The following is a 114,211-nucleotide window of genomic DNA, read 5'->3' on the forward strand; positions in this document are numbered from 1 at the left end:
ATATTCAACAAAGGAGCCAAGAACATACAATGGAGAAATGAAATTCTCTTCAATACATTGTGTTGGGAAAACTGGACAGCAACATGCAAAAGAATGAAAGTAGACGTTATTTTACACCATACACAAAAATTAACTCAAAATGGATTAAAGACTTGAATGTAAGACCGAAAACCGTAAAACTCCTAGAAGAAAATATAGGCAGTATGCTCTTTGACATTGGCTTTAGCAGTATCTTTTTTGAATATCGTGTCTTCTCAGGCAAGGGAAAGAAAGGAAAAAACAAACAAATGGGACTGCATCAAACTAAAAAGCTTCTGCACAGCAAAGGAAACCATCAACAAAACCAAAAGACAACCTACCTACTGGGAGAAGATATTTGCAAATCATATACCCAAAAAGTGGTTAATATTCAAAATACATAAAGAAATCATACAACTCAACAACAACAAAAAACACAACCTGATTGAAAAATAGGCAGAGGATCTGGATAGATATTTTTCCAAAAAAGATATACAGATGGCCAACGGGAACATGAAAAAATGTTCAACATCACTAATTATTAGAGAAATGCAAATAAAAACTACTTTGAGATATCACCTCACACTCGTCAGAATCGCTATTGTTAAAAAGACAAGAAATAACAAGTGTTGGAGAACATATGGAGAGGAGAGAACTCTCAAACACTGCCCATAGGAATGCAAACTGGTGCAGCCACTATGGAAAACAGTATTGAGATTCCTCAAAAAATTAAGAATAGAACTACCATATGGTCTAGCTGTTCCACTTCTGGGTATTTATCCAAAGAACAGGAAAACACTAATTCAAAAAGATATATGCACCCCTATGTTTATTGCAGCATTTTTCACACTAGCCAAGACTTGAAAACAACTTAAGTGCCCATCAACAGATGAATGGATAACGAAGATATACATATATATATACACACACACAAGGGAACACTACTCAGCCATAAAAAAGATGAAATCTTGCCATTTGCAACAACAAAGATGGACTCCGAGAGCATTATGCTAAGTGAAATTAGTCAGATGGAGAAAGCCAAATACCATATGATTTCACTTATATGTGGAAGATAAAACGATAGCAACAAGCAAACACATAAACACAGAAAATAGATTGGTGATTTCCAGAGGGAAAGGAGGGAGAGTCAAAGGGGTAAAAGGGAACATTTGTACAGTGATGGATGGCAACTAGACTTTGTGGGGTGAACACAGTGTGGTCTACACAGAAGTCAAAATATAATGACGTACACCTGAAATTTATATAATGTTATAAAACAATGTTACCTCAATAAAAATTTAATCAAACAAACAAGAATAATTATACCAGACCATAGGTGTAAACCTGGAGCGTCCTGGCAAATTGTGTCACACGGTCTCTACAAATGAGGAAGAAGAAAAAGGAGGAGGAAGCAGCACAGCACATTACTGGGCCCTACGAGCAGGGATTCAAAGAAAGAATGAAGTTCCAGCTTTCCAAAAATTTGACACAGAAAACAAAACTAGGAGCAGAACAAGTTCCATGAAATACATCTAAAGATGCAGTTTTCAAAAATTCCGTGGCCCATCCAAATTTTTTATTTTAAAGAATTTTGTTTTTATGATTTACTTGTTCAAAGGAGCAGTATCACAGAGTTCATGGAAGAATTTTGAAACGGATTCCATGGATCTACTTCTACTTCTGGCCAGGTGACCTTAACCAAATTACTAATCTTTCGAAGTGTTCTTATCTGAAAAAGAGGAGGGTAACAATATCTACCTCATCCAGTGGCCAAGAGCATTAAATTAGGTAAAGAAAGTAAGGTATCTGGCATATAATTTGCACTCAATAAATTTTAGTTGTTATTATTTTTAATCACATTTCCTACTCTATGGGAGGGTAAAAACTTTTTTTGCAATGACAGTGCTCAGTAGAAAATGAGAATTATTACTCATAATTCATAGACTATCTCAACACATCTTCCATATCAAACTGCAGGATGATTCGTGTTTTTTCTCTTAGTTCATATTAGTGAGTGTAGATGATGCCTACCCTCCCCTTACCCGACACTTAGCAGAGATCATTGGGAAATTGAGGTTGGAAATATTGAGAAAGGCTACCATCTAGAAGCTACTTTTTAGTAAGAAAATAGAATTAAAAACTCACATATGGATTTTTTTTCTCTTTCCTTCATAGTTTGACTGTAAAATAGATCAGATCCCATCACTAAAATGAGACTACAGGTGGACCACAAAGAGGTCATCATATTGGGTCAATTTTTTTTTCAGAAGAGATTACATGAGTAGTCTCGTAATGGAAAACTTCTTTGTAACAGATATTTTAGTTCTCTATTTACTTTTCCTCTAAAAAGAAACAGCAGAGAGAGAGTCCCATTGTGCTCTACAGAAAGACCAAAACTAATAATCAGAAAATCTCTGTTCTCAGGCATTGATTATCTGATTGGCTTTGGGAAAGTCACTTTACCCATTTAAGACTTGATTTTTTAATCTATAAAATGAAGATGCCGTCCATACCAGGTATCCCTTTCATGCTCTAAAATTCCAAATCTTTGTGAATATATTATAACACGTTTACCCTTGCAATCAACTGATAGCTGGTAGTGCATTCTGATAGCACAAGTGCTGTCAGAGAAGTGATGCCAATATAAGGAGGGTAGTAGGAGAAAAACTTGAATTCTGAAACAGCCTACCGACTTGTCTTCCAGGGTAAGGTTTTGCTGTCAACCCTGTCAATTCTCGGCATCACTTCTACGAATGCAATGGTACTTTCACACAGCTGCCAGAATGTTCTTTCTAAAAGGCTTTCTTAATCCAGCTTCTCTAGAAAATAATATGAGACAAAACTTACATGAGTGATGCAAACCAAAGGCAGCAAGAATGAGAGAAAAAGGGAAGTGAGGGAGAAACACTTCCAGAATGACAGCACGAGGAGCTCTACAGACCCTCTCGCTAATGAAACAACCACAGCTGGTAACAATTATTAAAAATAAAAATGGCCATTCTGGAAATTGTCCTAAGAGCCTAAAGCAATTGAAGACAATCTTCTACACACTGGTAAAACCTGTAAGAGTCTATAACAGGACATGTTTCCTCCACTGACTTCCCAGTAGAGTGAGGAAAACTCTACTCTGGGTGGGCACAGCCAAGAGGATGGGGGCCCTTCTTACTCCATCTCTCAGTCTAGGTCAGCAGTTTCTACTGAGAAAAGTCAGGCTGTCAGTTTTTGTCATCAATACCCCCACCCTCCAGCCCCAGCAAGGTGTTGCACAAGCTCTATTGCAGGCAAGTGTGACTGAGAGATCCCTTCTTCTATAAAGACCCACTCATAGGCCTGAAGTTCTACCCCAAATATGGCAGGCCAAGAACACTGGGCTCCAACCACTCTCATCCCAGCTTACTCATAGGGCTGAGTTTCCATATCAGGGGAGACAAGCCAAGAAGACTAGGAGCTACTGCCCCTGTCCAGTACCCCATTCACAAAGCAGGGGTGTCATTCCAAAATGAAAGGGTGTTAGATTTTCTCAAATGCTTCTCAGTCTACCGAAATGGTCATGTGGTTTTGTCCTTTATTCTATTGATTGAAGAGAAGTAGACTGATGTCCCTGTATCCCCTTCCAGAGTAGTGGGATAAAGGTTCTGTTAAAGCAGGGAGGCAGCCCATAGAACCGAGAACACCATAGGTATCTCTAAGGGAGCTGACTTTATTTAGAACAGAATGTAGGGAAGTTCAAGCCTAAGGGCACTATCAGAAACAATGGAGATTTAGGTGGCGAGCAAGTAAGAAGAGCTGGTGGCTCCCTGATATCAACTCTTGAAAGGGAGACCAGTTAAAAATTTAACAGAAGACTTAGGGAAAGAAAGAGCTAAGAAGAGCCATCATGGGGTCAGACAAGTATCAAAGACTGGCCTTAAAGATTGCCACTGCAAAAGGGCCTGACTTTAATTGGATCAGACTGTGGAGCAATTTATGACCCACAGCATGTTGAAAACAATGGATCATTCAGCTAGCAGTTATTGAAGGTTAACAGCTGGGTGTGATAGCAATAGAGACCACAGACCAGCTAGAAGCCTAAGAGGGAGATCAGTGAGAGTCAGAGAGCCTTTAAAACCGTTGTCATCCGGGGTGAGAGAGGAAGAGGTCAGGAGGATGGTGAGCATGCCCAAGGCTATTCTGGCTGAGTGTTAATATTAAAGTCTCCATAGGGAAAGGGATTTCACTGAACTAGCCCAGCCAAGTTGCTAAACTAATAAACAAACAACAATAAGAACTGGAGATAGGGGAAGCAGGAGAATCAGTGTCAACAATTGCTACACGATATCACTTAAAATGTCCAGTTTTTAACAACAACAAATAAGAGACTATATTCTGTCTACAGAAGACGAACTTTTAGATTCAAAGATACAAGTAGATTGAAAGTAGAAGGATGGAAAAAGATATACCACATGAGCAGTATGGTAAGAGAGCTGGAGCGGGTATACAAATAATAGGGAAAATAGATATTAAGATAAAAAATGTTACTAGAGATAAAGAGGGACATTTTATAAAATTAAAAGGGACAAGGGGTCCATCCTAGCGGCGTAGCGGTTAGGTTCTTGCACTACACTTCGGGGGCCCGGGATTCACCAGTTCAGATCCCGGGCACGAACCTACCCACCACTTATCAAGCCATGCTGTGGAGGCATGCCACATATAAAATAGAGGAAGATGGGCACAGATGTTAGCTCAGGGCCAACCTTCCTCAGCAAAAAGAGGAGGACTGGCTGAGGATGTTAACTCAGGGCCAAGCTTCCTCAAAATATAAGTAAATAAGTAAATAAATAAATAAATAAAAGGGACAATTCATAAAGGGTATATTACAAACTTATGTATACAAAGTGGGATTTATTCCAAGAATGCAAGGTTGATTTAATATCCAAATGTCATTTAATATATCATATCAATAGAATAAGGGACAAAACCACATGACCATTTTCAATAGACTGAGAAAAGGCATTTGAAAAAATCTAATACTGCTTTTTATTTTTTTGTATGGAAGATTGGCCCTGAGCTAACATCTGTGCCAATATTCCTCTATTTTGTATGTGGGATGCTGCTACAGCATGGCTTAATGAGCAGTGCATAGGTCCGTGCCCAGGATCTGAACCTACAAACCCCAGGTTGCCAAAGCGGAGTGTGAAAACTTAACCACCAGGCCACCAGACTGGCCCCCACCCCTCCATTTTAAGAACGCTTAGCAGACTAGGAATGTAGGGGAGCTTCCTCAACACGATAAAGGGCATCTATAAAAAATCCACAGCCAACATCATACACAATGGTGAATGAAGACTAAATGGGTTCCCCATAAGATCAGGAGCAAGACAAGTATGTCCACTCTCGCCACTTCTATTCAACATTCCACTAGAGGTTCTAGCCAGAACAATGGGCAAGAAAAAGAAACAAAAGACATCCAGATTGGAAGGGGAAAAGCAAAACTATCTCCATTTATGTATGACATAATTTTTTACATAGAAAATCCTTAAAAATGGACTAAAATACTATTAGATCTAATAAACAAGTTCAGCAAATCTGCAGGATATGACATCAACATATGAGCACAAATTGTATATTTCAGTAACAATGAACAAAACAAAATGAAATTAAGAAAACAATGCCGTTTACAATAGTATCAAAAAATAAACTTCTTAGGAATAAATTTAACAGAAGAACTGTAAAATTTGTATTCTGAAAAACAAAATGTTGAAAGCAGTTAAAGAAGATCTAAATAAATGGAAAGATATCCTGCTAATGGATCAAAAGACTAAATATTGTTAAGATGGCAATATGCCCTCAATTACCTATAGATCCAACACAATCCCTACCGAAATCCTCAGTGTTTCTTTCTTCTTTTTAGAAATTGACAAGCTGGTCCTGAAATTCATATGCTATATGCTCAGAAGAGACAAAGAAAAATCTTGAAACAAGAAGAACGAAGTTGGAAGACTCACACTTCTCAATTTCAAAACTTACTACAAAGCTACAGTAATCAAAATATGGTGGTACTGGCATCAGAATGGACATATAGATAAATAGAACAGAACTGAGAAGCAAAAATAAAGCTTTACGTTTATTGTCAATTGATTTCTGACAAATGTTCCAAGAAAATTAATTAAATGGGTAAGCAAATTTTTCAACAAACGGTGCTGGAAAATCTGAATGCCCACATGCAAAAGAGCAAAGATGTACTCCTCCCTTATACCATACACAAAAATTAATTCAAACTGAATCATGGACTAAATGTAAGAGCTAAACCTTAAAATTCATAGAAAAAAAAGGAGTAAATTTTGATAATCTTGGGTTAGGCAAAACTTTCTTATGTATACACCAAAACCCACAACCAACAAAAGAAAAAAATAGATAACTGGACTTCATCAAAATAAAAAACTTGGTACTCCAAACTGTACTATCAAGCAAGTGAAAAAGACAACTCATAGAATGGGAAAAAACGCTTGCAAACCACACGCAGATAAGGGACTTTTACCCTGTATATATAAAGAACGCTTACAGCTCAATAATTACAGCTCAATAATAAACAGATAAATAACACAATTAAAAAATGGGCAAAGAATCTGAAAAGACATTTCTCCAAAAAAGATATACAAATGGCCAATAAGCACATGAAAAGAGTCTCAACATCATTAGTCATAAGAATGATACAAATCACAACCACAATGATATACTTCACACTCACTAGAATGTTAGAATGGCTAAAAAAAAGACAGGTAATAACCAATACTGCCAATGCTGGCAAGAATGTGGTGGTGGGAATGTAACATGCTACTGGAAATCTAAAATGATGAAGTTTGGCTGTTTCTCCAAATATTGAACATAGATTTACCATATGATCCAACGATTTCACTCATAGATATATACCCAAGAGAAATGAAAACATATATCCACTCAAAAACTTATACGTGGATATATTTAGCAGCATCATTCACAATAGCTAAAAAGTGAAAACAACTCAAATGCATCAGTTATTAAATGGATAAATAAGATGTGGAGTATTTATACAATGGAATGAAGTGCTGCTATATGCTACAACATGGATGGCCTTGAAAAAAGGATAAGTGAAAGAAGCCAGTCACAAAAGACCACGTATCATAAGACTCTGTTTATATGACATGTCTGAGATAGGCAGATCTGTAGAGAGAAAGCAGATTAGTTGTTGCTCAGGGCTGGGGTGAGAAGGAAATGGGGGCAGGGAGAATGGAGAGTCGCCATTCATGGTTATGAGGTTTTTTTGGACTGATGTAACATTCTAAATTCGTGGTGATAGTTCCACAACTCTGTAAGTATACTAAAATCCATTGAATTGTACACTTTAAATGGGTGCATTTAGTATACGAATTATATGTAAATAAAGCTGTTCAGAAAACTAGGAAGTGAGACAGGTAGGAGATGCATTTGTTATTACTCAGCAGCCATAGCCTCACAAACACGATTCATTCCTTGGTCACATGGGATGTCTTCCAGAAGGCAATGTGGAATCACCACGCTCTAGAAAAGTGTATGGGAGATGGGGAAAAAGAGAAAGAATTTGTCTGGAGCGTCCTTTCTATCTCCTATCTCCTATTAGTCCATATTTGTCCCATAGGGCATTAACTCTTTATCCTTCTGGATGTGTTTACAGAGTACTTGCAGCGAAGCCAGATTATATTACACAGCTTGTACTGCACATTCTCATATTGGCCTGGAAGTAGGAGGAGGAGCCATAGCCTCCTTGGGTCCAGCCAAGCTGAGACCACCGAAGGCTTGAGCCTGCAGGAGCCACTGATACTCTGGAGCAGAAGACAGCAGAGAAGCTGCCCAATGTCTTAGTCTACCATCACTCTCACATGCCAGAGGTGGGGAAACGAACAGCTTCAATCTGGAAGCCCCCCATAGGGCCTAAACTGGAGCATGAGCTACAGGTCCTTGCATAAAACAACAGGCAGCTGCTCATCACTGGTTATGAAAGCCGCCCTCAAAGCACACGGAGAAGCACTAAGCGATCAACTTTCCAAGACTACCATCCATCTACTGGGTGAGAAGCTAGTGTTCTAACAGCTGCTCATGCACTGGCTCAGGGGCGTCTTCCCAGGAAGAACAATTTGATGTGGGATCAGTCGAACAAGCAAGGTTATGGCAACCAGAGCGAGTGATGGAGGCCCATGCAGATACAGCCAAACAACTCCTGGGGGAAGGAAGATGGGATGGCACATAAACTGGGTCTGGGAGAAAAGTGCCTCTCTGATCAGTTCGTTCCTCGGCATGATCTAAGCGGCCTGCAGGATCTAACCCTGATTACATCTTCAGCTCCACCTGTCCAAAACTACTTACAGTTCCTGGGAGAAGCCTTACCCTCTCTTTTCAAACCTGCATAATTAGAAATGCAGCTCCCTTTAACTAGAATAGCCCAATTCTATCACCCGTCACTGCCCTTAATCTGATTAATACATTCTGGACCTTTAGACTCAGGGCAAAAGCATCTCACCTCCTTCCACTCTGGAAGAGCATTTCTCTTGGGACTTAACCCGTCTCCTCCCACCAGACAGTGAGCTCATCAAGCAGGGGCTGCCATGCTCACCTTTGAGTTGGCATTGCCCAGCACAGTGCCTGGCGCAAAGGGGCTGCACTAGATTGATAGATGTTGAAATCCATGTTGAAATGAAAAGTTTTTCCCACCAGCCACAGTTGTCCCACAATCTGATTTTCTCAATAAGGAAAAATTAAATTCTTCCTCTAAAGTTTCACAGCAAACTCATTTCCTTCTAAGGATCAAAATTAAGGCAGACGATGCTCAGAAGCCTTGCTGGAAAAGCTGTGTCTTGTGAATGCTTCTTAGTGAAGCTATCCCATGGGGTGGTGAAGAACATAGGGTCTAGAGTCAGATGACCTGAGATCCCAGCTCAACTGCTTACTGGCTGTGTGAGCTTTGAAAAGTTACCTAACCTTCCTGTGCCTTGGTTTCCTCACCTGTCATGTAAAGAAAATAATAAACATGAAAGTGTTCTGAGTACTAAAAGAGTTAATATTCATAAAATGCTTAGAACAATGCCTGGCACATATGAAGCACTGAGTAAGAGTTTGTTTAAGAAAAGAGGGAGAAGATGGAATGGTGAGGAGGAAAATCTTTCTTCATTCAACAAACATGAAGACTTTGCTGTCATATGCCCTGGGGATAACGGGAAGGAAAAGATGTTGTCTTGGGAAGAGCATGTGACGTGCCAAGAACAGGTTTTGTGTTGTGCAGTTTTCCCTGATTGGAACCAAGACTATGCAGACATTCAGGGAGGTCAGGGCGACTGATAAGAAGGAGCCTTTTAGTTAGATCCTCACAGTTGAAATAAATACTTCCTGATGAGTGTACATTGTAAAAAGACCCAAATGGTAGTCACTGGTTAACTTAATTCTTTGGGAAAGATTGATTGACGAGGCCTCAGGGCACCACAGGGTGCTGGACACTGCCCTGTCTATAGTTGTACCTAGGAAAAGAGATTGGAAAGGTGAAGGGTACAAAAAACAGCTTTCACTTGGAAAGCAGAGAATTAAAAGAATTATTCTGGAACTTTAGGTCAGCGGCAAGCTACAGAATTATCTGAAGCTTTTGGTCTAATTATCCAGATAATTGTATTGGCAGTAGAAACCTGGCCTGCTCTGACCCCTTTTGGTGCCAGGTCCCAGGAATCCCTGAGATCCTTGTCATCTGCTCTTGGAAACCTGTCTCCTCAGAGTCCAGTGGTGGGGAAAGAATGACCTGAAGCCATCTCCCCTGCGGGTCCCTTATAATTTAAGTGACCATATCCAGTCTACCCTCAGGAGACTGACTAGGGGTGGTACACCCAGCAGGCGGATCTCCCATCACCCAGGGCTTCAGCCTTGCACAGCTGGAGGCAGAGTTTTGAGGGTTTGGTTTTCTTCCCTTTTTAACTCTCAGTTTTCCCAAAGGTAATTTTTGTTCTAGAGAAGCTCCAAAAGAAACAAAAGCAAAACTGACAGCATATTCTGTGCCTGATGAGTTAGAAGGTCATCTCTCTCCAAGAACAGTTTTAAACGAAATGATCAGCACATCTTTTCTTCCTTCCTGCAGCGTGTAGAAGTAATCGACTTTACCAGAAAGTATTTGTGCAGCATTTCTGGCACTGAAGAATCTGTTGCTTGCTCCTGAGTTCTTGTTACTTTGTTGGGGCTCAAATTTCTATTCTTTTTTTAGGAAGAAGAAGAAAACAGTGATAGAGAACTGGTCAGTGCTGTCCAGAAACATGCTTTGCTTTCCAAGCCCATAGCTAGCAATTAAGCTGAATGGCCTTGGATGGAGTGCTGGCACATCATACGCCTAAATTGAAAGCCTGCATCCCGGGCTGGAGTGAAGTCAAGAGCTTTGACCCTGCTTTCAGGACAGAAAAATTGAGCTCTGTGCTCGCTCCCCAAAGTCAACCTTCTGCCGCTCAGAGAGAAACAGAAGGGGCTGCTAAAGGGTGTGATCAACTCTGGGAGATTCCCTGATACGAAGAGAAGAGGATAGGCACCTGGTGGAGTGGGTGCGTGTGGTACGCATGTCTGCGAGCTGTGGAATGGAACAGGTCTTCACACCGGGGCATGGTTAACATCATGGTCTTACAGTTCTGATGTGACAGCTTCCCTAGGGGGACAGGGATTTTGTGGAGGGGGAAACTTGAAGCTGTGTGACCTTGGGCATGTCTTAAACACCTCCAAGCCTCAGCTGCCTTATCTGTGATAATGATAATGATGATGATGCCTAAAGATAGTTTGAAGATTAAATGACATAACATGTAACAGAGAGGAAAATGCTTAGAACGTAGTAGATGCTAGATGAGTGTGATATTCATTTTATCTCAAAGAGATTATAATCTCTATATAGGCAGAATCCCTTTGTAGTCACCATAATGCCTACGCAATGCCTTGTCCACAATGTACCCTAACTCAGTGAACTAACCAGTTGAAGTAAGAGAGTGAGGTGGTAAAAATAAAATGGATCACTTACTCTACCTACCCACATTAGCCAGTCAACACTGTTCAGAAAAGGAGTCACAAGGCTACCTGAACTCAGATGAACATGGTAGAGCCAGCAACTGTAGCTTCCCTCCTCTTTCCCTCCATTCCAGGAACTGTCACCCCCTCCTCCCACCCACCGCCATCCCCTGTTCTAGGAAGGCCTAGTGGGTTTGTTTTCCCTGTCCTCTTTCTGAAATTACTCCTCTTTTTCTTTCTTTCCTCTACAAAATTCCTATGTCATTAGGGTGATTTTAACATTGGATTTCGAGGAACACTGATTCTCACTACGGTAGGGGGATAACATGTGCTGCCATTGGGAAAAGCCTGCTTCTGTTAGCCCAGAAGAATCGCTGGTAGATATTTGGGCAGTTTGGTTAGATAGAAGCAACAGACACAGGCTAGTGGGATGTGGGGAGATATCGGGGGCCAGAGGAGATTTCCAACCTTCTCCTCTAATCGGGCTTCAAGGACACAGAAGGGTGTGGAGAAGGCAGAATTGAGAACTTTCCCACAATTTCTTCTCAAGGAACCCACCTGCCTCCCAGTAAACCACTGCCAACTCCCATTTTCTGTAACTCAATACAGATAAATTCACTCCCCTTCAAGTCGTCTGCCTGCTTCACCGTGTCCCCAACACCTGATGCACGGGTGAGTTTGGAAACTCTGGTAGTCAGCTTGGGCTGCCATAACGAAATACCATAGAACAGGTGACTTAAACAACAGAAATTTATTTTTTCACATTCCTGGAGGCTGGGAAGTCCAAGATCAAGGTGCCGGCTGAGTAAGTTTCTGGGGAGAGCTCTCTTCTGCCTGTCACTGTGTCCTCATATGGCCTTTCTTCTGTGCACACACATGAGAAAGAGTGAGACCTCTAGTGTCTCTTCTTATAAGGACACTCATGCTATCAGATCACCGCCCCACCTCGTGACTTCATTTACCTTAATTACCTCCTAAAGACCCTGTCTCCAGATATAGTCACATTGGAGGGAAGAGCTTCAATATACAAATTTTGAGGGGGCACAATTCAGTATATGGCAGAAATCTTAGGGAGAGTTTTGCCATTGCCTAGCTCTTGACTTCCTGTGATGAAGCCAGTTGTTACCAGTAGAAGAACTTGTTTTTTGTCATCTCAAATGGCAGAGCCCGAGTTTTCTTAGGTACTCTATTCATACAGAGGAGTTGATTTGTCAATATCCCTGTTCTAGGAGGCTTTCTCAGGGGGCTCTTGATGTTTGAGATCTGTTGCTTTGTTACCAGACAGACTTTTGTGCCTTCATAATATAATAGTCAAGACTGTCAGCCTTTAGCAAAAGGAGGATTTTTGATGAAGCACTGGACAGATTCTCCAAAGGTCTTCCTGCAATAAATCTCTAAACTGACCCCTCACCCCAGAATGCTTTAGCAGGATGGGAGAGCCCCGTGGCAGTTGAAGCAGAGGCCGCAAGCATTCCTGCAGCTACCCCATCTGCCAGGATGCCTCGAAGGAGAGTCGTTTCCAGACCTCCACAGCTGGTGTTCCACTCCCGGGGCTTCAGAGAGTGGGGCCCGGATAAAAATCCCACCTCTTCAGTGTGGGCTGATGCCATGCTGGGCCCGCTACATCATGGCCTGCTGGCCTGAAATTCCACAGCCCAGGAGGCAATGCTTCCTTTGTCGAGGAGTTGACTTCTTCTCCGCCATGACAGAGAGATGAGAGCAGATTCCAGAAGAGAAAAAACAATGTAAACAACGGACCTGGAAGCCCAGGGTAGCACATGTGTGGTTCCAGAAATTTGCGAGGCTGGAAGTGGGAGGATAACAAGGTCTTGTGAGTTAGAAGGCAGGATATGTTTCTGTGGTATTTATCAAATGCTCAGCTCAAGTATAAGAGAGAGCCTCTTACGGTGAGGTAGCTTTTTGATAATCGAAGCAACAGGATGGGATTACGTCTCTTTTTTTCTTTTTTTAAATTTATTTTTGTTTTATTGAGATATAATTGATGTATAAAATCATATTATTTTCAGGTATCAATATTTGTATATATTGTGAAATGATTATCATAAGTCTAGTTAGCATCCATCACCACACAGAGTTACAATTATTTTCTTGTAGTGAGAATTTTTCAGATTTACTCTCTTAGCAACTTTCTAATATACAATACAGTGTTATTAATTATAGTCACCATACTGTACATTACATCCACAGGAATTATTTATTTTTATAACTGGAAGTTTGTACCTTTCAACCCTCTTCACCAATTTCTCCCGCTCCCCTCCACCCACCTCTGGCAACCACCAATCTGTTCTCTGTATCTAGGAGTTCATGGTTTTTTCTGTTGTTTTTATTTTAGATTCCACATATAAGTGAGATCATACAGTATTATCTTTCTCTGTCTGACATTTCACTTAGCATAGTGCCCTCAAGATCCGTCCATGTTGTCGCAAATGGCAAGATTTCTTTCTTTTTATGGTTGAATGATATTCCACTGTGTGTGTGTATATATACATATATACATATAGGCATGTATATATACCACCACATCTATCCATTCATCCATTGATGTGCACTTAGGATCTTTCCATGTCTTGGCTATTGTAAATAATGCTGCAACAAACACGGGAGTGCAGGTATCTTTTTGAGTTAGTGTTTTCATTTCCTTCAGATAAATACCCAGAAGCAGACTTGCTGGATCCTATGGTAGATTTATCTTTAATTTTTTGAAGAACCTCCACACTGTTTTACATAGTGATGCATTAATTTACATTCCCACCAACAGTGCCCAAGGTTTCTCTTTGCTCTACGTCCCTGCCAACACTTGTTATTTCTTACCTTTTTGACAATAGCCATTCTAACAGGTGTGAGGAGCTATCTTATTGTGGTTTTGATTTGCATTTCCCTGATGATTAGCTGACCACCTTGTCATATATCTGTTGGCCATCTGTCTGTCTTCTGTGGAAAAATGTCTATTCAGATCCTCTGCCCATTTTTTCATCATATGGGTTTTTGTTGTTGTTGTTGTTATTTAATTGTATGAATTCTTTATATATTTTGGATATTAACCCCCTAGCAGATATATGATTTGCAAATATTTTCTCCCATTTCATAAGCTGCCTTTTCATTTTGTTGATGGTTTCTTTTGTTGTGCAGAAGCTTTTAGTTTGATCTGGTCCCGCTTGTTTATTTTTGCTTTTGTTGCCTTTTCTCTTTGGTGTCAAATCCAAAAAATCATCGCCATGACGGATGTCAAGGAGCTTACCCTCTGTGTTTTCTTCTAGGAGTTGTATGGTTTCAGGTCTTACGTTCAAGTCTTTAATCCATTTGGCATCATGTCTTATTTCAGGGAAATGAGTCTGTGCACTTGATTCTTAGCCCAAAGTCATTATTAGAACCACTCAGGTAAGAGAGATTTTAATCAGAGTCAGAATGTTCTCTGTGAGAAAAAAAGGGCTTCTGAGACACAAGAAAGCAGGGGCAGAGGTGAAATTCAGAGGCCCAGACATTGTCTCTGCCTTCTCCCCACTCAGGGGTGTGTCCTAACCAATGTTGCATTTGGCTCAAGAACTAAGAACACACAAGGCTTGTAAATTCCTTAAACAGAGTCATGGATTGTTAGTGCAATTTTATGTGGAACAGTGATATAAACTTGGAGGATCAACACTAGTGGAGTACCAAGAATGGGGCTATTTTGTCAACTCTGACAGGAATCTTGTGCAGAGAAAGCAACCGACTTCTGTGATCAATAGAAAGCTAAGCATCTACGGAAATTGGCCACAAGATATGATGCATGTGCTTCTTCTGGGGCAGCCAACTCCATTTCATTGAGTTCAGTGTCCATGTGCATGCCCGTGTGTGTGTGTGTGTGTGTGTGCGCGTGCATACGTGTAGTGGGAAAGGGAGACTGGGGATGTGAAATGGATGTATGTGATCTTTTCACACGAATTAAGCCTGCTTGCAATGGAGTACCCACATTAACACACTCATACTGGATCCCATTTTACAGAGAAATACGTTAAATGAGGTGATTCTAGTGTATTCTACTCCCTTTGAGAAATGTCTATATTCTACTTACCTAACAAAAGAAAAGAGATATTTAGTTAATTTTAAGAAGAGATAAAAAGAAAGACTTGGAAAAGTGTTGGGAAGAGCTCCTGTTGGAATAAGTTGTAAATACCTTGTGTGCAAGTCTAGGGGTAAGTTGGATGTTTTCTTCATCAGGATCTTCACTTACGTGGCAGTTCATAAAGTAGAGCCCCAGAGCTCAGTTCACTTCAACAATTATTGACTGAACTACACTGTCACAGGCACCTAGTCCAGAATAAGAAGGTAAAGGGGAGAAAGCTTTGAGGGAAAACAAGACGGAAGAAAATGGAGGGAAATCAGGACTCTGCCCACCAAAGGAGAACTGTTTCAACATAATTTCCTTTAACTCTGAAAACATGACAGATTCAGATAACAAAACCCTAAGGAGAGTACTGTGAGATGGTAAGGAGAACAGAAAAGTCTTCTGTCTTGTACTAGTCAGGAGAGTTTAGACTCTGCTGTGGTAACAAATAATCCTGGAATTTCAGTGGCTCAACATAGCAAGTTTATTTCTCATTCACGTTACACTTCGGTGTGGGTTGGGAAGCCCTTCTTCATGATATGTCAATGCCACCTCAAGCATGTGGCCTCCAAGGTCATAACGGCAGGGGGAGAGAGTGTGGAAATGTTATATCTGCACTTAATTGCTTCAGTCTAGAAATCACATATCACGGCCACTCATCTTCTAGAAAAACATTGCCACATGTCCCCAACGAATTACAAAGGAGGCTGGGAAAAGTGGCCATCCTGTGTGTTCAGAAAGATGAAATGATCTTGGTGAACACATGGCATCGTCTCTACTATAGCTCTGCAGTTAGCTCTAATTAGACTCAGGCACACTTGTGTAAATGATCCTCCACACAGAGTTGAGTAGAGATTTGTAAACATCTTCCTGTGGGATCTGAGCAGGGGAAGTGAAGGAGACCCTAGAGAATGTGATGAGTTAATAGTGGAGAAAAATGAAGCCATTTCCTGCGAATATCCCAGTAAGTTCAACCTGTTCAATAATCCACTTAGAGTTGTAGAGGATTGGGAAAAACTCCTAGACATGAAATGAGCAGATTAGAAAGGTAAGATTAGCCACTATGTGGTATTTAAATATGCAAAATTCTGGTCAGAAACTTGCTTTTACGTAGTTTGCTTTTAAGAGGGCACAAAAACTTAAGGGGGTGGGTACGAGACGTTAAATGGAGCTCTTCCAGTTGACTCTGAATCTTGGCAGAGGTCATAAATTTAAGGACTGTGAGTGACAAGTGTCTTCTCACTCCAAACAGAGGTGTTAGACAAAACCCCTGCAGGACCTGCCAAGGGCAGCCAAAGTGCCACAGCACAAGCCCTAGCCACCTGCGTGAGAGGCGTTTGAGCCCCATCACCAGTGAGAGAGCTCCAAGAGAAGAGCTCGTAGAGAGGGGGCTTGTCTGCCAGCTAGAAGAGTGACACTTCACCCCCTGGCTGAACATTTACAGAGCTGAAGATTTATCTTTCCCACAGCATCCATGGGGTTGGGATATAGAAGAGTAAAAAAGTTGGGGGGAGAGTTTGACATTTTTGACATATTTCCTTTGGGATTCAAAGATCAGACTGGTGCCTGACCCTCAGCAGAATATCGTTGACAGTGGGAGATCAGCTGGAACGACTGCAATGGGAAAGCAAGGAGAGAGGAGAAACAATGGTCGCGATGGTGGGGAAAGTGGCCATCTGTTTCCCCGCGAGCCGGGTGAATCACACTGAGAGAATTGCCCATCAGGGGCTTCACTGCATGGGGCAGGAGACGCAGGGGGTCCAGAGAAGGTGTCGCCTGCATCAGGCACACCATGAACAGTGGAGGTTCTGGTGGGGCGAGGGGAGAGGAGGTGGTCCAGGCCACCCACCAGAATGCCTCAGGCAGAAGGAGGCAGCCGTTTGGCTTCAGGTAGAAAAAAGGGCATTCCACCCCAAAGAGAGAATTTCAAAGAGCACCATCTGAGTTAGAAGGATTTTCCTCCTCCTCAGGCCCTCCTCCCTCTAAAGCCAATGAAGAAAAGGCGGAAGCAGACAGGAGGAAGCGAACAAGGAGAGAGACGCAGCCCACACTCCCCGTCCCATCGCTGGTCTACACCATCAAAGGCGGGCCTGAGCCAGGGTAAGGGGGGAAGCCTGAACTGGATTCGAGATTCAAGTTTTGATATTAGATTGGACTAGACTTTTGAAAACCTTATTTTAAAATTCATGTATAATAAAATTGGTCTTTCTGGTTTACCGCTGTATGAATTTTAACACATATATAGGTTCACATAATCACCAAGACAATCCAGTTACTTTCTCGTGCTCTCCCTTTGGGTGTCCCTTTGTCACACCCTCCTCCACCCCAACCCCTGGACACCACAGATCTCTCCCCTGCCACAGATTTGCTCTTTTGAAAATGTCATACAAATGGAAAAATGTAACCTTTTGAGATTAGTTATTTCACTCAACATAATGCTTTGAGATTTATCCAAGCTGTGTGTCTCAGTAGCGAATTCATTTTTATGGTTGAGAAGTATTTAATTTTTTGCATATACAACTGTTTATTGATTTATTTGGCCTGTGCCAGTTATCGCTTCATTACGTCTCAGCCCCAAATGCACCCCTCAGGATCTGCTCCGCAGAGTGGACTGGAGTTCTGAAGCGTTTATCCCTCACAGTGAGCACAGCGTTGGGCTCCGTCAGTTTAAGGAGTTGGAGGGGCGTTGCAGGAGAGCCTTCCTGGTTCCAGCTGCTGTTTTGTGTTTTTCTTGCTTGTGTTGCACCGTCAGTCAGCAGCACATGTGTGTGTGTGAGACATCTGTTTGTGCCCTGTTCAAGCCGTGCACCCAGAGGAAGCCGTCCCTCAGCGACTTCTCAGTCCTGGCCTGAGCCAGGGGACCACCCTCCCGCAACCTCCTGACATGGACACTGTGTATTCCAAGCCTCGTGCCTATGGTGGCACTCCACATGCCCCTGTGTACCCTCACATCAGCTGCAGCTCACCTGCATACCAAAGCTTTGTCCCCCGAAGCTCCCACAATGTGGACACCGCGCACTCCAGATCTCACGCCCACAGCCATGCCCTGATTGGTGCTCCAAGTCCATCCGCCAGCCGTGATTTGTCACGTCCTGCGGTCTGCCGGCTGCTCTCCAGCACCTGTGCACGAGCTCTGGCCCAGGCAACCAGGAGGACTTTGCGGTTCAGTGGGCGGCACCAGATCTTCTCTAACAATGGGTGAGCCCCAGGCTTGGGGAGGGGACCCCCTCCAAGTTGGTCTTCCCACTCTTTTTCAACCCTAAGATATTCTGGAGTTCTATTTACATCTTTATAGTCACTCTCTTATAGCCAAATAATTCTATATATTAACATTTCCATTTTAAAATTACTGGTCTCCTGATTGGACACAAACTGATACATACTAGTTGAAGGTCATCGAGTTTTCAGATATCGATGATTATGGACAGAGCCGCTATAAACATTCATGTGTGGGGTTTTTGTGTGTAAACATGAGATTTTATCTCTCAGGAGCAGATATCTCAGCATGGAATTTCTGGGATTTATAGTAAGTAGATATTTCACTTTATAGGAACGCGTTAAACTGTTTTGTAGGGTGGCTGTACCATTTTGCATTCCCTCCAGGAGTACATGAGAGCTCCAGCTGCTCCACATATCACCTGCATTTGGTATTGTCAGATTTCCTTTCTTTTTTTTTTTTTGGCCATTTTAGTGTGTCATTTTAATTTGCATTTTCCTAACAGATAATGACATTAAACATCTTTTCATATGTTTACTTGCCATCTGTATATCCTTTTCAGTGAATTGTCTACTCAAGTTTCTCGCTCCGTTGTGAATTGGGTAGTTTGCTTTTTGTTATTGAATTTAGAGCGATCTTTATATATTCTAGATACAAGTCATTTGTTAGATATGTGATTTTCAGATGTTTTCTACCAGTTTAAAGCTTGTTTTCTCATTCTTTTAATAGTATTTTTCTCAGAACAAAAGTTTTTAATTTTGTTGAAATCTGATTTATCAGTCTTTTTCTTAGAGATCATGCTTTTGATGTCATATCTGAGAACTCTTTACCTAATCTCAGGTCATATTTTCTTCTAAAAGTTTCATAGGTTTAGGTTTTACATTTAGATCTATGGTCCATTTTGAGTTAATGTTTGTAAAAGGCCTGAAGTTCATCTTATTGCACATTTGTCCAATTATCTGATACCATTTGTTTCAAATTCTATCCTTTCTTCACTGAATTACCTTCGAAACTTTATCAAGAATCAACAGGCCATATTTGAGTGGGTGTACTTTTGCAATCTTGACTCTTTTCCATTAATCTATCACTTTGCCAATAGCACACTGTCTTGAATGCTGTAGTTTTATACTGATTCATAAAATTGAATAATGTAACTCCACCAACTTTATTTTCTTTTTCAAATTGTTTTGGTTATTCTAGGTCATTTGCCTCTTTATATAAATTTAGAATCAGTTTGCCTGTATCTACAAAAAGTTCTGCTTGGATATTGTTTGAAATCATGTTAAACTTCTAAATTAATTTGAAGAGAAGTGTTTATTTGAGAATATATTGAATCTTTATGTCAATGAACATGCTATGCCTCTCTATTTAATTGTTCTCTGATTTCTTTCATAAGTATTTTGTAGTTTTCAGCGTACAGAACATCCACATGTTCTGTTGATTTATGCCTAAGCAATTCTTTTCTGGGGGAACTATGTAAATGGTAACGCTGTTCAATTTTTGGTTTTCAATTGTTTATTGCTAGAGATAGAAATATATTTGATTTTTGCATGCTAGTCTTGTATCTTGCGATCTTACTAAACTCTCTTATTAGTCCTAGGAATTTGTTTTCTGTAGCTTTCTTGGATTTCCTACATAGAAAATCATGTGTCAGGAATAAGGACAGTTGTATTTCTTCCCTTCCAAACTGCTTGCATTTTATGTCTTTTCCTGCAGTATTGCACTGGTGACGACTTTCGGCATCAGCTTGAATAGGATTGTGAGAGTAAACATCCTCGCTTTGTGCCCAATCTTATGGGGACAGCACACAGTCTCCCCCCATCAAGTATGATTTTAGCTGTGGTTTCTGGTAGAGCTCTTTATCATGGTGAAAAGGTCCTCTTCTATTCCTAGTTTGTTGAAAGTTTTTATGATGAATGGATGGTGAATTTTGTCAGATGCTTTTTGGAATCAGCAGATAGGACGTTGAGGTTTTTCTTAGGATGTTAATATGGAGGATTACATTGAAAGATTTTTGAACATTAAACCAGCCTCGCAGACCTAGGGTAAACTCCACTTGGTTATGGTGTATTGTTATGTTTATATATTGCTGAATTCAATTTGCTAATATTTTCTTGAATATTTTTGTGTCAATGTTCATGAAGAATATTGGTTTTCTTTCTAACACTTTGGTTTTGGTATTAGGAAAATTATGGTCACAAAAAATAACTAGAAATGTTCCCTCATCTTCTATTTTCTGGAAGAAATTGTGTAGAACTTGTATTTTTTTTCTTTAAATGTTTGGTGGAATTAAGCAGTGAAAACATCTGGGTCTGGAAATTTCTTTTTTGGAAATTTTAAACTACGAATTCAATTTATTGAATAGTTATGTGAAATTCAGGTTATATCTTTCACCTTGGGGTGTCTTTATAGCTTATGTGTTTTTTTGAGAATTTGTCCATTTCGTTTAGGTTGCCAAATATGTGCCCACATGGTTATCCATAGTATTCCCTTACTATCCTTTTAAGATGTGTAGCGTCTGTACTGCTATCATTTATTTCACTCCTGATATTGGTAATTTATGTCTTTTCTCTTTTCTTCTTGGTGAGTCTGGCATGCGGTTTATTAATTTGATTGATCTTTTCAAAGAACCAGCTTTTAGTGTGGTTAATTTTCTGTATTGTTTTCCTGTATTCAATATAATCAGTGTGTGCTCTTATCATTATTATTTCCTGTCTTCTGCTTGCTAAAGTGGAAGTTTAGATTATTAATTTGAGATATTTTTCTTTTCTGATATAAGCATTTAACACTATAAATTTCCCCCTGAGCACAGCTTTAGACTCATCCTGAAAACTTTGATATGTTGCATTTTTATTGTCATTCAGTTGGAAATATTATTTAATGTGCACTGAGATGTCCTCTTTTACTCGGGGATTATTCGGAAATGTGCTGTTTAATTTCCAAGTGTTTTGAGATTTTTCCTCTCATCTTTCTCTTACTAATTTCTAGTCTGAATTCATTACAAATAGAGAACATACCTTATATAATTCTTTTGTTTTTGTTAATGTTTGTTTTATGACCTAGAATATGGTCTGTCTTGGAAAATGTTCTATGTGAGATCAAAAGAATGTGTATTCTGCTGTTGTTGGGTGTTCTGCTGTAATTCTCAAATAGATCCAGAAAATATCAGCTAAGTGTTATTACTCAGTCCTTGTATATCCTTGTTGAATTTCTGTTGATTAGTTTTGTTGATACCTGAGAGAACCTTAAAGTCTCCAACTATGGGTGTGGATTTGTCTATTTCTTCTCTTAGTTTTATCAGTTTTTGCCTCTTGTATTTTGAAGTTCTGTTGTTAGGTGCATACACATTTAAGACTGTTATATTTCTTGGCAAATTTATCCTTTATCATTATGTGATATCACCTTTATCCCTGGTAATTTTCTTTGTTCTGAAGTCTACTTAAGCTGATGTTAAAAAGACACTCCAACTTTCCTCTAATTACAAAGTTCACATGGTATATTTATATCTAACCTTTATTTTCTACCTACTTAAATAATTATATTTGAAGTGTGTTTATTGTAAAGGTAATATAGTTGGGTCATTTTTTTAAAATGTGTTCTGATAATCTTGGTCTTTTAACTACTATGTTTACACATTTTACACTTACTATAATTATTGATATGTTTGGAGTCATGTCTACCATTTTATTATTTGATTTCTGTTTATTTCCTCAGTTTTTTGTTCCTCTGTTTTCCTTTTTCTTTCTTCTTTTGGGTTATTTAAACATTTTTATTATTCCATTTTATCTTTCATGTTTTAAAAATATTTGTTTTTCATTTGTTTGTTTAGTGGTTGCCCAAAGGATTAAAATATACTTATGTTTTCACTTTCTACTTAGAATCCATATTTTACCACTTCAAGAGTATGTAGATACCTTACCACAATAAAGTTCCCCCACCCTCCCTTCTGTATGTTGTAATTGACTTACGTACGACATCCACCTACTTTGAAAATTCTATCAGAAAATATTATACTTTTTTGCTTTCAATGGATTGTATCCTGAACACTCAAAATATTATGTTATGTAACTCTGGATCTCACAGACACCTTTCAGTGGCCAGTCTGGAACTCAGGAAAGGATCTACCCTATAGTTCCATTCTCAAAGGTTACGGCATTCTTTAGGGTCACATTCATGCATGTGCAGCTTGGGGATGAGCCCAGGAGTTTGTAAGCGACTTTATGGGTTCACTCTCCTGAGCTCCTCTCTGTCTGCAACCTCCATGGTACTTTCTGGTTCTATAGGCCTCTCAGCCTCCTCTTTGCAGTTCCCTGGCCAGAGCGTTGGCACTTTATATGCCCGCCTCTGCAGTGCTCTTCCTCCAACTACTGCCATTTCCACCACCCAAGAGTAAGAGGACGAAGAGACCACAAAAAGCAACAGAGGTTTGCCACACCCTCTTGGGACCACAGCTCCTTGTATCAAAGTGGACAATTGCCCTTCTGCTGAGATATAGGCTCTTGAGTGTCCCTGTTGCCTCTACTTTTGTTGGTGCCTCTGACGCCATCAGAGGATTGCATAGGGACTGGGAAGTAAAAGAACATGGAAAGGAAAAAATACAGAAGTATTAGAAACTCCTTTTCCAGTCTTCAAGGCAGAACAAGAGGGCTTCTTATGGAACTCTTTCTGTCATCGCTAATGTCCACATCTTGGTTTCAAACTACGCTGAGTCTAAGCCAAGGGATATTGGAAGAAAATAAAATCATGGAACTTTGAATTCTTGTTTTCTTCAGTCTTCCTGCTTTGATTTACTTTCCAGAAATCCTCAAACTGATTTTCAATGCATTTTATTCAGGTTTTATAGCTGCAATGAGTGGGAGAGATAGGCTGGCATGTGCTTATTCCATCTCACCTGGAACTGCAATCCGGAAATAATAATAGGGAGTAAATTATAGGGATTTAAAACTCAGAAGAGGGGCCAGCCTGGTGGCATAGTGGTAAAGTTCACATGCTCTGCTTCAGTGGCCCGGGGTTTGCAGGTCCGGATCCCGGGTGTGGGACCTAGCACTGCTCCTCAAGCCACGCTGTGGCAGCATCCCACATAAAACAGAGGAAGGTTGGCACAGATGTTAGCTCAGCGATAATCTTCCTCAAGCAAAAATAGGAAGATTGGCAACAGATGTTAGCTCAGCAACAATCTTCCTCACAGGAAAAAAAAAAATCTCAGAAGAGACCAGGAAAGCTGTGAAATCTACCTGAGATATCATCCAGGGTCAGTAAGGCGTTCTCTATCCTACCATCATCCAAACCAGGACACATTCTCAGAGTGAGAAATTATACTTGGACAACAGGTATAAACCAGGAAGCAGAACATATAGCCACCTGCTTTAGAAAGTGTGGTGGGAAAATAATCCTCTTCTCTCATTGTATTCCACCGAGTTCAATCGTTCAATTACCATCAGTCTCGTACATACACAGAAAATTCATTTTGGTTGTCCACTGTTTTGATTGATTTACATACAAGAAATGTAAATAAACCTTTGTCCTAAATGCTAATTTGTCATCTTCAGTGTACCTCTGAACCTGGAAAGAGGGTATTCTGTAAATGTTAGACCTAGATAGTTGCTTTTTTTGTGTATGTACAACCTGAGACTCAGTTTGAGTTTTTGTTAAGCTAAGAACAAAACCCTGGACCTCTGCATAGATCAGTTATAGCAATGTTTGTTTTAGAATAAAATAAGCCTGGATAAACTAGCCAAAAGAGGTTTCTGAGTCTTAGATCTCAGAGTGGCAGGCAAGAAAACCCGGGGTTCCGGCCATCGCCATAGCACAATGGCACAATAACAGTGCGGATTCTTCCCCGCCGAGACCCTACAATGAGTCTTCCCACAAGAAACTTCCTCCAGGAGTAATTCATACCCTTCAACTCATCTTTAACTTTATCACCGACATTCCCAACAAAGATGCTGCCTAGTGCCAAAGCCACCATGGTTTTTTTTGATGTGGGCACCTCTGTGAAAAAAGAGCTCCAGGCATTTCACACAGGCTCCAAGCAGTGGCCAGATGACAACGACTTTTAGCCACTCCAAACTTGGGTCACATTCATACCAGGGGATGTGACACATTGCACGTGAATGAGTCCAGAAGTTGCTTGACTTTATTGCCCAAACGAATCATTCCATTCCTTCAGGGATGACAGAGCATGAAGGTTTTATACTCACCTATGACTAGAACACTGTTTTAACTGCAGACTGAATGCTCCTAAGGAAAACAAACTTATGAGAATGACATAGCCTTGTCTATCAGGAACAACCACTTGGTACTCCAGCATACCTCCCCATTCCTTAGGAGAACTTCAGCTGAGCCCAGCGGGTCAGGAAGCACATACAAGGAGCGCCAGCCTCAAGAGGCGCGTGGCTCAGACAAAAGCTCTGTTTGACGTCCATCCTTGCTATCTTTGAACCAGTGTATACACTTGTTTTCCAGATCCTTGACTGACTCTTGTCACTGCCTTTCTACTTGGTAAGTAACTGCTAGTCCATTCCTTTTCTCCTCATTGGCCTCACCATTTTGGCCTAGTTGGTCCCTACTGCCAGCGGCCCACAGTAAGGTCATGTACTTCACGCCCTGCACAAAGGCCAAGGGGACAAGAAGGAACTGAAATTAGCCCTACTCCGCTCCCTCAGCCGTGTCTCTAGCACAGGGCTGCATCGGCCCAGTGGAAGGGGCTCCTTCCTCTAGCTCATCCGCCCGCCCACAGTGGGCACTTCCCACAAGGACACAGTAGAGACTAACCATGGCCCTGTCTGCTCTTCGTCCCCCTGGCTTCTGCCTTTCCTACTTGCGATCCGTGCTCCACAGTTAATGGGTAAACACGGAATAAAAATTGTCTTCTTAACAGAGAAGCTTTAGGCAAAGTTTAAATCACTCATTTCTAATAAAATAACATTTATTTGATTGCAAATCTATATAAATTTATATGTACAATACAGAGGAGACAGGATAGTCCACAGCTACAAGCAAAAGTGGCTATATCTGCTGATTCTGCTCAGACCACTAGGAAAATCTTGGGGGCATTGTGTGCTGAATGTGTGAAGCATCTGGAGAATTCACTCCCTTTGTCCAGTCCAGGAAATCAGGGGTCTAACTGCAGCTTCAGTGTCATTCCAGTACCTGCCAAGCTCGCTCAGGGCTGGCAGCACACTTTCCACTTTATATCAGCCCAACTCATGCTGTGCGTTCCGTCCACCAATCTCTCTACTCACTAAGGACTGGAGGGGAGGTGGTTCCAGGCCCATTGCACCATTCCCTGGGCTGGGAGCTCCTCCCAGTGGTTTCTGTTTTACCGAGGAGTCTTTTCCAGCGAAAAAATCCTCGGGATGATTCTGAGACGGTGCCACGTGAATCCTTTAGAGTTTTTCACTGGCATGTGGTAGTGCATTTGAGTCCAGAACCTGGAATTGGGGGAAACTGATTTTAAGCCTCTCCAAGTGACTGTGGGCAAAACCCGAAGAGCTTTTTTCACAAGATGAGGTAGAGACTCTGGCTCTCGGAAGGAACGGAACTTAATTAAAATGAGTTTCAGTGTTTGGTCATCCAAGGCAAGATTCACGGCTGCTTGCAGTTCAAAGACACTGGGGCCATTGACATAGTTGGGGCTCAAGATAAATATTCCTCTTCTACTTTTCTTAATAACGCTCACAATGTCTTCTGCATACACTGGAAATAAAGAATTTAATTATTTGCAATTGTTAAAACTGTTATTGTTCAACCATGAGTCCCAATAACCCTGACCCTCCCAGATCTACCCAGGGGGTTCCTTGCAGTGGACACTCTTAGGTAAGGAGGAAAGGAAACAGGCTTTACTATATCATTTTTGATATATCAACTCCCTCGACAGCTGAAGATACACTCTAGTATCTAGCAGCTCTCATTTTATATTCCTCCTCTTGCATTCTGTCTCCTCAAACTGTCAATTCCCATAGGAGCAAAGCTTGTTGGAACTAGGCTGGGATAACGAAGGGACGTGGAATGTCCCCTGTTCCTTGGTGGCGTATCTGCAGCAGAGGAGGTCAGCGGGATAAGATGAGGTCTACACATCTGATGGGCGACCAGGGCTGGGCCCAGGTCCAAGGAGCCTGCTTGACCCGGGGCTGAGACTTGTGGCCAGCAAAGTCCCAGAGAGCAGGGGGACCACCTGTTTGGGATGACAGAGATGACTTCCTGCTGAGGAGCCAGGAAAGGTTTCTCTGTTCTGGAAGGCCTCCCTAGGGCCCAGTATTATTTTTTTTTCTGAAGATGGATTTTTTTTTGATGTGGGAGCCTGTCTCTGCAACAAGTTTTTCTGTGTTGTTGTGTTCTAAGCTCATGAAAACTTCCAGAAGATGTACAGCCCAACAGAATGACAGGAAAACTTAGCGTTTACATTTAACTCTCTTTCTGTTCTGTATTTTCTCAGGGCGCGCAGGACCTACCTCCTCCTGGGGCCACATCTCTTTCAAACAAACACAGGGTGTATCCGTATTTGTTTTCCAAAACTTCAGGGAAGAGATTCAGGGCCAAGTTTTCCTCACTCAGGGATGAAGGGGCCTCACTGTCAAAAGAGCTCCATCTTGCATAGGATACAAAAGCATCGAACTCCTTTTTATCTGAGGAAGAGGAACAATAGAAACCGTAAGCTCTTTACGTCTTTATTACTACCGTGGGCTACCTACGCATGCGCGGACCCTACGGTAAGCGGGTCAGAATTAAGCTTTGGGAGCTTTACTGAACTGATTTAAAAAAATGAAAAGCAGCAGCTGTGTCCATTTCAAAATCACACTGCTAAGTGGTATTGATTGTCCGCCCAGAATCGAATTCTAATTGATGAAGCACTCCTGCGTCTTCACTGAGGTCGGATCGAACAGCTGGGCCTGCTATGATGAAATCCCACCGCCGGGAGCTCCTCTGAGCCTCTCTGCATCTGCAGTGTCGCTGCTGTCTCATGAGTTACACATCAAAGGAGAGTCTGCCCCACCAAAGCGTGATGCTCTCCAGTGCACCAAGCCCTGCTAAGGCCCAGCGCCTTGCACGTGAGGGCGCTGACGCACATGGATCTGTGTGTGAATCCCCATATGTCAAATGAGAGCACAGAGACTCCCCCGCAGGCTGCTTTCAGGGTTGCGTGACATCGTGTATACAAAGAGCTTGGCGTCAGGCTTACAGCAGGCATACGGGAAATATCCATTCCCCTCCCTTCTAGGTGGAAACTATATTTATGGAACTTGTTCTAGGATACTTTTAAGGTCTCATATGTCTCTGTTGACTAAATTATTACAAAGCACATTGATCACGGGGATGTGTTAAAGGACTAACTAACTGCAAGAGGTTTTCCACAGAAGTTAACTCTTGCTTTGGAATTAGACACACCTGGTTCGTATGCCCGCAGTTTGCACAATGCCTGGCAAACAGTATTGTTACAAAATAGTAAACAGTAGCACTGGGTGCTAATGCAATTTGGCAGTACACTTGCTCAACGTGGGCCTCAGGAGAGGCCTTAGCAGGTGGAAGTGCCAGCCAAAGAAAAGGAAGAGGGAGCGGAGGAGGTCCAGGAGCGAAGAGAGGAGGAAGCCAAAGAACCCAGGCCCAGGACGCTCATCTGGGAAGCTCCGGGTTGCCCGGGTGGGAAGGAGGTGCCTCACGGGGCGTGGCCAGCAGGTCAGTGCTGCGCAGCTTAAACCTGTAACACGCCACAGGCACCTCGAGCCCTTCCACATCCCTGTGACATTCCAGCAAGCTGGGATTGTTCTGTAACTGGAATTAATTTCGTTGCTAATGAAACGAGAGAGTGAGAGTATTAGACTGTCTCTTAGGTCCTCCACGATTCTGACATTCTGTCTGGCTAAAATTTTGGATATTCAGCATTAACTCCAAAGGAAGTGGTCATTTGGCCGACAAACATTAGCTTGGCCACGCAGGACACGGAGTCACGACGCTTGAGCACCAGGCTCCGCCTCCTGGTCACATCACTCAAACAGTGTCCGCGCAAAGAGACAGGCGGCGCTTAAAACGATTCGCAGTCGACTGACTCTTCCGTGCAAGCTTTAGAATCTTAAGATAAATAGTATTTCAGTAAAAGAAGTATGAGTCATCTAGGGGAACAACTAAGACATTGACTTAGACAATTTGTTGAGTTCAATAAAACTAAAAAGCTGATTTTTAAAAAATAAATCTCTAAAACACTCTTGGCTCGAGGATTCCTAGTGTGTATTCTCGGTAATCGGTCTAAAGAAAGGCGTGACTGAGGCACTTCCTAACGGGTGCTGTCCCTAGCTGACAGCTCCTCACAGAGTTTCCAGGGTGGGAGAAGCAGGGCCTGGGAGGGGCCTCGGAGTGGGGGAAGAAACATCCCCGGAATCCGGCACGGGGGATTCTGCTCTTCCCAAGCAGTAGAATTATGCACTAAAACTGCAGACATTCTACCCTTAGAGACCTCCAGGACGAGAAAAAGATGCAAGCAAGCAGCTCTTCTAGTCTAAAGAAGCGACAGAATAAATGCTACTATCCTGTCCCATGGGAAAACTGACAGACACTGCATAAATAGTAACAGCACTTGTATTTTACAGAACTTCACACTTTTGGGGCCATTTGCACCATGTTCTAGCCCCTCCCTTTACAGATGAGGCTAACGAGGTAATAGATGTTGGGGGCGCCAAGCCTAACTGCCCAGGTGCAAATGCTGCGCTCTGTCACCTCCTGGCCGTCCAATTTGGGACAGGTGACTGTACATCCCTCTGCCTGACTTGTCCGATTGCGGTGACAATTAAAGTAGTGAGCGAATACACATGACTGGCATCCACTCAGTACTCAGGAGATAAGGACAGCTGGCGTGGACTGAGTGTTTACCAGGTGCTGGACACTGTTCTAGATGCTTCACGCATCCTCACTCTGTAGCATTCGTTGTGCTGGTGCTCACAGGACAATCCTATTTTACAGAAGAGGAAACTAAGGCACGGGGATGTTAAGTGGTCAGCCATATTGCTCTAGGGTAGTTAGCAGAGAGGTTATTTTCAACTCCAACATGCCTTACAATAGCATTGTCGGCAGGACTCCTGGTTACTGGAATGAAAAGAAATTGTTTCTCTGCTTGCTCCCAGCCCTCCCGGGTGTGAAGCCACCAGACCTGGAGAAGGGTCTCAAAGCCTGAGGGGTGTGACTTTGTCCATCAGGGAACATCCATTTCTGAAGCTCCTCTCTTTAAGTTAGTTCTGAGAGGAAAAGTCAGAGGCAAGTTGGGGTCCCCTTACCCCCAAGCGTCTCGTCCTTGCTCTGGTAGTTTCGGTAAAGCAGCACTATTTCAATCCAGTACGTGTAGAGGAAAGCGCCTGCCATCAGCACGCCTGCCAGGGTCATGATGGTGCCAAGTAGGATGTACAGGAACACTACTGGGGAAACATGGAGGCCATGAGCAAATGCAGAGACAGGGCTCCGGGGACAAGACCACCTCAGGCCAGCGTGGGAACCCACCCAGTGCCTTTTCGGCCCTATGATTTTATCAAAATGAGTGCTAGTGGAAGCACTTGTCGTAAATCTGGAAACATCTTAAATCGCATCTTGCAGGAACTCTCTTACAATGAACTGGTCAAACCCAGGGAATGAGTGGTTACTGATCAATCAGATGACCTGGGAAACTGATCATAGCCACTTTTATTTTTCCCCCATAAACTTCCACACAACTCATTTGCATTCCTCTCACTGTATGTTGTAAACTATTTTTATGCATTATCATCTCTACTAAAGTCTAAACTTCCTGAGGCCAGGAGCTACACCCTCCATAGTACCTAACAAATGGGACCTTCCACACACCTCTACGGAGCATCCATTAGGGGCCAGACACAAATTTTGTCTTCTTTAAGCTTCACAAGTATTCAAACTTGCTTGTTCTATTATCATCTATTAACTGAATGAATGAATGAATGATATCAACTTCATCTATGAGCATCTTGTTAAAGAAATTTAAAAACTATTCCTTACCAGGAATTTCCACTCCAGCTTTAAAAGGCTACTATCTGGGAGATACACATACTACTCCAAACACTGAGCAAGATTACCCTTTGTCTCCACCACTCTCCAATACCAGACCATCACATCCTCTGGATTCAGAAGCCAGGAAGGGAAAATAGGAAAGGGGGCTAGGTTCGAGCACAATACCTGCCACATAGGGCATGCCCTGTAGGAATTTGTATAATGAATGAGTGAGTGAGCAAATGCGTGACTGACAGGCTTTTCCAACACAGCCCCCAAATACAGAGTATCAGTTAAGAAGACCAGCTCTGGATCACTGATGGGAAGCTTACCGGTGGTGTGACCTTGGACAAGGTATTAAATAGGTTACCACAAGCAAAGTGCTTAGAACGCTGCCTGGCATCTAGTGTTAATTGCTATCATCATCATTACAATTCTTTGGCAAAATTCGTCTCCTCTCAAATAAAAGCAGCTGTGGGCATTCGGCAGCAACCTTCCAGGCTTACCTCCTTTCTTCTCTTTCAGTTGGATGGACTGGGTGGTGTTCCCGAGGGAGTTCTGGGCAAAGCAAATGAACTTCCTGCGAAGGTCACTCTGAGTAACTTCTTTCAAGAGGAGGACACGCTCAATGACTTCATCCTTTAAGGTGGATTTAACACTAGGAAGGGAGAAAAAAATTCCACTCTCATTCAGCAACGTAACTTGACCTCCATTTGCAGTACAGTCGTGTACCACATAACAATGTTTCGGTCAACAACAGACCGCATACACAACGTTCGTCCCATAAGATTAGTACTATGCAGCCTAGGTGTGTAGCAGGCTATACCATCTAGGTTTGTGTAAGGACACTCTATGCTGTTCACACAATGACACAATCGCCTAACAATGCATTTCTCAGAACGTATCCCTGTTGTTAAGGGACGCATGACTGTATTTGGAACTCATATAAACAGCCAAAATCTGGTTTTCAGAAGAGTTGTGGGATCAAATAGTACAAGGAGATGCCAGAAGAATATAAGATGCTCAGAGAGGGCTCATTTTTTATTAAATTATTGAATCTGCTAAGCATCATTCTAAGCACTTAGACTAAAATATAATTTACTTGTGGGCCTCATCTGATCTTTCTTACTTTAAGAATTCTCCTTGAGGGGCTGGCCCTGTGGCCAAGTGGTTAAGTTCAAGCGCTCTGCTTCAGTGGCCCAGGGTTTCGCAGGCCCAGATCCTGGGCGTGGACATGGCACTGCTTGTCATGTCATGCTGAGGTGGCATCCCAAATACGACAACCAGAGGCACTCACAACTAGAATATACAACTAGGTACTGAGGGGCTTTGGGGAGAAGGAAAAAAAAAGATTGGCAACAGTTGTTAGCTCAGGTGCCAATCTTTTAAAAAAAAGAATTATCCTCGAGAACAGAAAATAACAATAATTGGAGAATGATATCAGAAATGGCTAACTTCTGCTGAGGGCTTACTGCCTATCCGGTGGTCTCGTGGCACTAAGTGTGGACTACGAAGCTCCCCCATTCCTCAGCTCACAGGAAGCCCACAAGGTCACACTATCACCATCCTAACTTGGCCAGCAGCTCCAACCAGGAACAGAAGGTGGGTGACAGTCCAAGGTCACACCCCTGGAAGTACCATACCACGCAGGAAGTGTGAAGCTCAGCACTTATTCACAATTTGGATTCTCTAAAGTGGCCCATCTACAGGTGTCTTCACGTTAAAGAATATTGTTTGTGTGGATGATGTTTTGGGCTGTGTTGCTTGGAGCCCACAATACCAACTCTTATTCCCTGAATAATTCCTACCTGCCAGAGACCTGATAAGCATATCACCTCTACCCTACCTCTTCCTTGCAGGGACCCTGCAGAGTGGAGGTTAGGTCCACAGATTACAGACGGCGCAGTGGAGGCTCATGGGGGTTCACGTTGCCGACGGGTGGAAAACAGAGATTCAAATCGAAGGGCATGGGGAGCCAGAGCACACTCTCGGCCACACTCAACTACGTTCAACTTTGATGCAATATCAGCTTAATATGAGACATTAAATCTGTCCTTTATTTGTTTATTTATTTTGGTGAGGAAGATGGGCCCAGGGCTAACATCTGTTGCCGATCTTCCTCTTTTTGCTTGAGGAAGATTGTCACTGAGCTAACATCTGTGCCAAGCTTCCTCTATTTAATGTGGGATGCCACCACAGCATGGCTTGATGAGCAGTGCTAGGTCCACACCCAGGATCCGAATCTGCGAACCCTGGGCCACAGAAGCAGAGACACAAATTAACCACTCAGCAACCAGGCCAGCCCCTGTCCTTTATTTTTTGTAGTGATGTATACTCTGCAAAATGGTGGTACATTTCTTCACTCAAATGTTTTAAAAATCAGAAAGAAGTGCTTAATACACAGACTATTCCTTTGGAACAGATCTTGGAAAAATGAGGGACTGTATATTTTAGCAACATGCCTAACAGATTGGATCCCAGCCCTTAAGGCTTCCAGGGCCAGGAGTCCAGCTTTGTGAAGAGCTGGATAGTCCCAAATGTCTAGCGTTTTCCTTACCACAGAGCCAAACTATCTTCCCAGTATATTCTGCCCACTAATCCAGGTTCTGTGCTCCAGAGAGCAACAACCTAAGTCTAGTATCTCGTAAAACATAACAGCTGCCAAGTCCTTCAAGACACACATCCCACCTCTGAGTCTCCTTTTCCAGGGTGGGTTGTTTCAACTGTTCCTCACTTCACGTAGTTTTGGTCAGGCTCCTTATTCTTGTGCCGCTTCTTCTGGATACATTCTGGACTGTTACTGACTCTGCAGATTGGGACCCCTGAACTCGCCACTACCCTGAACGGAGGGAGGGCTCTGGGGAAAATGGCGGTGGCAGGGCGGGGCAGTGCACAGCTCCCTTTCCCATTTGTCGGACTCGCTGCTTCTGTCCAAGCAGCCTGGGTCGGTATGTTTAAAGCAGCCACATCAAACTGTTGCTACAAACTGAGCCTTAAAACGACTTATATATTTCATTCTATGGCCCTATCAGAAACTGCATTTGGCCCCCATGTTTAAAATTAACACCCACTTTGCATTTCTGTGCTTTTATTTTCACCACTAGTTGGTGCTAGTGGCTACACCATTTGCTCACCTCTGTACATTTTAGAGGTTTCTAAAGGTGAAAGCATTCAGTGCGCGTTGCAAAGAATATAGTCGGCTCATCCCCTTCTTACCTTTTTCCCTCAGGTGTTGGGACTTCCCACTCCTGGTCAGAATCTTTGACGTACCACCTTATCACAGGTCTAAAGTCCTTTTCAAAACCAAATCGTGCCATGCAGTTAAGAGTGAGAGGCTTTCCTGAAAACGAAGGGGCCACAGCAAACAGGAAGGAAGACGGTGAGAAGGCTGTGTCCTGGGCAGGAGGAAGACCCCACCTGAAGACTGTCCCCTGGCCCAGTCAGGTTTGCAGGCGAAACAGGTGTGCCAGAAATTACCAAACGTCTACCTGCCTCTCATTCAGAAACAAACAAAACCAGGCATGTTTGTATCTAACGGGTAATACATAGACCTGAAACCCGTGACAATATTCTTAAAGTGAAGACTAGCGTGGTCAGAGCAGCAAGGGTTCTAATGTGGTTTGGGGACAGACACCAGGAAAATGAAGAGTTTCAGTGACCCGCTCAACCTGCCAAGGCTGCTGTTGAAGCACAAGGTGTGTCACTGAAGAAGATTTTACTAACCAATGTTTGCATGTTAAATAAAAATCATGAGGTTACTGTAGCTGTGGTTTGAAGAAGGAGTTGTTGAGATATTCAGTTGTTTTTTGAACCGTGCTCTGTGTACAGGCATGCGTGTTATCACACTACCCTCTTTCTTCCCAGCTTCTCTGTCAGGGCATTCAGATACGCTCTCCCTCAAACTCGGCATTTTAATAATGAAAGGGTGAGGGGCTCCAGTTGAAAACTCACCTTTCCACCTTAATAGTGCTTTTCCCCAATCATACTTTAAAATTCACTGATACTGCATGTAACTTGGCTATTTTTGATTATTTTTTTCCTCCTTCTTTCCTTCTTCCTTCCATCCCTGTGATGTTGCCCATATCACCATTTCTATTTCTATAATCAGAATAAGCCGCTACCACCACCTACTGGTCTTTTACCATAATATCTATTTTTACATTTCCATCTAAAATTATAGATATCTTAACTAGCATTTGAAAGAACAGTTATTTTATTGAAAGAACCAGCATTTGGTTTTAAATAGAGCACTTCTTATTTGGCTGTGTGGGAAGATATAGGTTTTATCGAAGTTGACAAAATGAAAGGGACCACAGGAACATCACTCTTCCCCTTTGCCCAAAAGAAGACATTACTTGGAAATACAAATGACTTGAGCAGGGGTTGTAGTATTCCCCTATAGTTATTTTAAAATCCAGACCAAACACTGTATTCATAAGTGTTAATAATACTTAAGTTGGTAAATTGGTTACCTTTAAAGGCTGAACCAATATCTGAAACCACCCGTTCATGGGGGAGTCAGGAGGAATCTGAAATCCATTGGTCATGTCCAATGCACCAACCACCTAACATACATTCTCCTGTGTTTCTCAATGCCACCTTGCGGGGTCACTTTTCTTTTGCCTATTTACAGGTTTAAAAACGGAGGCTTCGAAAGATTAAGTAACTGTATAAGGTCACAAAACTAGTCAGTGGCTGAGTCAAGATTCAGACCCAATGCTGTTCGACTTGAAATCTCGATGTTCTTCTCCTTCTACCACACTTAGACCTGCTTCCAGAAGCACGATGTAATTCAAGGGTGATGACACAACCCACCTTACCGAGTTCTACTTCCAGTGTGTCCTTGATGGGATCCAGGATATCTGGTTTGAGATTAGTGTCTTTCACTGAAAGACGAAAATAAAAATTATTATTTGCATTGGGAAATCTGAAGGCCTGATTGCTGGAGATTTGAGTGCATAATTGGCTCCCTCTTTGAATTTTATCCATAATTCATAAAGCTAGAAACTCAAGTTTCCATGTGCAAAGCTTGCCTCCAGAAACAACTGTGACATCAGGTTGCAGGTGCTCGCAGAAGATTAGTCCCTGCTAATTCCATATCTGCCTGGGGGCATTTTCTTCCCCACCAGCCCTGCTCTCCCATTGCAGACATCCCTGTCCCTGTCTTTTCCTACAAGGTTGCTTTTTGGTGCCATCTGGCTGAGAACTCCAACAGGAAGGAGAACCTCTCTGAGAAAAGGTACAAGTCAACCAGATCAGAGTCCACCCCTCCATCCTTAATTCACAGTTTGTTTCAAAATAAAGGTGAGTCCAGCTCTTCATTAATCATTTAGCCCTCAACTTCCTGACACAAACTTTCAAATATGCCTCCACCGTCAAATTCCCCTGGAAGATGTCCCATCTCCTAATAAAGGAAAATTCATCGTCTCTGGGCATCGTCCTTCTTTCCCTTCTCAGGGACCTCCTTCCCTCAGTTGCACCATTTTTTGACTTTGACTCTCTCTCTCTCGGCTTCTTCCCACCTGCATTTATCCATGCTCAGTCTCTCTATCTTAAAAAAGAGAAAAAACTGTCCACCTCACATCCCTGCCTCTGTCATTCTCCTTCCTTCTCAGCCAGGTTCTTGCAGAGTGCTACGTGCTCATTTCCTCCTTTCTCTCAATGCCTATGGAGTCTGATTTCTGCCCCCAACACACCACTGAAACTGCTTTGGCCAAAGTCACCAGGGACCTCCTCGCGCCTAAATCCGTTGGGTACAATTGAGTTTCTGATCTGCTTCACCTCTCACCAGCACTGGGCACTGCTGGCCATGTCCTCTTTGGAACCCTCTTCTCTTTTGGTTCCATGTTTCTCTTGCTCACCTTCCACCTCTCTACTCACTTTTCTGTGTGCCTGTGGCCTCCTCTTCTTCTATGCCTCTTGCGAATGTCAGTTCTCTCCTAGTGGTCTTTCGTTCTAGCTCCCCTCTGGGTGGTGCAGCTCACTCTCTAGCCCTCTTCTCTGTGGAAGGTCTTGGCCCTTGAAATGGTCTATCTCCTACATCATCAATTTCACTTCCTCTACTGCTCTCCTCACCCTTCCACTGATAGCAACTTGCTGATGTCAAGAATGACTTCCGTCTTCCCAAATCCAATGACAAGTTCTCAGCCCTCACTATTGGATGCAGTGCATCCCTCCTTCCTTCTTGAGACACTTTAGTCACTGTGCTCTGGGACAGTTCTCCTCTATCCTCATACCACTGTTCCATCTCCTTTGGGGTCTCCCTTTTCCCCACCTCTCCAAGTATTAGAATGTTCCAGGCCTCAGTTACAGGCCCTCTTCTCTCTACACTCATTCCCTAGGCAATCTCATTCAGTCCCTTTGCTGTAGACATCATGTTGACCACCCTCACATCCACATCTCCAGCCCCAGGATCTCCAGACTTGTTTATCCAAATACCAACTAGTCGTCATGACTTGGATGACTGAGTCCCTTCAAGCCTTATACTTAATTTCTTCCTCTGACCCTCTTCTTTTTCAGCCTTTTCTGTTTCATTTAATGGTGCCACCATTTACTGACTTATTGAGGCCAGAAAACTACAACACCCTTGATTTCCCTTTTTCTTTTACCTTCCACATAAAATCCATCATCATGTTCTGTTGATGCACAAATAAAGCCAATTCTCATCACCTCTGCTAAGTCTATTCAAACAACAACCAGCGACATCTTTTGAGGACATGAATCAAACCTGCTGCTCCCCCGTCTGTGCACTCTATCAGCTGTTATGTATGCTATCCTATCCGAGCCTCTGTCAGTATATTACAGAAAGTCTACCTGGTTGCCCAACTTAAAACCTGGCTCTTATCCTGGATTTCTCCTTTCCCCTCTTCCTCACTCCCAATTCCCAAATCATTTCAGATGTACCTTCTAAATATTTCTTGAGTCCATTCACTTCTCTCCATCCCCACTTCCACTCCTAGTTCAGGCCACCATCAGCAATTGCCTGATTAACCATAGCAGCCTCCTAATTCTTCTCCCTGCCTCCATTCTTGCTCCCGAATATCCATTTTCTACACAGTAGACAGAATAATCTATCTCAAATACAAACCTATTCATGACAGTCTCCTGCTTAGAACCCTCACTGGCTCCCCACTGTTCCCTGGCTAAAGTTCAACCTTACTAGAACAGTGTGATGTCAGACCTGCATCCAAACGCTCACCTTCAATTGACCTTCTCTTTCTTCCTGGACTGCAGCACACTTTCTCTCATGTCCTGGGCATTAACTGTGCTGTTCCCTCTGCCTGGAACAGCATCTTTCCCACCTTCAGTGAGCTAGTTTGTCCTCACCCCTCAGTTCTCACTTGGACTTGGTGTGCCCAAGTTTGGGTTTGGGGGGTCTCCCATATGCCTTACTGCCTCCCTTTCTCCCCACTCATCACATTGTGTGGTGATAGCCTGTTTCCTCTCTGTCTGTCTCACAAAATGCTAATGTCTGGGAGAGCAGAGAAAGTGTCCAGGTGTTCATTCTCACATCCTTAGCACCAAGCCCAGCGCCTGACACATATTAGATGTTCAACTGATATCTGTGTAAGAATGAATAAGTGAAAGAATGAATGAGTAAATGAGGAGGACAGGAATGATGACAGAGAAGGCTTGGTTGAAACAGATGCAACAGATGTTGCAAGGCATCCCTTGGGAGAGAAAAGCAGATTCTGCCACTGAAAATTTGATGGGCTGAGTTATCATCACTTGGAGGGGCCAAGTGCTAATAGTGGGTAATAGTGGTGATAGAATTTGCATTCTAACTTCTCGTCCAAGGAACAATCTAATATAAATTTAAATTGCTGAGATCTGAAGTAGTAGAGAGTGCAAGAGCCGGGAAGTAGGCAGGACCGTGTGCCTTGGTTTCAGGGCTTCATCTGGTTTGTATCTTTCAGTAAAAGAAGAGGATGTAAAATTAATATATTTAACAAGAGCTAAGTCAACCATTCTGTAGATGTTAAATACAAAGCATGAATGGCTGTTACGTCTTGACGTAGGCCATGCTTAAATTAATTACATCGGATAGTGTATTCATGCTGACGCTTGTAAATCTAGTAAGAATGACCCAAGGGAAAGATGGGGCCAAAAATAGACAAATCACAGAAGAATAAATCCAATGGGCCAGAAAACATATGACAAGATATTCAGCTTCATTAGTAGTCAGGAAAATGAAAATTGGTATAAAAAAAGAGACTCCACTTGTCACCAATCAAAAAGTCTGATAGTACCAAATATTATTTGGGAATAATGGAAATCTGTTCATTGCTGATGGGGGTGTAAATTGGCACAATGATACCTCAGAATAATACCATGTGTTTATAACACAAAACACATGTTGTAACATAAAATTTATTAATGGATACATGCATATGTAGAAAAATCATAAAAACATAAATGGAAAGGATATAAACTGCAAGATTGGACTACATCTGGGAAGCTAAAGGTTGGGAAGGGATGAGGCATAGGCCTTAAACTATATTTGCAATATTTTGTTTCTTTAAGGAAAAAATGAAATTTTAAGCATATGGAAAAATATTAACAGTATTAAAGCTGGTAATAGGTACATGGGTGTCACTTATTTTTGGGTGTGGAATATTTAATATATTTTTTTAATTTATTACAAAGACAAACCAAGAGATCAACGCATGGAAAATCCAACTTGTGACAACTTGACTATGATCCAGAACCAGGCCTTCCTCTGAGGAGGGAATCTAAGTTAATGGGAAAATTGATGTTTGCCAACGTTCAAGGTTGTACATGACTATAGTGTATGACTCTCTCTTTTTTGGTCCAAAAATGAAAAAATTATTAAGTCAAAGGAAGATCAATTTAATTGGGTAATTGGGCTTCAAATCTAAAGTCTTGAACCCAAGATCTTGCTTACCAATGGTTCTCACTTGAACAACAGCTCTGACCGTCCAAGAACTTGTGCTGTCCGACTGAGTGTAATCACATACGTATGTGCCCTGGTGATAGTCATAAATTTCATCCACTAGGATTGGGTTGCTCCTTTCTTCAGAGAGTAGTTTTCCATTCTAATTCAAGAGACAGGAAAATTAAGTAACTTTCTTTGACCAGAGAATTGTTATTAATGCTAATCGCACCTACAGAAAAACTTCCCATATTTGAACCAGGCAAGGAGAAAGTCAATCTGAGATAAGGACATCGCAATAATACCCCTATGCTATGAAGATATTTTGTTCAAAACCCGTATTTGTACGATTCTACTTGAAGTGAGAGGCATTTTTGACTACAGTTATGTTATGTGTGGAGATCAGAGCACCAAATTCAATCAACCCACCAAGAGCGATTTAAGTCAGTATTTCCCAAAGCACAACTCAGGTTCCTGAGAATATTCTAGAAAACTCATAGTGTTCTAAGAAGCTGATACCTAAGTAAATTTTTTAAAAACATGAATATTTATATTAATATTTCTGGAAATTGACATGGGTTATTTTGGGCATGGGGCTAACAAAGTTTCTTCTTTAAATAAATTTAATTATAATAAAAAATAACTTTTAAATAAAAAAATATTAAGAAAATGACTAAGCAGGTGTACATAAATATGACAAAGAATGACTAATGATCCAGAAACAATTATTTAAATCACAGTGGACCCAAAGTCGAGTGAGAACTAAAAAACAATTGTGAACGTTTATCTCCCTTCCGTGGAATCTATCAGTGAGAGTCTTCTGCCTTGAGGATAAAGTCTAAAGTTCTTCACAGTCTGATCTTGCCATTCCTTCGTGGACTCATTTCCTGCCGCTGCCCCTCTACCAACTGCCATTCCCTAAATAAGCACGTTCTTTCTCCATCCATGCATCTGCACATCTCCCACCACTTCTCCCCACATCTTCCATCACTTTTTTGAGTAGGCTGCTGCTCAATCTTCAACTCCAACTCAAGAGGTAGCTCTCATGGAAATGAGTTATCAGGCGTTCCGGAGCCGAATCAGTCACTTCATGCTCCCAGAGCTCTGTTATTGCATGTAGCCCTTTCAGAGTAATCATGTGTGTGGGTTTCTCCTTCTCTGTAGTTCTTGAGAGCAGCCCATGTTCCAAGACATAGAGCTGGTCCTGGACACACTGGGAGGAGTGAACACAGATACTTTCTCTGTGAGCTCTCCGTCTCAGAATGTGGGCCCTGAGCGGTAAGCCAGAGCATGATGCACTCAGGTCACTCTGACTCAGCTCAGGTGATGCAGGGGTGCTCCCTCCAGTCTAACCAGAGCCTCACAGAACATGTAGGAATCAGTCAATTGAAGGGAAATGACATTTTAGGAACATTTGAAGCAAAGTATCTATAGAGAAAACGAGGCCAAGGTGAAAGGGCTCATGCATGTGGATGTGTTTCATCTTTGGTCTCCAGTATAGGCTGGGAGGCTAGCATAGTAAGCTCTTTGTAAATAATGAGTAAATAAATGTAAGAATAATTGAAAGAAAGGTTTTGAAGCATAGTAGTCACATGATCAGACATTTTTAGAAAAATGACTGGCAACTGACTATGGAAGCTCTTGTAAATTTCATCAAGGACTATTATAATCACCTTTGTATTTCTAGGGACTGGGACATAGTAGAAGCTCCATAAATATTTTTTGAATGATTCAGTATCACTGTACCAATAATCCTATGGCCCCTAACCTCCGTGTAGCACACAGCCTTCCAGTTTCCAACCAAGAGGACCAGGAGCATCTCTCTCACCACTCCAGTCCAAAGAAAAGAGAGAAAAATAACAAAATAATAAGAACCGATTTCCTATGAAGATTACAAAATTCTTTCTCATATATTACCTCATATTCTCTGACTTGATTTGCACAGATTCTATGCCTTCAATTTGAAAGACGAGAAAACAGAGGTTCTGGAGTTTGTGTTTTGCTCCATATCACAGAGCTAGTGAGTGAGAGGACTGAGAATCAACCTAAATTTCTGTGTCTCTGAGTTTCACGTTCTGATTGAGGAATTTCCCTTCCACTTTGCCTGTTGACTCATAGAAGCAGGGATTCCCCTATTCCAAGTCTCTGATGTGGTTCCTGTAGCCCAAGAAGAAATTTCCAGTAGGTTGACAAAGAGCCTAAGAGGTGGGTCAAAGCTGTTCAGATAGGGCCAGCTGCAGGTAGGAAGTAAAATAAGGCCAAGTGGTGGGACAGACAAGGTTAAATATCTATCAGCTCATCCCAAGAATCATGAACCCTTTGAAATAAGGTTCAGAGCACAGGGTAAAATTCAGAGATAAAACCCTAGAGAACACAGTAATACGCAAAGAACAGAAATTGGAGAGGAGATGTGTCGTAAGTCACATGAGAAAGTAATGGGAGAGGATGCAGAGCTGTAGCTAAGACCTCAGCCAAGCCACAGGGAGGAGGAGTAATAACAAAGTGGACCAGATTTTTTTTATAAGAAAAGATATCAAAAAGATAAGTATGGCTTAAATGTATTATTAAGACTTTGTGAGATGGAACTGAAAGGAAATATCAAAGAAAAGAGATAAGGGAGAAGCAATTTGTGTCAAGAACAACGGGAAATTCGTTCTCAAATAAAGTCACAAATGATCCTATAAGGAAAGAGAGATGCTAATGGGGCTGCACAGGGAATTCTTTCTTTTTCTCAGAGTGAAACAGTCATGAACAAAATATGGAAGGAGGAACATCTCAGTGTGGACCTGTGTGAATAGTGTCAATAAGTCCTAGCGAGAACTGAGGCGTGTGAAAAAAGTCAGAGGACACTAACAAGGACTTTTAAAGGTGTGTGTGAAGCATGGAGAAGAACGAAGAAAACATATTCTTGTTATCAGGAGCAGTTTTTATAATATTATACTCTAATATTGCCAAGCTCTTGGACTACCAGGCAGTACAGCCACTCGAGAGAGCACAACACAAGTTGTGTTATTCTCAGGAATGGTGCTCCCTGGATTGGGCAACGCAGTGGAGCTCCTCCCTGGGCTTCCACTACCTGGTCTGTGAAGACTGCCAGCATCTATATCTGGAGCCCTGTCTTCCTTGATGTACTGGAGTTTTGCTTGTCTGTTTTAACAACTCCTTGTATCCAGATCTGTATATACATACATATATTTACCTCTTCTCACCCCAATTGAATTAGCTTCTACTTTCTCCAACTGGGTAAATGCTGTGAATATATTTTGAGCCATAAAAGACACGAAATATGACAGTCATCTCTTTCACACCCCACAAAGTGTTTAATCTTTTATTTTATTCCTCGAAAATATCACTAATATCCTCCATCTTCTCTCTGTCCCCGACGCTATTTCCCTGGATCAGGACACACCTGTAAAGTTCAACCACACCAACAGGGACTCCATAACCATACCACTTGACCACCCACAGCCTTTATTTCCAGCTCTAACCCCCTACACTACTCGAGATTTCTCTGCTCCCACCGAGCTGAGCTGTTCGCCATTCACAGAATGTAGCCTTTATGTTGCACTTTCCTGCTAAGTGCAGCTGCACGCTCTCTCGCCCCAATCATCAACTGACAACATTTACTTCTATCGAAATTTTGTACTAATATTTATCATTTAATGGGAAAAGGATACATTATGGAAACTATAGACTGGTGAATCTGATGTCAATCTTTAGCCAAAGTCTTGAAGGAGTTATTAAACAAATAGCTTATGAACCCTCCAAAAACAAAAAGGTGGTTAATAATTGCCAGCTCACATTCACCAATGACAATCATGCCAGTCTTCTCATTTCCTTCCATGATAGAATAATTAGACCAGAGGCTCAGAGGAATATAGTAGACACACTGTGTCTTCAATATAGTGAGTCATTTGGAAAATATTTTGATGATCTCCCTGTTATACAAAATGGATACATGTGGGCAGAATGATTCAACATTTGGGTGCCTTTTTCAGTTAAGTGAGCAGCAGCACCCCCAAGCTGTGGATCAATGGACCACATGTAACTAGAAGGATCAATCTAGAGTCAACAGTTATGGACTCTGTCCTCAGTGCCAGGCTGTTCAAGATTTTTACTGGGTGTTTGAGTGAAGACCTATCACACATGTATCTCATCTACAGATCTCACAGATCTGGGCTTACAGGCTAATACGCTGGATTTCAAATCAGAATGTCAACCTCTTGCCATACATAGAATGATAAGCTAAAACCAACAAATTAGAATTTAATAAGACTAAATGTAAAATCATGAATATGGGCTGCAAATTCTACTCTATTCGCACAAAAGAGAACTGGCCTGATGGCAGTTCTTGTGAAAAAGACCTCCGGGCCAACTCAGAGGTGGATCAAGCATGGAACGGAGCTGTCCCAGAGCAGATACAATCGGAGACTGCATTTATGCTGTTCTGAACAAGGAAGGATGTAGTTTCTCTGTTTTCAGCGTTAGTTAGACAGGGTGCAGGTTCTAGCATTGAACAGACGTTAGGAAGTTGTATAGAGTTTTGAGAGTTCTGAAATGTCGCAGTGAGAACAACCAAATAGGCCAATGTCTCGACCTTGGAAACAGATTTCAAAACTCAAATCTAAATGTTCTTTGCTTCTTCCCTCCTGGGAATGACATTGATCTCTGGCCTAGACAGTCTTGCCATACTCCCCAGTTCTCATGTCACGAGGCTCTCAGAATGCCAAAAGGTGCCAGTTACTATGTGAATTAGGCCAAAAGGAAATGAAAAGGAGAAGTGGAAGGTCTCTGTGTGGAAATTCCATGGAACACAGGGCTCAGAGACGACACAGCAACCAACCACGTCAGCACTGTGGGGAGCGAATGTGGCCTGAGGGAGATTACCCTAAACCACCAATGGAAAAGTTACTCAGGGCACAAGTCCTACTGACAGGAGATCACAGCAGTGTCACTGACACCCATGTCTCAGTGCCCTTAGGCCCTTGCAGATGAGCCTCTCCGGTGCCCTTTCTTATGATTTTGCCCATGTCAAAGATTTGCTTAGCTAAAGAACATGAAATATCCTTTCATTAAATGTAGTTATCATTTATCTAAGATGAAGTCCGTTTATGCCAAGGATTTTTTGTTCTATTTTCATAAATTAGGAAAATATAGAGAAAATTTTCTTCAAATAAATAACAGATAATTCACTTTAATTCTGACTTCTCAGTCATTAAATATTTCAATTAAGATTCTCCAAGCCTAAATTTTTTGATGTATCTTTTAAAAATACTTTGGAAGTCCCCAGAGTCTCCAGTCCATGTCCCAGGAGACTCCAGCCCATGGATTTATTTCAGTTGGACATTCCTTACATCTGTCAGGTACACCCCTGGGCAACAGTTTCACCTGAATTCAGTGACACCACGTTTTCATCCTCTCTGTGGGTGTTAGTGTCATCTGTTCTGAGAAGCCTTAGGTGTGACCCACGAGCCACCTAAGCACCCGGGGTTCAGCATGAAGGAAAGGAGCACTGGGTATTATTTCCTGCCTAATGCCATCACTTTTATTGATACATGGGTTCCATGAGGTCTGTGACTTTCCAGTTTACTGCATGCATGCATATGTGTGTGCATGTGCGTGTATATGCACATGTGCATGCATGTGCACACACATGCAATTCATGAAACATAACCTGAACCATGACCTGTCCAAATCTGTGTCAGAAGGTACAATTTTACAACAGCAATTGTTGCCTACTTTCGACACGATGCCTATTAAACATTAAGTACATCCTTACGTTTGCAGTCAAGGCCCTAGAGAAATGAAAGAAAGCTTCCTTTGGTGAATGCCATATAGCTCCAGGGTTTAGTTTACAAGAACCATATATGCAGAAAGCTGGCAACCACTATATGGCTTGTGCTTACCTGAAAGTGAAAATAGCTTTTGTTTCACTGATACAATCGTTGCAAATTCAGATGCATTTTCATCTGAAAGAACTGGGACAAGCCTGCTTTATGGGCCTAGGAACAGCCTACTTTGACATAGTGAGACATCTGTCACCCCAAATTACAAATGCTTTTGAACCAAGGGAAGTTTTGTTCCTAAGAGAGAACTGAAAACAACAAGCAGAACCATTGACTCTTCTTACTAACCTCATTTTAGAGGTAATGAAATTAATGTTTCTTAAATTAAAATTTTACTAGGGCCGGCATATTTTCAGTGCCACTTTAAAATACAAATGTGACATCTTAAGTACATCACTCACCCTCCCTGTGTACTTATTTCTACAATGAACATAATAACACCTGTCCACATATTGTCACAGAGTTTCAAGAAAATCAACTGAGGAAGTGTCTTCTCACACCACACTGACTGTGCCCCCAGGAGTCGCTGATTGTGGAGTATTGGAGTTCATAAAGCCACCGGGTGAACATAGGCCACCCTCTTTACTTTCATCGGTGGCAATTTAAAATGATATTTTTATATTAACAAGCAGATATTTTGAAGTCAAATTTAAAGTTTTGCATGATTTTTAGGACAAAGTATCGGACTTCAAACAATGATCGCAAGTGTCAGAGGCAATTTAAATTCTATTTCCAGAATCCACCACCCAGGGGTCAACTGACATAGGGCTATGTCAGAAGAGACGCTTAGGTAGCATTTGGGAAAACAGTAAAACATGATGAAAACATGAGGTGTTTTTGTAATAAAGTTTGCTCACATGTGGGTCATAACTCAAAATCATTATGCAACTTGCTTTTTCCTGGCCTCTGTTCCCTTTTTGTCTTAGCACTGCTCTTCCTCACTGTCCCACCTGTGCAAGACGTCTGTCACCCAGGCCACCCTGGTTTTGCCTTAACTGTCCTCCTAGATGTGTCCTCTTTGGAAAGCATTCCAGTCTCCTATTTCTTTCAGAAACTCTTCAAGAGTTACCTTGTGTGCCCCCTTGCCCTTAGCCATGCCCATGGCTTTCCAGAGACAGTAAAAATGAACTAATCTGGCCTTCTGCATTAGTGGATGTTCGCATGTTTATGTATTACCTTACATGTAATGTACTTGAATTTTAGAAATTTTTCTGGCAATGTCAAAAGGATGGTTCTAGTAATTGGAATATCAGGCTATGTGACTACCTAGGAGAAAGGCCATTTTAGAAAGTCAGGTCTTCTCCGTAGACACAAAGCCAGTCTTTGGAAGGCTCTAGACCTCAGATTCTCAAACCTACATTTCTATAAAGTACCTACAGAGTGTTACAGTAAAAACCATACTCTCACATCAGTTTCAGAGAAGTCATTCTTACCTTGTACCAGGTCACCTTTGGACTTTGTGCATCACTATGGCAGCTGAGACTGGGACAATAAATGGAGTCAGTACTACCAAGAAGAAGGTATTGCTTATGTGACACAGAACTCGCACAGGATCTGTTTGTCTCGGGCTTAACTTCTAAAACCGTCTTGACACAACAGGCCTCATGCTGGGGGCTCCTAGGAGAGTTAACAAGGTCCTGTGAACATAGCCATTATATCCAGATAATATAGGATTTGGGAATGTTTTCAGATAACAATGCACTTGGGACGTACCTAATCCTGGGTCTACAAATATACGTGCCAGCATTATTCATCCTTGTGGTCAAAAAACGTAGAGTGTTCTTGTCCTGGATGATGTGAGGATAGTTTTCAGTAATTTCCTCCAATAGATCTCCATTTTGAGGTTGTAGATACCACTGGACATCAGATAGGTCCTTAACACCCCTGCAGGGCAGGTGTTCAGGGCCTTGTGTTGGTAAGAGTTGGCTTCTGTGGTAGAAATTGAATTTCTGTGGCTCTGGTAAATCACAAAACAAGAAAAACCCCTCCTCATACCCCGCAGAATATGTCCAAAGAATGCTTTTGGTGGAGCAATCTGAAAACCACAATAAACAAAGCAACACAGAGACCATTAGGAGAAGAAACCAACTTATATTTACAAAAAGTACTTGATTTAACAAGGGATCAAGCTCCTCTGTGTGTTTCTCTTCTTCACTGTTCACATTTTGTAGAGGAAAAGTAGTTCATGTTTTAATTCCCTCCCAGTGGACTTCATCACCAGTAGCAATGGTGGTTTCCTGTTAAAGATGGCCAGACCTCACTTTATTCCTCTTTATCTGCTCCCATTGAACACCCAGCTACAGTAACTGGGTTCCCCATCAATGCTTGGTATCGGCCGAAAGCTGTTCACCCCAGTAATTTCTCCTCCTACATTCATCTTAACAGTAGGAATGAAATATTCTGATTAATATTTCATGCTGATGATAGATATCTGTCACTTTAAACTTTGACCACAAGACTCACAGTGTTAACAGGAAAAGTGAAAACCCCTACCTGAAATATTAAATCCTTTAATTTTCTCTCCCGCGACAAGCCAAAGAAATAGCCAGCTCAAATAAAGCATTGTTCTCCCTGGGTCCTGTCATCACTTTAGTGAATTTGTTCTGTTGCCAGAGTGAAATGCATTGTGATTCAGATCTCTGCCCTGAGAATCGTCTTCATTTCTGTAAAACAAGAAATGGGAAATGGAGAAATCGGAACCGGTGATCAAAACGCAAGTCACACAGGAAGCTTTGAAAGGGCAGGTCCTCCCCAGACGAGCCCTCACATGCCCACACTTGTGTGGCATTTTCAATGGTGTGTAGCAGTCTTTCTGCATGCGCCATTTCTTACACATCTAAAGGAGGAAAAACATCTCAAGCTCTTGGTATCACTTGGACTGTGCACATTAGATGTCTTCTTCTGACTTTATTTCTTCAAGGAACTTTTTTTAAATTTTCTCGCCTAGTATGTATATTCCTATGAATAATTTGAAAAAAGTTAAGTGTCAGTTTTCCTGAAAAGATGACCCAAGTTAAATGAAAATGCCAGATGCTCCACAGTTTAGGGAAGCTGGTATTATAGCTCATAGGTACAAAATTTGAGAAGGCCTTCCCATTATGAGTTTGTAATATTTGTTAGATGCTTGACTCTGTGCCCCATGTAAGAAAAGGATGTCACTGGATGGCGTTATTACCAATCCTCTGAAACAGAAAAGGGGAGCAGTCACCTCAAGAGAGAATCAGAGCCTGGGCCATCTTCATGGTGCTTGTCCCTCTTGTCAATAGGGTGGTCGTGGGAACTTTCAAACCATTTACAAGAAACAAGAGATAAGGATGCTGAGCGGGTGTCCTGTCTGTTCAAGCTGTAACAGAATATCAAAGACTGGATGCTTTAGAAACAGCAGACATTTATTTCTCACGGTGCTGGAGGCTGGGAAGTCTAAGATCAAGCCGCCAGCGTGTTTGTGCCCTGATGAAGGCCCTCTTCCTGGTTTGTACTGGTGCCTCTCACTGTGTCCTCACATCGTGGCAGGCACTAGAGAGCTCTGTGGAGTCTCTTTTACAAGAACACTGATCTCAGTCATGAAGTCTCCACCCTTATGACTTAAGCACTTTCGAAAGGCCCCACCTCCTAATACCATCATTAGAGGGTCTCATCTTTGGCAGTTAAGACTTGGACATATGAATTTGGGGGAGAGAGGATACAAAAATTCATATCACAGTACTGGGTAATATATGATTATTATTTAATTTTGTTTTGAGCAGAAAATAAAGGTAATTTTGCTATAGAACTGTTTTATCTGTGCGTCTCAGAGTCCTAAACTATTATCTCTTAACATAACAATAACCTATATATTACTCTTGGGGTTGTAGGAATAAGGTAATTTAACCCTGAACTTTAGCTAAAAATTTCCCCTAAAATACTCTGTACTATCTTGATCTCTTTAAAGCAGGAGGCACAAAATAAGTGGTAGGGTCCCTGTTCTCAAGAGTATGTCACAATGTGGAGAACAATGTTAAAGAAAAAATTATTCTGATACTTCTTAAAAAGGTCAGGAAGACGTTATTCAAGACTATTGCAATGAGGGGAAGAGATCAAGCTCGACTCAAAATGCAACAAGCACAAGTAAGGATTTATAGCCAGGGAGCAGGGCAAAGGGATCAGGGATGGGGAATTATGAAGAGGAGACATCAAGGGTGGAAGAATTCTTACCAAACTGACCTGACAGGGACTCCTGCTAAAGGCAGGCCAAGGGCTTGGATATCAAGGCTGGGAGATGAGGACCTTGATCAGATATCAAAGGTGATCAGATATCAAGAACGGGAGGATGGCTTAGCAGAACTCTATGCTAAGACAGGACTGGGTAGACCAGAGACAGGACCAAGATCAAGGCCTAGTCAAGAAGAGGGCTCAGAGGAGCCTGACTAAAGTTTGGTCAAGGAGAGAATCTTTGTCAATGGAAGCATGTAAATAAACAATTACCAGAAAATGTAAGAACAAATGCAGTGATAACAAAAAAGAAAATATAAAGAAAGAGAAAATAAATTACAGTAAATATCACAAATCCACTCTGAAAGTTCCCTTTAAAAATCTAGGGGGCCGGCCCCATGGCCGAGTGGTTAAGTTCGCGTATTCTGCTTCGGCGGCCCAGGGTTTCACTGGTTTGGATCCTGGGCGCAGACATGGCACCGCTCATCAGGCCACAGTGAGGCAGTGTCCCACGTGCGGCCACTAGAAGGACCCACAACTAAAATATACAACTGTGCGCTGGGGGGATTTGGGGAGACAGAAAGCAGACAGAAAAAAAAAAGAAGAAGATTGGCAACAGTTGTTAGCTCAGGTGCCAATCTTTAAAAACAAGAATCTTCTCTCCACAGCATCCCTATCTTTTTGGCAGCTGACAAAATCAATCTCTCTCTCTCCCCACATCTAACCAGCCATGTACGTTCGTCTCCTTACTCCTCCCTGCGCTTACTGGCCATTCTTGCAACCACTCTCTCCACCCCCAAGTTTCCCAGGACCTTTCCTTCTAGGAATCTCCATCTTTTCTCATAAAGAAATACTTGGCTTTCCTCATCTTCTAAAATTCTTCATTTTCAACCATTTTCCAGCACACATACACACAGACACACATACACCCCTACACGCACACACCATGTCTCCAACATCTTCAGATATGGGAAGGAGTAAATTTAATATTTATAAATTAGTTATCAATAATTAATATATCTCTAACAGAAACATGGAGCTTAAGGTGTCTTTGGGGATCCAATTGGAGCATTCCAAGGGCCGCTGGGTGGGACTCAGAGAGAGGCCTGGGCGTCAGCGGGATCGGGGAGAGTTCAGGCCAAGGGAGTCCCTAAGCTGTGAGGAGAGGGCAGACAGCCTTCCCTGAGAAACAGCAGCCCGGAAGGGTGGGTCAAGGCCCAGGGAAGTTAAAAAGGATAAATCCAAAGGAAGAAAAGGAACAGAACACAGAGACTACCCTGACATCAAGCACAGAATAGGTATGGAAGACAGGCTAGATGTCAATGTCAGAAGCTACCGAGGCGCCGGGCACACGAAGGCTGAAAAGTGTCCATTAGCTTTGGCCACCGATGGATAAGGTCAGCACGAGCAGAAGGGGTAAGATGGTGGAAAGCTGCATAGTAACAAGCGAGTAGGGGAAGGAATGGAAGAGTAGAGACAAGCCCCGCCTTCCACAGATGCCATGTGCAGGAAAACAAGGGAAGTGTTTGCTCATTTGTTGACAAAGGGAGAGCTTTGACATGATTCCACTGTGAGGAGAATGAGTCAGGAGGGTAGCGGGTCAAATACAATTGAGAGTGAGGAGAAAGGGCATGGACCAGTTTCTAGGAGGAGGGAGGAAGAGATGGAACCTTGAAAACCATAGAGAGATCATCTTGGACAGGAGGTGGGCAGAGCCACCCAGGGTGCGAAGGTCTTTGCAGACCAGTTTGTTCAGGTGGGGGCCAGAAGTACAGGATGGTTCCACTTGGCTACTGACCTACTGAGGGGAGGGTGCTCAGCAAAGAAGGGGCCTCATGAGATGGCAGAAGGCCTTAAAGAGTGCCAGGGACAGGGACGAGAGTCACTGCCTTATTTATCCCTGTTGGTGACAACTGGCGGCTCTTCTTACAGGGACTGTGGTTGAAGAACGAGGCAGGGTAAGCAATTGCCTTTCAAGAGGTAGTCTGCCCGCCTCATCTTCCTTTCCTTTGCCCACAAAGCGTTGAAGGAACAATCTCCCCGTCTCTAGCCGCTGGAGGCATTTTCCTACAAAGCAAGTGTGAGGATATTACTTCCATGCTAATAACTTCACTGATCCCACTGCCCGGGAGACAGGGAATCAATTCCAAAGCACCACGCGCACAGCACTGTGTGGCTGGGCTTGGCTCTCTCACGTCTTATCTTGGATTTCTTCCCTAGAGACACCTTCCCTGAGTACCTGCCTAGTGAGGCCCCTCCTCTCCCCTCACCACGGCACAAGCCAGCAACCGTCTCTCGTGTTACTCATTTGACTTTGTCTTAGCACACAGGATTGTCTGAAAATATCTTGCTTTTAAAACTTCTCCCTCAACTAGAATGGAAGCTCCATGCCAGCAGGAACTCAGCCTGTCTTTTCCAGCCTGCATGCTCTCTCCAGAAATACTGCCTGGCTGACAACAGTTACTGCCTGGCTCAGTAACTCCTTCTTTATAATTTATCCACACCACAGTGTAACTGTTATTTCAGATACCATGTTCTCCCACTAGATTGGGAGCGCCTTAAGAGCAGGGATCCTGTTTCGGAAATTGTATCTCCAAATCCTAGGGCAAAACTTCAGGCATAAATCATAACCAATTCTATTGTCCAAAAAAAAAATGCAAAACACTTCAGGAGGCGTCAGAACAAACACATATCTATCTAAGTTTAACCGTTAACTTGCTGCATGATTCTGGTTAAAACACTTAACGTCTCTCTGCACTCAGCTGTTTTATCTGAAAAATAAGTTATTTGGATTATATCAGTAGTTCCTCCACCTTAGAGCTAGGGGATCGGAACTTCTGGGGTTTAGGCTAGGAAACCTGTATTTTTTTTAAAGCTGGCTGAATTGGGAACTATGGAACTAGATAATTGCAAAAGTCATCTTGGCTCTAACATTCTGTGATTCCGTGTTTGAATGTCCAAGCTTGTAACAAATTGGCTGCCACCACCCCCAGCAGCCTCCAGCCCTCAGGAATTCCCATCCCAACCTTGAGCAGACAGACTCACTCTCTCTACACTCTCTCACCTGCTGGCCTAGGACCTCAGGCTGCCTGGGGCTGTTTCCAGGCTACAGTTTTGTCTCTGGGACAGTATTTCTCAAGTTGTCTTGATTATGAGAGTCACCTGGAACACTTGTTAGAAATGCAGATCTCTGGGCTCTCCAAATCATGTTAAACCAGATTCTCAAGGAGAAGAACACTGGAATCTACATTATAAACAAGTGTCTGGGTGATCACTATGATCCAGGAAGCATCCTTGGGAACCCCTGCTCAGGGACGAGAATAGAGCTTGGGGATGTGGGTCTGTGCTGAGTTATGGTAGCTGTTGCCAGCACTGTTGGCAAAAGAACAACACAAGGACAAGCCTGTTCTGGAAATTCCATTTATGTGGCATAATACAACTGACGTTTTTTGCTAACATCTACCTTTTTAAGACCACTTAATGTCTACATGATGCCTTTATTCCACCATCACTGAAACGCTCCCGTGAGTCATAAGGAATCACACAAGGTGCAGAGTATATATCTTTTACCAAGCATTAGGCATCTTAACCTAAACCAGGCTTCAGACTCTCTGTTCATGGGAGTAAAATGATGGACAGGTGGTAGTGAATATAGTGGACCCCTGCTCTCTCATTTACTTTCTGGTCACACTCAAGAAGACGGTTGTTGTCCCTCTTGTTTTACTGATGGACAAAAAAAGGCTTACATTGCCTGAAACAGTGGTGCCCACTATTAATGATAATCACACATCTGGTAGGAATTGGAAGGAACATTCGTATCCAGATGTAGAGGTTCTCAAAGACTCTGATTTTCCCATCACTACATGCTGTCGCCTCATAGGAGATGAGAACCCAAGAGCACTTGTGACTTCAAGTGTCTGAAGGGTCTCTTCTCTAAAACATTTTCCACACTTACTTTTTGAGAGCCAAATTTCTTTTGCCAGAGGTTGAAGATTCCCACCCTCAATTGGTCAAGGCTACACCTTCAACTATCTTTGGTTGATAACGAACTAAGATTTTCACTGACCAAAGCTTTTGATGGGAGAAAGGAAGAGAGAGGAAAAGGATGGAGAAGGCAGGTGTCAACAGAGGGTCTGAAGCGCAGGTAGGTGAATCTCACTGTCAAAGACAAGCAAACGACAACTTCCCACAGGGTCAGTGGTGACTATACGCAGAGAACATACATACACATAGAGATTTGGTCTGGTGTAATAGTAACTATTTAATTCAACTGATATTATTATGGTTCTTGCATGGTCCATGGTAGCTTTATATTCCATTTTCTAGGAATTACAGAAAATCAAGTGTGTAGTGCCTGATTTCAAAGATCTTATGGTCAAGTCAAGATGAGCGCTCAAATTTGGCAAACATTTTGAGTCCCTGTACTCTTCACCTTTTGCACAAAATACTCAAAGCACTGTAGATAGCTTTATTGCATAACCACCAGTTATAAGCAATTCTCGATAAAGTGAAGACTCCACACGTATGGAGAAGCAAATTTTTCTAGTTCGATAGCCATCTATTGTTACAAAATATTTTATGAAAACAAATTGTGTTAGAAATTCATTTTGAAAATTATTTAGGCTCTTTTTTCGAGTTACATTTTCTGGTTAGGAAATCTAGTAAAAAAATATATATCATTGTCTTACCTTTATTTCCTGTTCTTAAGACATAAAAAAAGAGGAAGTAACTTCAAGTTCTTATTTCAGTGACTGCTGGCTTTTCTATCGGAAGAAGAATATGTGAGAATATCCATTTTCAGAGTCCTAGTATATCTCTTCTTAGCCAGAGAGATCACTGGAGAAGACACAATAGCCATTTATAAGTTTGAAAATAATGAGTTACATCTGGAGAAAAAAAGAAAACATTTAGTATTTCGTAAATGACCATCAACACCGTCAAGTCCACGGTTATACAGAAGAAAATCAAATTAACTACCTCTAGCAGTAGAAAGAAATACCCTCAAGATGAAGCATATAAAACTCCTCTCTGACCGACCTCCTCAACTAGATAAGGTTTGTGGTTAGGTTTAGTTGAAAGAATGAGTAAGCCTGTTTCCTTTACAGAAATTTCCTGTAAAGATTATTAGCACTCAACTCCATTTCTCAACTGTGGGTTTCTTTTTTTGATTTGCAAAAGTAACCCCCAAAACTGTAACCTTTAAGAGACAAGCTAAAGCTTTTTTTGTGATTGATTTTTTAATTCTGAAAAAGAAAAGAGCTCTCCAATGCCATTTGTATGAAGCAATCATTTACTGAAGCTGGGAGGGAAATAAATTTAAAGTCTAAAAACACTCAAGGTTTTTTTGCACCTATTTATTAAAAGAAAGCGTCAAAATATAACATAGAACTAAGAACACTACTGTTTCTTTGATAGAACGACTAAAATCACTTAATGACGACCTTGGAATACTCTGAGACCACTCTGCTCAGAAAGGACTTTGTCTAGAAAGCATCTTGGTTAAGTCTAGATATCACCCTCCCTCAAGAGTCTCACGTTCTAGTAAGATAAGGCTGATTCATCTGAGCACATCAAAGCTCCAGGGCTATTCTAAACAGAAGTAGAGGATAACCTAAGAAAACAAATGAAGACTCAGTTCACTTTAAAGCCAAATTAAATGTGAGCGTGGGAGGATAGAAGAGGAAATTAGCAATTATAGATAAGAATAAGCCCATCAATGTGTTCACCACCTGTCATGAATCTGCCTAGGATTCCACGAAGATGTGAGGTTTTTCCAGGCCTGTTCCAAGAGAGGTTATAGGGAGCAGCTGAAAGGATATTCCAGGCACGGGAAGCTCCAGGCTCACAGTGTCGTGTGGGAGCAGCACTGTGATGAGAATAAAGGCAGCAGACCTGGGGAGCTGGGGAGAGATATGGCTAGGATGGAAGGGAAAGGCTCAACATAAGGGGTTGTTTATGACAAGTGTTCAATAACTGTTGAATTGAACTCGATTCCAGTGAGTTGCAGTGTGGGAACTGCCCGTCTGAAGTTTCAGAGATCCTGATGCAGACCTTGAAGCTGAGCCTAAAGTGAATTCAATCATTTCAACAGACTTTGAATGGGGTTTGGAATATCCTTGTATAGGCTTTAGGGGATAGTCTCCAAAAATGGCTGCCATCACTGATGAGGATCAAGGCTACCCCAGGGAGAGATGCCCAAGGCATTCTGGCCTACGTGCGATGTATACCACACTCCGAGAAGTACAGGACGTCCTGACCTGATTCGCATCTAAAGTTATACGAAGACCTGATAACAAGACCCAACCTGCACTGATACCTTTTTAACGACTTTTTTTTTACATGATCTTTCCTTTGTCTTGTAAAGAAATAACTCACATACCTATGCTTGTAAATTTAGCCCTACCCTCAACCCATTGCACCCCTTCACTGCCCATGGGTCCTGTCCCCATGCTATTCTCTGAATAAAAGAGTGCTACTACCAGACCCTAAGAGTCCAAGAAATCTTTCTTTTGACTGCTCAGCTCCCCGATCCCACATGGGGCCTATACAGGGATCTTGCTTCACCAGCTTGTGAGCTTAATTTATGGTAAGTGCACTTTTCTTCCTGTGCCTTCCGCTTTTTCAAGGATGGATCTAAATTTACTTCTCCATCGGGAAACTTCTCAGACAGCTGTATGCATCTACGTTTCCTGCCCATGGCTACTCTATGGGAAAACCACAGCATTCAACCTGAAGAGAATCAGTACCTTAAGCCTGAGAGTCATGAAGAATGAATTAATCCATTTCTTCCCAGCCCTATCTCTAATATATAAATTTTACATGGGCACTGGTCTACCACTTAAGTCATTAGGATGGTTGCCAATATCCAAGACTCTCGTGGCAGATTTCTTTTCCTAAGGCTGGATTGGGATCCCTCCCTATGGCTCCTGACCACAGTCTGAACCACAGGAAAGTCCAAATTGGGACTCCGGTTCAAGGAAAGTACCAAACTCTAACCTTTGGTTGAGTATGGGAACCCCTTCTTGGGAGAACAGCTCCAGGAGGCAATTAGGTAGAATGTCCCCTAGACTGGTGGAAAATTCTTCACTGTTTTTCTCTATTCTTTTATCTCTGGGACCATTCGCCAGGCACCTATTATTGCCAGGCATAATAGGGAAGACTTACAAGGGATGCAGTGCAGGCGGACGCCTTCCTTACCTCTTGCTATAGGAACCCCACAGGCAGAACAACAGGTAGGACAATGTCTTAGGTTCAGGGGGGATTTCAGGGTAATGGACCCTTTTCTTTCATCTCTCTTAAAATTACAGTGGCCATTTTGGGCTCCTTTTGAGCTTTGTAATGGAGAAACAAAGAAATCTTTAAAGAGTCAAAGGCTCCACCCCTGGGAGTCTCCCATGTCCATTGTCTCTGTTCCCCCACTTCTGGGCCTGATCATGTCAGCAACCCTAAATGGGGTGCCCTCGCTTAGTGGTTGACTTGTTGAGTATTTTAGGTGCCTACTGAGTCGGTTATGAGGATAGGAGACCTGTGATTTATTCTGTGAACTGTCCTGCTGGGGTTGTGTGCCCCAGCACAGGAAATGCTGTGTGACCCTTATCTTGATAACCCTTGGGAAGAGGCTGTGAGGATGAGGCCTTATCCCCTCTTTTCCTTTCTTTGTCTCATTCATCACCTCCTCTGTTGTCACCAAGTCAAGGTTAAGTTCAGGCTGGACCTGAGCAGAACCTAGATCTTCTGTAAAATCAAAAACTTGAAAACCTTTTGCCAAGGACTTAACTCTTAACCCTGGCCCTGGGAGCCCCAGCCCCCAGCCAGCTCCAGGCCTTTGCCTCCTGCTTCCCTGGGCTTGCCTTGTGCTGACTCAGGGACCAAGTGCCCAGCCTGAGCGGGACTTAAGTAAATCTTATAATGATGTTGACACCCACAGTCAGGCTCTGAACACTTTCTCTAGCAGCTGTCAGTCAGACACTGTCTTTAGCACCATGGGTAATGCCCCAAGCATCCCTGGAGACTCACCCCTCAGATGCATTTTAACTATTTGAAAACACTTTCAGTTGGATGGGTTATGCACCAGAAACTCCATCTTGGAGAAAACTTGAGGGGTTTCTCTGTGCCTTTATGATGTAGTTGGACAGGTAGATCAATATATAATGTCATTTGAGTTACAACCCAATTTCTGAGAAACCAAGAGCAACTGTTCTTGGAAAATCCTTGTAAGACTGGAAATGCAGCTCTAGAGCCAGTTCAGGTTCCACCCATTTCTCTTATCTTGAATAGCTTGCAAATCCTCTGGGGACGACCTAGCCCATCACTAATTCCTAAGACTGAAGGGAAAAAAAGGGAAAAAGGAAAAAATGGCCATAAGCATGCCCTTGCCAAAAAATCTAGCATCTTAAATGTCTTCTCCACAAATATTGGTAAAAAGACTTGAAACAAAATTTGGATTCATAACTGGTGAGCTTTGTATTACTGTACCTGATTCTTGGCAGTAATTTTTAAAATAATAGCTGTGGATACTCTGTACGTGTGTCTATATGTATGTTAGGTATTTGTGATATGTTATCTCCAGATGGCATGGCCAAAATTGAGAGCTCTGTTTAATTGGCTTAAAGTAAGTACTTACATAAATTCTAAATGTAACAGAAATTAACCCAATGTCTTTCAAGTTAACATGATGTGAATTAATCTTTGGTAACTGAAAACTTATTTAATATTGTTGGTTTGATTAAAATGGACACATCTACAGAGTTGTCAGTACTTGAATATGATGCAGACATGCAGCCTGGGTTTACTAGTCAAATAAACTCATGCTGTCTGTTACAAACTTGTCAGCAAAATAATAGCTCAGAATGATAACTGATTTTGTCTAATGTCTCGTAAAGTTTTGTAGGCAATCTAAATAATTATTGGGAATGAGTAAACTAAACATGTGAAAAAGATAAAAATTTTGGGTGAAATTTTAAAAATAATTATGTGTTATGCCATATGTATTTAAATAACTTCCAAAATCTTTCTGGCAACTTGAAACTTTGAAATTTTGTTAGGAAAAGTTAAATGATAAAATTTCACTGAGTATCTAGGTCACTGAAACATTGTAGCTAAACATGTCTAAGTTATCTACTTTTGGCTTCTTACTACAGAGAAATTAAAAAGCATTTGGGCATATTAGCAAACAAGCTTTGCATTTTATTACTATGAAGTAACACGTTTCTGGAAATTATGAAAAGTGTTCAGAATGATGCTATAAAAGACAGTTCATAATTGCTTACCTTCTTAGTTTTTACTAGGGTCTGTCAGGGTTAAAAATTCTAATTAATATATGTAATTACACATGTGTAATATATGTAATGAAAGCTACTAAAAATTAATAAGGAAAACAGCTCTGTATACAAGGAAATTAAAATATATGTTTTCAGTAAAGAAGGTATAAAGAAGGGAAGTATTTTTATTTGTTGGGTTAAGAAAGATAAATATCTCCTAAAGTGCTAGAAGGGAAGGAAGAAAGAAAGCATGGGAGAAATCCTGAATGTAAAAATAAAGTTATAGAAGGTTTGTGAAAAAGAAGGTCTGACAGAGTTCTATGCCTGGCCAAGTTGGCTAAGATTAAAGTAAGTCCAATTAAGTAAATGAGTTTTAACAGAAAAAGTAAGCTGGTATAAAAAATAAAATTTGGTTTTCTTTCTCAAAAGGGTAATTTTTCTTGAACTTTTGGCCTGCTCGTCATAAAGAGGTTATGAAAGTTGTTTCTTTGAGTAAGACCACCTAAAAGACAGAAAAACCATATTTCGCTAAAATAATTTCCTATGTTCAGATGTACTGAGGTCTGTCAAGATTTTTTGACTGTTCCTGTTGTCACTTCGAATAAATAACTGAGCTTGTTTCACAGTGAGCATTGTTTCCTACCTGAACAAGTGTTTTAAAATCTTTTGATATTTTTGACATACTCCTACCCTCCCCCCTCAAAAAATATTCAAGTCCTGAATAAATGCTTTCTTTTGACCTGGAAGAAGGAAGAGAATTTCTCTGAGGATTTTCAGAGGGCCCCTGAGACTTCTCAAAGAAATTTGCTCTCTCTTCCTATAAGGAGGAAAATACTAAACTCATTAGGCTTATTTGGTCTATTAAATTACATGGGAAGCATTGTCAAATAAGTGATGATAACTTTCTTAGGTGGTGTTATGTGGGTGAATGCTATTGATATAAATGTTTTAAAATTATATAACATTCCTAAAATTCTGATCTGTCTTGGTTATCATTCATAATTCTTGTTATTATTTTAAGGTGTTTTATGTCACAAAATTAACCAAATTTCTTTGTCATTTTCCATTTTTGAGTCTTTTGTTGTTTACAGACAGTTATTGTTTTACTCTGATGCTTTTGCAAAATATGTTTCATCTTCAGAGAAATTCATGAAAAGGACTCTGGCATTTACTACAGAGTACAGGTTTCTGATAAACTTTCAGATCATAAAACTGAACTGGGTAAGAAATTACAGAATTCTAACAGAGAAACTGATGACCTCATAAAACTGCAAACAGAAGATTAAAGTTAAGAATCGATTACACAGGACAGAATGAACTGATGAGGATGATTATAATTTTTATGATTTTTGTTTGAAATATTGTTGATTCTTTGATATTTTGTTTTGTTTTCTCAGATTTAAGGAAATCTTTTCCTCTTTTCTCTTATGCTAATTATGACATATAGCAATTTGATGAAATTATACCTTTGTGAGCAGAACTGAAACATTTATCTTTTTCTCCCCACCTGATCCCTCCAGAATTTGGAAACTCTTAGTGAGACAGCAAGTATGGTTATTTTCATGGCAATATAGTTATTTGCATAAGTTCAATAGAAGTCTGTTCTCCTTACAACGTTTGGAGGACACATTTGGAAACGTTGGTTATATAACCAAGGCTTTGACTGGAATGTCATGTTTGAGAGAAACGTACAGACTCAGATAGGACAAGACAGCTTTTGAGGAATAAAAGCTGATTTTCTGGAATAAAGCAACTTGGTAATATTGGCCAAGTACCTTGTTTATAGAGATTCCAGCAATCTTACCTGGTAAGTAAGGAAAGTCACTTCTCTGGCAGGTGCCTGGAACCTCGAAATATTTTGGGGGAGCTTGTGAAGAAAGGAATCCACCCAAATCTGTAGGTATTGCAGGCAAAATCTGATGGCAAGCCCTTGGTTTGTCTTTTCTGGGCTCAAGAGGCCTCTAATGTTCAATCTGAGATTCCTCATAAAAAATTCTAGCAAAGCAGATTTAAAAGAGCCTGTATACTCAATTGCTATTCTTGCTGCACTTATGTAAATAATTGGACCAAGTTTTATTGAAACTACACTTATTTTGAAAACCAGTTAATCTCAATTTGGCTATATTTTGTAAAAATAAGGATGATTTTAGAGAGAAAAATTATGTTTCAGTAGAAGCTATAGTACACATTCATGTCAATTTTCCTTCCCCAATTAGGAATCAAAAGTGGCGTCTGGCTCATGGAAGCCCTAAACAAATTTACCATGAAGGCATTAAATGATACATAACATAGCCTTTTGCTGCTCACTTTAAAAGTATCTCAAATGCATAAGGCAGTCCTCCAAAACCGAATGGCACTGGATGTCTTGACGACAGCACAGGGGGACACTTGTGCCATTATAAAAACCAAACGTTGTGTCTATATTCCCGAATACCATCAAAATATCTCTGGCCTCCTATCCAATATGAGTCACCAAATTAAATCCACGTCTGAGCCTACCCTATCCCTAAATGATTGGTTGGACTCCTGGTCAGGTGCAGGTCTCTGGACTACTATCAAAGGTTTGTTCATTGGGTTAATCATATTGCTTGTATTTCTTATTATAACTTGTTGTCTGTTTTATTGTTTGTCTTCCACGTGTGAACAAAGTTTCGCCTCCTGGACCACTTCTCATCAAATGACTCTCTGTCTCCAGAGGATCTGTATGCCTTGTCTGCCTTGAACTCCATGGGTGCAACCTTGTGGTGTCTGAACTTCCTACCTGTACCCCTACAGCTCCCATTTAGGTACAGTTCTACGACCTTGTACAGCTGGAAGTAGTTACAGAAGATTGACCATCGTCCATAGCGCCAAAGGATTTTGGAGCCAAATGGGTTCAGCGGGGGGTTTATGATGTGGATCAAGGCTACCCCAGGGAGAGAAGCTCAAGGCATTCTGGCCTAAATGCCTATCTATACCACCCTCCAGGAAGTACAGGACGTCCTGACCTGATTTGTATCTAAAGTTATACAACCACACGATAATAAGACCCCACCTGCACTGATATCATTTCAACAACTTTTTTACATGATATTTCCTTTGTCTTGTAAAGAAATAACTCACATACCTACGCCTTATAAATTTAGCCCTACCCTCGACCCATTGCACCCCTTCACTGCCCATGGGTCCTGTCCCCATGCTATTCTGTGAATAAGAGAGAACTACCACCAGAATTTAAGAGTCCAAGAAATCTTTCTTTTGACTCCTCAGCTCACTGAGCCCATATCATTTGATTCCTCTGGCCCCTTCACATGCATTCTGCTTTTCACGTCAAGAGGTAGAGTCTATTTTTCCTGTCCTTGAATCTAGGCTGACTTCGTGACTTGCTTTGACCAACAGAATGCAGTAGAAGTGACCCTGTGCCAGTTCCAGACCTAGTTTTAAAACATATTCAGCTTCCACTTCATGTCTCTTGGAAGCTAGACACAAATTCAGAAATCCAGATATTCTGAAATCACTGTATGGAAACCCAAGCTAGCTGTAAAAACTAGTTGGAAAAATATGAAGGGAGAGAGAGCAAGAGATGTCTGATCAGACTCCAGTTGCTTCAACCATCCCAACTTCAGACGTGTGAGTCAACAACATATTAGATGTTCTAACCTTGGCCGACACCACATGGAACAGAAAAAATGGTCCAGCTGAGCCCAACCTAGATTGCAGAATCATGAGAAATAATAAACTGTTCAAGCAACTAAACTTTGGAGTTGTTTGTTAGATGACAATAAATAATCAAGATATGTATTACCATTACTGTAGATAAATAAATTCTATTTCACTAGGAGTAAATTGCTGGGAGAAATAAAAATTACCCTATTCTGTGAATTTGTGTTTCCAATCATTTTATGTATTTCTATTATTGTATCAGAAATGCAATATAAGGATAAATAAAATACAGTCTCTACCCTTAAAGAGCTCATATTTTTTGGGAGAAATAAATAATTAACAGAGCACAGTACTAAGTCCAATCCAACAAACATTTGTTAACCATCTGCTATATGCAGGGTCTTTTGCTGATAATTGTCATTGCACATTGCCCTTAGGAAGTGACCAGTTTAGTTGAAGGGAGAGGGGCTGGACCCCTGAAGGCCATTTCTTATATGGTAAATGCCCAATAGTGGTAGGCACAGCTCATCATAGGAGTGGGGCTCTTAGCCAAACTGCAGACTTGGGGATGACTCCTAGAGGGAATTCAATGAATTTTAAAGTTTTTTTCTAACCACAGGTATAGATGGTTAAAGTGATCATCTGCAATATCTTCAAACTCTTCCCTAGACTTTCTTTCACTTCCCTTCCCAACCAACTGCTATTTGGCTGTCCCCTGAGGACATTGTTTCTTTAACGACCCACTTAAATGGTGCTTGTTTTCTCTTCTAGACCCCTTGTACCGCTGATTTCCAGCCATTGTACTCCCTTCTTCCTAAGACTCCCCAGCTTTGAATAGCATATTCTCATGCTGTAATATCACCCAGTACAAGGCTTGTCAAGGTTGTCCACAACCCCCATGGGTCACTCTGCTTCATTTTCTGAACAGTTTAGCTTCCTAGTCACTCTTACTCTCACTAGAACTCTTCCTGTTTTGACTGTTAATTTTAGGGCTCACATAGATAATCCACAGAACACCCTGGTCTCTCAGTTCTTTAACTTCCTCTCTTCCAAATGTCTTGTCCTCCACCCCTACCTCAGGTGTTAATTCCAATGGTCATACCTTAGACTTGTCATTACTAATAATTGCTATGCCTCAATAACCTCCATTTCAAGCATCCCATTCTCTGACAATCACCTCCCATCAGCTTACTTCCTGAAGTCCTCCAATTTCAATTCAACTGTGATAATCATTTGGTCACAGAAGAATCTTGAGCCTACCAAATTTCCAATAATGCCCCTCCATGCTTGCATTTTCCAACTTAAATTCTATCATCATTCATTAGTATCAGTTCCTCACATGTACCCTTAGTTCGCTTTCCACTGTCTTACTTTATCATACTAGCTTGAAAAATAGTGGCTATTCTCTAGTTGCATGTACACAACTCAACATGGCTGCAGAAAACACACAGCCATGCTGATTGATCTCACTCTGAATAACCCAAGCGAGACTTTGATGCTTCTTGGCAGCCATACTACATTTCTTTACTTCATTCACTCTCCCATCCTTCTAGAAAACAGTTTCATAGCTCCTCCTTTCATCTAAAATTGCCTCCCTCGTCTTCATTCTCAGCTCATGACTGAGAAAACTTCAACAAGCAGAAAAAAACTTGTATAACCATCTTACAAGGAATCTACCCACCTATCTTTGCAAGAGATAGTAAGGAGCATAGGTAAGGCAGCTGCTCAGGAGCTGTCGTAGAGAACACAGGTCCAGGGTAGAACTTACTTGCTGTTATGAGACATGAGAGAAACAGAATTGTTCCCCGCTTGGTCATCAGGCAGAAATAGTTTCATTAACCAAGACAGAGAATGTGGTAGGAAGTGTAAGCTTAGGGAAACTAGCAGAAGTTCAGTAGAAGTAGTTGAGTTTTAGATGCTATGTGCATTTCTAGGCAAAGCTACCCAATGTAGAGTTGAATATATGGCAGTAAAGCTTAGAAAACAGATCCCAGATGGGAAGAGGGATTTTCCTCTATAGGTTAGTTGAAGAGATAGGCAAAGAGAATACGCAGCATGAGAAGAAAAGAAGAGTCCAGAAAGGGATCCTGGAAGATTTAAGGTAGAGGAGGCCTGGGACAGAGGAAGAGGAACCACTAAAGCAGTATGAAAAGGACATATAAAAATGGTACTATGAGAACCAGGAGGCAGTCACTTCAGAAATCCAAGGGAGGTTTCAGGAAGAAAACAGGGGTGAACAGTGTTGAATACAACAGAGAAATCAAGCAGAAGCACTGAAAATTTCCATTAGATTTGGCAATCCACAGACTGCAGACCCAGCGGACTGCGGAGTATGGAAGACATTGCAGCAAATGGAGCAGGGATTAACGAGAAGGCAAAGCTCAGCCTGTCTTTTTAAGGACCTTGACTTTGAACAAAGTTTTAGATACAATCTGTTGACTTCCTAACAATGAAAGGTGTGCCTTACCACCTCCTCCACCACAAACACATTCTCTCTCCATTTAGCCTCCAAATATTGTTGTATCACAATTTTATTTAAATAAATATTTAATGTTTACACCATTGCAACCAGGTAAATATTATTTATGGCTGAACCATATAGTGCTATTTGACTACATTTCTTTTCATGTACCAACTTTTGTTTCACTTGAAGCTAATAATAATTTTTCTCCACTTGATTAAACTTCTTGATACCTATCATTACTTTGTTCCTAAACTCTGCACTAGAAACGTAAGTCACCTCTCAATGCATTCAACACACTAGGAAATCTATCATCTTACTTTGAAAAGAGTCTGTCTGGAGCTTGCTCTTCTGCTCAAACACAGCTTAAGCACAATTGCCATCCTGGGATTTCCGTTTACCAACAGCCTGGAGATCCTTCACACCAGACGCCTAAGCTGGAGCCCCTATTTCTGAACCCTAAACCCTTCTCTTCTTAGGGGATGTTCCCTTTTTTGGAAGAGCACCTCTTCTGGTAGACCCCAGACATAGGGTACATGGGAGGTAAATATCTTGAGGCATTATGTGTCTGAAAATCTCTATTTTGTCCTTATATTTGAACAATTGTTTGGTTGAGTATAAAACGCTAGGGAGAACATCATTTTTCCTTCCAGTTTTGAAGGCATTTTTCTATTCAATTTGCTGGGTGATTGGTGGCCCTTTCAACCTGAAAGCTCATGTCTGAGTTTGAGATATTTCCTTTAATTATTTCTAAAATAATTCCTTTTATTTCTCTATTCTCATTTTATAGGGTATCTGCTTATTCTCATTTTATAGATACTCTATTACTTTAATTTAGGCTAATATTCCAATTCTTTTTTTCCTCTATTTTCAATTTATTTAGCTTTCTAGGTGACACTCACTATCCTCCAGTCTTGACATTATGTTTTCCAGTTGAATTATCTCATTTTTAATTTCCAACTCTGCTTTGTTATGCTCTGCTGTAACATCGTTTCTTGTTTCTCTGAGAATATTAAAGTTCATTTTTAAATATGTTTTAAATATGTTTTCCTTTGGCTTATTTCCATTTTCCTCTGAGCTCCATTTTGGTGTTAATCTTGACCTTTCATAGGAAGGAACTTTCTCAAGTGTATACTGATTTTTCACTCTTCACTAACACTTAAAAATATTTAAAGATTACACACATATACAAAACTACAAGTCAATCTTACTTAGAAAAAATTTTCAAATTCCTAAATAAAACTTTAGTGAATGAAATGCATAGATTATTTTAAAAATACCTAACGAATAAGTGGAATTTATTCCAGACATGCAAGAATGGTTTGATATTATGAAAACATTAATATTCTCTAAATAGAAATATCATATGATTATCTCCATGGTTGCAGAAAAGGCATTGGACAAAAGTCAACACATTTATATTTTAAAAATCCCTTGATAAAATTGAACCTAAGAGAAATGTCCTTAATGTAATTAACTATACATGTGTATATATATGATGTAGATATGTAAAATAGTATCATACCTAATGGGGAAACACTGGGGCCCTCCCACTAAAGTCAGGAGCAAGAAGGACTATCTACACCCACTATTACTGAACGTTATATTGGAGGGTTAATTACCAATGCAACTGAACAAGAAAAAGCAATTAGAGGCATTGGAATTGGAAGGAAGAGGGAAAACCCTCATCTCTTTTAGCAGATGATATGATTATATCTGGAAAAGACAAAGAATCAATTAAATAATTGCTACAAGCAATAAGACTTTAATAAAGTAGCAGATGAATCAACACAAAAGCCAATAGCCTTCAAGTATATAAACAAAAGCATAAGTCAGAAGACTAAGGAAGAGGAGACGTCATTTTAAAGCAAAATACCATGAACTTAACATGAAATATCCAAAATCTCTATGAAGGAAACTATAAAACATTCTTGAAAGAACCACATGCAGATTTGAACAAGTGGAAAGATGTCCTATGTTCTTGGCTGGGAGGGCACAACCTCAAAGAGAAATCAATACTCCCTATATTCATTAAAAAATTTAATGTGAACTCAATAAAATACCACCTGTTTTTTTCTCTGGAATTAAATGTGCTAATTATAAAGTTCATTTGGAAGAACAGAATGTGCGAGAAAAGTCAGAAAATCACTGAAGAACAGCAGCTCTGGGGTGGGGTGTAGTTTAAAATCTCTACAATTAAAACAATGTGGTATTACCACATGAATAGAAAGTTGACCAATAGAATAAACTAGATAGTCCAGAAATAGATCTAGCAAGATATGGAAATTTAGTAGAAATTGAAAGGGCACCCCAAATTAGTGGGTAAAAGATGTCCTTTTTAAAAAGTAGTGTTGTGGGGCTAGCCCTGTGGCCGAGTGGTTAAGTTCGCGTGCTCCACTGCAGGCAGCCCAGTGTTTCGTTGGTTTGAATCCTGGGCGCGGACATGGCACTGCTCATCAAGCCACGCTGAGGCAGCGTCCCACATGCCACAACTAGAAGGACCCACAACGAAGAATATACAACTATGTACCAGGGGGCTTTGGGGAGAAAAAGGAAAAAAAATAAAATCTTTAAAAAGAAAATAAAAAATAAAAAAATAAAAAGTAGCGTTGTGCTAACTGAATTGCCACACGGAAAATGATGTAATGGATCCACTCCTTGCACTGTACACCAAGATAAATTCCAAATGGATTGAAGATTTAAATTTTAAAAATGAATCTATGCAAATATTGGAAGAATGGGTGAATTCCTCTATAATTAGGGAATGGGTAAATACCAAAAGCAAAGTAAAATGACAAATGACAAAGGGGAAAAAAATTTGCAACTTACATCACAATGTCTTAACAGCTCTAATATATAAAGACCTTGCAACAACATAGATGAAAAAGATCAACATCTCTACAGTAAAACTGGCAAAAACTAAGGGACAAGCACTCCTTACATTGCTGCTGGGAATGCACAATGATGCAACCCCCTTGAAACGGAGTTTGGCAACATCAAGCCAAATTACATATGCATTACCCTCTGACCCAGGGATCCTACAACTAGGAATCAATCTCAAAAATATTCTAGCGAAAATATGGAAAGATGTATACATAAGACTGCTCTTCACAACATAATTTGTAATAGTAAAAGTCTGGAAACATTTGAAACTGGTCTAATAAACTATGGTACAGCCAAGCCGCACAATGGTGCACCATGTGTCTGTAAGAATGAGAAATAGCTCCACATGCAAGTAGGGAGTGATTGCTGGAATAAATCATTCAGCGGGAAAAGCAAGGTGAAAACATGGTATGTAATACTCTACAATTTATCTGTAAAAGGTGAGGGCATTTAAATATGTATGCGTATTTATTTATACTAAAACATGGAGGGATAAATCAACATCATTTTTAGAAAGGTTTGCCCATTGGGAAAGGAACAAGTGGCAGGGGCAGGACTAGAAGCTGGATCTCTCGGCATATCCCTTATGTTGCCGATCTGCTCTTAGAAGGATGTAAGTATTTTGCATTATTACAGAACAAAATAAATTTTTAAGAAGCAATCCCTAAAAATCAAAATAAGAGAAGTAAATCTAGCTATATATCAAGTTGGCAAAACTACATCAAGAGCAATAATTTCAAATGACTTTAGAACACAACATCTGACTTTATATTCTAATGAGATATTCTCAAGGGATAAAACGGGACAAAAAAATCTTGAAGTGTTTTTAGTAAACAAAACATTGATGGCTGTGCTAGCATTATAATTATTCTGAGACTATTATGTCTATTGTGGGACACAGCAAATTAATAATTTGTCGCTCCTAGTAAACTCAGGTGCATGGAAGCAATAGGCTTTTCCAGCCCCCAACGACTCCACAATATGCGGCTCAACTTAGATGGCAGCTGGGGTCTGGAGCTGGCAGCTGCCGCAGGCGCTTCCTGGCTCCGCTGAGTTATTGCTGTCTGTGGCGGGATCAGCAGCTCTTTTGGCAGCCTAGGTTTTTTGTGAGACTTTGGAAGACATCCTTGGAAGATTAGCCCAGAGCATTTCTTCCCCTTTCTAGACAATTCTATAACCATTTTTGTTTAAACTAGCTAGAGAGGATTAGGTGTTACATCTAAACTGTGACCTATTCACAGTTGATTTGGTTAAATAAAATTGGTTAACTCAATTTGGTTAAATAAAATTGTTATGAGGAACCTAAACATAAAAATGGTAAAAGCAGTGTTACTCTAGTTGAAGTGGGAGGTGGGAAGAATGCTGAGCCCAGCAGACACGTTCCGCCTCACTCCATCCCACAGCCCATAATGGTCCCTAAGGCACCTCTGAGGAACCCTAACTCCCAAAACACAATTTGAAAGTCTACCTTTTTTTTTTCCAAGGAAGATTCACCTTGAGCTAACATCTGTTGCCAATCTTCCTTTCTTTTTGTATGTGAGCCACTGCAACAGCATGGCCACAGACAGCCGAGTGGTGTAGATCTGTGCTGGGGAACAGAACCCAGGCAGCCCAAGTAGAGAGCACCAAACTTAACCACTAGGCCACCGGGGCCAGCCCTTGACAGTCTACGTTTAACATGTTCACCATTAATTATTAAACTCATGCATCAAGTTGTAGCAATTGCATAAGTGGGGTATTGTGTTCCCTCGGTATGTGCAACCACAACAGGCTGTAAAGAGATAAAAGCTCATTTTCACAAGCCTCACACCAGAAATGTAGGTGTTGGGCTCAGAGCCCCCAGCCTAGATTGTGATCACTCTCGGGGTGGCAAGCAGGTGGGGCTGGAGGGACCCCGTGTCCTGCCCACAGCGCAAACACATCCCGTTTCCTGTTAGATTTGTGGCTTGGCACCTCTTTGAAGAGCCCTGTGCTGCTCATGAGCCTGCCTGCCAGAGAGGCTTCTGCTCTGAAAGAGGGCTCCCCCGAACTGTGGGTCTCCTCCCTCAGAGCTGCACTTCAGACAGTGGTGACGAGTTACTTCCTCTGAGTATTTAAAGCTGTTCTTCAGCTCGGCCTTGGGCTCTGGTTTTCCAGCATCCCCACTTCAGAAAAGCAGGGTGATAGCTGCTGGGACACTCGTCCTCCCTCCTCTGCTGACAGTCCTGGTAAGCCCACCTGGCTGGCCATTCAGCACCCACATAGGATGAGCCCCTAGTGCCCGTCAGGGGTCCGACGCCCTGCATCTTGGCAGTGCCGCAGCGGGCACACTCCAGTCAGGTGCTCACCATGACCCAGTGGAGGATTTGAATGCTATGTCCCCTCCTCCAGCCTCACCTAGAAGAGCCCCTGTGCTCTTTCCCCTCTGAGCCAGTGCTAAGCAGCCCTGCTTCCTCTCGGCAGGACTCTGTCCCAGACCCTCTGAGCATAAGGCGTCTTCCTAGGCAAGTGCCCTTGGCCTCCAAAAACTCACAAGTCTGACTGTCCAATGGGCAATTCCAAAGAGAGGAGACCGAACACCTCTCTGCCAGCTTTGTCACACTAGCTAGTTGTGTGACCTGGGCCAAGCCCCTAGGCTTACCACGTGTCAGGTTCCTGGGTTTGGAATATGTGGGCAATAAGGTATCTCTCTGCTTTAAGAGCCTATTAACTCTAATTTAATAAACGCTTCCATTACATAAGAGACAAACATGATATATATCTTTAAACATCTTAAGAGTGTGTTAGTTGGTTGTTCACTGAGTCTCTGAAATGGCCTCCACAGTTTAGGTACATCTGAAGTCATAGAACTGAATGACGTTATAATAAAAGTTATTTACTGGTCCTAGTTGGAAATGGCTGCACTTAAATTTAAAAGTACGCACATTAATTAACTGGCCTGTGAAGACCTAACACTTGCGCTGGGTGCTGAGTGGCCTTGTGAGAGAGGAAGGGAATTCTTCTTTTGCTCCTGGATGCAAGGTAAGCCAAAGAAGGTAGGTAAAAAGCAATTTGACATTAAAAAAATATAGATGTAGAAGCTCATTTTGAATGACCCATAACTTATTAAAACAGGTGGGAATCATGTTGAGAAGAGGGATTGGAATCTAAAAGGAAGTGAAAAAGACATTGAGACCTTTCAAAAATAAAGGCTCTAGACCAATGGTTCATTAACGTATTTTAAAGCATATTTTTAATGTATACATCTAACACATTTAATGCAAAATACATTTAATATATTTTAAAACATACACCATAAAAGACAAAAGAAAAATCACTCTATGTATTAGAGACTATGATGATAGCAATAAAATTTCTCCTAACCCTATATTTTCACATATAAAGCACAAGTTAGTAACTAAATTCTTTTACTTTGTTTGGGCCATCCAACTAGGACACAAAATTGTAAGCTCTACAAAAGCTAAATCACTTTCTTACACTGAAAATCTAATGAAAATCTCATTCTTCTTTCATTCAGCAATGCCCACTACAGCTGTTTTAAACAGTGTCTGCTTTAAACTTTTCTGGGACATTCACACTGCACCTATATACTCCAACCAGCCTTCCAAACCCACCCAACTCTTTCCTTTCTCTTTAAGGCTGATGTTTATCACTCACTCAAGGGTTTTCATGGATGGCCATCACTGCTGAAGCCATCAAGAAGGCCCACAGGGCTGGACTCACCTTAGGGAGACAGATATCCATCTTCCAACATCAAAAGTTGCACATGTCCAATGAAGAAATATCTTTCCCCCTTCTGACATGCTTCTCCTATTTGCTCCTCTATATACAAATGTCCACAAGTCAAAACTGCCTTCCTCTCCAGATGTCTTTCCCTTTCTGCTCCCTGGCTTCCATTTTAGTCCACTGCTAAATAACTGATCTAAGCAATAATTAACAATAACACAATAGCAATAGCAACACTTACAGAGTGTTGTCTGTGCCAACAAATGTTGTAAGTACTTATTTAAATTTATTCCTTTTGTCCTCCTGTGAAGTAGGTAAAATTATCATAAATTCTAATTTTACAGATGAGGACTGATGCACAGACGGGTTAGAAAAGGTCCCAGAAGTCACCGGAGTAAGTACCAACCCAGGACGGGAGCTCCAGCAGCCTGGCTGCACAACGCACCCTCCTCACCACCAGGCCATGCTGCTCCACCCTAAAGACATTTAAAACATGTAATCTTTTAAAAAATCAAGCAAGTAATTATTATTTTTTCTGTTTAATGGCTAATACAATCTGGCACCCATCCTGCATACAAACATTTATGTAAAATCAACAAAAGTTTTAGACAATTTTTGAAAGACTAAGAGAACCATTTGAATTAAAATATGTGTTTCTCATGAAAGATAAAGAGTGGCTTTGGGTTCCTTTTAAGAACTTCCCACAAATAGGCCCAATTAAGCAAGCCCTGAGCGGTGCCCTAGTGGGTTTCCAAGAACCGTACGGCTACACCTGTGGCTGAGATACAGTAAACAGATCATGGGGCCGATGCCCTGTCACAGCAGGCTCGCACCTCACTCCACTGCTCTGCACGCAGCCCTGCCAGCTCTCTCCCGCATCCAGGCAGGGTCGGCGGTGTGTAGAGGTAGGTAGCTATTGCGGCAAAGTGAAGGCACCGTTCCAGTTACTATGTCACATACTGGCTCATAGAAAATGACACTTCATGAACTTAAAGTCCTTTAGTTCAATCATTAGCATTAAAATCTGTTAAAGATGTGCCCCTATTATAAGGCATAAGTCACTTTGCATTGTGCCCAGCCTCACAGTTACTGAATAAGAGTATTGAGTATGGGCACCTGCATCCATTTATGGAAGAAGGCGAAACAGAAGATCCATTTCTTTCAAATTCCAGGGTCTTTTGGGAGCACACGACCACAGCTCAATGTTCAGTCTTATCCCTGGCAACCTGACAAGAAGGTCCATCTTCAGACTGTGAGCAGGGTTTTCACAGAGTAGAGTTACATGTGTGAATAACCCTCTTTGTGACAGACGGACTCAGACACTCAGCCCCCATCGTCGAGAGTTCTTTCTCACGCTCCGCTTTTCTGAACATCAGGACTGTGAAAGAGCAGGCAAGACTTCTAACTCGTCTCCGCATGGCTTGACTGTTTTTGCAGGCATCAGATACAGAAGATTTTTCCAGAACCTTGAGTTATAAGACAGAGATTCCTCAGGCTTCCACCTCAGAACTCTGTGGGATTTCAACAGGCTTAGAGACTGGGGCAAGAGCGTGAAGTCACTCACAGGTGTCAACTCAATTAAGATTATTTTAATTTTCCTTTCCACCAGCGCTTTGTGGAGGCCACTTTCGAGTTCATACCTGACCTCATTTGACATATAACTTTTACTCAGGACAATGATTAGTCTTCGGCTTTTCTCGATCAATGAATGGATTTCATCAACAACAGCTGAAAATGCAAGATGTGGAGTATTAATTTAAGAGAACTGGAAAGGGTGGGCATGAGATAAAAGCATTTTGCACAATCCTATTTTGTGTTATTAACACTGAGAAGTTTTTTAAGACAAATCATTTATTGTCAATTTTATACGCCTATTCAAAGAAGCAATCATCCACACGACAATAATAATGAATACCTACTTAGCACTTACTCTGTGCCACACCTGCTTCTAAATATTTTGTGTATATTAACTCATTTAATCGTCATAATGAAGAAAGCATTCTTATCACCCCCATTGTACATATGAGGAAGCCAAAGCACAGATTAGTTGCCCAGAAGCACACGGCTAGTAAATGGCAAGACCAGAATCTGAACGCAAGTGGTCTACCTCTGGAGTATATGTTCCTAACCATTACACTACATACACACGTATGTAGAAGCATGATAAAATCAGAATTTAAAGATTAAAAAAAAACACCTACCATTATTCTAGACCAAAGATTGACACGCTTTTTCTGTAAAGAGCCAGGCAGTAAACATTTTAGCTTTGCAGGTCACACCATCTTTATCACACTACTCGTCTTTGCTGTTGTAGCTCAAAAGCAGCCACAGATGACACATAAATAGACGCATGTGGCTGTGCTTCCATAAGGGTGGCAGGCCGGACCTGACCCATGGGTGACAGATGGCCAACCTCTGCTCTAGTTTCTAACTCTTCTCAGATAGAGGTTTTAACCCAAACTAATTACCATCGAATGCATACTCTTTATTTTTATTTAATAACTAAGAAAAAAATCTATTTTCAAAATGACTCCTAGAAAATAAGGGAAATATAAGAAAATTGATGGAAAGCCAAGCAGAAATGCTTTCTAAGTGACGACATGCATTCTTTGATACAAAGAAGTCACACAGGAAAACATCGCAGTGCTGTGTGCGTCTGACAATTTGGCATATTATTCCTTTTGCGAAGTTATTTATTATTAAACAGCAGTATATTTTCTTTTTCTAATTTGAAGTATTTTTCCCTTTCTAATTTGTAATCTAGGAGGGGACAAACACAACTGTTTCTTAATTCCTGCTACATCTTCAATGCCCAGCTCAGCATTTGGCACAAGGATGGCCCTCGGAAAATGCTGAGTGAATGCATGGTGGTAACAATGAAAACATTTGCACCCTCTGTGATGCATCAGCTTCCAAAATAATAGACACGAGATTCCAAACATTTGCTCTGGAAGACTTCAGAAAAAACAGGGAAATGTTATGTTACTAATTTCTTTGATTCTAACTGTAATCTGCTTCAATATATGTGTTACGGCCATTTGTATTCAGATATTAATAAAAAAATTGAATTCATAACTGAAATATGGTACAAACCTATCAATATCTTTTTATTGATCCTTTCCCAACTCTCTTATTTCCTACTTTAATTTTCTCACCAATGACAACACAATAAAGAGCAAGCATTTTCCGGTAAGAATTAACCTGTGTTTATAGTCCAAAGGATCACATATTCAATTAGAAACTGGTTCTGTTCTATAAAACATTATCAAAAGAGGTATTCTTCCTTACTGTGGGGGCTTTCTAGATAATTGTCTCATGATAATGCCAGTTCTGGACCCGGTGCTGAAAATGGAAGGCCCGTTCCGTCTCCCCAAAGCTTCAGAGACCCGGGATGGGTCCTAGACAGGCCATTATCAGAAGCAGCATCAGGAGCTTGCTGTCTCACTAGTGATTATGCGGATTTAGCTGGTTATTTCTGGTTTAGAGGACCACGTGCATTTGTTTGTTTTCAAGCAAAGCAGGATAGCCTTTTGCAAGGCTAACTATACATCCTTTAAAAAGAAAGTGCCCCCGTCAGCTTTCTATCTGGTATTATTCTCTTTCTTACCTCCTCCAGGCACTACATCCCTTTCAAATATGCATAACTTATACCCAAAATGTTTCTCCAACACCCTGGGCAAAGTCTCCACAGCAAAGGTGTGCTCCTCTCTGTTCTCCGGCTGACATCCTTTCAGGTAAGACACAAAAGCATCATATGTCTTGCCATCTAGGAGATAAGGTTGAATCTTTAATTGGTGTGTAAATAAAGGTTTATTTAAGTACAAATTTGAGTGAAATTCATGAATAATGGGAATAGAATCATCAAAAAGGAAAGTTAAACATAACATCCTCACGTCCAAACTCATGAAACTGTACACATTAAATATGTGCTATTGTTTGTACATCAATTATACCTCAATGAATCTGTGAAAAAAAAGAATAAAGAAAACATTTTTGATAGAAAATAAGTTAAAAAATAAAACAAGAATGTTTAAACTAGGTAATTTCTAAGGCCCCTCAAACATTCTTTTGGTCTATGATTCTTTTTTATGAATTATTCTTTATCTCTGATTTTTTAAGGGTCAAAAACAAGGAATAAATCCAATTTTTATTAAAGACAAACAAAAAATAGCATCCTCAATTCTCACATACCAATCAAGCAGCCAATTAGCAATTTTTTTTTAAGCATGTCATTGACTCCCACCATTTGACGCCATAGAGGAATGGAGAGAAATACAAGACATAGACCAGGGAACTAAAGGAATTTAAAGACAACAGAAGGCCAAGGAGCCCAAATACGCCCTCGTTCCAGGATTGGAAAGCACATGTCACCTTGGCTTACTCTGCTGCTATCACTTAATTCTACCACCATCCTAATGTCTACCCTCACAAGGAACCCCTGGAAAGTGAAGGTAGAAACAAAGCTGAGCGAGCGTTTACAATGGAAAGTGGGAAGAAACAATAGAGGCGGGTGAAACAATGTTCTCTAGGAAAGTGGGTGATATTTGAAAATATATTATACGATCCTCAATGCCAGCACAAAACCTTGTGATCTATTGAGCGGTTTTCATTGATGCTAATGTCTACTCCTATTTAATTCCTGAAAATGAAGCAGTATACAGATGGCGAAAGGGACAGATTCAAGAAGAATGTGTTACCTATCAAAGACCATTAGGCTAACCGGGTAACTAAACAATTAAATATATTTCCTTCTTCCACCTTCATCCAAGCTATTTGAAAAGACAAAGCAGACAAATGCAACAACGTGAAAAACTTTACAAAGAACACACGTGCAGATGCAAGACAGTCTCACACAAAAAACTGACAAACAAAATAACCTGGTCAGAGAATAAGGAATGATCTCAATGGACATGCTTTCTGAAAGAAGGAGATTTTGAGTCAGGTCCTAGATAAATTGATGCTAATTAGGATTGGGCAGGAAGAAGAGGAAGTGGCAAGAGAATGGTCTCTCCTTATCCCAGGACAATGGTAAGATGGGAGAGGAGTTACATTTGTGCTTGGGTATATTATTGGGAGTAATGAATTTACTACTGAGTTGAAGGTCAAATATTACTGGATCCTTTATTAAAATCTAATAGGATTTAATCTAGGATCTAAAATCTAATAGGATCTAATCTAGGTCCTTGTTCTTTGCGGTACCACAACATTTATGCTCAACAGCCCAGCCCAATATCTTCAACAGCATCCAGGCTCACAAAACAACACTTTCTGTTCGCAGCAAAGGCTTGTTCAGGTCTACCTACAGCATTCTGGTCCAGTCTTTTGGGTCAGAATCTATTGTTGATTTAAGGCAATTGCTTTGCAGAATTGCATGCATATGAAAGAAAGAATATTTTGGTCAAAAAGACAGAATTAACATGCATATTTAAGGTAGGAGAAGCTGGTAAAAACAGAACCACTTCTTAGTTTAATCAGTAAGTGGGTCTTCAGGATAATTCTATTGGATTGTCGTGAAATACAGCTATTTCCTAGCATAAGTAGGAGGTAGTGTTTCTATTAGTGTAGTCATTAAGTCAGCGATTAAAACAGACACCAAGGTGTAAAAAATAAATAAGTACACTTTTTAAAAAGGCACAGTTTTCTTATAATCAGGATGTAACTAATTGCAGTAAACTGCGAAGACAATTCAGTCAAATTTATCCTGTAATATACATGTGATACAGCTTTACTCTTACCCATGAAAAATTAGGTTTTCAACTATTAATTAGCTTTCGAATTCCTTATTTCAAGCAATTCTCTTCTTCATTTAGCAAATATGACGAGTTATATTATAATTTATTTTAAACCCGGATAATGAAAGATTTGGTGGCTTTGACAACTGACAAGTTAAAGTGCTCAGTGTAAGGAAATTGAAAGCCAATGATAATTACCTTGGCTCTGGATAACAAAACCATCACGTGAACGGGTATTTGGGACAACAAGGAGTCAGTTGCACCACTGCTTCCCACACCCCTGTGTGGCAAATGACCACATTTTCATTTCAGTTTTTTTGGCTGATCAATTTCTTTCATTTCCAAGCCCTCATAAACCAATACTGAACACATTCTTGCATATTGCAGCCTTATCAAATTTCTATAAAAGTTTTAATTTTTGTACTTGTATCTCCATTTATGCCTTCTCCTTGACTGACCTCTGTCCACAGACCACGCTATACATACAGCTGATTTAGAGCACATCTCTAAACGGCTCTATGCACTGCCACACTGAGAGCTAAAACACGTACATTGAAAAAATTACCTGTGAATTGCGTCAAACACAACCAAAGAGGAGGAAAAAACCTTACTTAAAAATCAGCAAGAGAGATGTTAGTGAATGCCCATTCTGAGATGCGTGCTGGTCCATGCAAGTAGAGACCCGACCATAAGACCAAAAACAGCCCTCCCGTTTGTTGCAGCATCTCTCTTCAGAGCAAAATGGCACACACACGCAGGCTCACAGCTAAATGTATTAACTTTGCTAATTTTACATTAGTAAATTAGTGAATTCATATGAATAATGAATCTATAAAAATCTCAAAGGAAAAATATGAGAATTCCTTTATAACTTGAGATTAGGAGGGCCTTTCTACTTATGAACACAAATTCAGACACCATTAAAAAAGGGTAAAGTTGAGTCCATTAAAAAATCTTCCACATAACACACCACTATAAGGAAAGTCAAAAGACAAATTACAACCTGGGAACAATATTTACACTTCACATTATACACAACAGGCTAACCTCCTTAAAATGTAAATAGGTCCTAGAAATAAACAAGTAAAACAAGGCCAAACACCCAAAGGAAAATGAGGAGGGGACATGAACAGCTACTTTGAGAAAGGAAACACAAATGAGTCTTAAACAAGTGAAAAGTTGCCCTGCTCTTGCATAGTAAGTCAAATGCAAATGAAAACAATACTGAGATACAACTTTTTATCTATCAGATTGGCAAATATCCAAAAGGCTGTGGTAAGGCTATGGGAAAAAAAGTTACTCCTATCCTTTGAAGGTGGTAGGTAGTACAGTAGTATGGAGGGCAAATTGGCAATGTTTTATTGCCAAAATTACAGCTGCATCTACTGCTTGTATTTCCAGCAGTTTCACTTCGGGGAATTTTCCCTTCAGTTACACAGCACACATACGAAACAATGCAGCACCGTCACATGACTTCCTTAACAACAAAGGGTTGTAAAACCACCCAAACGTTCATCAAAAGGTGACTAAATCAACAGAGGTACATCCATATAGATAAAATACTGTGCAACCCTAAAGAAATGATTTTATAAACTAATATGGAAGGGTATCCAAGCCACAGTACAGCAAAGCTCAGAATAGTATGCATAGTATGCCAAGATTTGTCTTTGAAACAGCAGCAGAATAAGAGTCTATATTGATATTTGTTTGGACATGCTCTCAACGGGGGGTGACATGGGAAACAGACACGGGACAGGCTGGCAGGAAGACTTTCTACTGTGTCATTTCTTAGACTTTTTGTGTTCTGAACTATGTGTGTCCTACACACACACTCACACACACACACACGAAAACAAAAGCAAGTGCAATTGATTAAATTGTTTTTTTTAAATCCAGTAATTATCTTGAACCTTGAGGTCAAGATAAGTCGCCTTTAAAACTGAGACAAGGAGTCACCAGATAGAAATAGCAGGAGACAAAAACTGGCAGATCTAGGGGACTAGAACCCAGGTCACGTGGGGTCTTCTTGCAGGTACATCATGCAGCCTCCTTTGCCAGGTTCAAATAATGGACTATAATACAATCCAATTCAATTTAAATGCCCTTTATTGAATGTGCACACTGTACGTGGTGCCCAGATGGTATATGAGCAACAACATTCGGAAACACAGTCCCTGAGCTCAGGCAGGTCCCAGGGCATTTAAGAAGATACGCCATACATGCATGAGACAATTAGAGAACGGGCAGAGAACAATTTTTGGCAACATTTAAGTGAGCACACGAAAACATGGCACAGCCAACATACATAACAGATGATAGGTTCAGATCAATGTTTCCTATGGAAAACCTTCACCACACATTACATCACCAATATAATCAAAATGAGATGAAGATTAATGTTTCTTTACTTGGTTTCTTAATGAAACCATAAGATAAGAAATCCCAGCATTACGATGTTCATTACCTGTTAATGTTTCATCTCTTCCCACGAAATGTCTATAAATTAGAGCCAAGTCAACTCTGTAAATGACACCCACAATCGCTACGCACACCGCTATCACCGAGATCAAAACAGCTATGATCATTCCTCTAGTGAAGACGTGGCCTGGGATATCAACCATATCTTCTAGAAAGAAAAAGAAAATGGGAATAGTTAATCCAAGAAATTTGACCAGTGTCTTCCACCATCCACAGTGCAGCTGTCGGTTTTTACCTAAACACTAGTCCAGGTGTCTACCCAACACATCCCGCTGAGTCACTCCGCATTTCTGCCTTTAGTCTGGAGCAGTCGTCTTTCTTCTCTAATTTTTAAAGAGTAAAAATGTGTACAAGAATATTCAGAGAGCTGAATGGAAAGCCTTGTAGTCTATCCCTGCCTATGGAAGTCAGAGCTCTAGGATGATGAGATACTCAGGTGAAATGCAGAGAGACCCAAACATACATCTCAGCCAGCGGGCTGAGAGCATAAAGAGAGGTGCACAGTCTCGAGACAGCAAGCGCTGAACTGAGATCATCTGGGCTTCCAGCCTGGCTCCATCACCTATTTTGTGTCCTAGGAAAATCACTGATGCCCTTGACTCTTAGTATCTTCATGTGTAACGTGAAGCTAGTAATAATTTCTGCTTCACTAACAGGGTTGCTATTTGGGGGCAAGATTAAATGTGATACTACACATAAGTAGTTACCTCAGTGCCTGGCACACAGCTCTCAGAATTTTAGCATAATTTTTGTATAAAAGTGCCCTTTGGGAAAAAAGTTATGGTTCCTAGATTGATTCGGTTTATGCTCATTATGGACAATATGAGATAATACACAGGAGTATAAAGAATAAAATAATTTTTTTTGCAGGGAAAGATTCATCCTTAGCTAACACCTGTTGCCAATTTTCCTCTTTTTTTCCCCCTCCCCAAAGCCCCAGTGCATAGATGTATATCCTAGCTGTAAGTCGCTCTGGTTCTTCTATGTGAGCCACCACCACAGCATGGCAACTGACAGACAGGTAGTGTGATTCCACGACCAGGAAGTAAATCTGGGTTGCCAAAGTGGTGAGCCCCAAACTTTAACCACTAGGCAGGCCATCAGGGATGGCTGAATGATAAAATAATTTTTCTTTCTTTCTCTCTCTTTTTTTTTTTTTTTTTTTGGTGAGGAAGATTGGCCCTTGGCTAACATCTGTTGCCAATCTTCCTATTTTTGCTTGAGGAAGATTGTTGCTGAGCTAACATCTGTACCAATCCTCCTCTGTTTTGTATGTGGGACATCTCTATAGCATGGATTGACAAGCAGAGTGTAGATCTGTGCCCAGGATCCGAACTGCTGAACCCTGGGCTGCCGAAGCAGAGTGTGTGAACTTAACCACTGTGCCACCAGGCCGGCCCCTGGGATAAAATAATTTTTAACAACCATCCCACAATATGCTAATGGCCACTGCTAACATGCTAGTATATTTCCTTTTGGGTTTTCTTTTTGCCCTGAAAGTATTTACTTAATTGGGATCATGTGGTAGTCACTCTTCATTGTGCTTAACATTATATTATGAGCATTTCAGTAGGTCTTTAAAATCATCATTCATAACATCCCAATATTTAGATTGATTGCAGTTTTTCATAAATATATAGAATGCTGCAATGAACATATGCATAAAGCTTCGTCCACGTTTCTGATTATTTTCCTAGAGTAGATTCTAATGGTGGGGGGATTTTTAGGCCAAAGAGTGTGAACATGCATAAAGCTCTTGCCATCTTAGCGTAATTTTTAGGAATGATTTTTCCAGCAAAATTAACTATTAGGATGTCAGTGAGCAACCACAGTTATAAGTAAAATTGCTAAATAAGGCCAGCCTGTCAGTTCCTGCTTCTTTGAAAGGTCTACATATGCATGGCTGTGCCACACAACTATACAAGCACACACTCTCACGCTGGTGCACACTCCTCCAGGGATAATGGTGGAGTGAAAGACCCTACTCCCCAGCCAATATTTGTGAGCAAAGCAGAAGGAGAAACATTCAGGGTAGAAACTTCTACGGCAGGGATAGCACAGCCATGCACTAATCTGGGAGGGGAGAGGTGGCTGTGGCCAGCAGTCTTCAGAAAATCCAGGCAGGGCAGTGGAGCAAACGACACAAAACATGGATTTGAAAGCTTCCCCCTCCCAGGTGCATGGACCGAGCACGCCCATTCATCTGAGGTGCAGGAGACCTGTGCTGAGTCCTGGAGGAGACAGGAGCACAGGTTTCAGTTAATCAGCTCTAAGCTGTGTGTGGTGGGGTGAGTTTCCTCACCTATAAAAGCTTGCTGTAGAGATCAGGTTAAATAATGGGCAGAGCTCAGCACAGAGCCTACCACTTAATAAACATATATAAACATATAAAGAATGCCAGCTATTATCATTATTGCATGTGGTAGAGCGATAGCCTGAGAACAGGTGTTCCAGGTGAGCTGCAAATGGTAGGCAGGATAACACACCTGGGGAGGGCAGTGTCCGGCCTTAGGGACTCCCTCTCCCACTCCAGGTTCTAACCAAAGCCACACAGCACTCTCTCGCTCTCTCTCTCCCTCTCTGTCCCTTATCTCTCTGTGTCTGTCTGTCTGTCTCTCTCTGTGTGTCTCTCTGTCCCTGTGTGTCTCTCTCTGTCTCATCTCCTTCTGTTTCTGTCTCTCTCACTCATGTCTGTCTCTCTTTCTCTCTCAGATTCTAGCCTTTCTCTACAGAGTATCCAGGGAGCTGTTGGCCCAGCCTGGGAATAACTAGTGAATGAGTAGTAACAACTGGAAAGCATAGCTTTTTGGCCCCAGACACAGGCACTTCTGAGCAGCTGCTGGGCCAATAGCCCTGTGTTGTACTGTTTTGGTGGAGGATGGAGGTGAGTGACTCCGGAATGCTCCACCAGATGGGCACTGAAAAACTTTAAGAGTTACTTGGTCAGAACCATCTACTGTCCACTTGCCAAGTCCAGGAACTGGAACAAGGAAGGGAGGCCTCAGTGAATCTTTGCTGAATGAATGATCACACCCAAGGGCCCCCTGTGAGCAGTGCCCAGCTAATGTAGGCTAGAGGCAGAAACTACTCCCACTGTCACTGGCCTCATACGCTGAGCTGCAAACTTCCCTCTGGTTTTTCTGGATGTCCCAGAGCTGCCCTGACAGCCTCCCCTACAACCCTCTCCCACCAGCATTTGTGTCCCTGAGCTCCACCTGCCTCCCTGCTCTGGGCCCCTGGTTTCTACACAGGATTGGAATGGGACTGAGAGCAGAGGAATAAACTGTGTCTTCATTCTCTGCTTGGAACTAGGGTGCAGGGTATTCCAGCGAGGGCTGAGCACCAGCTCTGCCGCTGAATGCCTGTGACACACCACACAGTGAATCGTTCACCTCACAGGAGCTTGGTTCCTGGGTGGAAAGGAGCAAGTGAGGATCTTGGAGGGGTCTCTTGGCAGCAACATTCTAAGTTTCCACAAACTCCCCAAAATAAAATTTTCTCACACCTTTTTTCAACAAGATGAAGGTTCTGGTGTCTATGCCTCCCTCGCTGGCCACAGTGCAGTTATATGAAAAATTTAGATTTTTTTCATTAATATTCTCAATTCTCAATATTCTTGAAGCATAAGATTTGCCTTCTGAAGTCCTGTAAAAGAGGAAAATAATTGAGTGATAGGCTTTGTTCATAGCCAGCGGCATCATCCATGAGAGAGGAATTCATATGTGCAAATACTCAAAGGCAGCGGTTCTGTGGACTCCATCAAACCATCCCTTTCGGGTCGGCCCTCAAAGTGTGGGCCGCAAGGAGGCTCCTACCCCTCCCTGATGGGGAGCATCAGGACCCACAGGAATGGCCCTCCTGGACCATCTGGGGACAGTGCTGTGAACTGTCTATAATTAAAATGCTGGAAGGCAATGATGCTAAGTTGAAAATACAAGAAAATATTCCCCTCTCTCAATTGTTTTTCTGTATTTCTCCTCTCCTAACCACTCAGCGTTCCTCCCACGGTGAGGTCTCCACCAACTGTGACAAGGCTGCAAACTGTTCAGCATAGATACAGATTCAAATCAAGTTTGTCCATGGAGTCCTAAAGATCACTTTTATTTTGCTCAGCATTTAAAATAAATTAAAAAACAACACTATTCACAGACACCACCAGGCACATGAGAACTACCAATTAAGCTGTTCAGCGAGTGTCAGAAAATGACTTGAGACAACTGTTGGCCTCAAGTTCTCTTTCTTCTTAAAGGATTCGAGCTGCCCTATCTTTCTTGCAAGGCAAACGCTTATGACATCTGCTTCCTGGCCAATGGCAGGCTCTGAAGGTACTGTGTGAGCCAGCACTTGCAGGTGTAGTCACTCACCTGCCATGCCCCTAGCAGCAGGTGTCTCTCGTACCTGGGACAGGGTACCCACTGTAGCCTCCAACTCTCTCAAATACATTTTAGAAGGTAATTCTGTAGAGAAGTCACCTATCCAGAAATATCAACCATCTAACATCAATGAAAAATCCAGAGGAAAGGCACAAAAGACCACTGAGAAGCCCAAACAGATGACATAAAAAGCACCCAACTATGAAAAAAAGACCTCCCCAGTGTCTTAGCTTAGCTGAAGCTCCATTTCTAATAAGCTTGGTGAGTTATCTTCTCTCCCTCCAAAGATTAGCAAGAGATCCATGGAAGGGGGAATGCAGAACTCCAGCAGAGGCCGGATGCTGAGGGCAAGATGCAATGGCAGGAGAGCGACGCGGCTCAGCGGAGGCGGCATTCACAGAGCACTAACCTCGTGCCTGCTCCTGGGCGAGGGGAGAGACCTTGCGCTGTAAGGAGCTTGCAGACAGTGTCAGCAAGAATTGAGAGCTGCCAGCATGATGATGAAGAATTTTTTTTTAAGTGCTAAAAGTAGAAAAAACTCAAAAGTGCAGCTAAGGGGATAGCCCCCCTAGGATCACTGCTGACTAGAAACTGAGCAACAGTACCTTAATAACGACAGTGATGACCCAACGTCATCCAGACACATTTAAATAATCACAGGCTTAGCATGTTTTGTTTTCATAGTCTGACCATTCCTCAAGGGAAGAATATAGGCTATTTAAGTATTAATACACACATTATTTGGAACTTTTTACACCAACGCTGCCTCCTAGATATTTACATCTAACCATCACCCTTCCGCTTTTTCTACCCATTCTTATAGTGTGTTTCTAATTTCCATCAATGGACTCTGACAGGAAAATGCTGCAATGACTACTATGCTCAATGTCTATCCACCATAGTGAATGTCATGGAGCAGGCTGGTAATTTAAACTAGTATTTCCTTGAGACATAACTTACATCTGACAATCTCTGGAGACCCTTTCATACTTGATAAAATTTTTCAATGTTCACCTTTAAGAAAGATAATCACTGTAATGAATATGGAAAAGGAAGCTACAGGCTATCTCAAACGAGCAGGAGGCAGCGTCTATGTCAATGTAGCTCATGGCGATCAAAGAAATTCCCAGAATAGACACAGAGCTGTCTTCAACTGACTGTTCCATTCTTTGTGATTCTCAGTATTTCTCAAGTTTCTTATAATGAATGATTTTCAATAATCAGAAAAGAGAAAGGTGTGTGTGTGAGTAAGGTACAGGACGTAGATCTGGAGGGGGAGCAGCGGACGGCCTGCCTCTGGCCTTGGCTTCACCAGGTCCTGCAGGGAAAGGGGCAGGGGATGCGCTCTGCAACCTACAGACCGTGGCTCATCTCATGGTGATGCGTGGGCAACACAGCTAGGCACACCCACTGCACTTAAGGGGCCCAAACACTAATTTACGCATGTCCCAGTCTCTTGACCTGGTCTTTTCTCTGGCACATTAGTAAGAACAAAGTACTTAACACAATTTTTAAAATCCAACAAACTGTAGCCTAGGTAATTGCTCCTTTATAAGATGCTTGGCTAAAATCCCCGTCCCCATCAGATCCTAACTGATCAAAAGTGATTTTTGTAAGATAATGCTAAAAAGCTTCATTGACCTTCTTTTTCTAGTTTAGATCTTGGCAATAAATTTCTCCATAATCCATCGACCTAGAGTAAGGAAATTATAATTATAAAATATGTAAATTATATTAAGCCAAATATCCTATCAGCCATTCGGAACTCTGGTGTTTTTTATGTTATATATTTATGATACAATATGACTTTTATATATCATGATATATATCCCATATGACATATATATACCTAATTCTCGTTTCTTCCTCTTCATGAACATTAGGATCTGTTTCATTTTCTTTCCAGAAGTTCCAATAAACCACATCTTTTTCATTCAGCAAAGCAGAACAGTTGAGCCGCACATCTTTTCCTAGGTAGAAGTTGACAACCAATCATTCGATTTTAGAAACTCAGACTTCCCAGTTTAAAAGTAATATAATCAATATATGTTAACCTAAAATGTAATGCTAATATAGTGCTACATCCCAGAAAGAACACAGATATGCCTTGTTCTTAAATTTTTAAAAGTTTATAAGGCAGAGAAATTAGATATTAATAAGTCATCATCAAAATATGAATTGATTTCTCTTCAAATGTTTATGTTAAAATCAATTATTAAAACTTAAAGTGGCCAATGGACTTTCGTTTCAACATACAATTTAGTAGGTAGTGTCAGGCCAACACTCTCACTGCAACTTCCAGAAAAACAAAACAGATAAATCACAAAAACATTAAATTAGTTAAAAATTAAAGACATTAAAGTGCAGGGAAAACAAAGAGAAACAGTCGAACTGGAAGTGCAGTCAGGAAAATGTCCTTCCAGGGTGAGCTGAGATAGCCAGCCATTTAATTTCTTGGAGGAATTTGCTTTGGTTTGTACAACAAAGAGGGAATCCAGTGGAGAAAAGAGAGTCCAGTGGAGATTTTGAGAGCTGTGCAGGCTTGCAGGATCATGTCTAAGGTCTTGGGCAGCAGCAGAGACTGCAAAGGCGTGATGATTTCTTGAGCAGTTTCATGGTACTTGGGAGAGTAAGTCCAACTAGAGGAAAAGGTTTGCAACAAACACATGACTGAAGGCTCCCCCTAGCTATCAGAGAAAAAACAGATAATAGAAACAGACCCACCCACAGATGATCCAGATGTTCAATTTAGCAGACAAGGAGTTTGAAATAACTAGTGTAAATAGGTTAAAGAAAACATAGGAAAAGATGGAAAAGTACCTGAGAAGATGGAAATTTTCAACACAGAAGAGTAATCCATTTAAAAGAATCAAATGGCATTTGAAAACTGAAAAAAACACCCCACGAATTTAAGAACTCACTTAATGATTTTAAGAGCAGATTGGGAATAAAAGAAGGCAGGATTATAGGGCTTGAATTCAGGCCAAAATCAAAATTAAAGCACGGGGGGGGGGGGGGGATGAATGAAAATAACAGAACAGAGCTTAAGAAACATGTGGAATATAGTTACATATAAGTTGGAGCATCAGAATGAGAGGTGAGAGGAAAGGGACAAAAGAAATATTCAGACATAATGGCAGAGAATTTCCCCAAAATAGATTAAATACATCCATTCACAAACTCAAGAGGCTCAATGGAACCCAAGCAAGATAAATGCAAAGAAAACCACACCTAGAACACCTCAAAGTCAAAGAGACACTTTTGAAAGCAGCCAGAAGACACATCAAAGCGGCAACAATAAGACTGAAGGCTACTCTTTCAACAGAAACCCTGGAAACCAGCGAACAATAGAAGGGTGTCTTTACAGTGCAGGAAAACCTGCCAACCTAGAATTATTGAAATTAGTGAAAGAAAATATTCTTCCAAACTGGAGGCAAATAAAGATATTTTCAGGTAAACAATAGCTGGAAGAATTTATTGCCAGCACAACCACACTATAAGAAATACCAAAGGAAGTTTTTGAGACTCAAGAAAATGTATCCCAGATGAAAGCAAAGAAATATGTGAACAAATGAATAGCACAAGAAAGGATAAATATTTGAGTAAATATAAACGAATTTGGTTGTTTAAAGCAATAATAACGCCAATCTCTTACAAGTTTTATAACATATGAAGGCAAAAATATGAAATATAGCACAAAGTGAGGTAAGAGGATGAATGAAATGAACTGTTGTAGGGTTCTGGCATGTTTGTGAAGTTGTAAATGTACTAATATGTACATTTGTCTCATGCTAGTAAGACAAGGATACACATAGTCATCTCTTACAGAAGTACTAATGAGGGATAAAAAAAGGTATAACTAAAACGAAAACAAAGTAGATAAATAAAGAAAAATACTTTATTAATCCAAAAGAAACAAATAACACATGAGACAACTGGAAAACAGGAAGCAAGATGAAAGGTTTCAAACCACCCATGTCAGTAATTCGCTAAATGTAAATGGACCAAACACTGTACAGACCGGGTTTCAAAAAGGATCCAAATATATGCAGTTTATGTGGGACACATTTTCTGTATATAAACAAAGAAATGTTAAAAGTAAAAGAATGTAACCAACGATCTATTCTCTGTGTTGACGTGTTTGTTTGCTGTTGTTGTAGATTGGTGGTTACCAGAGGGGAAGGGGGTGGGGGAGGGCAAAAGGGGGCACATGTGTACGGTGATGGATGGACGCCAGACTTTGTGTGGTGAACACGATGCAGTCTATACAGAAGCCGAAATATAACGATGTACAGCTGAAAGTTATATATTGTTATAAACCAACGTGACCTCAATAAAATCATAATTAGGGGCCAGCCTCATGGCGTAGTGGTTAAGTTCCCGTGCTCCACTTTGGCGGCCCAGGGCTCGCCAGTTCAGATCCTGGGCGCAGATCGACACACTGCTCATCAAGCCATGCTGCGGTGGCATCCCACATAGAAGAACTAGAATGATGTCCAACTAGGATATACAACTATGTACTGGGACTTTGAGGAGAAAAAAAAAGAGAGGAAGATTGGCAACAGATGCTAGCTCAGGGTCAATCTTCTTCACCAATAAAATAAAATAAATTTAAAAAAAATTAATTGAATAAGTAAATAAAACAGGGCAATACAATAAAAAAGTAAAAGGATGAAAAAAGATAAAATATGCCAGTCCAAACAAAAGAAAACTAGTGTATCCATCTAATATCAGAAAGAGTAGGCACTGAGGAAAGAAGTATTAAGATTAATAAAGAGAAAGATTTCATGATGATAAAGCATCAGTTCAACAGGCATCAATTTATGCTCACAAGATAACCTCAACATACATAAAGCAAAAATTGACAGAATTAAAGGATATTTAGGCAAATTGACCATCATAGTTATTTAACATCTCTCTCCGCAACAGATAGAAAGAACACAGAAGATTAGTAATGATATAGATGATTTGAACAATACCATTAACCAACTTCACCTAATTGACATTTCTAGAATGATAAAACCAAAATTTGCAGAATGAACATCGGTTTCAAGTGCCCTTGGAACATTGATCAAGATACACCATATTCTGGTCTTTGAGCAAGTTACTACAAATTTCAAAAGAGTGAAATGACACAATGCATAATCTTGGACAATAATGGAACTAATCTGGACATCAATATCAGAAAAATAGCTAGAAAATCCTCCAAATATTTGAAAATTAAGACACACAAATAATCCATAGATGAAAGAAGAAATCACAGAGGATTTTTAAAAAATATTTTGAACTGAATAGTAATGAAAATAAGGCATACCAATACTTGTTGGAAACAGCTAAAGCAGTGATTACAGGGAAATTTAGAGCTTAAAAATACATATGCTAAAAGAAAAGATAATTGAAATTAATTCTCTAACTCTCCATGTCAACAAACGGAAAATGAAGTGAAAATTAAGCCCAAAATGAAAAAATAATGAAGATAAGTTCAGAAATGAATAAAAATAGCAGGCCAACCACAGGTACAAATGGCAAAGTGCCCAAGCTACATTGGGCATATGTGGTCACATAAATGACGGTGACCGGCTGTGGTCAGAAGGTGTGGGCTTTGGAAATAACAGAAACTGTCGTCTCAGCTCTGCCACTGTTTAGTGGCCTAACTTCAGGCAAATTAGTCAACTGTTCTGAGCTTCAGTCATTTAATTCGTAAAATGGGAGTAACACCCCTCAGAGTTGCTTGGAGGATGGAATTCAATAATATATTTCAATCACCTAACACAGTATCGGTCTAGCATATGTGAATTTCATCTTTTCCTCCCTTTCTTTCCTTTTGGAAAGAAATTACTCAGCTGGACATGTTCATTCATCAAGGCCTGTCTAGACAAATCTTAAAGGTACAGTCAATTCTATCCACTGACTCAAAGTGAATCAATTAAGCAAAGATTCAAACCACACAATAGGTTCGAATCGTTTCTCCAGAGTGTTCTCACTGAGTTTTCAAATTTAAAAATGACCACAGACACTATTAGAGAAAAGCCACACACCGGGCAACTAGAGTTTTAGTTCCACAGGCACTTCCATAACCTTTCGAACAGATGCTTCATTTTAACCAGTCTAAAAATAGCAGCATGCAAACGAGGACAGGCTGTTTCTGCATTTGTAATGTTCTTCACGAAATATGGAATGTGTTATGCACACAATATGGATCAATAATGAGTCAGATTTAGTCTTGCAAGACTCAGTTAAGGCCCTATTCACAAATGCAGACTATCTGTAAGTCAAAATATACCTAATTCCACTTTCACATGGTTAAGCTTTGGTCCAAGAAGAACTGGAATCACGTTACTGCGATCTAAAAGTGAAAAAGAAAAGAAGTGTGCGTTAGTGTTGCTTTGAGCTTCTCTAAGACAAACACGTGCTGTAGGAGGCTTAGTCCACATGACAAAGATTCTAATCGTCATCACTCTACAGTTCTTTAGTCATATTTTCATTAAATAATGGTTGCAGCTAATATTGTTTGCTGTTTTACTTTCCAGAGCTCACACATCTGGAGGAAGCACGTTGAGTTTGGTTTTCCCTCAGTTCAAACCTGTGGCTTCTGCTCACCGCAGCTAAAAGCCAGAAGATGCTCATCCAGAGAGACAGCCAAACTTGCTGGCCTTGGAAGATGCAAAGTCACTGGGAAGCGCCTTTCTGCTCTGCCTTGGTTCCTTCATCTGCTCTCCTCAGCTCCTCACAGAGATTTACTGGGCGGAGTAGGCAAGACACTCCTCTCAGGAGCCCAACCCTCCCCTGGCAGGATACTGAAAGGATTGCCCCTTCAATTCTGTGCCCTGGAGGCCTCGCCGGCCTCCCCCTAGTCCTGGGCCTGCTGGGGTCCACACCTGTAGGCTCAGTTCTACTTCTGTTCCTGAGAGACTTCTGATACCTGACTGGAGGTACATAAATCTTCTCTGCCTCAGCTCCCATCTAGTGATGCTTTGGAAGTAAATAACCCCCCGCAGCCTCCCACTGAATGCTATAACACAACCTAGGGTGCTACTAGCTGCAGAACTCTGAGAGTAACTATGGTCATACATTTACAGTGCTACGCAGTCAGGTTCTTGTTACTCCTATTATCAGCATTGGCAACTTTCTTCATGACCTGGACTATCCCCTCTAGTACATCCGGTGCCTCTGGGGCATTTACGTGTACTGTCCAGAGCAGCCCTCATGGGGCTTGCAGGCGCTCAGCAAACAGAATCCCTGATCATGAGGAGTAAAAGACGATTCAGGAGCTCTCCTGCAGCATCCACATCCTCCTAAGCTCTCTCAGAAAGTGCAGTGCTACGGAGTGAGGAGTAGAGAAGGGAGCGGAGGAATATGTGGGCAAGAACTGGAGAATGAAACCAGCGCAGCAAAACCCCAGGTTGAGTCAGCTCTGAGTTCCTCTGGGAATCAGCCTCTCCAGGCAGGCCTGGAATTCACGTAGACAGGCAGGAGGAGCTGGGATGCCTCCAGAGAAAAAAACTAACTTTCACATCTGAGAGTACCGAGGAGCATGAGGTGATTCAAGGACAAAGGGGCAGGAGGTGGTTTTGTGTAATGAAAATTGCTACTGACTACCTTTCTCTGTATTCATCTTTTTTGTCAGGAACTTTGGTAGGAGTCCTGGGAAGTGGCGGTGTAAAAGACATCTTTGGGAAAGGACATCGTTAAGAAAGGACACCATCTACTAAAACTTGAAGCAGATCACTGAGAATCCAGAGAAGCACCAGGTTTTTAAAACTGGTGTAAAGTGAAGGGTACGATCCTATGTAAGGTAAAGGAAAGAAGAAAACACTTCGGTGTATGCCCCTGACATGTCTAGTCTACCTATGAAGCTAATACCACAGAATCACAATGGCACAGAGATTGTCAGCAGTAGGAAGAGACATCACCAGATCAGCCAGAGCATGAGATGAAGAAAATGGCAGATGCCAGGCGGGATTCAAGAGGATTGTGATTCAAGGCAAGGGTGTTTACCACATGGTGGCTGAGAGATCTACATCCATGACCACGGGTGAACTGAAATAAAGACACAACATAAAGAAGGTTGGAGCTCAGAGTTCCACTGTCCTCAGCATGGGTCATGACATCTCCTGACTATCAACTTCAACTCTTAAGCTCTACATTTTATAAGAATGGTGGCAAACTTCATCAAATCCAAAGGAAAATCCAGGATGGTTAAGAGTCTAGACTTCTTGTTGAATGAGGCACAGCTGCAGGAACTGTTGCTGTCTCAACAATTCACTTGACAGACATGTAATGAGAACTGCTATGTGCTAAGTGCCACCTGTAAGTACAGGAGATGCCCAGATGAGGAAGAGAACCCAGTTCAATCCCTTCTTTCCAGGAGCTTCCCAGCCTAGTGACAGAAACAGACAAGTAATTCAATTCTAACAATCAGAAATAGAATGAGAGGCCACAGGAGCACAGACGAGGAGGGACTTTTTAGTTAAGTCCTGAAAGATACAGTTGGCATTCTCGAAGAAGACAAGGAAAATAAGATGGGTAGTTAAGGTAGAAAAACAACAGATGCAGCAGTGTGGGAAGGTGAGGAAAGACAATGGGAGAGGTAATAACAACAGAGCCGTCCATGTCCTTGCCACCATTCTCAATGCTTTACACACACTCAGTCCTCAAACTAACCCTGCGAGGGATGAACCATTACTGTCTTATTTGACTAATGAGGAATCTGAGGCAGAGAGAAACTAAGTAATTTCACTCACCCAAGATCACAAGCTCAGAGGGCCGTTGTGAGAATTGTATGAAATGATTCATTTAAAGTATTTGGTACAATTCCTGGCCTATAGCAAGCACTCTTGATCTTGGCTAGTCTTATTGCTCCCTCCAAAAAGGAAGGAAAGAAGAGTTGGGTAGGCAAAAAGCAAAGATGGATTGGGGGAGGTTGGTGGTGGTGGAAATGTCAAGAGACCAGAGATTTATATGAGATTAAAGAATATACATGGGAAAGTAAAACTGAAGAATTTAAGGTAAATATATAGAATTTAAGATGTTTGAGTTTAAGAATTTAGTTATGGGATTCTCAGGTTATGGGAATGCAGAATAATACCCCCCCAAAGTTGTTTACATCCTACTCCCCAGACCCCGTGAATATTACACCTTACATGGCAAAAGGGACTCTGCAGTGTGATTAAATTAAAGATTTCAGATGACAGTATCCTGGATTATCCAGGTGAGCCCAATGTAATCAGGTCCTCATAAAAGGGAGGCAGATGGATCAGAGTCAGAAAAGATGTGATGAAGGAAGCAAAGATCAGAGAGAGATTTGAAGATGCTACGCTATTGACTGTGAAGGCGATGGAAGTGGCATGAGCCAAGGAAGGCAGATGGCCTCTAGAAGCTGGAAAAGGCAAGGAAACCTATTCTCCTCTAGAACCTCCAGAAGGAACACAATCCTGCTGAAACCTTGATTTCAGCCCAGTGAACCCATTTCAGACTTCTACCTCCAGAACTGTAAGATAATAAATTCATATTGTTTGAAGATGCTAAGTTTGTGGTAATTTGTATATTAGAAATACATGGTACATAGCTATATAAGTGGAGGTTGAAGCAAGGAGGAAAAATGTTGCAAAACAAAGGGGCCCACGATTTTGTTGAATGAGTCATCACAGGAGATGGAATGATGGAAAAGAACGTCAAGGGTATATAAGCCACCTATCTCTAAATACTGAAAGGAGCTGCTATTTTAAGAAGAGACGACACAATCTGTACAGGCAAACAAAACCCAGCAAGTGGAAGTTACAAGAAGGCGTATTTGGACTCAATGGAAAAAAAGACTTCTCAACAATCAGCTGTTATAATCTGGACTACCCTGCTGTGTGATTTGGTAATTTCCTTGATAGTTCCCAAGAAGGGAGTGAATGACCAACTATTGGCTGTGCCATAAAAAGGATATCTTCACTGGGAGAGCTTTAATGAAATCATCTCTAAGGTCTCTGTCACTCTAAACTCCCAGGCTTCAGTTTTTCCTTTATATATAGTCTGGGTTCATGATAAACCAGACTAATAGCCATTATCCCAAAATGCACTGCCCCTTTTCCCTGCCACACCTGTGCTCCTCATATCCTCTTATCAGAGCTCCCTTTCCCCAGCGTCTCCTCCTGCCTGCCCATCATGCTCAGCCTCTAAGAGCAGCTCAGAGCCTCCTGTCTGTTCTTCCTCTCTCCTCCCTCTGTGCCCCTTACACTTCACAGATGACTCCAGTTTCATATACTATGGTACATCTATGTGCCTTATCACCTATCCTGACTATAATCACATTCCTTGAGAATAGTATATTACTCATTTCATTTCATATTTCCCTGCTTCTCTTACCTCCCAAAATTTGGTATGGTTTATTGAATGTAGACATCCTCAATAAATATTTCTTGACTGAAAGCATATGCATAACAACAAAAGATTCCAAAAGTTACTCAAATACCAAATAAGAGAGCTGACTCATGGGAAGTTCACCTACATAAACTTTCATTTGCTACCCAAAAACATCTTTTCAGCACAGTGGATGATGCCAAAATGATTTTAACTCTTATATTTGAACTAGTGATGTGGTCGTAACTCCAACCAAGTTGCCTCTGGCTTCCCATACTGCTTTAGAAGGGAAAATAATATTCCCCTTTACTAAGATACATTTGTTTATTCCTGCTTCTCAAATTTCTCTTACCTCCAACTATAGTTATATTGAAGGTTTTGGTGACGTTAAACAGTTTTCCATTATGATGAAGGAAAAACACGCAGGTGTAATATCCCCGATCTTTAAACTCCGCATTCTTCTGTAAAAATGGATTTTTATTGTTCTCTATCTGTTCACAGTTCTGTTTTCAAAAAAACAAGTTAAAATATTTTAAGTAAAAGCAGGCTTATATTACAATAATTCAAATTTTTAAAGTTGAAGATTTTTAGGGAAAAGGGGAAACAGAATGGAAACTAGAAATTTCTGAGTAAATGTCCCAGTGCTTTGGCACTGCCTTTACTGGAACAACAAAATACAGTCCCACTACTGTTACTATCATTATCATTATTAATATATGCTGGGAAATAAAATATAGGGGGCACTGTAGCTGCTTTCATCATTTTCTTTCAATCTCTCTCTCTTTTACACACAAAGAGAGGAAGGGGACAGCAAGAGACAGCGAGAACACTACCATAAAAAAATCCCTGCTTGGGTCAAAACATTCCACACAAGTCTACTTCATAACACTTTTAGTCCAATTCTATGTACTCAGGACTACCCACCCTGAGAGTGGGTGGTGGTGGTGGGGACAGATTTACTCAGAGAACTGAGTACCTAGCAGACTACCCACCCCCTTGACGCCCCCCACCAGAAGGCAGTGGACTGATTAGAAATGCATCAAGAATATTCAAATCCATAGGCACATGCAAATATGTCTCTCTATCACAAATTTTCATATATGTCACAGGAATTGACAATAATAAAAAGTCACCTTCTTCAATCCAGTCACCTGTAGATAGGTTCTGAAACAATCTAAGAACCAGAAGGCGGAAACGGGAGCTGAATTGCTAACCTTGACTATGTGACACCGTTCCTGCAAATACTGAATGCAATAAACAATTTATAAGTTTTAAATGGTGTGCCGTTCTTAGTATCACGATGAAATCACAGACTTCTCCCTCACAGCTCTCAGAGCTGGTGACAACTGGGGCTAGGCCCCGAGGGAGCCTAGAATAGGCTTGTGACGCCCCTACATGTATACCTCACCTCAGGAAATTGTTTCTGTAGAAGCCAAACTTTTATAAACCTAAACTGGTTTTTTCCAAGGCATATTAAAATATCAAAGACTCTTTATTTTTATTTCCAATCAATTGCTTACTGATTTTGCTGCCTGTTCCCCTCCCCGCAGCTGGGTCAAAATCTGTAAACGGGCTGAGAATACTCAACTCTACAGTCAGTTATCTAGCTAAAAACATCCCCATTACATTTATTTTCTAAATTTAAATATCTGCATGTTGGGATTCCTTAGAACCCAGCACAATGAAGCTTTGAGATTTATATGTACTCTAAAATATTTGCACATTTGACAGGAAACAGAGTCTAGTCAACTCGGGACTGACTCAAAAGTTTAGAAAACATTTTGGGTAAGAGCTTCCTTGTAAAGTCACAAGTAAACACTATTCAAGCAAGAGGTACAAACAAAAGTTTCTAGGAAATCGTCGTCAGTAGGCGCAACTCTCCCAAGTTCTTCTGTTCAGACCGCCCTCTCTCACAGCTCTTCAGAGTTTCCACGAGAGCCACCCTTTTCAGGTTCTTTCTTCTATAGAAGGAATATAACTTGTGTTGTGTGTGTGCGTGTATGTGTGTATATTATGTGTGTGTGCACGTATGTTATACATATGTATATACATAATCCATGTGAGTGTACATATACATGTGCATATATAATCTCCATAGTATTGTCTAAGAGAGCTCGTACAACTCAACGAGCAAAAGGTACACCAACTGAAGGAAACAGACAAAGAAAACAGACAATCCACGAAAGAAGTAATATTAGGATGCAATAAATATATTAAAAATGTTCAGTCTATAATATGAAAAGAAATGGTGTAGGGGGAGGCACTGCAAGTTACTGAAATTCTGCATGTCATATTTTTAAATGTTCTAGAAGTATTACTTCCCAATGTGGTGAAGATGTGAGAAATCGGCATAGCTCTCTGGATAAGAGTTTGATACTGTGCATCGAAAGTCATAAACATGCTCATAGCCTTTGATCCAATAATTCTACTTCTAGGGATTTTGTTGAAGGATTAAATTATATATTCACCCTAAGACTTATAGGAACGATATTTCTTTTAGCCTTATAAATAATAGTGAAAAGTAGAAAACTAACAAAGTCCGATAACAGGATTAGTTAGATACAAGCATACAACACAACAGAATCCCACGTTTGGAAGAATGTTTAAAGACGTGGGAGAATAATCACAATACAATTTTTAGCAGATAAAAGCAATATACAAGCAATAAAAAATACCACCTTTTAATAGTAGACATTTACACAGAAAAACAACCAAAGTCTCTGGCTGGTGGAATTATGAGTGATTTCTGCTATATTCATTACTCATTTTTTCATCTACCAATTTTATAAAATGAACTCTTATATTCAGAAAAAATATATATACAATAGAACTTTAAATTTTAAATATATGTGGCAGAAGAAAATGAAAATCCTTAAACCAGCATTCCTAAAAATTAATTTTTTGAAAGAGATGGAAGACGAAGGGAGGCAAGAGAGAGGAAGCGGTTAGCAGGAACTCTGTGACATGCAACTATGCGTAAGAGCTCATTACGGCAACCCCGAAGGGGCACCCAGCTCAGAGAGGCCAGCTGAGCTGTGTGGGGTCACACAGCCTGGAGGTTACGAGACCAAAATGCTCCACAGCCATCAGACCTTCATTTTGGAATTTTATTTTTTCTATCAAGTCTTAAGTGAAAATATTTTAAAAGCGTTACCTTATACAAGGATGTCCTATGGGCCAGTTTTTGATAGTAACTATGTTCACAGGCTACCTGCAAAGATTTTTTAACTTCCACAGTTTTACTAATTACTTGTTTTTCGGTAAAACAGCTCTGTTTACTTCTTCTGATGACACTTAATTTCCATTCATAAGAAGCATTCCTATGAAATAAAGGTTTAAACATATTTTATAATTAGTACAGAGACTTTGCAAATATCACCTTTTAGTAACCAATCCAATGAAATTTTTCCCTTATTTTTGTATAAAAAGACTCATTCACTGATGCCCAAACCCGGCTATGCCTCTTTTTGGTTTAGTGCGGCAAGAAATTTAACAACTGTCATGGGATGTGCATAGGGGGCAGTGAAAGAGAGAAAACTGAGCAGTCATAAACACACACACTCACACACACACACACACACACAACCTATCACAGACCATACACTATAGATGTCAGGACAGAAATGGGTAAAACTTGAGTGATCTTTGAAGATGGACAAGTTCAGAAATTCTTAACCCAGGATGAGAGAGTGGCGGTGGTTTCATAAGCTCTATAAACAAACTCCTGAACTTGTTTTCCAAAAGTCTGCATATACACATTGGGTTTTATGATTTCTCAGGGCAATTGATTTTAATCCTCTTCTCTTAACTGTTGAGTAAACCAACAGTAAACTCTTAGCATAATTGTATCAGCGCTTTAAGTGCCTTACTAAACAGAAGCTAGTTTGAACACAGTTTACTGTTGTTCTGTCTTCTGATTAGAAATTAGTAACCTAGAAGAGGAAAAAAGTGGAATGGTGTTTTTAAAAAGGAGCTTTTAAGAAAGGAAACATTTGCAATCTGATGTTTGCTTCAACTGCACAAGTGAAATATATCGATCCATACACTAAATGCAACAGACCTGTGTTGTTAACTTGTCTTGTGTGCCTGACAATTTTGTGCCCACTGTAGGCTTTTCAGGTTCCCCTTTAAGTCTGCAACAGGATGGAAGGAAGACTGGCATTCATTGAGTTCCAGGAATTGTACCACGGATATGCAATGGAGACAATTATTTTCCTTATGTGAGATGAGAAAGCTAAACTTCAGGCAAAGGTCAATAACTTGCCCAAGGTCACACACCTGGCAAGCAATAGGGCCAGGACGCAAACGCACATCAGTTTGGTGCTAAAGGCCAGGAGTGCTTTGCACAATGCTACGCTTTCATAATCAATGTGAATCCTGCCCTTCTCCTTGGGTATGAAAGTATACAAGATTGGCCAGCACTGGGTGAGTTGGGGGGAGGGGGGTGGCGGGGGTGTTCACAGGGTTCCTAAAGGTTAAAGACAGTGAGTCAGTGGCCATGGAACATAATAGAGCTACCTGACTCTTGGAAAGGATTCAGAATCCCATTGGCAGCATCCTCTTCTCAAGTGTGTTTGTAATGTTTCCCTGATCTCAGCCTTGCTGAGCTGGACAGAGATCTATTTCCGGATCTCTCTGTCTTGTTGCTTACAAAGAATAGGGCGCATGCATATTCCCATTTTATCAGGCCATATTGTTCTCTGCCTCTGCAGTCCTCAATTCCTAACACTCACCAAATACTGACTGGTGGAAAACCTCCATGTCCAAGACGCCACACTGCAAATGCTGAAACAAGCAGCGCACTGTACTTGCTGTGGGAGCTCAAAGGCTAGTGTGAAGCTGAGGCCAACAAAGCCAAAGCCGTGACCCAGAGGGCAGCCCATTCTGATTACAAGAGCCACTCCTGGCCACACACAGAAGGGATTTGAGAAGGTCTAGCCCACTCCCCTGAGGCCTCTTACCAAGCCAGCCTTGCTCTTCTCAGCCTACAACCTGATTATAAGACTTACGTGTGTGCTTTTCTCTCTACCCTCATTTCTTCGCCCTGTCATTGAAAACTCTCTCTCCTGCATCCCTCTGTCTTCACGGATTTCCTCCTTAAAATCTAATCTGACAAAGTGATTTTCACTGCAGGATTAAAGTTTCGGTCTCCAGGGGCATTTGATCATTAGCAATGGATTCCTGAAAAATTGAAGGATTACAGTTCAAAGGAGGGATTCCAGGAGTGGAGTCTGGGCATTGACAGATCCCAGATGAACTACAAAGCCTCACTCACCTAAGACAGTGCACACAGGCAAAGATGCGCGTGTGCACACACACACACACACACACACACACACATGCCTCTGTGGTAAACACAGGAACCTGTTCACCAGTTGCACTATATTTGAAAAAGTCTGTATCTTCAGTGCTCCTGGATGTCCAAAACAACCTGCTCCCGTGTACCCTCCCATTTATTTTCAAAATTACTGTCAAGGCTGCTCCTCCCACCACCACTTTTGTCTCATGTTATTCATCAGCTTCCAACACCCTCCAAAGTTCACCACCACAGCCTTCGTGAGCCATCTCATTTCTCGTGCCCTCTCCTGTCCTCTTCCGGTCCCTCCACAGCTCTCCGACATCCTCCCTCTATCTGATGATTCCACTTTTTCTTCCCAGGCTGTCCCCTCCACCTTTCATATCAGAAAGACAGTTAATGCTCTTTGTCCCCATCTTCCTCCAAGTGACATTCCGAGGTGACTAGCTCTTCCCTTCAGTTTGCTCTTTCTGTCCTCTCCAGAACACTTTGTTCATTGAAATCATGCCGTTACTCATTCAGGATTAGGGACATGTTCTCTTTTCTCTACCCCATTTGTGAGCATTCATCCTTCCTTAGCTTGGTGTGAAAAGACCCAGTTGTGACCCATTTCTGAAATCATCTCTCTCAAAAGGTCATCCCTCTCATAAAATTCATGGGTTAAAAAAAGAGTTCTTAAATTTCTTTTTCACTCCTGGGAGTTCCTACATACAAAAACAAACCAACATGACCTCATTTTGTGCAAAACCACAGGAGTAATATCAAGGTTTCACTGTGATATCTCACTCTGCTTTCAACGGCACTGTCGATAACGATCAGGACTCTCTCCAGAAGCACTCATGAAAGAAATCTACTATATCCGACAGCACACCGTCACCATTCGCCTGGCCCTGAGCTACTTTCTACAGGGCAGTTTCAAATCCTTATAAAAATACATACATACACAAACACACACATACACACACATACATGCAAGTATACATACATAGGCACACATACATATGCATACACACACACATATATATTCATACGTATACATGCACACATACATATATACATACACACATACATACCCAAATACATACATATCATCACTAATGAACCAGATAAATACTATGGCATCAATGTTCTCACTAACAGTCCATCACATAGAAGATTCCTTGTTCCAGCTACTCCTTCTCAAACTCACCAAATCAAGTTGAGTAATAATCATGACACGATCAGTTGGTTGCTCTCATTTCATAGAACTTATGGTTCTTATTAGGGGTCTCCTGGCAGACTCGGGTCATGTCACGAGAAGCTGTGCAAAGCCCCTTCTGTGCTCCCCTCTTCCACTGCCCCAGCTGTAGGTTTGTGATTGGTTACCAAACACACACACCCTTCACTAGCACTGCCACCTGGCTCTCAATAGACCCCTGAAAACTGGCGTAGGATGTGTCTACACCAATTCCAACCCCTCTCCCCAGCCTGAGAATACCACTCAAGAAGCTGACCCCAGCCCCCCTCACCACATGTTCACGATACTATGAAGCCCTAGCCATTTATTTAATTTAACTAACAGCTCTAGATTACAGGAGCAGGCGAATTTTGAAATGAATTTCATTCAGTCTTCACTTATCTTTGGCAAGGTTTCCCTAAAAGGAAATAATATTAGGTAATCTCCTTTCATTAAGATCACTAAGAAAATAAACACAGGGCGGTATTTAATTTAATCTTTCAATAATGAAGTATTTCTTTTATGTCGTAGGAAGAGTTGGGAGGGAAAAATGCATGGATTATCCGACCTTTCAGAGTGCTGTACATTTGATTTGCTGAATGAAGTCCAAGAGTGTGATGAGACAGACTAACACAGAGAAGGTGTACTCACCCCATTTGGAAAGAGTAAGACCCACTGTCATCCGACTCAACTGGCCAAAACTCCAGAACATAACCCCGCAGAGTAATTCTGGGTGAACTGCTTGAGCTTAGCTCCTTGGGTCCATGTGACCCACTGCTTTTGTACCATTTTATGGCGGCCGTTTCATTCTTAGGCTCAGATGAAGAGAAGCAGTATTTCAGATAGAAAGGTTCCCCTTCAACTGCAGTAATTCGAGGACGTGAAGTACAAGTTTCTTCAAAAAATTAGCAAAGTAAAAGAAAAAGAACAAAAACAGAATGACACAGGTAAATTTTTGTGCTTTCCTAATGCATTAGGTGAAGAAGCTGGTACACAAGAAAGTCCTGAGAAATCTCAGTGTCTCAGTCCTATGGGTTCTCTGATTTTAGGGTCAATCTTTCTAACACTCAGACACTTTCAGAACAGAAATGGAGATAAAACTTCCAACAGCTTCTCCCAGAAAGGAAGGTACCAGAACTTAACCTACCATAGCTAGAAGACAGATAAATGCAGTGTAATCTCTTAAAAGAAGATGTTACACATACTTCCTCATAAGAAAAGCCACAGAAGTCACAGTGTTGCCACACCTACCTCAAAACATCTCTAGCTGAGGAGTCTCCATGGAAAAGAAAACAAGAAACCTAGAGCCCTCAGAGGTTTTCAGCAGCACCATCAGCAGTCTCACCTACCTTGCTCTCAATCAGCCTCCCTAAGCAGTCCCTGGGCAGGTGTGGGGATGGTTGAAGGTGCTCCTGTGCAGCTTAGAGTGTGTGTAAATCTCTTCTTTCTCTAGGTTATCCATGTGAGCAATCAAGAATTGATTAATATAATATCGCTCAAAATCTGGATATCTGTCACTTCCTTCATTGGGCTCTCTCTCTCATCCTCCCTCTTTCTCAACTAACCCAGATACTCTGGCTTTGGAACTTTCTCAGATCCTTTCAGCTACACAAGGTTGTCATTCCCCTCCTTTTGCACTTCTGGTAGTTCGAAGTCAGCATTAATGGGCCTTTCCCACATCCTGTTCTCTGGCGGCTCCAGGGTGCCCTTGAACCACATTTTGAGAACGAGAATCTTTAAACTGAGCAGAGCATTTCTCTGAGGGCATGGAGAAAATGACTTCTTTATAGTTAGGTTTTATTTCTCAAAGCAACTGTCTGGTTTTAATTCAATGTTGTTAAACACAACATAAAAAGGAAGTAGTTCAGATAATAGATGCTTTCTTTGAAAACATGGATGTCAAATCTACCTCAAAGCACAAGAGTTAACGAACATCAACTTTGCGTTTGGTGGCGTTAGGGAATCTCTATTTCACTCTGCAGTGCTTCAACACAGAACGTGTGATACAAGTGTAAACGTGGGTGTTACTTTTTAACTTTACTTTTTAAACGGCACCCAAAAGGATGGTAGGTTATAAACAGTTTAATTTATTTTCCTGTTTTAGAGATATAATATACATAGAATAAAGTGCACAAATCATACAATGTGTGCTCTTTGGTGTCTGGATTCTTTTGTTCATTACTGTGTCTGTGACAGGCATCACACAGCAGCGATTTGTTCTTTTTCATAGTTATGTAGTATCCGATTGTGTTAGGATTTGACAATTTATTTATCCATCCCATGGGTGTTGAACATTTGGGTTATTTTTAGGTTTTGGCCAGTCTTAAAAAAGCTTCTGTAAGCAGCTGTGCCTGTGTTGTGATAGACACATGTCATCATCCCCCTCTGAGGGAAGTGATCATTTGAAGAACCCAAATCTGGAAGACATACTCCCCAGGAGTGGGAGATTGGCAGTTGAAAGTTCACACTTCGTGAGAAGCTAGTGGCTTCACATATCTAATCTCATGTTTAACACTATAGACTTTGTTGATTAGAAATGGTTTTTGATTGGAGAAAGGAGTGGAGTTCAAGGTGTAGGGAGTGTCCAGAACAGGGACTCCCGATCTTACGTGAACAGAGTGCAAGAATCCAGCAGGGTCAAGTACCATCATTCCAAGTACCCTTTGGAATGATGTCTGTGTTTGGAATTGCCTCGAGTTTGGACAATAGTAGGATGTTGTCATTTAACTTCAATTACGTTAAGTAAATCCTACACACAGAATATAATCATGTCTGCCTAGAGCCCTTCAGCACAGGTGCTCTTCAAATGGCTGTTTTTAAGACTGAACCATGGGTTTCCATTGGAACCTAGAAGCAAGGGTATTAGTGTGTGTGCATAGAGCAGGGACCCAGAACACACACTTTCCTGCACCTTGTGTTTTCACTTGGCAGGCTGACAGGATTATTCCATATCAAAAAGAGCAGAACTACCTCCTTTCTCTAACGTCTGGGTAGCAGTGTATTGTATGGATCTCAACAATACATGGACCCACTAGTAAATATACCCAAATACTAGGCCTGAGTTGTTTGAAAGTATCAGTAACTTAACTCCATCATCTCTTCAGCAGAAATTCTCAAAATAGGGGATACTGACTCATGTGTTTCCCACTCCTAGATAATAGATCAAGGCAAACCAATATTTGTGCCCCCACTTTCTCCTCCAAAGCCTGAGAGAAGCTTGCTAATCAATCATGGAACTCTTCTCCAGTGAATCCTGATGAGGCCTCAAAATCCTTCTCAATAAATGTCTCCAAGCATCACTGCTAATAAATTAAAATTGGTGTCTGACTCCTGACCTAAAGACTGCTTGCTTTCCCTGGTTTGGGCAGTCTCTTTCTTATGGATTCCCTCTAACTCTATTGTTCTCGTTAAGATCTGTAAGGTATTCCCACTCACTTTTTTCCTTACCTAAATAACGAGATGAATCTTTGCCTTCATTTCAGGGAGGAAATAATGTGTGTAAAACTTTCTAAAAATCAATAATAAAGAAGGCTGTGACTTCTTAAATTTCAAATAAGAGTAAGCAAATTTTCATTCAGATAAATGTAGTTTATTTCAGGATACAAGTTTTCACACCCTGCTTTCTCTACAAACTCAGATTGCTGAATGTTTTCTTTTTAGTTATCCCATATGAGTCTTGGCTTGATCCCATTCCTATGAATCTTTTATTCTCTATGGCAGGAAGACCAAATGGTTGGCAACTTTATAAAGTAAAATGCAAAATCATCAACTTTCATAAATTCAGCATCTTCAGTAGCCACCTCCACATAAAACCTTGGTATTCCCTCCAGACTACCAATGAAGTATGTTTGTGAATGATTACAATTACTTACCTGAGGTGCTTATAAACATAAGGACAAAAAGTGTCAAGGCTATTTCTCTATGACGCATGTTTAGGATTCTGTTTCAACTGTTTCTCTGGAAAACAGAATAAGACAGGTTCAGCCACAATTTTCAGACAAAAGCATACCTGTCTTATGAAGGAGGTTTTCAAAAATCTTCTGGCACATGGACCTTTAAAAAATCAGCCCAGTCAATTTTATATCCCTTAATATAGTCACTGACTATTCTCAGAACTTTCAGCCACATAGAGTTGATAAACTTCAAGGCACTGAATTCCGGCATCCAGAAGAAATTGCTAATAATGCAATTTTCTATTATAAGAGAGTCTGATGTATTTTAGGCCTGGTCTACTAAATCTTCCTGCCAAGGTCAAAGTTGAGGACAACAGTGTTTCCAGAATATCTGCTACTCTATGAAGAGACAATCTGTGATATACTAAGATATTTATAGCAGTTCTGCCCATGAAGAAGTGTGTGTGCGTGTGTGTGTGTGCACGCGTGCGTCTGTGTTCCAGCTGCTTTTTTCTCTCAACACATAAAAATGCTCATCACAATCTTCATCTGCGGGTTGAGTTTTTAAATATCCATCTTTCTTCTTCAGAACTAAGTTATTCGTAAGTTAGGAACCAAGTCTATTTTTCATCACTGTATCACTAAAGGCCAGCACAATGCCTAGCACATAGTAAGCACTCGTTAATACTTGCTAAGAGGACTAGGTGTGTGGATGTGCGTGCATGTGTCTGCACTCACATGCCCATATGTGTTTATTTAAGGAAATGGAGAAACAAAGCAAGAGTTTCCTATACTCTAGATGCCGAGTCTACAAGGACTGAACGAATTCAAATTTGTGTTGAATTTCAATCCCACTCCAACCCATCTTTTGCCCTACTAATTACAAATTTAGAGAGTGCAATAGGAGACGAGTGCAGGCGGGCTCATACACCGAGTCTGAATATTTCATAAACAATCCCATGTTCCTTGAATATAACACACCTAGCTCCACTGGGTGGAGGCAGCACAGCATGATGGAAAGAGCTTGGTTTCTGGGGCACACAAACCTGAGTTGGCATTCAGGTTTGAGCCCTGAGAAGCTGTGCAACCTTCAGCAAGTTACATAAAAGTCTCAGAGTCTATTTGCTCAACACCAAAATGGAGATGATAAGAAGGCCTATCTCTAAAATTAATGAGCAATTAAATGAGCTAATTCTTATGAAGGCTTCTTGGGGACACAGTAGCCTCTTCGCCCCAAATAGCACTCTCACCAACTGCCACTCACGTCCCATACAAAAAAAGGGACTGTTAATGCCCAAATCCTAGATGAAGTTTAATGGCTGAGCTGCTAAATCATTAACATCAATCCTTAGGAATAATACTACCAAGCATTTGATGTAATTTCCCAGAGATATAATCAATAATGTAAAGACAAATGGATAAGTATGTATGGAAACTACTAACTGTACATAACCAAACTGGAATATTTCCATGGTTTGAAATCAACCCCCTGCCCACACACACACACATTACCAACTCTACTCTCTTATCTCGCATAGAAAGAAAAGTGTTGTTTCCTCTGGTTAAGGTTTACACAGTCTTGTAAAGGACACTGTTGGTTTTTCGGTTTTGGGTTTTTTTTTAATTTTCAAGATGTACTAAGAGGTAAAGTTATTATGTGATAATTCAGCATTCTGATGAGCGAGCTCCGAGTTTCAATATGAAACATGTTAAGATCCCAGTATACAAATTAGCTGAAATTTGCACCACTCTCTGGGTGTGTGTACATAAAATTTTCACTTACTGTGGGTTTAAAAGATTAAGATATTACATAATGAAATTCATTTTCAAAAGAAAAGCTATTCTGAGAAATGTCGTAGATACCCTAGAAGTATTAATGAAATACATGTAGGAGGATATAAATATCAAATTTCTTGCATGTAGGAAATTTGGGGGTATTTTTCTAGTGTTATGTTTCATATTAATATCATTTTTTGCCTTTCCATAATTTTTAAATTTCCTTCCTCTTCCTTTTCTTTCTGTTTTTAATTTTTCTTGTTTCTAAAGTAATACATGCACATTATAGGACACTTATGAAGTGAAGAGTGAAAAGAATAAAATAATCTCAACATGCCTAATACTTTAGCATGTTTTCTTGTGCTTTTTCTATATATTTTCAAATAATTAAGATGATGTTTAAATAACTTCGTATTCTGTATCTTACACTTAATAAATGAGCATTTTCTTATGTCACAAAAATCTCTTTGTTAACATCATTTTAATTGCCACATAATATTCATTTGTATGGATACATTATAATTTACAAGATGTACTTTATTATAAAATAACTCCAGGAGAATGTTCTTGTGTAAGGCAGTTTGGATCAGTTTGTGGAGCATGGCCTCTGGTCCCAGACTGGCAGGATCTGAATCCTCATTCTACTCTTTACCAGCTGAATAACACTGGGCCAGTCACTTACTCTCTATGCCTCAATTTCTTCATCCATGAAAGGGAATAGTAATCCTACTTCCCAGAGCGGAGGTGCAGACTACATGAGTTACTATTGCAAAGCCAACGTCAGTCACTTAAATGTTAGTTGTTATTATTTATTCACACTTCTCACTATTTTCTTGGTGCTACACATGGCAGTGCAATCTATGAGTCAAAGAATACATTTTGCACATCATAAATGCATCCTGCCAAACTGGATTGCAAAGATGTTGTCATAATTCATACTCCCTCAACAGTACAAGATAATATTCACCTACCACTCCCACACAAGCATTGAGCATTCTCATTCTTTAAATCTAATTAGATGTTCAAATTGGTAAAATGGTATCTCATGGTTTTCTTAATCTTCATTTCTATTGGTATAAATGAGGCAAAATATTAATCATGTAATTTTCAGCTATTTTATTTCCATGTTTATGAACTATCTTTCTTTATTTTTTCTGAGGAAGATTGTCACTGAGTTAACATCTGTGCCAGTCTTCCTCTATTTTATGTGGGATGCCACCACAGCGTGGCTGGATGAGCAGTGCTAGGTGCACACCCAGGATCTGAACCTGCGAACCTCAGGCCTCTGAAGAGAAGCAGGTGACCTTAACTGCTGCCCACTGGCCCAGCCCCTGATGAACTACCTTTTTATGCCTTTGTCCAGCTCTTAGATGTTTAGCTAGTCTTCCAACTTATTGTTTAGTTTACCTTTTCCCTCTTTCGATATTTTAACATATGGAAGGTTTTACATGTAGGCAGTCACAGCGACCATTCTTTTGCTTTAAGATTTTCCGTTACTTTACCTTTAGAGCATTCCTGTCTCCTGAGTGCTCAGAGAGATACTTATCTATGTTTTCTTCATTTTTATGGCTTAACTCTTTTTTACCCTTAATTTTTTTCATCCATTAACAATTAATTTTCTTGTTTAGTCTGAAGATATGGTCTAACCTCCCTTATTTTTCCCAAATAGCTACTAACTACTCCTCTATCATTAATTAAAGAGCCCTGTCTTTCCTTTACAGTTCGTTGATACTGTAATTACAATGCACAGGTCCTTCCTGAGCACTCCACGGGAAATTTAACACAGCATGTTAGCTAACGTGGATACACACAATCATGCACATGCACACTCACTCACACACACACAGACACACACCACTCACTCTCTAATCTCCCACCTTGCTTTGCTTTTCCTATTCATAGCTCTTACCACTAACTGACTTACTCTCATTTCCTGTCTGTTTGCTTGCTTGTTATTTGCTGAATTAATGAATGCGTGAAATTCATTCTACACAGTTTGGAGCCTTAGGCGATCATCTGAACCACTGTTACATCCGCATAACCTTCTCCCTATGAAATTCTTCTTAAATCACGACCTCTGAGAAGTAAGTCTTAACAACTGATGCAAAGTCTAGGGCACTCATTCTCACCTGGAGCTTTAAAAACAATAATGATGCCTGGGGTCCACTCGGACACCTGGAATACAGCCTGGACATCCTGATTTATAAGAATCCTCCAGGTGTTTCTAACACGCAGCCAAGGGAGGGAGACACTCATCTAGGGGATTTATTTGTATACTTAAAAGTAAATTTAATAATCTTAAATATATATTTAATATGTAAGATGTGTTAAATATATGTGCATCGAAATGTATGTATATGTGTATGTATGTAGGTATGCATGTGCATACACATACAAAAACATAAAGAATACTCACAAACTTCACCTGAATCACCCAAGAACATGACTATTTTCTAAATGAAAAAGATTCTCTTCCAAAATTTGCATGACCTAGGGCGAGGGTCAGATACACACTGACCCCCTCTCGGAGCCTTGAGGTAACACAGTGCAAGGCCCCTCCATAGAGTCCGAATAGTCATCTCCTGAGCCCCTGGTTCTGCCCCGCTGCCCTTGTTTACGGGCCTCCACCCGGAGCAAAGTACGCATTTTCTAGAAAAAATAATTCGCAGAAACCCATAATTATCAGGCCACGTCGAAGATCTTCCTGACAAGGAACCTGAGACTTGGCCGGGTGAAATGGTCAAGTCCAGATTATAGAGTTATACTGACTCACATAAACAGGTGTAGACTGCCTCAATGTATATGACTGTTATTAGCAAACATGTCACTGAGCACCTCGTAAGATAAACTGCCCTGATGAAAATCACAACACCAGTGGTTTTTTAAACCTAATTCTTTCTCTACAGTGTTCCTTGCACAAGTGTTTCACTCAGCCTCTGAGATGATAAAACAACCAAACGCAAAGGGAAAAAAGTGATCTTGGATGTAACACACACACACGTACGTGTGTGCACATGCACACACACACTTCCACTCTAAGAAAAAAAGAATTTATGTTGAATTAGGTTTCTCATCTGCAAGGCCAGGAAAATCATTCCCTCTCATTGTCCTTGTCACACACATGTCTGCTGTTACTGTCCTTAGGCTTTCCCCCATCACCCAAGCATGAGCTGGTCCTCCACCCGGACCACCCTACCCACTTCTCCTAGAAGCTGCTGGGGTCCTGCAGGCCTTGCAACTGGCCTCAACAGTTGCCATCTCAAGGAAGCTCTCCAACTGCTGCTGCCCGCACAGCTTTGGTCCAAGCCTGCACCCCAATGAGTGCCCCTTACTCCAGGCTCACTCTGACTCCCTGGTGGTTTCCCTGTGGATGGGGACCCTGCCTTCTCACTGTGCTCCTAGCCGGTTGTTCTTAGCCTTTGTATTTGTGATTGTTTCAGGGGGGAGGTGACACTGCCCCAGAACCCGCACAAACCCAGTTTCCCCCAAAGCTACGCCCTCCCAGCCCATCCAAAGCCCTTGGGTTGAGAAGTGTGCCCCAGGTCCTAGCACTGCGTAACGCCGATTGGGTGTTTGCTGAGGTCCCAAGAATGCAGCAAGGGAAGAGGGTGAAATTAATACAGTCATCTGAGGTGTCCACACCTGACTGGGCTGACCCGGCCATTAACTTGTCTGATAACTACGAGGCAACCTGTCAGTGGTTCTGACTCCTGGAGGCATCTCAGATCAAACACTGAGGTTTTGGGATCAAGAGAATTTAGGTGTGAATCTGGGATCTATTACTTAGTGGCTGGATGCCCTTCCATAAATTACTGCACCTCTCTGTGCTTTGGTTCCCCTCCTTTCATTGAGGTTCATAACAGTGCCTACTTCATTTGGCCTGTAGGAAGGTTCGGTGACTCACACTCCCATTTATGTGTGTGTCAGTGTAACTTTCTATAATCTGTTAAGAGCATCTAGAAGCTTCCTACAAAGTGTCAGACACACAGTAAGTGGTTAATAAATGAAAACTATCACCTACTTTAACTGTTCTTACCTTTCCAGAAAAAAAATTGGGAATGTTTTAACCTCCAAAACTATACTATCAGGGAAAGTTGATGAGGCTGTGTCACCAATTATTCATGTGTATAAACTCAACATTTAAAATTACACACACACACAAATAGGTACACAGGACGGCATACCTACTTAATTGGTCAGGTTTTCAGAATCCCTGCCCCCAGGCTGGGTTGCCCCTCGCCCCGGCGGGCAGCAGAGGGAGGGGGGAAAGGGTGGATGGCAGTGGCGGCGCGGGTCTCACCTTCAGACGGGCGTGCCGAGGCTGGGGCGGGGGCGGCGGTCCCTCCTTCACACCTGTCGCGATGGCAGAGGCAGGAGTTCAAAAAGCAAGTGAGAAACAGCACTGCCCTGCCTCCCTGGGACTCCGAAACAAGGAACCAGAGAGGAGCCGCAAGTGTGATTAAAGAGAGAAGGCAACTAGAGAAGGTTGAAAAACAAAAGAAGAAGAAACAAACAAAAAACAGAAAGCAAGAAGAAAGAAAAAACGTCTGGCAGCCGCTGGCTGGCGGAGGCTGCGGGTCTGGGGTGCTCCCAGTGGGGCGCTGCTGCCGGTCCCGCGGAGTGTTCTCTGTCCGGGATGCTCCTCGTCGGGGGATGCTCCCTCCTCGTTGGGGTTCGCTCTCGGTAGTGGGGTCTTTCCAGTCGGAGGTGCTCCTTGGTGGGGGATACTCTCGGTCGCCGGGTGCTCTGGGTTTGGGACAATCCTTGCGGGGGTATACTTCGGACTCACGGTGCGCCTGATCTGGGGTGCTCCTCGTAGGGAGGTACTCCTGATCGCGGGCGCTCCGAGTCTGGGGCGCTCCGGGTCTGGGGTGCTCCCTGTTTGGACGCGCTCCGGGTCGGGGTGCACGCGCTCTTCTCAGCGTGCCAGGGTATGGGCTCCTCCACCTGGGCGCCGGCCTGGGCGTTCCGGGACCTACCCGACCGCGGGGGCGATGAGGCTTCGCTGGAAAATCCGGCCTCGCGCTTTCCCCGCGGAAGGTGGCGGCCTCAGCGAAGCCGGGTGCCGGGAGCTCTGGGTGGTGGGCGGTGGCCGAGTGACCCGCAGGGCCTGGAGGTGGCGCGCCAGTGCTGCTCCTGAGCTCCCTTCTGGCGCAGAGCAGTCTGCACCAGAGAAAGGTGAGGAGGGAGTCAACCTGCACCAGGCAGAGAGGCAACATGGGCGCTTAAGAGTAGGGGCTGGGGAGGCCTGGGAACAGGACTGAAGCCAAGGAAGAGCCCCAAAGATAGGGACGGCTCCCTGAGGCGAGCACGAGGAGAGGAAGAGGTCATTGTCTCAAGCACTCAGGACTCAGGTTTGTGCTGAAGCCTTCTGCTTAACCTGAGGGATGAGGGTTCCCTATGGAGAAGTAATAGAGGGGCGTTGACTTGAGAATGTGACGTGTTAAATACCAAAGTATAAATGTTTTGAAAGACGTACAAGATATCTGTTACGAAATCTACAGACTATTGCTCAAAGAAATGAAAGACCTAAGTAAACACAAGGATTTATCATGTTAATGGATTGGGAGACGTTGTTCAGATACCTATTCTCCACAAACCAGAGTTTATAGAGTCTCTACAATTTCAGACTCTGTAGGTAATAGAGTCTAAGTGTTGAATGCAATCCCTATCGCAATCCATATCCCAGGAGGAATTTTCAAAGAAATTGAGAAACCGTTTCTAAAATTTACATGTATGTGCACGCTATCAGAATAGTCAGAACAATCTTGAAAAAGAAAACAAAGAACAAAGAGGACTTACATTGACTTGAAGGTTTACAAAAAGGCAATAGTGATCTTGACAGTGATATTTGCATAAGCATATAAATGGAAAATAACAGAGAGTAGAATAATAGACCACGCATGTCTAGTCTGTTGATTTTTGACCAAGGTACCCTGTCAATTCAATGGGGAAAGAAAAGTTTTTCATAAATGTTGCTGAAACAACTGAGATCTCTATTAAAAAAAAGAACCTTGACCCTTACCTCATTTTATATACAAATATTAATTCACAATGGACCATAGACCCAAACATAAAAGCTGGAACCATAAATATTTCATAAAAATGCATAGGAGAATATCTTTATGACCTTTGGGTAGGCAAAAAAAAATACTTAGAGGGGCCAGCCCTGTGGCCAAGTGGTTAAGTTCGTGCGTTCCACTTCGGTGGCCCAGGGTTTCAGCGGTTCAGATCCTGGGCGTGGATCTAGCACCTCTCATCAAACCATGCTGAGGCAGCTTCCCACATGGCACAACCAGAGGCACTCACAGCTAGAATATACAACTGTGGAATGGGAGGCCTTGGGGAGAAGAAGAAGAAGAGGAAAAACAGAAGATTGGCAACAGATGTTAGGTCAGGTACCAATCTTTTAAAACAAAAAAAATTCTTAGAACACAGAAAACACTAACCATGTAAGAAAAATTGATAAATTAGATGCCATCAAAATTCAAAATGTCTACTCATCAATGACACCATTAAAAAAATGAATAGGTAAGCCTAGAAAAATTCTTACATCTATCTGAAAAAGAACTTGTATCCAGAATATATAAATAATTTCTACACATCAACAAGATGTAGAGAAACAATACAATTTAAAAACGCGCAGAAGATTTTCCTTTCACTGAATGATACATGGATGGCCAATAAGAGCATGAGAAAAGCTCAACACCATTAATCATCAGGGAACTGCAAATTAAAACTACAATGAGATTCATTTAACAACCACTAAAATAAAAACCTGACAATATCAATCATTGGTGAGGAAGTGGAGGAACAGAAATCTCATACATAACTGGTGAGAATGTAAAATGGTACAATTAGTTCACAAAACAATTTGCCAGTTTCTTAAAAGGTTAAACGTACACCTACCCAAAGACCCCTACTAGGTATTGGCTCAAAGGAAGTAAGACATACGTCCACAAGAATGTTCATAGTAGCCATATTCATAATAGCTATAAGCGGGAAGCAACCCATATGTCCCTCAACAGGGAAATGTTTAAACAAACTGTTGGGCAGCATATGTTGGAATGTGACTCAGTAATACAAAGAAACAAACTACTGACCTGTGTGAAATAGGGATGAATCCCAAAAATATTATGTTGTGTGGAAGTAACCAGACACCATGCTGTCCGACTTTATTGACGTGAATTTCAAGACCTGACAACATGAATCCGTGAGATAGAAATCAGGACATTGTTTGCCTCTGAGGAGGGAGAGAGATTGACTGGGGAATAGCCAGAGGGACTCTCTGGGGTGCTGGAAATATTTCTGTCTTGTCTCAGGTGATAACTACACGGACATGTGTAATCATCAAAACTCACCAAACTTAGGACCTTCATTTTATTGAATGCAAATTTGACTCAATCGAAAGTAATTCTTTGTGTTTTTATAATTCACAGGAATTTGTACATGATTCTAGATGACCATATGGTAGACACCCAACAAGTTTTGGCTGAATTCGTTTTATTCACCATGCTCTGTGTGTCAGGGGGAGCATCTATGACTCTCACTGTGCAGGTGAAGAAACTGAGAGAGGTCAGTGATGCTGCTGGTATGAGAAGCCAGGTCTTCTGGGAATTTCCTGACCAGGCAGCTTGGAAGTATGAGCTACTGGAGCTGAGAAAGCTGTCACAGCTTTTCTTCTCCATCCTCCCATTTTTCAGTTGCAGAATCTGAGGCCCAGAGATCTCAAGTGACTTGGGAGGTGGGTGTAAGTTTAAGAAAAGGGGTGATGGAGGAAAGAGCTCAGCGATGTCAGGCTCTCCCCTGAGGCCAGCCCTGTCTGGGTTCTCTGGAGTGTTTCCCGCTCCCTTCCAAGTTCCCACAGTGGACTTGAAACCCCATAAG

The 114,211-nt window shown here is 41.3% G+C and overlaps 2 protein-coding genes across 9 annotated transcripts; both read right to left on the reverse strand.

Annotated features, from left to right (window-relative positions):
* Positions 1 to 24,464: 24,464 nt before the first annotated feature.
* Positions 24,465 to 54,347, reverse strand: IL18RAP (interleukin 18 receptor accessory protein). Of its 7 annotated transcripts, none has more exons than XM_070236012.1 (12): positions 54,240 to 54,347; positions 53,951 to 54,098; positions 47,565 to 47,734; positions 46,785 to 47,106; positions 46,505 to 46,688; positions 39,238 to 39,388; positions 35,153 to 35,218; positions 33,549 to 33,672; positions 30,839 to 30,990; positions 29,615 to 29,749; positions 26,804 to 26,977; positions 24,465 to 26,048 (listed from the first exon to the last, which is right to left on the reverse strand). In XM_070236012.1, exons 3-12 carry the CDS (start codon positions 47,632 to 47,634, stop codon positions 25,672 to 25,674), a joined length of 1,755 nt encoding a protein of 584 aa, XP_070092113.1. In that variant the 5' UTR covers positions 47,635 to 47,734; positions 53,951 to 54,098; positions 54,240 to 54,347; the 3' UTR covers positions 24,465 to 25,671. The 7 variants fall into 7 exon arrangements, with proteins under 7 accessions (XP_070092113.1, XP_070092112.1, XP_014586459.2 ...); XM_070236011.1 differs by having other exon boundaries at positions 29,615 to 29,752; XM_014730973.3 differs by having other exon boundaries at positions 53,951 to 54,148; positions 54,240 to 54,345.
* A 16,345-nt stretch (positions 54,348 to 70,692) lies between these two features.
* IL18R1 (interleukin 18 receptor 1) lies at positions 70,693 to 111,552 on the reverse strand. Of its 2 annotated transcripts, XM_001491301.6 has the most exons (11): positions 110,625 to 111,552; positions 104,528 to 104,612; positions 101,307 to 101,550; positions 97,298 to 97,463; positions 94,496 to 94,646; positions 90,080 to 90,142; positions 85,646 to 85,766; positions 82,929 to 83,068; positions 79,410 to 79,571; positions 74,821 to 74,979; positions 70,693 to 72,941 (listed from the first exon to the last, which is right to left on the reverse strand). In XM_001491301.6, exons 2-11 carry the CDS (start codon positions 104,583 to 104,585, stop codon positions 72,586 to 72,588), a joined length of 1,620 nt encoding a protein of 539 aa, XP_001491351.3. In that variant the 5' UTR covers positions 104,586 to 104,612; positions 110,625 to 111,552; the 3' UTR covers positions 70,693 to 72,585. The 2 variants fall into 2 exon arrangements, with proteins under 2 accessions (XP_001491351.3, XP_070092120.1); XM_070236019.1 differs by lacking the exon at positions 110,625 to 111,552 and having other exon boundaries at positions 104,528 to 104,724.
* Positions 111,553 to 114,211: the final 2,659 nt, after the last annotated feature.

The sequence above is a fragment of the Equus caballus genome, chromosome 15, assembly GCF_041296265.1.
Source record: "Equus caballus isolate H_3958 breed thoroughbred chromosome 15, TB-T2T, whole genome shotgun sequence".
In the NCBI taxonomy this organism is placed as follows: Eukaryota; Metazoa; Chordata; class Mammalia; order Perissodactyla; family Equidae; genus Equus; species Equus caballus.

What these genes read in the sequence shown, in the direction of transcription:
- IL18RAP (XM_070236011.1), bottom strand. Translation starts at nt 47,634, where the DNA reads ATGCTTTATTTGAGCTGGCTATTTCTTTGGCTTGTCGCGGGAGAGAAA. An exon ending in TAAAGGATTTAATATTTCAG is followed by an intron (nt 47,107 to 47,564) that starts GTAGGGGTTTTC and finishes TGTGGTTTTCAG; the next exon opens with ATTGCTCCACCAAAAGCATT. An exon ending in AGATGTGGCCCCAGGAGGAG is followed by an intron (nt 26,049 to 26,803) that starts GTAGGTCCTGCG and finishes CTTTATTTCCAG; the next exon opens with TGTATGCAGAAGACATTGTG.
- IL18R1 (XM_001491301.6), bottom strand. Translation starts at nt 104,585, where the DNA reads ATGCGTCATAGAGAAATAGCCTTGACACTTTTTGTCCTTATGTTTATA. An exon ending in CCATGTGAAAGTGGAATTAG is followed by an intron (nt 85,767 to 90,079) that starts GTATATTTTGAC and finishes ACTTCTACCTAG; the next exon opens with GAAAAGATGTGCGGCTCAAC. An exon ending in GGATGTAGTGCCTGGAGGAG is followed by an intron (nt 72,942 to 74,820) that starts GTAAGAAAGAGA and finishes TTGCATTTTCAG; the next exon opens with CTGTTGTTGATGAAATCCAT.